Source organism: Dipodomys merriami, unplaced genomic scaffold, assembly GCF_024711535.1.
Source record: "Dipodomys merriami isolate MVZ:Mamm:240054 unplaced genomic scaffold, mDipMer1.0.p SCAF_373, whole genome shotgun sequence".
NCBI classification, from domain to species: Eukaryota; Metazoa; Chordata; class Mammalia; order Rodentia; family Heteromyidae; genus Dipodomys; species Dipodomys merriami.
Genome location: NW_027205304.1, coordinates 171,620 through 290,449, shown reverse-complemented (window position 1 = coordinate 290,449; position 118,830 = coordinate 171,620). Strand labels below are relative to the sequence as shown.

Here is a 118,830-nt window from a genome sequence, read left to right as displayed (position 1 = left end):
CCCTCCTGGGGAAGCCGGAGACACTGGCTTTAAGAAGTGCTCAGAACAGGGCTGGGAAGGTGTCTCAGTGGTAGAGCGCTTGCCTTGCATGCGTGAAGCCCTGGGTTCAATTCCTCAGTACCACATAAGCAAAAAGAAAAAAGCTGGAGGTGGCGCTGTGGCTCAGGTGGTAGAGCGCTAGCCTTGAGCTGAAGAGCTGAGGGACAGTGCCCAGGCCCAGAGTTCAGGCCCCACGACTGGACCCCCCCCCCAAAAAAAAAAAAAAGAAGTGCTCAGAAATGACAGCGTTCATAAGAAAGTCAAGAACAGCTGCTGGGTGCTGGTGGCTCACGCCTATAATCCCAGCTACTCAAGAGTCTGAGATCTGAGGACTGAGGTTCTGAGCCAGCCCCAGAAGGAAAATCAGTGAAACGTTTGTCTCCAATTAACCAGGAAAAAGCCAGAAGTGAAGTTGTGGCTCAAGTGGTAGAGCTCCAGCATTGAGGGAAAAAAATGCTGCTGAGCGCTGATGGCTCACACTTGTCATCCTAGCTACTTAGGAGGCTGAGATCTGAGGATCACAGTTCAAAGCCAGCCTGGGCAGCAAAGTCCGTGAGACTCTTATCTCCAATAAAGCACTAGAAAACCGGAAGTGGCGCTGTGGCTCATGCGGTAGACCCTCACCTTGAGCTGAAGAGGGCAGGGACAGCGCCCAAGCCCAGAGTTCAAGCCCCATGACCAACCGGCCCCCCCAAAAAACTATACACAAGCCTCAAGTTCCTGAGTTCAAGTCCCAGTATTGGAAAAAGGAAAATGGCAAAAACAGGTTATACTGAAATATTACCCGGGGATCTTAAGCAGTTGACTTTATTCTAGTTTTAGCTCTACATATCTATAAAATGAGAGTGAGAGAGAGAGAGAGAGAGAGAGAGAGAGAGAGAGAGAGAGAGAGAGAGACAGACAGACAGACAGACAGACAGACAGACAGACAGACAGACAGAGAGACAGACAGACAGACAGAGAGAGAGACAGACAGAGACAGAGACAGAGACAGAGAGAGAAGGTTTGTTCTGAGAAACAAACTCATATGGAAATAGTTTGAAAATGCATTCAGCTTGCTTGCTCACAATTGGTACTCTACCACTTGAGCCACACCTCCAGCCCTGGCTTTTTTTTTGTGGGGGAAATGAAAAGTCTCTAGGACTTTATTTTTTTAAAAATACATTATTTATTATAAAAATACTGTACAGAGGGGTTACAGTTACATGAGTAAGGTAATGAGTACATTTCCTATCAAGCATTGTTACCTCCTCCTTTGTTTTTCCCTACCATCTCTTCCCTCCCCACCTCCCCAACTCCTCCCTCCCTCCCCCCACAAGTTGTAAAGTTCATTTTCAACATAGTGTCTTGTACATCTCATTGTTACAATGGATCAACCTGTATCCCTATTTAAGCATTTTGTTAGTTACCTTCCCCTCCCCAAATTAGAAAAGTATACAAGATGCAGTGCACCAGAATCAAATATAGTGAAAACAGGGGTTATACCAGGGAGGAATAACATACAAAAGAAACAAAAAAATCACATAGTACATTATAAGTATGTTAAAAACAATAGTAAGAAAAAACCACTTATGTCCCTATCTTGGGTTTCATTTCAGTTAACATCATCTTATATGGTTATATGTACATAGCTTTTGACCTTTTCTGCTTGTCCTAGACATATACTAGTTATTGCAGATAAGGGAACCATGGGACCTATGTTTCTTTGGGCCTGGCTTGCTTCACTTAATATAATTTTTTCCAAGTCTTTCCATTACCTAACAAATGGGGTGATGTCATTCTTTCTGATGGAGGCATGGAATTCCATTGTGTATATGTACCACATTTTCTTTTTTTTTTTTTTTTGTTGGTCGTGGGGCTTGAACTCTGGGCCTGTGCACTGTCCCTCAACTCTTCAGCTCAAGGTGAGCGCTCTATCACTTGAGCCACAGCACCACTTCTGGTTTTCGAGTGGTTTATTGGACATAAGAGTCTCACGGAGTTTCCTGCTTGGGTTGGCTTTGAACAGTGATCCTCAGATCTCAGCCTCCTGAGTAGCTAGGATTACAGGCGTGAGCCACCAGCACCCGGCAAAATACCACATTTTCTTGATCTATTCATCTACTGAGGGGCATCTGGGTTGGTTCCGTAGCTTAGCTATAATAAATAATGCTGTCATAAACATAATTGTGCTGGTAGCTTTAGTATAGCCTTGTTTGTGATCGTTTCAGTAAATGGCCAGAAGCGGGATTGCTGGGTCATAGGGGAGCTCTATGTGGAGTTTTTTGAGAAGCCTCCATACTGCTTTCCAAAGTGGTTGAACAAGTTTATATTCCCACCAACAATGCAGTAGGCCAGGCAACATTTTTTGAAGTACTTAATAAACCTACCTCTTATGCATATCCAGCAATCATCTTTTTTATTTCTTTTTTTTTGGTCAGTCCTGGGGTTTAAACTCTGGACAAGCGCTCTGCCGCTTGACCACAGCGCCACTTCTGGTTTTCTAGTGGTTTTTATTGGAGATAAGAGTCTTACAGACTTTCTTGCCTGGGCTGGCTTTGAACCATGATCCTCAGATCTCAGCCTCCCCAGTACCTAGGATTACAGGCGAGAGCCACCGGCGCCCAGCTCCATCAATCATCTTTATTGTTGTGTTTCATAAGTTCATTTTCAGTGACTTCATTAAGCCTGCCTTTCAGATCTGTTAGTCTTTTCCTCTTTTGGTCAGTCAAATCCAATCCATAAGGCTTCTGCCTTGTTTTATTTATTTATTTATTTATTTATTTATTTATTTATTTATTTATTTATTTGGGGGGTCCGGTCGTTGGCCCTGTACTCTGGGCCTGGGCACTGTCCTTCAGCTCTTCAGCTCAAGGCTAGCACTCTACCACTTGAGCCAAAGTGCCACTTCTGGTTTTCTGGTGGTTAATTAGAGATGAGTCTCATGGACTTTCCTACCCAGGCTGGCTTTGAACTGTGACATAGCACCACTTCTGGTTTTCTGGTGGTTAATTGGAGATAAGAGTCTCATGGACTTTCCTACCCAGGCTGGCTTTGAACCGTGATCCTCAGATCTCAGCCTCTTGAGTAGCTAGGATTATAGGTGTGAGCCACTGGTGCCTGGCTACCCTGAACTTCTTTTGTTGAAGGCTAGCACTCTAATTGAGCCACAGTGCCCCTTCTGGCTTTTTTCGTTTATGTGGTGCTGAGGAACTGAATCCAGGGCTTCATGCTTGCTAGTCAAGCACTCTACCACTGCACAACATTCCCAGTCCTGTTATTGTTGTTGTAATTATTATTATTATTATTTTGGTTTGTTGTGGGCCTTGAACTCTGGGCCTGCGCACTGTCCCTGAGCTCTTCAGCTCTAGGGGAGCGCTCTACTGCTTGAGCCCCTTCCCATTTTCTGGTGGGTAAATGGAGATAAGAGTCTCATGGTCTTTCCTGCCCAGGCTGGGCAATCCTCAGATCTCAGCCTCCTGAGTAGCTAGAATTACAGGTGTGAGCCACCATCACCCAGCTTATTATTGTTGTTTTTAAAGATTGTTGTAGACCTTGATTCTGTGTTTGAGTGAAAATGTGACATTTGGCTTTTTGAGTCTGCCTCCTTGTACTCAATATGGTGATCCCCAATTCCATCCATTTTCCTACAAATGGCACGATTCCATCTTTCTGTCTGAGTAGTACTCCACTGTGTATGTATGTGTATATACATGCATGTATATACACTTCTGTATCTACTCCTCCATTGTTGAGTACCTGGGCCAGTTCCAAGCCTGGGCTTCTGTGTGTAGGAGCCCAGGGTAAGACATAGGGTTGATTTTGGCATTCCTGGCCTTGAACTCAGGGTCTGGGTGCTGTCCCTGAGATTTTTTGCTCAAGGCTGGTGCTCTGCCACTTGAGCCACAGCTCCACGTCTATTTTTCCTGTGGTTTGTTGGAGATGAGAGTCTCATGGACTTTCCTGCCTAGGCTGGCTTTGTTTTTGTTTGTTTTGTTGTCAGTTGTGGGGCTTGAACTCTGGGCCTGGGCGCTGTCCGTCAGCTCTTCAGCTCAAGGCAAGCGCTCTACCACTCGAGCCACAGTGCCACTTCTGGTTTTTCTGGTGGTTTATTGGAGATAAGAGTCTCATAGGGGGCTGGGAAGGTGGCTCAATGGTAGAGCGCTTGCCTAGCATGCATAAGGCCCTGGGTTCAATTCCTCAGCACCACATAAGCAGAAAAGGCCAGAAGTGGCGCTGTGGCTCTAGTGGTAGAGCGCTAGCCTTGAGCTGAAGAGCTGAGGGACAGCGCCCAGGCCCAGAGTCAGGCCCCACGACCACACCCCCCCCCCCAAAAAAAAAAAAAAAGTCTCATAGACTTTCCTGCCTGGGCTGGGTTTGAACGGTGATCCTCAGATCTCAGCCTCTTGAGTAGCTAGGATGACAGATGTGAGCCACCAGTGCCCAGCTCCAATCACCTTTTTAAAGCAACCCAACCCATCTCCACGGTGCTGGCTGGGTAGGGACTGTCAGTCTTTAGCTGGCCATGGCCCCTGCTGGCCGGATGTAAGCTGAGCCCGTTGCTGAGTAGCTAGAAGGAAACCATAGCTTTATTTTTGTTTGTTTCCATGGTGAGATGTCCGTCTTCAGCTGGGGAAAGGACTGTGTTACTCTGGAAGCTGCTGGGCTGGGGTGGTGGTAGTCATGCTCACAGCTGGGCCTGGCCTGAGGGACTGGAGGGGGAGCAGGCTCCCCCAGCAGAGGGGCTGACAGTAAACGAGGAAGTTTCCAGACTGCAGAGGTCCAGGCCTGGGGGAGGGCGGGGGGGGGGGGGAGCTGAGTGGGCAGCATCCTCACCTCTTCCCGCTCCCTGCGTCCAGGTGCAGGGGAGGGGGAGGAGGGAGGGACGGGTCAAAGGTGAAGCTGCTCAGCCCTCAGCTGGGCAGCTGTGGGAACTGTGCCCTGCGCATGCCTCTGCCTGCCCCACCCCACTGGGGCGATGTGGCCTCCCTCCTAGGGGGCAGGGGTGAGGCTGTTGGCTCTGAGGCTTTGAAAGAAGCGGGGAAGGGGTGCAGCCCTGCTCCCCTGTAACTGTGTCTCCAAGGCTGGGGTTGGGAGAACCCAGATGACCAGAGGGCTATGCTGGGGGTGGGAGGGCTGGGGAGGGCTCAGAAGCAGAGCCCTTACCAAGAGCCTAAGGACCCCCCCTCCACACTTCCCTCTTCCATCACCCCAAACTGGATGTCCTCAGCCCCACTTCTGTAAAGGGGATAAATGGAGAGGTTCGTGTGCATCCCTAACTCAATCCTGGCATCCAAACAGAACCCTTACATGAGATTCGCTTTTGTCAGCCTTGGGGCTTGAACTCAGGGCCTGGGAGCTTGTCCCTGAGCTTTTTCACTCAAGGCTGGTGCTCTACAACGTGAGCCACAACTCCGCTTCTGGTTTTCTGGAGGTTCATTGGAGGTAAGAGTCTCACAGACTCTCTTGGCTTCAGATCGTGATCCTCAGATCTTAGCCTCCTGAATGGCTGGGATGAGAGGCATGAGCCGCCAGGTTTCTGCTGATTCTCTATTCTCCAGGTCTGTGTGGAGCTGGAACAATGTATGCTCCACTTGAAACTGTCCTGGGAAGGGCCAAGAGAGGGTGACAGAGGGGTGGGGTGGATGGGGAAGGGGGTGAGGTGGGGTGTGGGGGGGAGGTGTTATGTGCTTGTGCAGAATTGTCACAATGAAATGCCCTTGTACAACTATGTACACTAATAAAAATACCTTAAAAAAAAAGAAATAGCTCTCTCTTCTTTTCCTCCTTCTCCTCCTCCTTCTCCTCCTTCTTCTTCTCCTTCTCCTCCTTGTTGGTGGGGCTTGAACTCAGAGCCTGGGTACTGTCCTTGAGCTCCTTCACGAGAAGCTGGTGCTTTACCACTTTGAGCCACAGAGCCATTTCCAGCTTTTTGGAGATAAGAGTCTCGTAGACTTTCCTGCCTTGAACTGTGATCCTCAGATCTCAGCCTCCTAAGTAGCTGGGATTACAGGCATGAGCCACTGACACGGGCCCCAAGCCTTTATGAAACACATTCTTGCCCTGGGACCTTCCTGTTGCCAGTGTTGAGGTGTGGGTCCTGGGGCGGGGGGCTGGGATGGTTGGGGATGGCTGGCCGGGTAGCTGGGTGGGTGGGGATTTGGGAGGAGCCCAGACCTTTGTCCCGGGCAGGGACTGGCATGTGTCCCCTCACCTCTGACTCTGGCCAGGGCTGGATAGCAGGCCATAAAAGTCTGAGGTGTGAGCACAGTTACCCCACCTGACAGGAAAGCCCTGGAAGTCTTACAGAGGTCACTTTTAGGTGGGCAGCAGAGAAGAAAAGAGAGCTTCCCCGGGGTGATGGATTCTTCTTGTTCCCCCTGCCTGGCTTGCTGCCTGTGGTTCCCCCCCCCACCCACTTTGGGGTCTTGATACCCCTCCTGCCAGAATTCCCTTTCCTTGGCTTTTTGGGGCTCTACCCACCTGAAGCCACCTCCTGGCCCCTCCCTTCGATTTGCCCCACCCATGGGGCCTGACTTCCAATGACCCATAGCTGGCCCAGGGCGGAGACGGGGAGGAGGGTGGACCGGGCCACCTTTTGGCCAATTGTCTGTGATCATGGTCACTGCGCCCCCACCCTGGGCCATCCCTTCCCCTTCCCACTCCCCCACCTGTCCTTCCACAAAGCAAAGGCCTCTGGGGTCCTTTATATAGCAGCTTACTTCCCTGAAACGTCTAACTTGTTGGGCCCTTCTGGGAGAGGGCAGACCCTCCGGCCAGGGCCCACTCCCCCAGGAGATGCTGGTGACCGGCTTCCTGCTGCTGGCTGTCCAGCTCTCGGCGTCCACCAGCTCATCCACAGCAACAACACAGGGTAAGCAAACCCCGGCCCTCTGGCAGAGCAGTGCCAGAAGCTCATCTGTTTTGGCACAGAGGACAGTGACCCGGCCTGTGGTTTTGGTGCTGGGGGTGTGACCAGCATCCTGGTGGGCTGGGGAGTGGCCCACATCCGCGCCTCCTGCTCGTCAGCCCCCGCGGCCCCTGCAAGTCCAGCGGCTTCCTCGGGACCCTCTGCCTCCTGTCTCTCTTGAGCTGTGCCTGCTCAGAAGCTGGTGCCCAGGGGGGCTGTAGGATGCTGGCAGGAAGGCAGGCAACTTGGTGTGGGGTCTGCATCTTGCCCATCTTTCTATTTTGTTGTTCAATTTTTATTGAGGCAGGGGCTTGCTAGGTCGCCCAGGCTGGCCTGGGAACTTGTGATATCTCCTCCTTCTGCAGCCTCCTGCGTACCAGGATTACAGGTGTGCACCACCATGCCTGGTTCAACTTTTCCTCTTCAGCTGGGGGAAGTCAGTGGGTGCTTGGGAAAGCCCTTCCAGCTAGGGAGGACTGAGGGACTGAGTGGGGGACACAGGCTTCAGGGGACCCTTGTTAAGCTTTATCATCTCATACCTGGGACGAGACTGGCTATTAGCTCGTATGTGTGTGTGTGTGTGTGTGTGTGTGTGTGTGTGTGCGCACACACACACACATGCACACATGCCAGTACTAGTGCTTGAACCCAGGGGCTTGTGCTCTTGCTTGGCTTTGTCACTAGGCTGGTGCTCTACTACTTGAGTCCTACTTAGCTTTTTGGTGGTTCATTGAAGCTAAATGTCTCAAAGCCTTTCTTGCCTGGGCTGGCTTTGAATCACAATCCTTGGCATTCTGAGTAGCTAGGGTTAGAGGCGTGAGCAGTGGTGCCTGGCTCTCATGCAGGCTCAGATTCAGATTCTCCTGCGTTAGAGGAGAGCCTTGGAAGAGCTGGTGTGTGTTGGGGGTGGTGGTGGTGGAGGGGCCTGAGGAGGAAAGGAGACACTGGGTTGAAGGCCAGGAGTACAAGGAAGACAGACAGAAGCAGAAGTTGTGGGGTCAAGGGACTCTGGGTATGCAGGACGGCCAGCAGATAACCCCTCAGGAAGCTCCATGTCTGCAGGTCCTCAAAGGTCACCCAGCTCAGTAAGCTCTTGGCAGGCCTCATCTCTTGGACCTTGTCTCCCCAGGCCTCATTTCTCCCAGGCAGACACCCTGAAGGGAGCTTGGGGATGGGGGGGGCATTATCTGATATGACAAGAGTAAGGAACAACAGACAAGGGGCCCATCTTAGGAGGGGTCCTCTTGTCCCTGATTCTTAGGCCTGAGGGTCCCAGTGGAACTGTGACCTCTCCCCAGATTATCTGAGGAGAAGGATGATGGTGAAGATGAAGGGCTAAACATCAACATTGCCTCTGTGACTGGGTACGGCGACTTAGGTCTGTCATCCTAGTTACTCAGGAGGCTGAGATCTGAGAGTGGCAGTTTGTAGCGGGCCTAGACAGGAAAGTCTGTGAGACTCTGATTTCCAATTATCCAGCAAAAAGCTAGAATAGAGATGTGGTTCGAGTGGTAGAGCACTTTGAGTAAAAAAGCTAAAAGTGAGGGCGTGAGGCCCTGAATTCAAGCCCCAGGATTGACACACACACACACACACACACACACACACACACACACACACACACACACACACACACACACACACACACACACACACACACACACACAAAATCCAACCAGAATCAAACATGAGACGCCCTGACCAACCAGCCAAGAATTCTTCCCTGAGTGTTTACAATAGTCAGAGAGAAACACAAGGGATCCCATTGGGGTGAAGAAGCCTAGGAAGCCCCTGTTTCCCTGTGCCAAGGGTGGTGACAGGTGAGGCGGGGTGGGCTGAGGAGGCATCTCTGGGGAACATCTCCAAGGCCAGGCAGGGACCACTCAGTTGGCATGGTTGTCTTTCCTGGGGCTTGTCCCCTCATCCCCCCCTCATCTGGGACTCCAGCTGACAAGGAGGACTGGGAAGTTGGACAAGTCTCGAGAAGGGAAAAGGAAGAAGTGAGACTCACTTGAGATGGGAGGACAAATCCATCCCTGGGTGTGCAGGGGACCTGGGAATAAGAAGGCTCTGGAAGGTAAGGCGATATGGACAGGACAGGGCCAGAGTTTGAAGAATAGAAAAACCAAGCCAGGACTATTTATTTGTGTGTGCGGGTCCTGGGGCTCCAACTCAGGGCCTGGCTGCTGTCCTGAGCTTTTTCTTTTTTGCTCAAGGCTGGTGCTCTACTACTTGAGCCACAGCTCCACTTGTGGCCTTTTTGGTGGTTCATTGGAGATAAGAGTCTCACGGACTTTTCCTGCCCAGGCTGGCTTTGCACCACAATCCTCAGATCTCAGCCTCCTGACAGATGTGAGCCATCCCCAGCCAAGGATTTTGGACCCTTGGAGCAAGCAGGGCTGAGGATGCCGGGGGCAGTTGGGTCTTGGAGGCCTGTAGAGAGACTGTGAGCGCCATCTTGGAATGAGTGTGTGGGTCCAGCTGGATGCCCAGCTCCTGGACTGTGGGGCTCCAACTCCAGGTGGGTGCCAAGGTGCCGGGTGGTCCAAGATGGGGTATGAACTTTGCGGGGGAGTCAGAGGTGCCCTTCTGGTGGAAGGCAAGGGTTTCCAGTTGGGCCTTGCTGCGTTTGAGGGTGGTCATGGAGTTTCATGGGGAGCTCTGCCTGGAGCTCCAGGGGGGCGCAGTCTAGATTGTTCCACTCAAGGATCAGAAAATGCGAGAAATCCACAGAAGGTTGAGATTTGCGTTCTGTCTTGTGGATGCAAAGTATCATAGTGTGGTAAGGGAGGATTAGACAACAGTGGATGTGTGTGTGTATGTGGTGTGTGTGTGTACGTGTGTGTACATGTGTTTGTGTGTACGTGGAGGAGTGAGAACAGATCTGTCACAATAGACAAAGGGACAACCTTTGACACTACGGATGTCAACTGAAAACAGTGTAAAGGAAGTTCTGTTTTATACAGAGTTGTAAACTTGCTTAGCAAACACTCAAGATTGAGGCCCAGCTGTGTGGAAGACTGGAGGAATAAAATGCTTATCGATGATTTAACAAGATACAAAAAGTGTGACTCAGCCTGGGGTTGGGGGACCCTCCCCTCCCATCCCCTGGCTGGCCCCCGGAGGCCTGGGGGAGGTGGGAGAGGCAGCCCACAGGCCGATGGTAAGGAGAGAATTACATGATGACTCTCGGTACAGCCAAGCCCTGATGGCCATGGAAAGAACTGGAATACTTTTCTTTTATTTCATGCCAGGACTGGGGCTTGAATACAGGAACACAAGCTCTCTTGCTTGGCTTTTTCACTCAAGGCTAGTAGAGCCACAGCTCCACGTCCATCTTTTTGGTGGTTCATAGGAGATAACAGTCTCATGGACTTTCCTGGCAGAGCTGGCTTCAAACCCCGATCCTCAGATCTCAGCCACTTGAGTAACTGGGATGACAGGCGTAAGCCACCAGCAGTGCCTGGCTAACTAGGACAGGAATTCTGATAAACAGATTTCCTGGGATCCAGGAAGCCACATAGACCCTGGGTAGGGGTATGATAAAAAAAAATAAAGCACCACTGTTCCTTTTGGGTCCTACTCAGTGGTCAGCATTGTTCTAAATATCAACGATCACATGTCACTTTTTTTTTTTTTCTGTCAGTTGGTTGTGGGGCCTGAACTCTGGGCCTGGGTGCTGTCTCTGAACTCTTCAGCTCAAGGTTAGCTCTCTACCACTTGAGCCATATCTCTACTTCTGGCTTTTTCTGCTTATGTGGTGCTGAGGAATCAAACCCAGGGCTTCATGAATACAAGGCAAGCACTCTACCACTAAGCCACATTTCCAGCCCACATGTAACATTTACAATGACCCCAGTGTAGGACTATGGCTAATTTTTGTTTTCACTCATGAATAAATGGAGACACAAAGGTGATCAATCATTTACTCAGGGTCATCCATCCATCCATCCATCTATCCATCTAGCCATCCATCCATCCATCCATCATGTTGAGGATTCAGGATTTGAACCCATACCCCTAGCTACAATTTGTGTGTGTGTGTGTGTGTGTGTGTGTGTGTGTATGTGTGTGTGAAACCTCACACACACAGTTGTATGAGCAGGTACTCTGGGAAGGCAGGGCAAATAAAAAGTTTATAGCCGATTTCATGGTATGGGAATGGAACTCACAAGGACATCAGTATTTAGATTTAGGGCCCACCCAAAATCTGATCATGAGAGGCTGCACTGAATTATACCTGCAAAAACCTTATAGGCAATTAAACATTCCTCTTCTCCCGCAGCCTTCTTCAGGGCTCTGATAAGCTTAGGGTGGGGGCTGCGCGGTGCTCTGTGCCGTGTTTTGGAAGCAATCCGAGACTCCAGCCTTCAGGGAGGCCATGGCATGGGCACAGGTGGCACTTCCTGTTGGCATGCCTTCATGGCCTTAGAGGACAGAGGACTGGGAGAGAGCAGGCAGCCTTGTTTCAGTCACTGCTGTCACTGAGCCTGGCACAAATGACACAGGACACAGAACCACGCCACCTAATCCCTGTGGGCCAGGGTGAGTGGGGATGCACCCAGGATTGGGAACCAACGTTCACGTTAAACTGTAGAACACAAGGTTATTCTAAGCCAGGTGCCGATGGCTCACACCTGTCACCCCAGCTACTCAAGAGGCTGAGATCAGAGGATTTTGGTTCAAAGCCAGCCTCGACAGGAAAGTACATGAGACTCTTCTTTTGATTTTTTTTTTTTTGCCAGTCCTGGGGCTTGAACTCAGGGCCTGAGTGATGTCCCTGAGCTTCTTTTGCTCAAGGCTAGTGCTCTACCACTTGAGCCACAGCGCCACTTCTGGCTTTTTCTGCTTATATGGTGTTGAGGAATGGAACCTGGGGCCTCATGCATGCAAGGCAAGCACTCTACCACTTGAGCCACAGCACCACTTCCAGCTTTTTTCTTTTTGCTTATGTGGTGCTGAGGAATGGAACCCAGGGACTCATGCATGCAAGGCAAGCACTCTACCACTGAGCCACCTTCCCAGCCCAACAAAAGGAAATTAAAAAAAATTTTTTTTTATTGTAAAAATACTGCACAAGGCCGGGTGCTGGTGGCTCACGCCTGTAATCCTAGCTACTCAGGAGGCTGAGATCTGAGGATTACGATTCAAAGCCAGCCCGGGCAAGAAAGTCCATGAAACTCTTTTCTCCAATAAACCACCAGAAAACCAGAAGTGGTGCTATAGTTCAAGTGGTAGAGCGCTAGTCTTGAGCTGAAGAAATGAGGGACAGCGTTCAGGCCCAGAGTTCAAGCCCCACGACTGACAACAACAACAACAAAAATACTGTACAGAGGGGTTACAGTTACATGAGTAAGGAAATGAGTACATTTCCTATCAAGCTTTGTTACTTCCTCCTTTGTTTCTCCCCTACCATCCCTTCCCTTCCTATCTCCCTAACTCTTCCCTCCCTCCCCCCCAAAGTTGTAAAGTTCATTTTCAACATAGTGTCTTGTCAAAAGGAATTCTTTTTACATTTTTATTATTAGTATTTTTAAGTAGTTGTACAAAGAAGTTCCCATTCTACAAAACAGTATATGAGTACAAGGAGTCTGACAACACTGTCAGCCATCATTCCTAACCCATCCCTTCTCTCATGTTAAAAAAAAAATTGAGATTAGGTGATTATATAAATTTCACAGTATTGTGGAATAGTGACACTTAGTTAAAGTCACAAACACATTTTAACCTTCACAAAGCAAATTGTCATTATCATGGTCTATAAAGTTTGTGAATTCTATGAGCTTTGACAATACAAATTATTTCTTCCACATCGGGTGATGATTACATTTCTTTCCTTTTGTTTAGTGTAAGCTGTTCCCTCTTTCCCTCTCACTCCTCCCTTCCCATCACTGTCTTTGGGTTGCTTAGTTCTTCTTCTATGTCCAGTGCAGCTGATGGACCTCTTTGTTGTATATTGTTCCATTTCCCACTGATTCTGTTCCTCCTGGCTTTCCTCCATGGCGTGCATACATCTACCCTACATATGACAAGAACATGGAGTCATTTAGTAATGATATGACAAAATGAGTGGCTGTCCTTTGTTTCTCAAGTCCTGTTTGTCATATCTTCTTAGATTTTGTCTTTAGCATCCACATATCAAGGAGACCATGTGCCGTTTGTCTCTTTGTTCTTGGCTTACCTCGCTCAAAATAATTTGCTCTAGTTCCATCCATTTCCCTGCAAATGTCATTATTTTGTCCTTTCTAATGGCTGCATAATATTCCATTGTGTATAGATACCACAATGTTTGGATCCATTCATCTGTGGTGGGACATTTGGGTTGTTTCCGTATCCTGGCTATTGTGAACAGTGCTGCAATAAACATGGAGGTGCATGTGTCCTTGTATACTGGTTCCTGTTGTTCAGGATAGATGTCTAGAAGTCGTATGGCTGGGTCATAAGGGAGGTCAATATTTAGCTTTCTGAGGACCCTCCAGACTGCTTTCCAAAGTGGTTGTATAAGTGTACATTCCCACCAGCAGTGTAATAGGGTTCCTCTTTCTCCGCATCCCCTCCAGCATTTGTCGTTGGCTGAATTTAGGACGTGGGCCATTCTGACTGGGGTATTCTCACTGTGTTGTTTTTATTTGCATTTCCTCAAAAGGAAATTTTTAAAAAAATCAAATATCTACATTGGGGCGGTTGAACATTTTGTATCTCCATGGGGCTTACAATGATGCCATGGGGCATCGGGCCATTACAAAGCTCTGATAACATGGGCAGGGGCAGAGATGGCTGCCTTTGGAGCAGTTGGTCATTTGGCTTCTCCTGGCCCTGTTCATTGTGAGTCCGTTGGAATGATGACTATAAACTGCCTTTATATTCCATTTTATTGCTTGATTGGTCATCACAAGTGTTGTTACTGTTATAATGTAAAAATTCCAGTAAAATTTATGAGTAATTAAAGAAACTCCTTAAAAAAAAAAACAAAACAAAACAGAGGAAGAGGGAAGTAGGATTAACTTAGTTACTACTTCCTCCCCCAGCCGCAGGGGGCAGTCACCGCCCTCCATGCACCCTCACAGGCCCTTCATTGGGTCCATCTCTCCTACCTCACAAAGGGCAGGGGTCACAGGGGTTGGGGGGCTGCGGTCCTGCATCCCAGGGCCTGGCCTGGGTCCTGCGGTCCTGCACAACTGAACTGTGTGGGCATGAAGTTGCGGGGTGATCTCCCCATGAAGGCAAGTGGGTGTGGCTTGTGCTGGCTCCCAGGGTGCCTTGCGGAGGGGGCTGATCAAGGGCAGACAGAGATGGGGGCCCAGGTCCCTCTGTCTCCCTCTATTTCAGGTGAATGAGAATACTCTCCTGTCTGTCTCTCTGTCCTTCTCTTTGGTTTCTCTTGGTCCCTTGCTCTCTTCTATCTCTTTCCCTCTCTTTCTTTCTCTCTTTCTTTCTTTCTTTCTTTCTTTTTTCTTTTTTTTTTTTGCCAGTCATGGTGCCTGAACTCTGAGCCTGGGCGCTGTCCCTCAGCTCTTCAGCTCAAGGCTAGCACTCTACCACTTGAGCCACAGCACCATTTCCAGCTTTTTCTGCTTATGTGGTGCTGAGGAATCAAACCCAGGGCCTCATGCATGCAAGGCAAGTGCTCTACCACTGAGCCACCTTCCCAGCCCCATCTTTCTTTCTTTCTTTCTTTCTTTCTTTCTTTCTTTCTTTCTCTCTCTCTCTCTCTCTCTCTCTCTCTCTCTCTCTCTCTCTCTCTCTCTCTCTCTCTCTCTCTCTCTCTCTCTCTCTCTCTCTCTCTCTCTCTCTCTCTCTCTCCCTTCCTTCCTTTCTTTTTTGCCGGTCCTGGGGCTTGAACTCAAGGCCTGGGCAATGTTTCTAAGCTTTTTGGCTCAAGTCTAGCACTCTATCACTTGAGCCACAGTGCCACTTCTAGCTTTTTCTGTTTATGTGGTACTGAGGAATCAAACCCAGGGCTTCATGAATGCCAGGCAAGCACTCTACCACTAAAGCCACAGTCCCAGCCCCTTTGCTTCTTTTCTTCTTCTTTTTTTTTTTTTGGTTGGTCATGGGGCCTGAACTCTGGGCCTGGGCGCTGTCCCTCAGGTCTTCAGCTCAAGACTAGCACTCTACCACTTGAGCCACAGTGCCACTTCTGGCTTTTTCTGCTTATGTGGTGCTGTGAAATCGAACCCAGGGCCTCACCACTCTACCACTGAGCCACCTTCCCAGCCCCTCTTTCTTCCTTCCTTCCTTCCTTCTTTCCTTCCTTCCTTCCTTCCTTCCTTCCTTCCTTCCTTCCTTCCTTCCTTTCTTCCTTCCTTCCTTCCTTCCTTTCTTTTTTGTTGGTTATGGGGCCTGAACTCTGGGCCTGGGCGCTGTCCCTGTGCTCTTCAGCTCAAGGCAAGTGCTCTACCACTTGAGCCACAACACCACTTCTGGTTTTCTAGTGGTTTATTGGAGATAAGAGTCTCACAGCCTTTCCTGCTTGGGCTGGCTTTGAACCGAGATCCTCAGATCTCAGCCTCCTGAGTAGCCAGGATTACAGGCGTGAGCCACCAGCGCCTGGCCCAGCCCCTCTTTTCTTTTTTTTAAACATAATTTTATTGTTACTATTAAGGTGTTGGATAGAGGTGTGGCTCTCATAAGTCAGGTAATGAGCAAAATATTTTGGGATAGTGTCACCCCATCCTTCGCTCCCCCCCCTTTCCTCCTCCCATCCCTGTGCACTCGTTGCTCAGTTCATTTTCAACAGAGTGTTCACTGAGTGCCATAGCTGCATTTGCTCACCTTCCCTCCCTCTACATCTGCCCCCCTCCCTGCCCCCCTCGTTCTATCCCTCTCTTTCTCCTGTCTGTCACGCCTCTCCCTGATAGAGTAAATAAGTCTTTGCCAGAGAATCACGCAGAAATCCAGGCACAGAGAACAAAGAAAGGTTTACTGCTGGGAAAGGGGCTGGCAAGACTCCTTCCCACAAGGGAGAAGTGAGAAGAAGCACCGCCCATTGTCTGAGGTGACCTATATAACCTAGGAGGTTTAGGAGGGGCTAGAAGGGGCTAGGAGGTGGAGACCCCGGTGTGGACGTGTGGGCCAGGGGCTTCATCATGGCAGACTAGGGTTCATGGCTGCTGTCCAAACAGTAGATAAAGGATCCTGCAGCTGCCCAGACCTGAAGGTCACTCTAAGGGGCTCTTGTTGCCTTCTATGGTGGTTGCTGCCCCAGAGAAGTGCCATCCCAAGGGAAAGGGGGCTGGAAGTTGGTTATTTACTGCCTCTACTACATGGGCCTAGTGTTGCCTAGGGAAGGGGCGTGCTGAGCTGTGGAGAGGGGAAGGAGAGTGCTGAGCCATGGGAAGGGAGCTCATTTCGCTAACACTCCCTCTGTCTCTCCTCTCTCTTCTGTCTTTTTTTTTTTGGTTCCGGTCATGGGGCCTGAACTCTGGGCCTGGGCACTGTCCCTCAGCTCTTCAGCTCAAGGCTAGCGCTCTACCACTTGAGCCACAGCGCCACTTCTAGCTTTTTCTGCTTATGTGGTGCTGAGGAATCGAACCCAGGGCCTCATGCATGCAAGGCAAGCGCTCTATCACTGAGCCACCTTCCCAGCCCCTCTCTTCTATCTTTTGTCTCTCTCTTTTCTGCCTGTCTGTCCCTCTCTTCAGTCTTTTTTCTCTTCTGTCTGTATTTCTGTTTCTTTCTCCATCTCTTTCCTTGTCTCTCTCTGTCTCTCTGACTCTCTTTCTCTCCTCTCTCCTCTTGTTTCTGTCTCTCTCTTCTGACCATCTGTATTTATGTCTCTTTTTCCTTGTCTGTCCTGTCTCTCTGTCTTCTCTCTCTGTTTCTCTCCTCTGTCCATCTATCTGCATTTATGTCTCTTTCTCTATCTCCCTCTCTTTCTGTCTTCTTTCTTCTATCTGTTTTTCTCTATCTCTCCCTTTTGTCTGTTGGTCTGTATCTTTTTCTCTCCCTCTTTTCCTCTTCTGTCTCTCTCCCTTTGTCTCTCTTCTTCTCTCCCTTCCTTCCTTCCAATTGGACCAAACCAAACATATGGACTTCTAAACAAAGACACAGATGCTGCCTGGGTGTATCTTAGTGGTAGAGCACTTCCCCAGTAAGAAACAAAACAGGCCAGGTGTGGTAGTACTTGCCTGTAATCCCAGCATTTGAGAGTCTGACGAGATAAGGATGGGGAAGAAGCTGAGCACTGGTGACTCATGCCTGTAATCCTGGCTACACAGGAGTCTGAGATACAGAGGATTGTGTTTCAAGGCCAATCTGGGCAGAAAAGTCTGCTAGATTTTAACGCCAATGAATCCACAAAAAAAGCTGGATTAGAAGCATGACTCAAGTGGCTCAAGCCAGGCACACAAGTGTGAGGCCCCTAGCACTGGAAAAAATAAAATAAAAAGGGGAATTTGTCAGAATGAGTACAAACCAGAGGATATGAAGTGACAATGTGAGATATAAATCACAGAATGTGGACTGTGTCCTGGAGCACTGTAATGTACATGTCATGAGAATTTGTGCCAGCGCACTCGAGTCAATGAGCACGTCCATTGTACTATGGGAAAGGGCCCAGGTGGACCTGGGTGGAGGCTAAATCCATGGAGTTCCATAAAACCACACAGGTTTATAGCCAGGCACCTGTGCCTAATACCTGCAATCCCAGCGACTCAGGAAGCTGAGATCTGAGGGTCATGGTCCAAAGACAGCCTGGCCAGGAAAGTCCTTGAGACTCTTATCTCCAATGAACCAACAAAAAGTCAGAAGTAGAACTGTGGCTCAAATGGTAGAGTGCCAGCCTTGAGGAAAAAAAAGCTTAGGGACAGTGCCTTGGTCCTGAATTCAAGCAGAGTCTGGGCACTGACTTCAAGCCCCGAGACCAGCATGCACATCCGCATACACACACACACACACACACACACACACACACACACACACACACACACACACACACACACACACACACACACACATACACCACAGATCTGTCAAAACCCACAGCCACACTACAAATAATTCAAGTCATAAATAACAAATGCCAGGAAATTATCTAGTAACAGCATAACTACTAGACAAAATGTCATCTATTCATTTACTGCCATTACAGAGGCTCAGGGCCTTTTCCACTCAAGTCTAGCACTCTACCACTTGAGCCACCGCTCCAATTCTGGCTTTTTACAGTGAATGGGAGATAACTTTCCTGCCCTGGCTGGTTTGAAGCCACAATCCTCAGACCTCAGCCTTGGAGAATTACAGGTATGAGCCTTCAGTGCCTGGCTCAGAATGTTATTAAGTTCCACAAACAGGAAAAGAGTGTACAATGCCACTGGAAATCTGATAGAGCCTACAGGTTTACCTAGCCATCGGAGGGAAAGGAGAATGTGATTCCACTTTCCTGGCCTACCTAGCTATCTCCCAGCCTACCTGCCTCAGGAATAAGAGTGAGCAACTCCATGAGAAAATGATCAACCATACCATCTTCTCTGATTTCTTTTTCCCATGCAGACCTAAATACCACTGGGTCAACTGAAACCAGTAGAACTGAAACCCCTGCACCTAATACAAGTGATTCCTTCAGTCCTTCCACTGTGTATGCAGCTTCTGTCAGCTCACACAGCCCGTGGTCAACACCCAGCCCAGCACCAGTCTCATCTGCAGTCTCCTTCAGTAGTGCAGAAACAAGAGACTCCACAGGATCAGCCAAGAGCCCAAACGCCACAGAGGGAACCCAAGAGACTTCACTGTCAAGCACTTCAAGTTCCACTCACACACAGCCATCGGACACTTCCCACAATTCAAGCAACCAAGGATGGGGTGCCACCACCCCATCACCCAGCAGCTCCTGGAGCACAGGCTTCCAGGGTGGAGCCTCAAGTTCCCCAGGTAGCACGAAAGGAGGGGATCCAACTACCACAGTTCAGATCTCCAATATCAGCCCACAGCTGGGGGGATCCACGGCCCCCCAGACCAGCACACCCGCATCACACCCCACTGTTACAGCTGCCGGCTCAGCAAGCTTAGCCCCAAGTGGGGAATCGACATTCCACTCAGAATCCACAAGCACCACCCTCTTCTCCGGGAGCACACAAGGTACTGTTGTGACAGAAGTAACCACAGCCTCGCCAGGCAGCCCAGGACCGGAACACTCAACAGTGCCACCTGACAGCTCCCCATCCACAGTCCAGGTGGCAGGAACAACACCCATATCTAGCAGCTCAGGACCTGCACACACAACTCTTCCAGATGACACCACCCAATCCACCGTCCTGACTGGACAGTCTCCATTCCTGAGCAGTCCTAGTCCAATACAGGAATCAGTGGTCACCAGAAGTGTCCAGACCACCATTGTGGATGAAGGGTCGACAGGGACCCCACTCAGCACAAGCTCAGCCTACACCACAGGGCCCACAGCAGGCTGGCCAAGCACAGTCCTGACTGAGGGACCAACAGCCTCACCAGGCAGCCCAGATGCAGCTGGCACAAGCACATCTCCTGCTGGCTCACCACACACTGTCCAGACTGAGGTCACCTCAGTCCTCCCCAGTCACCCGGAATCAACACACACTGCAGTTCCTTCAGACAGGCCTCAGACCACTCTTGTGAATGAAGAATCTACAACTTCTGTGAGCAGCTCAGGATCAGCCCATGCTACCATGTCATCTGACAGCTTCATAGCCACAGCTTGGTCAAGTACACCTGGTTCATCATCCATCTCAGTGCCATCAGATATCCACCAAACCACAGACCTGACTGCCACATTCCAAAGCAACACAATTTCAGAACACACAACTGTGGCATCTCAAAATTCTCAAAGTACAGTTGTATCTGAGAGACTTTCCACCTTCACAGAGAGCTCAGCTGTACCACATACAACCATGCCTTCAGGTACTTTCCAAACCTCTCCCTTGACTGAAGAATCTACAACTTCTATGACCAACCCAGGCTCAGCAAACACTACCATGTCATCAGACAGCTCTACAACAAGAACTGTGGTTGAAGAATCCAAAATTACACCAAGTACAGCTGGTACAGTAACCACTGCAGGAACATTCAATATCCACCAAACCACTGTCCTGACTGAGGGACCCACAGCCTCCCCAAGCAGCCCAGGACCAGAACACACAACAGTGCCACCTGACAGCTCCCCATCCACAGTCCCGGTGGAAGGAACAGCACCCATATCTAGCAGCTCAGGACCTGCAGAGACAACTCTTCCAGATGACAACACCCAATCCACCGTCCTGACTGGACAATCTCCATTCCCCAGCAGCCCAAGCTCAATACAGGAATCAGTGGCCACCGGAAGTGCCCAGACCACCATTGTGGATGAAGGGTCAACAGGGACCCCACTCAGCCCAAGTTCAGCCTACACCACATTGTCCACAGCAGGCTGGCCAAGCACAGTCCTGACTGAGGGACCAACAGCCTCACCAGGCAGCCCAGATGCAGCTGGCACAAGCACATCTCCTGCTGGCTCACCACACACTGTCCAGACTGAGGTCACCTCAGTCCTCCCCAGTCACCCGGAATCAACACACACTGCAGTTCCTTCAGACAGTCCTCAGACCACTCTTTTGACCGAAGAATCTACAACTTCTGTGAGCAGCTCAGGATCAGCCCATGCTACCATGTCAGAAGACACTTCTACAACCAAAGTGCTGGTTGAAGAACCCACAGTCTGGTCAAGTACACCTGGTTCATCACCCATCTCAGTGCCATCAGAAATCTACCAAACCACAGTCCTCACTGAGAGTTCTACAATCTTCCCAGGCCGACCAAGTTCAGAACACACAACAGTGCCGACTGAGAGTTCCCAAAGTACAGTCCTGAGTGAAAGACCTTCAATCTCCACAGAGAGCTCAGCTGTACCAAGTACAACCAAGCCTTGGGGTACTTTCCAAACCTCTTCCTTGACTGAAGAATCTACAACTTCCCTGAGCAGCCCAGAATCAGCACACACTCTATTGTCATCAGACAGCTTCACAACCACTCTGCTATCTGAAGAACCCAGAACATGGTCAGGTGTACCTGGTTTGTTATCTACCTCAGAACCATCAGACATCCACCAACCTACAGTTTTGACTGATGGATCCACTATCTCCCCTAGCAGCCAAGGTCTAGGACACACACCTTTGACTTCTGGAATCACAGACCTGTCTGAGGGACAGTCAACCCTCCCATACAACCCCGCCGAATCAAGCAGAACCACAACTTCTGAAGGCTCCCCATCGCCCCCTTTCATCAAAGGATCCACAACATTAACAAGCAGCCCAGGATCACCACAAGTTTCCATCCCATCAGACATCTCCACTACCAGACTGTTAACTGTAGGATCCACAGCCTCAACAGGCAGCCCTCTTTCTTCAAAACCATCAGACATCTATCAAAGCACAGTTCTGTCTGAAGAATCCACAACCTTCCTAAATAGTGCAAGCTCAGTGCACATTACCATGGCATCAGACAGTATCACAACAATGGTGGCTGAAGAATCCACAATAGGACCAAGCACAGATGGTGCAGCAACCACCATAGGGACATCAGACATCCACCAAACCACTGCCTTGACTGAGGGACCCACAGCCTCCCCAGGCAGCCCAGGACCAGAACACACAACAGTGCCACCTGACAGCTCCCCATCCACAGTCCCGGTGGAAGGAACAACACCCATATCTAGCAACTCAGGACCTGCACACACAACTCTTCCAGATGACACCACCCAATCCACCGTCCTGACTGGACAATCTCCATTCCCTAGCAGCCCTAGTCCAATACAGGAATCAGTGGCCACCGGAAGTGCCCAGACCACCATTGTGGATGAAGAATGGACAGGGACCCCACTCAGCCCAAGCTCAGCCTCCACCACAGGGCCCACAGCAGGCTGGCCAAGCACAGTCCTGACTGAGGGACCAACAGCCTCACCAGGCAGCCCAGATGCAGCTGGCACAAGCACATCTCCTGCTGGCTCACCACACACTGTCCAGACTGAGGTCACCTCAGTCCTCCCCAGTCACCCGGAATCAACACACACTGAAGTTCCTTCAGACAGGCCTCAGACCACTCCTCTCACTGAAGACACTAGAGCTTCTGTGAGCAGCTCAGGATCAGCCCATGCTACAATGTCAGAAGACACTTCCACAACCAAGGTGCTGGTTGAAGAACCCACAGTCTGGTCAAGTACACCTGGTCCATCACCCATCTCAGTGCCATCAGACATCCACCAATCCACAGTCCTCACTGAAGGATCTACCCCCATCCCAAGCAACCCGAGTTCAGAGCACACAATGGTGCCCCCTGGAAATTCCCAAAGTACAGTCATATCTGAGAAGCCTTCTACCTTGGCAGACAGCTCAGATGTACCAAGCACAACCAAGCCCTCTGGTACTTTCCAAACCTCTCCATTGACTGAAGAATCTACAACTTCCCCGAGCAGCCCAAGCTCAGCACACACCAGAGTGTCATCAGACATCTCCACAACAACAATTATAGGTGAAGAACCCACAACCTGGTCAAGTACACCTGGTACTTCAGCCACCTCAGAACCATCAGACATGGACCAAACTACAGTTTTGACGGAAGGACCCACAGACTTCCTAAGCAGCGCTGAATCAGCACACATTACCTTGTCATCAAACAGCTTCCTATCAACAATGGTGGGTGAAGGATCCACAATAACACCCAGCACAGCTGGTTCAGCAACCACCACAGAGATATCAGACATCCATCAAACCACTGAACTGACTGAGGGACCCACAGCCTCGCCAGGCAGCCCAGGACCAGAACACACAACAGTGCCAACTGACAGCTCCCCATCCACAGTCCCGGTGGCAGGAACAACACCCACATCTAGCAGCTCAGGACCTGCACACACCACTCTTCCAGATGACACCACCCAATCCACCGTCCTGACTGGACAATCTCCATTCCCCAGCAGCCCAAGTCCAATACAGGAATCAGTGGCCACCGGAAGTGCCCAGACCACCATTGTGGATGAAGAGTCCACAGGGACCCCACTCAGCCCAAGTTCAGCCTCCACCACAGGGCCCACAGCAGGCTGGCCAAGCACAGTCCTGACTGAGGGACCAACAGCCTCACCAGGCAGCCCAGATGCAGCTGGCACAAGCACATCTCCTGCTGGCTCACCACACACTGTCCAGACTGAGGTCACCTCAGTCCTCCCCAGTCACCCGGAATCAACACACACTGCAGTTCCTTCAGACAGGCCTCAGACCACTCCTTTCACTGAAGACTCTACAGCTTCTGTGAGCAGCTCAGGATCAGCCCACGCTACCATGTCAGAAGACACTTCCACAACCAAGGTGCTGGTTGAAGAACCCACAGTCTGGTCAAGTACACCTGGTTCATCACCCATCTCAGTGCCATCAGAAATCTACCAAACCCCAGTCCTCACTGAGAGTTCTACAATCTTCCCAGGCCGACCTAGTTCAGAACACACAACATTGCCGACTGAGAGTTCCCAAAGTACAGTCCTGAGTGAAAGACCTTCAATCTCCACAGAGAGCTCAGCTGTACCAAGTACAACCAAGCCTTGGGGTACTTTCCAAACCTCTTCCTTGACTGAAGAATCTACAACTTCCCTGAGCAGCCCAGAGTCAGCACACACTCTATTGTCATCAGACAGCTTCACAACCACTCTGCTGTCTGAAGAACCCAGAACATGGTCAAGTGTACCTGGTTTGTTATCTACCTCAGAACCATCAGACATCCACCAACCTACAGTTTTGACTGATGGATCCACTATCTCCCCTAGCAGCCAAGGTCTAGGACACACACCTTTGACTTCTGGAATCACAGACCTGTCTGAGGGACAGTCAACCCTCCCACACAACCCCGCCGAATCAAGCAGAACCACAACTTCTGAAGGCTCCCCATCGCCTCCTTTCATCAAAGGATCCACAACATTAACAAGCAGCCCAGGATCACCACAAATTTCCATCCCATCAGACATCTCCACTACCAGACTGTTGACTGTAGGATCCACAGCCTCAACAGGCAGCCCTCTTTCTTCAAAACCATCAGACATCTATCAAAGCACAGTTCTGTCTGAAGAATCCACAACCTTCCTAAATAGTGCAAGCTCAGTGCACATTACCATGGCATCAGACAGTATCACAACAATGGTGGCTGAAGAATCCACAATAGGACCAAGCACAGATGGTGCAGCAACCACCACAGGGACATCAGACATCCACCAAACCACTGAACTGACTGAGGGACCCACACCCTCGCCAGGCAGCCCAGGACCAGAACACACAACAGTGCCACCTGACAGCTCCCCATCCATAGTCCCAGTGGAAGGAACAACACCCATATCTAGCAGCTCAGAACCTGCACACACAACTCTTCCAGATGACACCGTGCAATCCACCATCCTGACTGGACAATCTCCATTCCCCAGCAGCCCAAGCTCAATACAGGAATCAGTGGCCACCGGAAGTGCCCACACCACCATTGTGGATGAAGGGTCAAGAGGGACCCCACTCAGCCCAAGCTCAGCCTACACCACAGGGCCCACAGCAGGCTGGCCAAGCACAGTCCTGACTGAGGGACCAACAGCCTCACCAGGCAGCCCAGATGCAGCTGGCACAAGCACATCTCCTGCTGGCTCACCACACACTGTCCAGACTGAGGTCACCTCAGTCCTCCCCAGTCACCCGGAATCAACACACACTGCAGTTCCTTCAGACAGGCCTCAGACCCCTCCTGTGAATGAAGAAGCTACAACTTCTGTGAGCAGCTCAGGATCAGCCCATGCTACCATGTCAGAAGACAGTTCTACAACCAAAGTGCTGGTTGAAGACACTACAGCCTTGTCAAGTACACCTGGTTCATTACCCATTTCAGTGCCTTCAAATATCCATGAAACCACAGTGCTGACAGAAGGACCAACAACCTCCCACAGCAGCACGTATCCAGAATACACATTCTTGACTTCAAGAATCACAGCTCTGTCTGAGAGACCATCAACCATCCCAACCAACCCAGCTGAATCAAGCACAGCCAACACTGCCCACAGCTTCCCACCCTCTGTCTTTACCACGGGATCCACTCCATTGCGAAGCAGCCCCGGATCAGCACACCTGACAGTGTCATCAGACAGCTCCACTACCACCCTCTTGGTTGAAGGGCCCACCACCTGGCCAAACACACCTGGTTTGTCACCTACCTCAGAGCCATCAAACATCCACCAAACCACAGTCCTGCCTGGACAATCAACTACCTTCCTAAGCAACCCAATTTCAGAACACACAACAGTGCCATTTGAAGACACTTCCACCTTCTCAGAGAGATCATCTGTATCAAGCACAACCAAGCTTTCCGGTACCTCTCCCTTGACTGAAGAATCCATAACTTCTCAGAGCAGCCCAGAATCAGCACACACTACAATGTCATCAGACATCTCTACAACCATAATCTTGGTGGAAGGATCCACAAAAGGACCAAGCACAGCTGGTTCAGCAACCACCACAGGGACATCAGACATCCACCAAACCACTGAACTGACTGAGGGACCCACACCCTCGCCAGGCAGCCCAGAACCAGAACACACAACAGTGCCACCTGACAGCTCCCCATCCACAGTCCCAGTGGAAGGAACAACACCCATATCTAGCAGCTCAGGACCTGCAGAGACAACTCTTCCAGATGACAACACCCAATCCACCGTCCTGACTGGACAATCTCCATTCCCCAGCAGCCCAAGCTCAATACAGGAATCAGTGGCCACCGGAAGTGTCCAGACCACCATTGTGGATGAAGGGTCAACAGGGACCCCACTCAGCCCAAGCTCAGTCTACACCACAGGGCCCACAGCAGGCTGGCCAAGCACAGTCCTGACTGAGGGACCAACAGCCTCACCAGGCAGCCCAGATGCAGCTGGCACAAGCACATCTCCTGCTGGCTCACCACACACTGTCCAGACTGAGGTCACCTCAGTCCTCCCCAATCACCCGGAATCAGCACACACTGCAGTTCCTTCAGACAGGCCTCAGACCACTCCTTTGACTAAAGACTCTACAATTTCTATTAGCAGTTCAGGATCAGCCCATGCTACCATGTCAGAAGAAACTTCTACAACCAAAGTGCTGGTTGAAGAACCCACAGTCTGGTCAAGTACACCTGGTTCATCACCCATCTCAGTGACATCAGACATCCACAAATCCACAGTCCTCACTGAGATTTCTACAATCTTCCCAGGCCGACCTAGTTCAGAACACACAACATTGCCGACTGAGAGTTCCCAAAGTACAGTCCTGAGTGAAAGACCTTCAATCTCCACAGAGAGCTCAGCTGTACCAAGTACAACCAAGCCTTGGGGTACTTTCCAAACCTCTTCCTTGACTGAAGAATCTACAACTTCCCTGAGCAGCCCAGAATCAGCACACACTCTATTGTCATCAGACAGCTTCACAACCACTCTGCTGTCTGAAGAACCCAGAACATGGTCAAGTGTACCTGGTTTGTTATCTACCTCAGAACCATCAGACATCCACCAACCTACAGTTTTGACTGATGGATCCACTATCTCCCCTAGCAGCCAAGGTCTAGGACACACACCTTTGACTTCTGGAATCACAGACCTGTCTGAGGGACAGTCAACCCTCCCAAACAACCCCGCCGAATCAAGCACAACCACAACTTCTGAAGGCTCCCCATCGCCCCCTTTCATCAAAGGATCCACAACATTAACAAGCAGCCCAGGATCACCACAAGTTTCTATCCCATCAGACATCTCCACTACCAGACTGTTGACTGTAGGATCCACAGCCTCAACAGGCAGCCCTCTTTCTTCAAAACCATCAGACATCTATCAAAGCACAGTTCTGTCTGAAGAATCCACAACCTTCCTAAATAGTGCAAGCTCAGTGCACATTACCATGGCATCAGACAATATCACAACAATGGTGGCTGAAGAATCCACAATAGGACCAAGCACAGATGGTGCAGCAACCACCACAGGGACATCAGACATCCACCAAACCACTGCCCTGACTGAGGGACCCACAGCCTCCCCAGGCAGCCCAGGACCAGAACACACAACAGTGCCACCTGACAGCTCCCCATCCATAGTCCCGGTGGAAGGAACAACAACCATATCTAGCAACACAGGACCTGCACACCCAACTCTTCGAGATGACACCGCTCAATCCACCGTCCTGACTGGACAATCTCCATTCCCCAGCAGCCCAAGTCCAATACAGGAATCAGTGGCCACCGGAAGTGCCCACACCACCATTGTGGAAGAAGGGTCAACTGGGACCCCACTCAGCCCAAGCTCAGCCTACACCACAGGGCCCACAGCAGGCTGGCCAAGCACAGTCCTGACTGAGGGACCAACAGCCTCACCAGACAGCCCAGATGCAGCTGGCACAAGCACATCTCCTGCTGGCTCACCACACACTGTCCAGACTGAGGTCACCTCAGTCCTCCCCAGTCACCCGGAATCAACACACACTGCAGTTCCTTCAGACAGGCCTCAGACCACTCCTTTCACTGAAGACTCTACAATTTCTATTAGCAGCCCAGGATCAGCCCATGCTACCATGTCAGAAGACAGTTCTACAACCAAAGTGCTGGTTGAAGAACCCACAGTCTGGTCAAGTTCACCTGGTTCATCACCGATTTCAGAGCCATCAGACATCCACCAAACAACAGTCCTCACTGAGAGTTCTACAGTCTTTCCAGGGAGACCAAATTCAGAACACACAACAGTGCCAGTTGAGGGTTCCCAAAGTACAGTCCTGAGTGAAAGACCTTCAGCCTCCACAGAGAGCTCAGCTGTACCAAGTACAACCAAGCCTTGGCGTACTTTCCAAACCTCTTTCTTGACTGAAGAATCTACAACTTCCCTGAACAGCCCAGAATCCGCACACACTACAAAGTTGTCAGACAGCTTCACATCGACAATGGTGGTTGAAGGATTCACAATATCACCCAGCACAGCTGGTTCAGCAACCACCACAGGGACATCAGACATCCACCAAACCACTCTCCTGACTGAGGGACCCACAGCCTCCCCAGGCAGCCCAGGACCAGAACACACAACAGTGCCACCTGACAGCTCCCCATCCACAGTCCTGGTAGAAGGAACAACACCCATATCTAGCAGCTCAGGACCTGCACACACAACTCTTCCAGATGACACCACCCAATCCACCGTCCTGACTGGACAATCTCCATTCCCCAGCAGCCCAAGTCCAATACAGGAATCAGTGACCACTGGAAGTGCCCAGACCACCATTGTGGATGAAGGGTCCACAGGGACCCCACTCAGCCCAAGCTCAGCATCCACCACAGGGCCCACAGCAGGCTGGCCAAGCACAGTCCTGACTGAGGGACCACCAGCCTCACCAGGCAGCCCAGATGCAGCTGGCACAAGCACATCTCCTGCTGGCTCACCACACACTGTCCAGACTGAGGTCACCTCAGTCCTCCCCAGTCACCCGGAATCAACACACACTGCAGTTCCTTCAGACAGTCCTCAGACCTCTCTTGTGAATGAAGAATCTACAACTTCTGTGAGCAGCCCAGGATCTGCCCATGCTACCCTGTCAGAAGACACTTCCACAACCAAGGTGCTGGTTGAAGAACCCACAGTCTGGTCAAGTACACCTGGTCCATCACCCATCTCAGTGCCATCAGACATCCACCAATCCACAGTCCTCACTGAAGGATCTACCCCCATCCCAAGCAACCCGAGTTCAGAACACACAATGGTGCCCCCTGGAAATTCCCAAAGTACAGTTATATCTGAGAAACCTTCTACCTTGGCAAAGAGCTCAGCTGTACCAAGCACAACCAAGCTCTCTGGTACTTTCCAAACCTCTCCCTTGACTGAAGAATCTACAACTTCCCTGAGCAGCCGAAGCTCAGCACACACCACAGTGTCATCAGACATCTCCACAACAACAATTATAGGTGAAGAACCCACAACCTGGTCAAGTACACCTGGTACTTCAGCCACCTCAGAACCATCAGACATGGACCAAACTACAGTTTTGACGGAAGGACCCACAGACTTCCTAAGCAGCGCTGTATCAGCACACTCTACTGTGTCATCAAGCAGTTTCCCATCGACAATGGTGGGTGAAGGATCCACAATAACACCCAGCACAGCTGGTTCAGCAACCACCACAGGGACATCAGACATCCATCAAACTACTGAACTGACTGAGGGACCCACAGCCTCCCGCAGCCCAGGACCAGAACACACAACAGTGCCACCTGACAGCTCCCCATCCACAGTCCCGGTGGAAGGAACAACACCCACATCTAGCAGCTCAGGACCTGCACACACCACTCTTCCAGATGACACCACCCGATCCACCGTCCTGACTGGACAATCTCCATTCCCCAGCAGCCCAAGTCCAATACAGGAATCAGTGGCCACTGGAAGTGCCCAGACCACCATTGTGGATGAAGGGTCCACAGGGACCCCACTCAGCTCAAGCTCAGCCTACACCACAGGGCCCACAGCAGGCTGGCCAAGCACAGTCCTGACTGAGGGACCAACAGCCTCACCAGGCAGCCCAGATGCAGCTGGCACAAGCACATCTCCTGCTGGCTCACCACACACTGTCCAGACTGAGGTCACCTCAGTCCTCCCCAGTCACCCGGAATCAACACACACTGCAGTTCCTTCAGACAGGCCTCAGACCCCTCCTGTGAATGAAGAAGCTACAACTTCTGTGAGCAGCCCAGGATCAGCACATGCTACCATGTCAGAAGACACTTCCTCAACCAATGTGCTGGTTGAAGAATCCACAGTCTGGTCAAGTACACCTGGTTCATCACCCACCTCAGTTCCTTCAGGTATCCATGAAACCACAGTGCTGACAGAAGGACCAACTACCTCCCACAGCAGCACGTATCCAGAATACACATTCTTGACTTCAAGAATCACAGCTGTGTCTGAGAGACCATCAACCATCCCAACCAACCCAGCTGAATCAAGCACAGCCAACACTGCCCACAGCTTCCCACCCTCTGTCTTTACCACGGAATCCACTCCATTGCGAAGCAGCCCCGGATCAGCACACCTGACAGTGTCATCAGACAGCTCCACTACCACCCTCTTGGTTGAAGGGCCCACCACCTGGCCAAACACACCTGGTTTGTCACCTACCTCAGAGCCATCAAACATCCACCAAACCACAGTCCTGCCTGGACAATCAACTACCTTCCTAAGCAACCCAATTTCAGAACACACAACAGTGCCATTTGAAGACACTTCCACCTTCTCAGAGAGATCATCTGTATCAAGCACAACCAAGCTTTCCGGTACCTCTCCCTTGACTGAAGAATCCATAACTTCTCAGAGCAGCCCAGAATCAGCACACACTACAATGTCATCAGACATCTCTACAACCATAATCTTGGTGGAAGGATCCACAAAAGGACCAAGCACAGCTGGTTCAGCAACCACCACAGGGACATCAGACATCCACCAAACCACTGAACTGACTGAGGGACCCACACCCTCGCCAGGCAGCCCAGGACCAGAACACACAACAGTGCCACCTGACAGCTCCCCATCCACAGTCCCGGTGGAAAGAACAACACCCATATCTAGCAGCTCAGGACCTGCAGAGACAACTCTTCCAGATGACAACACCCAATCCACCGTCCTGACTGGACAATCTCCATTCCCCAGCAGCCCAAGCTCAATACAGGAATCAGTGGCCACTGGAAGTGCCCAGACCACCATTGTGGATGAAGGGTCCACAGGGACCCCACTCAGCCCAAGCTCAGTCTACACCACAGGGCCCACAGCAGGCTGGCCAAGCACAGTCCTGACTGAGGGACCAACAGCCTCACCAGGCAGCCCAGATGCAGCTGGCACAAGCACATCTCCTGCTGGCTCACCACACACTGTCCAGACTGAGGTCACCTCAGTCCTCCCCAGTCACCCGGAATCAACACACACTGCAGTTCCTTCAGACAGGCCTCAGACCACTCCTTTGACTGAAGACTCTACAATTTCTATTAGCAGTTCAGGATCAGCCCATGCTACCATGTCAGAAGACACTTCTACAACCAAAGTGCTGGTTGAAGAACCCACAGTCTGGTCAAGTACACCTGGTTCATCACCCATCTCAGTGCCATCAGACATCCACCAATCCACAGTCCTCACTGAGATTTCTACAATCTTTCCAGGCGTACAAATTTCAGAACATACAACAGTGCTGACTGGTTTTTCCCAAAGTACAGTCATATCTGAGAAGCCTTCTACCTTGGCAGACAGCTCAGCTGTACCAAGCACAACCAAGCCCTCTGGTACTTTCCAAACCTCTCCCTTGACTGAAGAATCTACAACTTCCCCGAGCAGCCCAAGATCAGCACATACCACAGTGTCATCAGACATCTCCACAACAACAATTGTAGGTGAAGAACCCACAACCTGGTCAAGTACACCTGGTACTTCAGCCACCTCAGAACCATCAGACATGGACCAAACTACAGTTTTGACTGAAGGACCCACAGACTTCCTAAGCAGCTCTGAATCAGCACACATTACCTTGTCATCAAACAGCTTCCTATCAACAATGGTGGGTGAAGGATCCACAATAACACCCAGCACAGCTGGTTCAGCAACCACCACAGGAACATCAGACATCCATCAAACCACTGAACTGACTGAGGGCCCCACAGCCTCGCCAGGCAGCCCTGGACCAGAACACATAACAGTGTCCCCTTACAGCTCCCTATCCACAGTCCTGGTAGAAGGAATAACACCCATATCTAGCAGCTCAGGACCTACATATACAACTCTTCCAGATGACACCACCCAATCCACCGTCCTTACTGGACAATCTCCATTCCCCAGCAGCCCTAGTCCAATACAGGAATCAGTGGTCACCAGAAGTGTCCAGACCACCATTGTGGATGAAGGGTCAACAGGGACCCCACTCAGCCCAAGCTCAGCCTACACCACAGGGCCCACAGCAGGCTGGCCAAGCACAGTCCTGACTGAGGGACCACCAGCCTCACCAGGCAGCCCAGATGCAGCTGGCACAAGCACATCTCCTGCTGGCTCACCACACACTGTCCAGACTGAGGTCACCTCAGTCCTCCCCAGTCACCCGGAATCAACACACACTGCAGTTCCTTCAGACAGTCCTCAGACCACTCTTGTGAATGAAGAATCTACAACTTCTGTGAGCAGCCCAGGATCTGCCCATGCTACCATGTCAGAAGACACTTCCACAACCAAAGTGCTGGTTGAAGAACCCACAGTCTGGTCAAGTACACCTGGTTCATCACCCATTTCAGAGCCATCAGACATCCACCAATCCACGGTCATCATTGAGAGTTCTACAGTCTTTCCAGGGAGACCAAATTCAGAACACACAACAGTGCCAGTTGAGGGTTCCCAAAGTACAGTCCTGAGTGAAAGACCTTCAATCTCCACAGAGAGCTCAGCTGTACCACATACAAGCAATCTTTTGAGTACTTTCCAGACATCTCCCTTGAGTGAAGAATCTACAACTTCCCTGAGCATGCTTGGATCAGCACACACTACAATGTCACCAGACATCTCCACAACAAGAATTTTGATAGAAGAGTCCACAATATCACCCAGCACAGTTGGTTCAACAATTTCCGTAGGGACATCAGACATTCACCATATCACTGTCCTGACTGAGGGACCCACAGCCTTCCCAGGCAGCCCAGGACCAGAACACACAACAGTGCCACCTGACAGCTCCCCATCCACAGTCCAGGTGGAAGGAACAGCACCCATATCTAGCAGCTCAGGACCTGCAGAGACAACTCTTCCAGATGACACCACCCAATCCACCGTCCTGACTGGACAATCTCCATTCCCCAGCAGCCCAAGCTCAATACAGGAATCAGTGGCCACTGGAAGTAGCCAGACCACCACTGTGGATGAAGGGTTGACAGGGACCCCACACAGCCCAAGCTCAGCCTACACCACAGGGTCCACAGCAGGCTGGCCAAGCACAGTCCTGACTGTTGGACCTACAGCCTCACCAGGCAGCCCTGCATCATCATACCCCTCACTGCCACCAGACACATCCACACCCACACTGATGGTTGAAGAATCCACAGTCTGGTCCAGTAGCCCTGGTTCTTCAGTCTCCTTAGAACCATCAGACATCCACCAAACCACAGTCCTGCCTGGACAAACTACCACCTTCCCAACCAACCCAATTTCAGAACATACATCAGTGCCCCCTGAGAGTTCTCCAAGTACAGTCAACTCTGAAGATCTATCCACCTTCTCAGCGAGCTCAGCTATACCACACACAACCAAATCTGGTACTTTCCAATCGTCTTCCTTGACTGAAGAATCTACCACTTCCCAGAGCAGCCCAGGATCAGCCCACACTACAATGTCACCAGAAATGTATACAACCACTCTAGTGGTTGAAGAACCCACAACTTGGTCAGGAACACCTGGATCGTCACCTATCTCGGTGCCATCAAACATCCATGGAACCACAGTCCTACCTGGAGAACCCACAGCTTCCCTGGGGAGCACCAGATCTGCACAGGCAACCATGTCACACCGGACGGTGTCAGCCGACAATCCCTACACCACATACCCTCCTGCGGCCTCCAGTTCTGCCTTACTGGTATCTGACTCTTGGTCTCTCATGACGTCTAATGCTTTTTCTGACTTCTATACGTCACCTTCCTCTACTCAGTATCCAGTCTCAGGGTTCAGCAGCAGTCCTGCCATTCATCCTGGGGTCTCTAGCAAGCCCACCACATTGATGACCACCCAGCAAATCTCTTTGTCACCAAGTAAGTTGTGTATACTTCCATCTGGGCTACTCACTGAGTTCTTGTGGGCAGTTCTCTGTGTGTGTGTGTGTGTGTGTGTGTGTGTGTGTGTGTGTGTGTGTGTGTGTGTGTGTGTGTGTGTGTGTGTGTGTGTACGCACACGGCAGTACTTGGGCTTGAACTCAGGCCTGGGCACTCACTTAGCTTTTTTACTCAAGGCTAGTGCTCTACCATGTGATCCATGGCTCTTCTTCTAGTTTATTGCTGGTTAATTGGAATCTCATGGACTTTCCTGCCCCGGCTGGCTTCTGATGGCAATCCTCAGATCTCAGCTGCTTGAGTAGCTTGGGTTACAGGCGTGAGCTACCAGTGCCTGATTTCTCTTGTGTGTTCTATTTCTTTACTCACCAATTTTCTCCTGTTCTGCCACTCTCATCCCTGGGGCTGGGCTGGGAATGGATGGTTCTCGAATGCGTGGCTTTGTGGACTCCAGTGGTTCTCATAAAGTTCAGCATGTTGATGATGAATGTGGGGTGGGAGCCAGTGTTCCTGTCTTTTGACCTTTGTGACTTCTGTCCCTCCACAGGGCAATGCCACAATGGAAACTGGACTGGGAAGCAGTGCGTGTGTGAGCAGGGCTTCACAGGTCTGGACTGCGAGTCTCTCCTGATCTCCTTTCCAGTAGGTAATGACCTGGTCTCTGCAGCCCTGCCCCTGGGTCCTCAGAGCAGGCGGCCATGTTGGAAATGTTAGCCCCTCCCACTCCTCACTCAGAAGCCATGCGGTTTTTGGCCAGGCCACATCTCAGGCAGGACTTGCATCTTCTGTCTCTGTCCTCAAGGTCAGGAGTTTTGAAGGTTCCCCCGCCCCACCACCACACACACACCATCTAATTCTGTCTGGCTTGCCACCCTGACCATGACCACAAATTCTGCATGGTATTAAGGGGCAGGAATAGACATTTCTATAACTGTAATGGGATTTGAACTCAGGGTCCGGGCGCTCTCACTTAGCTTTACTGCTCAAGACTAGTGCCCTACCACCCGAACTACACCTGCATTTCTGGCTTTTTGGCGGTCAGTTGGAGAGGCTCATATGGACTTGCCTCTCCAGGCTGGCTTTGAACCTGATCCTCAAATCTCAGCCTCCTGACTAGCTAGGATGCCAGGCCTGAGCTACTGGTACCCAGTCCGCCTGACTCTTGAGTGTTATCCGTCCTTGGTCCCACCTTCACGTCCATGAGACCAAGAGGCAGAGCTGGTAGACATTCACGTCTCATGCCTGGTGCCCCCCCAGAAATCCCCGGGATCATCACCGCTAACGTGACCGCGGTGGTGAAGGTGATCCACAGGAACTTCACAGAGGACCTGAAAGACCCGTCCTCCGAAGCATACAAGAACTTCACTCAGCAGTTCATTGAACAAGTAAGCACACGGGGTCCCCAGCAAGTGTGAGGGAGATGCAGGGGCTCAGCTGAGTTTGACTCCCAGAACCCCTCAGCCCCTGAGGGGATCCTCTGGACTCCCACCCTCAAGCCCCACCCACTCCATCCTGGTACCTTCCCTTTCCCTTTTCTCTAGCCACCACAGGCAGGAGCGGGGAGCTGTCCTGACGTGGGGGTGGGGGAGGAGGGCTCTCTTTGCGCGTTCCAGCCCTGTGTAGCCACAACTGGGTTTGATTTGATTCGATTTTTTCCAGATGAATGAAATCTACGGTGACCTTTCCCAGTACAGAAGGGTGACCATTAACAGACTTCTGTGAGTACCAGGGGAGCCCCTCCCCTCACTCTGGGGTGAATGCTTGCACTATTTCTACCTTGCTTGGGACAGACCTGAGGGCCCGAGGTCATGAATGCTGCCATTCATTCATTCTGTCATCCATCCATCTGTTCATCATGTTTACTCATGCATCATTGTATGTTCATTTGTGATGTTGTTTAATCCCTTCATCATTCATTTTCTTTTCCTTTTTTTTTTTTTTTTGCCAGTCATGGGGTCTGAACTCTGGGCCTGGGCACTGTCCCTCAGCTCTTCAGCTCAAGGCTAGCACTTTACCACTTTAGCCACAGTGCCACTGCTGGCTTTATCTGCTTATGTGGTGCTGAGGAATTGAACCCAGGGCCTCATGCATGCAAGGCAAGCGCTCTACCACTGAGCCACCTTCCCAGCCCTCCCTCATCATTTTCTTCAGTTAATTTGTCAAAGTTTATCCATCATGGCAGGTGCTGGTGGCTCATACCTGTAATCCTAGCTCCTTGGGTGAGTTCTAAGGCTCGCTGTTCAAAGCCAGTCAGGGCAGGAAAAGTCTGTGAGACTCTTTTTTAAAATAATAATGATAATAATAATACTTACTACTATTATTATTATTATTTTGCTGGCCCTGGGGCTTGAACTCAAGATCTGGGCACTGTCCCTGAGCTTCTTTTGCTCAAGGCTAGCATTCTACCACTTGAGCCACAGGGCCATTTCTGGCTTTTTCTGTATATGTGGTACTTGGGAATCGAACTCAGGGCTTCATGTCTGATAGGCAAGCACTCTACCACTAAGCCACATTCCCAGCCCTCTGTGAGACTCTTACCTCTAATTAACCAGCAAAAAAAGCCAGAAATGGATCTGTGGCTCAAATGATAGAGCATCAGCCCCGAGCACAAAAGCTCAGGGACAGTGCTCAGGCCCTGAGTTCAAATCCCAGGACTGGCACAAACACACACACACACACACACACACACACACACACACACACACACACACACACACAGAGTTTATGCATCATGTTTATTCATCCATCCACCTATTCACTCCATCACTTATTCATTCTTTCACTTATTCACTCATTTATACATTCACTCATTCTGTCACTTTTTCATTCATGCACTCATTCATACATTCATCCATTACTTACTCACTCACCAAACTTGTATTAAAAGCCATCCCTGGGCTAGACCCTGGGTTCACCATAGTGCAGTCTTCCTGGAGCTCAGAGAGGCAGAGCCTCTCTCTGAGCGGAGACCATGGCTGTTGCATGGGGTTTGATGGGTAGAGGTCACCAAAGCAGGCTTGTGCTGAGAATTCATTATCAAGTGATAATTAATAGGAGTGTAGCAAGAGGTGGGGGAATGAGGTGAGGGAAAGGAGGGGGAGAGACTGGGGAGAACCTAGAGGTGAGAAGAGAAGGCCAGGTGCCAGCTGCAGGCAGGCAGAGCAGTGCCAGGAGGAGCAAAGGTTGATCAGATGGCTCGTGCCAAGTTGGTGAGCTGCATGTGGGTTGCCATGGAGACAGCTGTGTTTTGGCGAGGACCAGAGGTGACTATGTAGAAGGAAGGGGCCTGGTGTGGAGGGTTCAAAAAAGCAAGACCAGCCCAGGAGACCATGAGACTGGCTGTGGGGGACTGAGGGAGGATGCCAAGTGCTGGGATGAGAATCAGAGGAGCAGGGCGGCCTGTGGCTCCTCTAAAAGGACAGAAATGGTTCCATCTTGTCTCAAGGTCGATCCTTCACCAGATCCCTGGCCCTACAGTGAGGAGCTTCTAACGGACTTTCCCCTCCTCCTCCTCCTCCTCTCCCTTTCTCTTTTCTCTCCTTCTCCTTCCTCCTCCCCCTTCTTCCCTTCCTCCCCCTCTTCCTCCCCCCTCCTTCTCCCTTGTCTTTTTTCTTTTTCTTTTGTCAGTTGTGGGGCTTGAACTCTGGGCCTGGGCGCTGTCCCTCAGCTCTTCAGCTCAAAGCTAGCGCTCTACCACTTGAGCTACAGCGCCACTTCCGGTTTTCTGATGGTTTATTGGAGATACGAGTCTCATGGACTTTCCTGCCTGGGCTGGCTTTGAACCATGATCCTCAGATCTCAGCCTTCTGAGTAGCTAGGATTACAGGAATGAGCTATCGACACCCGGCCTCCCTTTTCTTCTCTTCTTCCCCCTCCTCCTCCTTTCCGTCCTCTTCTTTCCCTTCCTTCTCTTCCTTCTTTTTCTCCTTCCTTCCTCTTCCACTCACTTTTTTCCTTTTCCTCTTCCTCTTCTTCCTTTTCTTTCTTCTTCATTCTTTTTCCTTATTCTCTACTTTCTTCTTCATTTTTCCCCATCTTCTTTCTCCTCCTCTACTTTTCTTCCTCCTCCTCCTTTTTCTCTTCTTTCTTATTTATTTTCTTCCTTCCTTATTCTCCTCTTCCCTTTATTCCTTCTTCATCTTTTTCTTTCCCTTCCTCTTCCTCTTCCTCCCCTTCTTTTTCTTTCTCTTCTTCCTTTCTCTTCCTCTGCCTCCTTCATTCTCCTTCTCTTCCTCTTTCTCTTCTTCTTCTTCCTCCTCCTCCTCTTCCTTCTTCTATGCTATGCAGTCTAGGTTGGCCTCAAACTCTTGGTCACCTTGCCTCAGCCTCCTACATACTGGGATTACAGGCAGGAGACCCTACACTGGGCTATGTGTAAGTGTTTGAGGAACCACCATACTGTTTTCTGCAGCAGCTACACTGTTTTAATTCCTGCCCACAGTGCACGTGCATTTCCATCCGTGTGTCTCCTCACTGAGGGCTTCTGCTTTTGAAGAGGTGAATCTCATTCTTAGGCAATTATGGCCACCACAGAAGTTTCTAGAATGTCCATGTCTTGCTCTGCTATTCTTTCCTACCTCTGGGTCATAGGACTGCTTTGCCTCCACTTCCCCTCTTGCTTCCTGAGCCCTTCCTCTGTGTGTGTGTGTGTGTGTGTGTGTGTGTGTGTGTGTGAGAGAGAGAGAGAGAGAGAGAGAGAGAGAGAGAGAGAGAGAGGGAGGAGAGAGAGAGAGAAACAGAGACAGAGACAGAGACAGAGACAGAGACAGAAAGACAAAGACAGGGTGAAGGAGAGAGAGAAGAGAGAGAGAGAGACCTGGATAAATGGCAAAACATCTCCTGCTTCCAGAAATGGCAGCATTGTGGTGGAAAATGCTGTCCACCTAGCAGCCAACTACACCCCGCAGTACCGTGAGCTGTTCAGCCATCTCAGGGATGTTGTGCAGGCCAGACTCAAGAACAAGACCAGCATGATTCCAGATGACATAGTCAAGTGCCGAGGTAGGTCCCCGGGAAGCTCTTGTCACCAGCGGGCATGTCCCTTTCCCTGTGCCTCCATTCTTCTGATGTGCCCATTGGAGCCCGCTCACAGGGTAAAGATCCCATCAGTTCTGACTTGCTGTGGAAGGTATGGTATGGAGAAGGGAGGGAGAGAAACATTTCTGGGGTTTTTTGTTTTTGTGCCAGTCCTGGGACTTGAACTGGGCAGGCTGGTACTTTTAGCACTTGAACTATTGCTCCACTTCCAGTTTTTTGGTGCTCATTGGAGATCAGAGTCTGGGTAGGCCCGGCATGGGTGGCTCACACCTGTGGTCCTAGCTAACCTGGGAGGCTGAGATCTGAGGATCATAGTTTAAAGCCAGTCCATGCAGAAAAGTTCCCATGAGACTTCTATCTCCAATTAACCAGCAGAAAACCGGAAGTGATGCTGTAGCGCAAAGCGGTAAAGCGCTAGCTCTGAACACAAGAACTCAAGGATGATGCCCAGGCCTTGAATTTAAGTACCATGACTGACCAAAACAAACAAACAACAAAAAAGGTCTGGGCTGGCTTTGAACCACAATCCTCTTATCTCAGCCTCCCAAGTAGCTGAGATTACAGGCATGAGCCACTAGTGCCAGGCTCTTGTTTTTTTGTCAGTCGTGGGGCTTAAACTCTGGGTTGAGCCCTGTCCCTCAGCTCTTCAGTACAAGGCTAATGCCCTACCACTTAAGCCACAGCACCACTTCCAGTTTTCTGGTGGTTTATTGGAGCTGAGAGTCTCACGGAGTTTCCTGCCCAGGCTGGATTTGAACTTCGATCCTCAGATCTCAGCCTCCTGAGTAAGCTAGGATTATAGGTATGAGCCACCAGCTCCCAGCTTCTTATTTTTAATCTCCCATCTGTCCTTGGCAGATTCCACACTGTGTTACAATGGAAATGTCACCACAGTGGAGAAAGATATAAAGCTGAGCTTTGACCCACAGGGTGAGCTGGGAACAGGGCGGGGCGGGGGTGGCACTGGGGGTTCCTAGGAGAACTTCAGCCAGGCTGATATGTGGTGCCTGTCCTTCACCTCCTCTCTTCAGAACAATGCACCCAGAAAGCTGCCCGGGACTTTGCCCACTTCTTCTATGTGGATGAGCTGGATGGAAGGCTGACGTGCGTGACTCAGTGTACGACAGGGACCAAGTCACAGCTCAATTGCAACCAGGGCCAGTGCCAGCTGCAGCGCAGTGGTCCCCGCTGCCTGTAAGTTCCGTGGAAGGGCCCGCCCCGCCCCCCTCTTATCCCCCCAGGGGGCGGAGCTTAGAGGGCACTTCCTCCTCCTCCTCCCTGTGCCTCCCATGGCTTCCCACACAGCAAGAATGACTGGCAGCCCTTCTGTAGCCTAGGCAAACCTTTCCTGAGAAAGCCCAGGTCATCAGTTTTGCCCTATTCTCTCTCTCTCTCCCCCCAAGCCACCGGGCTGTCATTGCTTTGGTTTGTGGCCTAGACACTTCAGTTCCAAGATCATAAATTAAATATGAACTATAAACCAGGATAAACAGGAGGCTCTGGGTGCCAGCTGTTTGGAGATTAGATAAGGAAACCTCAGAGAGTGGGGTGAGGCCTTCCCGCTCCCCAGATCCCGGGACCGCTTCCCCACCGCTGCCCTGCGCTCTGTGCCTCTCCCCCCTCCCCGCTCCCCTTGATCCAGCCCCTCCCTCCCTGCAGGGGTGGGTGTCCCTGCTTTCCCCCACCGTGCTCTGGGGTAGAGTGGTGTCAGGGCTACCTAGCTTGACCCTGCATTATGTCCTCAGGTGCCCCAACACGGACACGCACTGGTCCTGGGGGGACAGCTGCGAGCACAACACCAGTAAGGCCCTGGTGTACGGGGTGGTGGGCGCCGTGGTCGTGGTGTTGCTGGTGGTGGTGGTGGTCCTGGCCTTCTTCCTTGGCCGATCTCGAAGGAAACTCCACAGGTGAGATCCTGAGCCAACACCGTGGGCCTGGAGATGGGGGGGGGGGGGCGATGAGAAAGAGCTTGTCTGCCATGGGGGTGGGGCTCTTCTAGCCTAGCAATCGAAGAGTGGTCTATACCCTCTAATTGTGGGTGTGGCCAAGGGTGACAGGCCCTCTGATAAGGAAACCATTGTCTACCTCCCGGTAGCCCAGGAATTGAAACCAAAGATAGCCCAGGAATTGAAACCAAAGATTCTCTGAAATTAATTATTGTCCGGGAGGAGATTAGCTGGCTTTGTTATCATTCCTGTGGCTTAGCGTAGGAAGCTGAGAGACAGCCATGTGGGGTCCATTTCCTGCTAGAGTGGAGATGAAAGGCACCTGTGTACCACATCGGGCTGGGCAGCCCACCTGGCTTTCCACACAAGCAATCGACGAAGGGGAAGAGGGGGGCACTGGTTCAGAAGCCTGGCCTTCAGGGATGGGGAGCCCTGGGGACTTTGCTCCTCATTCTCTGCTCCCCCCATCCCTCCCACCCAGGGCAGAACTGGAGGAAGAGGGGTGGTCAGGACCCACTGAGGTCCCTCCTGCCCCGCCCACCTCCATCCACTCAAGACATTTCTGTTCACAGGCAAGATTATGATGTGTATGGAGTATGGCAGAGGGAGAGACACCCCACCAGCTTCCGGAACACCGGTGTGTGGGAAGGTATTGAGGGCAGGCCTTTAGTACCAGGAGAAAAAGAATTGTATGTGTGGGGGGGGGGTGCCTGGAGGGGTGCAGTGGGGGAGGGGTGGTCTCACAGTGGCTCCATGGGGGTAGGCATTGTGGGGGGATGGGCAGGAGACCCTGGAAGGGGACAGGAAAGGAGCCCCAGGCCTGAAGGTCAGGAAAAGAGGGAGGCAGGGTCTGCAGGACTCAGGAAGTAAGTAACAGAAGAATCTGGACCCTGTCTGCTGTGGTTACTGTTGCTACAGGGCTGGGCAGGGCTGGGGCCCCTGTGACTCAGGTAAATGCCTCCTGTCCCAACCTAGCTGTTGCTCACGCCCAGGGCCTACCCCAGGGCCTGGACTGTGACTTTTGCCCCTGGTCCTGAGGTGGGAGGGCAGGCACCCCTTCTCCTCCCCCGCCCCTGAGGACCACTAAGAACTGAACAGTGGAAGAATGATCTAGAACCTCCCACTCCCCCATCCCTGGGTTTTCCCCTCACCCCACGCCTCTGTTTACAGGCAAGGATCTAAAGGAAGACAGATTTGGCCTAGAGACGGGGTACAGCCACTTCCAGCCCTCCCTGGAAAATGTGGACCCAAGCAGAGAGGTGACTCAACTACGGGCTGCCCCCCACCCCTGGGGCTGCCCCCCACCCCAGGGCTGCCCCTTCACCTCTCTCTCTCTCCCTCTCTCTCTCCCTCTCTCCCCTTACCTCAGGTCCACATTCAAAGGCCAAAAGTGGTAAAAGCCAGCCTCTAAGGCCCAGAGCTCAAGATGTGGACCACAAATGGCAGAGCACCCCCAGGGGCACCCCTAAAAGCTGGGTGCCAGGCATGGAGGTCCTACAGTCTCACTGGGCAGTGATGTGTCTGGCTGGTGGGCCCTGCTGAAGAAGGGGTGGGGGGTCGCCGCGCCCCAGCCTCGCCCCTCCATCCAGGGGCAGAAGGCGCCCCACATCCTGGTTGGCTCTGGGTGACTGTGGGTGACTGCAATGTTCCTACAATAAAAAGCAATTCTTAAAGAGCAAGGCGACTTCAGAGGCTGTCTTTCCCCACTACCTGAAGGGGCTTGGGGAGCTGAGCTGGAAGAGGAGGGGCCATTCTGGGCGTTGGGGAGGGCACCCCTGTGCCTGGACATGTGCTCTCGCCAGGCCCAGCAGGCAGGGACGGCCCTCCTCGGCCTGTGGTTGTACAGCACGCAAGCCTCAAGATCAGGTCCGTGGGACCTCCCAGAAGGCCAGGGGGGGGTGAACCCTTGGCTTGGCTGACCTTGGAGGCAGACAAGGTCACTCTGGGTGGCCACAGGAAGGGGATGGGAGAGTGTGATTCCTTTATATATAAAGCCTGATTCCTTGAGGCTGGTTACTGGCCCAGGTGTGCCCACAACCTACACCCCATATACTGGGAGTGAGGAGCAGGGAGCAGAAAAGGACTCAAGGAAGGGGATCTTTTTCCCAGAAGCTGTGATCAAAGTTAGGGTGCTGATGGCTCACATCTGTCATCCTAGCCACTCAGGAAGCTGAGATCTGAAGACCGAGGTTCAAAGCCAGCCAGGCAGAAAAGTCCATGAGACTCTTATCTCCAATTAACCAGCATACAGAAAAAATAATAATAAAAACAAGCTGGGTGCTGGTGGCTCACGCCTGTCATCCTAGCTGCTCAGAAGGCTGAGATCAGAGGATCTCGGTTCAAAGCCAGCCCAGGCAGGAAAGTCCGTGAGACTCTTATCTCCAATAAACCACTCAGAAAACTGGAAGTGGTACTGTGGCTCAAGTGGTAGAGCTCTTGCTTCGAGCTGAAGAGCTGAGGGACAGCGCCCAGGCCCAGAGTTCAAGCCCCATAACCGACCAGAAAATAAAAAATAAAAACAACTAGAACTGGAGCTGTGGCTCAAGTGGTAAAGCGCTAGCCTTGAGTGAAAAAGCTAAAAAACAGCCTAGGTCTTGAGGTTAAGCCCCAGGACTGGCACAAAACACCAATTAGAATGTCTTGGTCTCCTGCTCAGGCTCAGGCTGGGCTGGACTGGTCACCTCTTTACCTGGGGCTTGTTCCCTGTCTGCCTCAGGGCCCTACACTGCCCCTTCATTGGGGTGACAGCTCTGGTTATATACATGTCTGGGTGCTGTCTGGCCAGGGGGGGGAGCCCCTCCCACCGCCCTTCGGTCTACACCCCCTAGTCATAAAGGAAGCGCCCCAATTGGCCTTAGGTTCAGATTGGCCCCCAGAACTGTAGCATCACAGGGACCAAAGGTCTCTGGGGCCTTATATTTCTGAGGTTCCCTGGCTGATACTTAACTTTGTGAGCGCCAGCGAAGGATGGGTGTAGGCTTCGGTACCTCAATGCCGAGGCTGCTGGCGGCAGCGCTCTGCCTGCTGGCTCTGGTGCCCCAGCTCCTGCCTCAGTGTAACGCTGTGGAAAAGGGTAAGTGACTGCCCCTCCCCGGGGCTGGGGGGTGGGGGTGGTGTCTCCCTGCTCCCCAGGGACCTGGATGCGGTTGCTTCCCACCTGGAGCCCAGCCTCAAGCTCTTCTCTGCCTCCAGACTTCTTTCCAGCTTGTGAGAGTGGATCTGCTTTGTGGGAATGTTAAGCAAAGCCGGCCCTCACTCCCCCCCACCCTCCAGATCGCATCCCAGACACTCTAGCCCACATCCAACCAAGGCCATCTTTACCCAGTGGGTGTTCCCCTCCAATCCCCCATCTCCCTTCCCAGTATTAACCCAGGGACGTCCTTACAAAGTGTATGACCCCGGCCTCCAAGTTCTTTCTCCTCAAACTCTTTTGTCCTGGCAATTTCAACATGATCCGGTCCTCAGACCAGGTTGCAGATCTCTGACCAAGACAGGACTTCAGGAGCCTCAGATTCTGTGTGTGTGTGTGTGTGTGTGTGTGTGTGTGTGTGTGTGTGTGTGTGTGTGTGTGTGTGTGTGTGTATGCGTGCACGCGTGTGTGCACGTGCGATGGTACTGTGTCTTGAATTCAGGGCCTGGGTGCTGTCCCTTTGCTTTAATGCTCAAGGCTGGCTCTCTACCTCTTGAGTCCCAGCTCCACTTCTGGCTTCTTAGTAGTTCAATAGAGATGAGAGTCTTATAGACTTTTCTGCCCTGGCTGGCTTTGAACCAGAATCTTCAGATCTCAGCCTCCTGAGTAGCTGGGCTTACAGGCGTGAGCCACCAACACACCTCCTAGCCCATCCCCCTCTTTTTTTTTTTCCTGTGTGTGTCTGCTAGTACTGGGGCTTGTAACTAGGGACCTCCCTCTCTTGCTTGGTTCTGCCGCTCAAGGCTCCAGCTACACCTCCACTTCTGAGGAGCCTCAGATTCTAATCCTCCACTAACAAGCTGAGTGCCATTGGGCTGTCTTGTTCCTCACTAGCCTCAGTTTTTCCCTTAAAAAGACAAGGGCTGGGATGTCTATGGATCTTTTCACCTTAGTTGCTTCAGGAGCCCGGCTGTGGAGACAGGGCTCCACGTAGAAGAGATGCCAAGGGACCCCAACAACTGGACCCCTCCAGAAGCTCCTCCTGTCCCTCACCTGTCCCCAGGCCCTGAGATGTCACCTTGGAAGGGGCTGGGTGGAAAGAAAGGGGCCTTTGTCCCAAGATGAGCTACCTCCAGCCATCCCAGAGGTGACATCGCAGCACATCCCACCTGGACTTTGCCCGGCCCTGTGCTTGCTTTGCCAGGAAAGGCGGGAGCTCCTGGCCATGGGCCATCACCCTCCATAACTGCGCTCTAAGAATATGGGGTCTAGGAGCATCATTCTTGACTGGGGCCTCTGAATGCACCTATCCCAGAAGACCACGCAGACACAGTCACACACAGGAAAAGCAGTTTATTGCCAGCCAAGGCTGATAAGGCCACCTCCCCCATAGGAGAGGGAGAAATGGTGCCTTTTCCTATTCAGGGGCATACCTGCTGGGTCTGGTGCTAGAGGCAAGAGGTACTCTGTGTGAACAGCTAGGTCTGGGCAGAGAGTACGTGGACCGATCCCAGAGAAACCGGCAGGAGCCTCAGGGAGAGTTCTCTCTTTGTGAAGGGCAGAGTGGAGTTCAGGTCTGGGTGGAGGGAGTTCCACTGAGGCAGCTTGGGGCTAGAGATAAGTGCTGCTAACCTTCCCTTCTTTGTTGTTTAATAAGTACGGGTACCTGTGGGCAGAGGTCGCTTCTTCTAGAGCTACTTCCTGCTGTAAAGGGGGGAAGTAGTCACAGGTCCCTGATTTGTCATTCCACCAGGTTCCCTTCTAGGAGCTTTTTGGTTGACAATTTGGTTGCTAAGGGTGAGAATTTTTTGTAGGTATCTAAAATGCAAGGCACAATTAATTAAAGGCAAAAAAAGTTGCTGCTAGTGGACCCAAGAGAGGCGTAGGCCAGGGAGTGATTGATCCCCCAAAGGGGCTATCAAAGACTTGACATTGCCTTCTCCATCTTGGAGACATAGCATGGTACCTGAGTCCCCGTATCCTGGAGGGATTATAGAGTATGTATGGGAAACCCAGGATCTGACAAGGCTAAGTGTCATGAGTCTAAGACTTACTATAAATACAAATAGCAAGTAACAAATATGAATAACAAGTAACGAAGGGAAGAATGTAAGTCCTGTCCAGTTAGAAGGTAGACAGATATGGACATTAGCTGGAGATTTCCAGGCTCTGGTTAATTTTGAAAAAGGGCAAGCACAAAGTGACTCCATTTAGAATGTGACATTATCCCCTCTTACTCCTCTCCATGATTCCTCATGGTCAGGACTGATCTCTTCCTGGGGGTCTAGGTGCTCATTGCTGGGATGGCTTGTCCCAGTTGGCATCTTGAACTCAAGGCCTGAGCACTGTTCCGAAGCATTTCTGCTCAAGGCTAGTACCCTACCACTTTTAGTCATAGCACCACTTCCAGCATTTGGCTGGTTAATGAAACCTAAGAGTCTCTTCAGCCATGCCTTTAGCCTGGCTCTTTGCTGGTTAGTTGAGCGAGAGAGTCTCAGAGTCTTTCCCAGGTTGGCTTTGAACTGCAATCCTCAGATCAAACGAATCTTTGCCACAAAACCCCCTTTTACTTCCAATTAACGCCACAAGGAGACCAATGGAAATAATAAGCAGAGCTTACCTGTAACTTGTTAAGAGTTGACCAGCAGATACTTACCAGAGTTATTTCTCTGTGGGCCTGGCCATTACGGAGAGTAAAATCTATAATTTGCAATGACAAAACTCAATAGATGTGATGAGAGTTTTTAAAAACACCAGCTGATTAACTGAATATAGCACTTTAGGGTACTACTTAAGATAGAAACTATCGTCAGCTCTGTATCCAAGGTGGCATACATACTTGGAAAACATATATTAAAAATTTGACAAACTTAATAGCATAGATGGACATAAAGAATGACATGCTGGTTTTACATTAGTGTATTAATCTTGATCTTATTTAAATTATAGCCAACTTCATCACATACCAACTTTACTCATAAGCTCTGTCTGCTACATAGTTGAACCTTTTGGGGTTTGTAAGGCTATTTTTACCTTCCAAATCCTTAATTTGTGTTTTTTTTTTAATTGTGAAAATACTGTACAGAGGGGTTACAATTACATGGGCAAGACAATGAGTACATTACTTATCAAGCATTGTAGCCTCCTCCTTTGTTTCCCCTTCCCATCCCTTCCCATCTTCCCCCCACCCCCCTTAATTTGTGTTTTGGATTAACTCTTAGACACATTTGTTTGCACCCAAATCTGATGAACTCCTCTGTGGTTTGAATTTAAAACTGACATTTTTTTCTTTCCTTTATCCTGCCACAAGGAAAGTAACTGTGACTTCACCCACAGTTAAGCTGAGGGGCAGAGCAATTAACTAGACTTTGGCTAGCTTTTTTTTTTGTTTTGGTTGTGGGGCCAGGACACTGTCCCTGAGCTCTTCAGCTCAAGGCCAGCGCTCTACCACTTGAGCCACAGCGTCACTTCTGGCTTTCTGGTGGTTAACTGGAGATAAGAGTCTCATGGACTTTCCTGCCAGGGTTGGCTTTGAACCTTGATCCTCAGATCTCGCTTCCTGAGTAGCTAGGATTACAGACGTGAGCCACCGGCGCCCATCTGGGGCCAAATTTGATTGTATAAGCATTTATGTTTGTGAGGCTTAAAATTGGGCTCAGACTTGAGTGGTTTGGGGTTGTGTACTGAGGAATTTTAGACTGTGCCCACCCATGATGAGTGATCAACAGAGCTGACACTAGAGCTACCATGAGCATCCCCAAGAAGTACTCTGTTAAGCTAACATGGAACAGGGAGCAAGAGGGGTCGTCACCCGCCATTGTTGAATCCCTTGACCTGTGGCCGGTGGTCTAGGCCCCTGGAATAGAGCTCAAAACTTGGTGCCAGGGGCTAGGAAGGTGGCTCAGTGGTAGTGCGCTTGTCTTACATGCATGAGGCCCTAGGTTCGATTCCCCAGCACCACATAAGCAAAAAGAAAAAAAAGCCGCAAGTGGCGCTATGGCTCAGGTGCTAGCCTTGAGCTGAAGAGCTGAGGGACAGCGCCCAGGCCCAGAGTTCAGACCCTACAACCGGACCCCCCAAAAAAACCAAGAAACAAAAAACAAAAAACTTGGTACCAAGTTTCTCCCTGTCACAGACCAATAGCCTGATGGAAAAGGATTCTGAGTCCCCAGCTTACTGTAAGTGGTCACCTAGGAAGAGGGGCAAATCGGCCATTGTTGTGGTGGATGCAAGTAGAGCACTCAGTGAGAAGTTACCGCCTCGGCAGTCCTCTGGGTGGGCCTGAGACTGGCACAAGATCCCCAGGGAAGCTTGAATTCCCAGGGGGGCCAGGGAGAGCAAACTCACAGTGTGTATGTGGAGGGGGGGGGTAGCGGGGCAGGGGGGGGGGAAATCATCCAAGTGACGGTACCAATGAAAGCAGCCGTCCCAGAAGACCACTTGGACACAGTCACATAGGAAAAGCAGTTTATTGCCAGCCACCTCCCCCCACGGGAGAGGGGACATCCTTGTAATATCTGTGCTAGAGGCAAAAGTACTCTGTGACTCTGTGTATGCAGCTAGGTCTGGGCGGAGAGTATGGGGTCCACTCCCAGAGAAGCTGGTGGGAGCCTCACAGCCTCTAACAGTGCCATGTAAGCCTCCCTAGGGCTGCAGTAAGAGAAGAGCGTCTTGACACACTCTGTGTGTGTGTGCACGCGTGCACGTGTGCGTGCGCGCGCTGATCCTGGGGCTTGAATTCAGGGTCTGGCCACTGTCCCTGAGCTTCTTTTATTCAAGGTTAATGCTCTACCACTTGAGTCACAGCTCTACTTAGGGCTTTTTGGCGGCTCATTGGAGATAAGAGTCTTATAGGCTTTTCTGCCCAGTATGGCTTTGAACCATGATCCTCAGGTCTCAGCCTCCTGAGTAGCTAGGATTACAGGGCCCAACTTCTTTTTCTCTTTCTGGGCTCCCTCTCCTCTGCTCTCTTCTCCTCTTTTTTTTTTTTTTTTCTTTTGTCAGTCATGGGGTCTGAACTCTGGGCCTGGGCGCTGTCCCTCAGCTCTTCAGCTCAAGGCCAGCGCTCTACCACTTGAGTGATAGCACCACTTCTGGCTTTTTCTGTTTATGTGGTGCTGAGGAATCGAACCCAGGGCCTCATGTATGCAAGGCAAGTGCTCTACCACGAGCCACCTTCCCATCCTTGCTCTAGCACTTTGAGCGACAGCTCCTCTGCTGCTTTTCTGGTGATTAACTAGAGATAAGAGTCTCGCAGACTTTTCTGCCTGGGCTGGCTTTGAACCACAATCCTCTGATCTCAGTCTCTGGAGTAGCTAGAATGACAGGTGTAAGCCACCAATGCCCAGCAATTTCTCCCCCCTCACCTTTTCCTTGATCCCTGTTGACCTGTCCCCACATGCTGTGACTCAGTGTGTCCCCTCTGACTCAGTGTGTCCCCTCTGACTCAGCATGTCCCTTCTTGTCAAATGGAAGTTTTCAGACTCTCTGCTCTTGCTCAGTAGGACTCTGGAGTCTCTCCACCCTCTCTGAGCCTGGCATCAGCTGGTCTTTTAGGGTCCTAGCTGGCTTTGAGTAGTCTCCTTTCCAAGGACCCAGAGCCTCTCGAGGCCACTGGACCCCGGGTGCCAGGGCAGGGTGTGGACCTGGAGAAGGAATGTAGTAGCTTCAGCCTGGCCCTTCCTAGAAGACACCCATCCTGATCTCATGTCTCAGAATATATGACAAATCAATTATACACAATATCCTCTGGGCTGGCCCAACCCTGGCAGCAGCCCTCCCCCCACCAATGAATGTGACTCAGCCTGGGGCTCTGTCACCTGTCCACTGCACGTGTCTCCTCACCCGGCCTGAGTTATTTTATTCCTCCCTCATTTCTATAACCATCTGGCCTCTGGGGCTGCTGGAACAAGGAAGCCAAAGCCTTAGAACCCAAGGAATGTATCTGGTCACAGTTCTGGGATAAGGGGCCATGGTTACTGTCGCAGCTTGTAGTGGTTACTGGGGACACATAGTGCGTCTTAGCTTGTACGTCTATTACCCTGATCTCTGTCTTTCTCTTCCCATGGCATGTCCTCTTGTGTACATGTCTGTGTTTAACTGGCTCCACTTTGTATGGATACGTCACCTCAGCCTAGGGCCTGTGTTAATCATTTCCGTTGAACTGTGGGCACAGTGACTCACTTCTGTAATCCCAGTAATCAATCCAGTTTTCTAGTGGTTTATTGGAGATAAGAGTCTCACGGACTTTCCTGCCCAGGCTGGCTTTGAACTGTGATCCTCAGATCTCAGCTTCCTGAATAGCTAGGATTACAGGCATGAGCTACTGGCACCTGGCCCATCATTTCCTTCCTTCCTTCCTTCCTTCCTTCCTTCCTTCCTTCCTTCCTTCCTTCCTTCCTTTTTTTCTCTTCTCTTCTTCTGTCTCCCCCCTCTCTCCATAATGCCTATGTTGTTTCTTTTTTTTTTTTTTTTGGTCATGGGACTTGAACTCTGGACCTGGGCGCTGTCCCTCAGCTCTTCAGCTCCAGGCTAGCGCTGTACCACTTGAGCCACAGAGCCACTTCTGGCTTTTTCTGTTTATGTGGTGCTGAGGAATCGAACCCAGGGCCTCATGCATGTAAGGCAAGCGCTCTACCACTGAGCCACCTTCCCAGCCCCCTGTGTTGTTTCTGTACAGCTTCTTCTACCCTTGTCACTAATAAAACCAACCAACAAACAAATAACTACCCATACTAAACCCTGCCAATGGACACTGAGACCTGGGAATGTGTCATGCCCAGTGGTCTCAGCCTGTCCAGGGCCTAGTCCCTTCTCTCATCTGAGCCCTCACATCTACACAGTAGAGCTTCTTTTTTATCCCAGGGGGCAGTAGGGGTCAAGTGCCTTGGGGAGGGGAGGAGATGCTGACCATGAACCCCTGGGCTCCTCTATTTCAGTACAGAAGGAAGTGGAGACCAGGGAGGGGTCGTTCAGGAAGCCCTGCTGCCAGGCCAAGCCTTTTGGCCTATCTAGTCCTGGAGCTTGAACTCAGGTCCTGGGAGCTGTCCCTGAGCTTTTTTTCCTCCAGGCTAGTGCTCTACCACTTGGACCCCCAATGTCATTTCCAGCTTTTTGGTGGTTAGTTGGAGATGACAGTCTCATGGACTTTCCTGCCTGGGCTGGCTTTGAACCATGATTCTTGGATCCTAACCTCCCGGGTAGCTAGCATGACAAGTGTGAGTCACCAGCACCTGACACACTGTGTAGAACTTTAATTCAGTGTAAGCTCATTTGAAAAATTCTTGCTCTTCTTTCCTGAGCTTAGGATACAGAATCCTTCAGGAATTCATCACCTTTGCCATCCATCTTGAAGAATTTCCCTATGCTTTCTGTGCATGTATACACACATACATATGTGTGTATATATACAATACTGGAATTTTAACTCAGGGTCTTGTGGTCACTTAATTTACTTGCCTGGCTGGTGCTCTGCCACTTGAGCCATATACCCAGTCTGGCTTTTTGTTGGTTATTTTGGAGATGGAGTTCTCATGGGCTTTCCTGCCCAGGCAGGCTTTGAACCTTGATCCTCAGAGCTCAGCCTCCTGAGGAAAAGACAGGGCCCAGGAAGGAAAGGAGGATTATGATCTCAGGAGATCAGCTGCCCTTTCTCTCTTTCAGATCTCAGCAACAGCCGTGGGGTATGGGATGGAGGAGGTTGCATCTCCCAGGAGTCCTTGGCCTCACGGTGCCCCAGTGTACCCCCGGCTCACAGGAGAGGTGAGACAATGTCACTCCGCCAGTGGTGGGGATGGTCAGCCTGAAGGCCAGGGAAAGCCTGTAAAACCCTCTGGTCTCACTCTGTGTGAATGCCTAGAAACCTATCTAATTGTCATGTCCTAGTATGTTTGCTTGTAGATTTACAGGCATATTCTACTTACCACAAATGAGGGACACCATGCAACTATGTTTCTTTGGGTCTGGCTTACTATGCTTAACATAATTTTTCCAAGACTTTTCATTTCCTTATGGATGGTACAGTATCATTCTCTCTGGTGTATGAATAGAATTCTATTGTATATATGTATAGATATAGATATAGATATGTGTATATATATATATATATATATATATCAGGTTTGCTTGATCCATTTGTCCACTGAGGGGCATCTGGGTAAACTGCTGCATGGTGGTACTGGTAGCTTTAGTGTAGCCTTGTTTGTGATCTATGCTTCTTAGGAGAAGATACAAAAGCTCAATAGTTATATGAATTGGATGTTATAAAATAATATTTATCAAAATGAACTCCAAGAAATTGAGTTGTTGCTGTTTTTGTTTTCTTTTTTGGGGGGGGGGGCTCCGGTCGTGGGGCCTGAACTCTGGGCCTGGGCGCTGTCCCTCAGCTCTTCAGCTCAAGGCTAGCGCTCTACCACTTGAGCCACAGCACCACTTCTGGCTTTTTTCTTTTTGCTTATGTGGTGCTGAGGAATCGAACCCAGGGCCTCATGTATGCAAGGCAAGCGCTCTACCACTGAATCACCTTCCCAGCCCCTGTTTTTGTTTTCTTTACCTTTTGTCTTGTTTGCTAATCTGTCTTTGGGAGGGTAAGGCAGGGCACAGAAAGGATGGGACAAAGGGTGAGCAAATGCAGCAGTGGTACTCACTAGACTCTTAGGTTGAAAATGAACTATACAGCTTGTGGATGGGAAAAATTGGGAGAGAGTGAGGGAAGAGGTGACATTGGCTGAAAAGAAATGTACTCATTACTTGATTTATGTGACTATAACCCCACTGTATATCACCTTTACTACATATATATATATATATATATATATATATATATATATATATATATAGAGAGAGAGAGAGAGAGAGAGAGAGAGAGAGAGAGAGAGAGAATTTTTTAAAAGCCTTTAAAACATTGCCACATGACAGAAAAAGACACCTATGCCCTTCTGGCATAATTCTTGTTGGCCGCCCACAGCCATCTGCCATTTTATATGGCCTGTGAGTGATAGTAAATCACCAGAAAGCCCTAGGCAGAGTAGAGTGTCCACCTTTGCACAGGAAAGGGTCTCTCCTTCAACCCAAAGCATGCCAGACTTCACAGGCTTCTTGGCTGGGCTTGAAGCTGAGTGAGGACCTTTCATGGACAAGGAAAGGATCCAGACACAGCTGGATTTCAACAGCTTAGCCCTTTTAGCAGGAAGGGCAGGAGGAGGAAAAGCAAAGGAGATGATGCATTACTGAGCGATTAAAGAAAGGATCCAAACACACCTTGTAGACAGTCTACAAGAACAACATGACACGTAAACTCGATCTCAGGACAGGAGAGTGGATGATGTATCAGTCAGTTCCATGCTTTGCTGACACCCTGGCACTGGGGAGAATGGCAGAATGGTGGGGGGAGGGAAAGTGCAGATTTCAGCCTGGCACTCCTGGCTCATGCCTGTAATCCTAGCAACTCAGAAGGCTGAGATCTGAGGATCATGATTCAAAGCCAGCCTGGTCAGGAAAGTCGTTGAGACACGTATAGCCAATAAACCATCAGAAAACAAAAGGTGGCGCTGTGGCTTAAGTGGTAGAGCACTCACCTTGAGCTGAAGAGCTGAGGGACAGGGCTCAGGCCCAAAATTCAAGCGCCAAAACCAACAAACAAAACAAAACAAACAACAACAGCACAGCTAGGCAGCACCTCCCCAGCCCATGATGAAAATTCCCATGTTCACAAGATGAAACTGCATCACTAGATGTCAGGGCACAACATTCTTTGCGCAAGGCACTCAATCTGCTGATTCTTCCACTACAGAAAGAAGGAATCATTTATCAACCGCACTGAGCTCCAGGGCTGATGAGATCAGTTCTACCAATTCCATCACATCCCCGCTGAGCCCACAGAAAACAACCACACCTGTGACGGGAAATCCTGAAGTCAGTTCATCTTCAACTGTCACCACCACCACTGTTTCTACACAACCAGAAGGAAGTACTCCATCATCCACGACCCTGTCCACAAGCACATCAGTGACCAATTCTCCTGATATCACCACCTTGCCCCTCACCACTGAGGACACAACCACACCTGTGAGTACAACTCCTGAAATCACTTCATCTTCTCCTGTGGCGGTCAGCACCACCTCTGTTTCTATACCACCGGAAGAAAGTTCTCTATCATCTACCACCTTAGTTTCCAGCATGACAGTGACCAGTCCTCCTGATGTCACCACCTTGCCTCCCACATCTGGTCCCACCACCACAACTTTGACTACAATCCCACAAGTCAGTTCATCTTCAACTGTGGAGGTCACCACCACCACTGTTTCTAACCAACCAGAAGGAAGTACTCCATCATCCACAACACTGTCTTCAAGCACATCATTGACCAGTACTCCTGATATCACCACCTTGCCTCTCACCACTGAGGCGACAACCACACCTTTGACTACAACCCAAGAAGTCACTTCATCTTCAATTGTGGAGGTATCCACCACCACTGTTTCTACCCAACCAGAAGGAAGTACTCCATCATCCACGACTCTGTCCACAAGCACATCATTGACCAGTACTCCTGATATCACCACCTTGACCCTCACCACTGAGGACACAAACACACTTGTCAGTACAACTCCTGAAATCATTTCATCTTCTCCTGTGGAGGTCAACACCACTCCTGTTTCCACACTACCAGAAGGAAGTTCTCCATCATCCACCACCTTAGTTCCCAGCATGACAGTGACCAGTCCTTCTGGTGTCATCACCTTCTCTCCCACTCCAGAGGCCACAACCACACCTGTGAGTACAACCTCAGAAATCAGTTCATCTTCAACTGTGGAGGTCACCACCACCCCTGTCTCCACACCATCAGAAGGAAGTACTCCATCATCCACCACCCTGTCCGCAAGCACATTGGTGACCAGTCATCCTGATATTACCACCTTGCCCCTCACCACTGAGGGTACAACCACACCATTGACTACAACCCCACAATTCAGTTCATCTTCAACTGTGGAGGTCACCACCACCACTGTTTCTAACCAACCAGAAGGAAGTACTCCATCATCCACAACACTGTCTTCAAGCACGTCATTGACCAGTACTCCTGATATCACCACCTTGCCTCTCACCACTGAGGCGACAACCACACCTTTGACTACAACCCAAGAAGTCACTTCATCTTCAATTGTGGAGGTATCCACCACCACTGTTTCTACCCAACCAGAAGGAAGTACTCCATCATCCACGACTCTGTCCACAAGCACATCATTGACCAGTACTCCTGATATCACCACCTTGACCCTCACCACTGAGGACACAACCACACCTGTGAGTTCAACTCCTGAAATCACTTCATCTTCTCCTGTGGAGGTCAACACCACTCCTGTTTCCATACCAACAGAAGGAAGTTCTCCATCATCCACCACCCTGTCTGCAAGCACATCATTGACCAGTACTCCTGATATCACCACCTTGCCCCTCACCACTGAGGGCACAACCACACCTTTGACTACAACCCCACAATTCAGTTCATCTTCAACTGTGGAGGTCACCACCACCACTGTTTCTAACCAACCAGAAGGAAGTACTCCATCATCCACAACACTGTCTTCAAGCACGTCATTGACCAGTACTCCTGATATCACCACCTTGCCTCTCACCACTGAGGCGACAACCACACCTTTGACTACAACCCAAGAAGTCACTTCATCTTCAATTGTGGAGGTATCCACCACCACTGTTTCTACCCAACCAGAAGGAAGTACTCCATCATCCACGACTCTGTCCACAAGCACATCATTGACCAGTACTCCTGATATCACCACCTTGACCCTCACCACTGAGGACACAACCACACCTGTGAGTTCAACTCCTGAAATCACTTCATCTTCTCCTGTGGAGGTCAACACCACTCCTGTTTCCATACCAACAGAAGGAAGTTCTCCATCATCCACCACCTTAGTTCCCAGCACGACAGTACCCAGTCCTTCTGGTGTCACCACCTTGTCTCCCACTCCAGAGGCTACAACCACCCCTTTGACTACAACCTCAGAAATCAGTTCATCTTCAAGTGTGGAGGTCACCACCACTCCTGTTTCCACACCACCAGAAGGAAGTACTCCATCGTCCACCACCCTGTCCGCAAGCACATCGGTGACCAGTCATCCTGATATTACCACCTTGCTCCTCACCACTGAGGGCACAACCACACCTTTGACTACAACCCCACAAGTCAGTTCATCTTCTACTGTGGAGGTCACCACCACCACTGTTTCTAACCAACCAGAAGGAAGTACTCCATCATCCACAACACTGTCTTCAAGCACGTCATTGACCAGTACTCCTGATATCACCACCTTGCCTCTCACCACTGAGGACACAAACACACTTGTCAGTACAACTCCTGAAACCACTTCATCTTCTCCTGTGGAGGTCACCACCACCACTGTTTCCACACCACCAGAAGGCAGTACTCCGTCATCTACCACCTTAGTGCCCAGCACGACAGTGACCAGTCCTTCTGGTGTCACCACCTTCTCTCCCACTCCAGAGGCTACAACCACCCCTTTGACTACAACCTCAGAAATCAGTTCATCTTCAACTGTGGAGGTCACCACCACACCTGTTTCCACACCACCAGAAGGAAGTACTCCATCGTCCACCACCCTGTCTGCAAGCGCATCGTTGACCAGTCATCCTGATATTACCACCTTGCCCCTCACCACTGAAGGCACAACCACACCTTTGACTACAACCCCACAAGTCAGTTCATCTTCAACTGTGGAGGTCTCCACCACCACTGTTTCTACCCAACCAGAAGGAATTACTCCATCATCCACGACTCTGTCCACAAGCACATCATTGACCAGTACACCTCATATCACCACCTTGACCCTCACCACTGAGGACACAAACACACTTGTCAGTACAACTCCTGAAATCACTTCATCTTCTCCTGTGGAGGTCATCACCACGACTGTTTCCACACCACCAGAAGGCAGTACTCCATCATCCACCACCTTAGTTCCCAGCACGACAGTGACCAGTCCTACTGGTGTCACCACCTTGTCTCCCACTCCAGAGGCCACAACCACACCTGTGAGTACAACCTCAGAAATCAGTTCATCTTCAACTATGGAGGTCACCACCACTCCTGTCTCCACACCACCAGAAGGAAGTACTCCATCGTCCACCACCCTGTCTGCAAGCACATCGGTGACCAGTCATCCTGATATTACCACCTTGCCCCTCACCACTGAGGGCACAACCACACCTTTGACTACAACCCCACAATTCAGTTCATCTTCAACTGTGGAGGTCACCACCACCACTGTTTCTAACCAACCAGAAGGAAGTACTCCATCATCCACAACACTGTCTTCAAGCACATCATTGACCAGTACTCCTGATATCACCACCTTGCCTCTCACCACTGAGGCGACAACCACACCTTTGACTACAACCCAAGAAGTCACTTCATCTTCAATTGTGGAGGTATCCACCACCACTGTTTCTACCCAACCAGAAGGAAGTACTCCATCATCCACGACTCTGTCCACAAGCACATCATTGACCAGTACTCCTGATATCACCACCTTGACCCTCACCACTGAGGACACAACCACACCTGTGAGTTCAACTCCTGAAATCACTTCATCTTCTCCTGTGGAGGTCAACACCACTCCTGTTTCCATACCAACAGAAGGAAGTTCTCCATCATCCACCACCTTAGTTCCCAGCACGACAGTGACCAGTCCTTCTGGTGTCATCACCTTGTCTCCCACTCCAGAGGCTACAACCACCCCTTTGACTACAACCTCAGAAATCAGTTCATCTTCAACTGTGGAGGTCACCACCACCACTGCTTCCACACCACCAGAAGGAAGTACTCCATTATTCACCACCCTGTCTGCAAGCACATCATTGATCAGTGCTCCTGATATCACCACCTCGCCCCTCTTCACTGAGGCTACAACCACACCTGTGAGTACAACTCCTGAAATCACTTCATCTTCTCCTGTGGAGGTCACCACCACCACTGTTTCCACACCACCAGAAGGAAGTTCTCTATCATCCACCACCTTCGTTCCCAGCACGACAGTGACCAGTCCTTCTGGTGTCACCACCTTGTCTCCCACTCCAGAGGCCACAACCACACCTGTGGGTACAACCTCAGAAATCAGTTCATCTTCAACTGTGGAGGTCACCACCACCACTGTTTCTACCCCACTAGAAGGAAGTACTCCATCATCCACAACACTGTCCTCCAGCACATCAGTGACCAGTCATCCTGATATCACCACCTTGCCTCTCACCACTGAGGACACAACCACACCTGTGAGTACAACCCTTAAAATCACTTCATCTTCTCCTGTGGAGGTTACCACCACCCCTGTTTCCACACCACCAGAAGGAGCTACTCCATCTTCTACCACCGTGTCCTCAAGCACAGTAGTGACAAGTACTCCTGGTGTCACCACATTGCCCCTCAACCCAGAGGACACAACCACACCTCTGACTATAACTTCTGAAGTCAGTTCATCTTCAACAGTGGAGGTCACGACCACCTCTGTTTCCACACCACCGGAAGAAAGTTCTCTATCATCTACTACCTTGGTTTCTAGCACAACAGTGACCAGTCCTCCTGATGTAACCACCTTATCTCCCACTTCCGGGGCCACAACCACACCTGTGAGTACAACCCCAGAAGTCAGTTCATCTTCAACTGTGGAGATCACCACCACCACTGCTTCTACCCAACCGGAAGGAAGTACTCCATCATTCACAACCCTGTCCTCAAGCACATCAGTGACCAGTACTCCTGATATCACCACCTTGCCTCTCACCACTGATGACACAACCACACCTGTGAGTACAACTCCTGAAATCACTTCATCTTCTCCTGTGGAGGTCACCACCACCACTGTTTCCACACCACCAGAAGGAAGTTCTCCATCATCCACCACCTTAGTCCCCAGCACGACAGTGACCAGTCCTTCTGGTGTTACCAGCATGCCTCCCACTCCAGAGGCCACAACCACACCTGTGAGTACAACCTCAGAAATCAGTTCATCTTCAAGTGTGGAGGTCACCACCACCACTGCTTCCGCACCACCAGAAGGAAGTACTCCATCATCCACCACCCTGTCTGCAAGCACATCATTGACCAGTACTCCTGATATCACCACCTTGCCCCTCACCACTGAGGACACAACCACACCTGTGAGTACAACTCCTGAAATCACTTCATCTTCTCCTGTGGAGGTCACCACCACCACTGTTTCCGCACCACCAGAAGGAAGTTCTCCATCATCCACCACCCTGTCTGCAAGCACATCATTGACCAGTACTCCTGATATCACCACCTTGCCCCTCACCACTGAGGACACAACCACACCTGTGAGTACAACTCCTGAAATCACTTCATCTTCTCCTGTGGAGGTCACCACCACCATTGTTTCCACACCACCAGAAGGAAGTTCTCCATCATCCACCACCCTGTCTGCAAGCACATCATTGACCAGTACTCCTGATATCACCACCTTGCCCCTTACCACTGAGGACACAACCACACTTGTGAGTACAACTCCTGAAATCACTTCATCTTCTCCTGTGGAGGTCACCACCACTCCTGTTTCCATACCACCAGAAGGAAGTTCTCAATCATCCACCACCTTAGTTCCCAGCTGGACAGTGACCAGTCCTTCTGGTGTTACCAGCATGCCTCCCACTCCAGAGGCCACAACCACACCTGTGAGTACAACCTCAGAAATCAGTTCTTCTTCAACTGTGGAGGTCACCACCATCACTGTTTCTACTCCACTAGAAGGAAGTACTCCATCATCCACAACACTGTCCTCAAGCACATCAGTGACCAGTCATCCTGATATCACCACCTTGACCCTCACCACTGAGGTCACAACCACACCTGTTAGTACAACTCCTGAAATCACTTCATCTTCTCCTGTGGAGGTCACCACCACTCCTGTTTCCACACTACCAGAAGGAAGTTCTCCATCATCCACCACCTTAGTTCCCAGCACAACGGTGACCAGTCCTTCTGGTATCACCACCTTGCCTCCTACTCCAGAGGCCACAACCACACCTGTGAGTACAACTCCTGAAGTCAGTTCATCTCCTGTGGCGGTCACCACCACCCCTGTTTTCACACCACCAGAAGGAACTACTCCATCTTCCACCACCCTGTCCTCAAGCACAGTAGTTACAAGAACTCCTGGTGTCACCACATTGCCCTTCAGCCCAGAGGACACAACCACATCTATGACTATAACTCCTGAAGTCAGTTCATCTTCAACTGTGGAGGTCACCACCACCTCTCTTTCCACACCACAAGAAGGAAGTACTCCATCATCCACAAGCCTGTCCTCAAGCACAGCAGTGACAAATACTTCTGATACCACCCCATTCTCCCTCCCCCCAGAGGACACAAGCACTCCTGTGACCATAACTCCAGAAATCACTTCAGCTTCAACCATGCAGGTTACTACCACTCCTGTGTTTCCACCTACTAACGGAAGTACGACCTCTACCACCTTGGTCTCCAGCACTCCTGTGACCAGTTTACCTGAGTCTAGCACACACTCCTCTTCTTCCGCGCACCCAAACACACGTCCAACTACCACTTTCATTGGCAGTTCAGCTCCTTCAACTGTGACTTTCACAAGTCCCCATGTAGGCAGCCCTGCTACGCTCAGTACTCCTCTTCCAACTACCCTTGTATCCAGTACCTCTTCCCAACCCCTCATTGCTACCTCTTCAGCCACTAGCACCTCTCTCTTACCCACCACATCCCCCAGCACTCCAAGTGTTCCATCCACGCCTGTGACTACAACCACTTCATCTGTTACCACAGCCGCCACCACCACTATCACCACCAGCATTACCACCTCCATGCTTCCAACCACCACACAGGGTAAGTGTATGTTTAAATCATATTTGCTTTAATCTCCATTTCTTTTGATATTCCATTTCTCTGTGTGTGTGTGTGTGTGTGTGTGTGTGTGTGTGTGTGTGTGTGTGTGTGTGTGCGTGTGTGTATGTGTTACCTAATCTTTTCCTCCAATGTTCTTTTTCTGGTGGGTTTTTTTTCATTTGTACTTTTTTTTTTAAACCACAGCTACTACCACTATCATCACCTCTACTCTCCCAACCACCACACCAGGTAAGCACCTTTTAAAATATTTGGTTTAAGATGCTGGAGGGGATGTGGACAGAAAGGAACCTTACTTCATTGTTGGTGGGAATGTAAACTTGTTCAACCACTTTGGAAAGCAGTATGGAGGTTCCTCAAAAGACTTCACATAGATCTCCCCTATGACCCAGCAATCCCACTTTTGGGCATTTACCCAAATGTTTACAAACAAGACCACACTAAAGCTACCAGCACAACAATGTTTATTGCAGCATTATTTACCATAGCTAAGATATGGAACCAACCCAGATGTCCCTCAGCAGATGAATGGATCAAGAAAATGTGGTATATATACACAATGGAATTCTATGCCTCCATCAGAAAGAATGACATTGCCCCATTTGTTAGGAAATGGAAAAACTTGGAAAAAATTATATTAAGTGAAGTAAGCCAGGCCCAAAGAAACATAGGTCCCATGGTTTCCCTTATTTGCAATATCTAATATATGTAGGAGTCAAGCGGAAAAGGTCAGATAATGTGAGGTCAGGAAAATGAACCCTTAGATATGTATTTTAATGTTTTTTTCTTTCATGCATGTGTTTCTAACGCATTTATAAGATTATCTCTTTGTTGCTTTGTATGTCCCTCCCCCACAGTATAACCCCTGCTTTCACTATATTTGATGTCAGTGTAACTTGTGGAGGAGATGGGGAAAAACCAGTTGTTTAAGGATACAGGTGGACCTGTTGCAACAATAAGTACAAGTTGTCATGTCCAAAACGAGCTTTACAACCTCGGTGCAGGGGGGGGGGGAAGGAGAAGGATTGGGATTGGGGGGGAGGGGGGAGGCTGAGAAGGGATGTGAAGGGTAAACCAAAGGAGGAGGGTGCAATGCTTGGTAAGAAATGTACTCATTATCCTGCCCATGTAATTGTAACCCCTCTGTACAGTATGTTCACAAATAAAATAAAATTAAATTAAATTAAAAATATTTGGTTTAGGGGCTGGGAAGGTGGCTCAGTGGTAGAGTGCTTGCCTTGCATGCATGAGGCCCTGGGTTCGATTCCTCAGCACCACAAAAGCAGAAAAAAGCTGGAAGTGGCGCTGTGGCTCAAGTGGTAGAGCACTAGCCTTGAGCTGAAGAGCTGAGGGACAGTGCCCAGGCCCAGAGTTCGGGCCCCACAACTGGCAAAAAATAAATAAGTAAATAAAAATAAAAATAAAATATTTGGTTTAATCTCCATTTCTTTTTATATTCTGTTCCATGTTTTTGTGCTTTCTACTGATCTTTTCTTCCACTGCTCTTTTTCTATTTGTTTGGTTTTTTTGTCCATCTTTTGTAATCACCTACTTCTGAATTGTCTAACTCACTCTGTTATTTCCAGTCCTTTCTTGTTTTTCTTCTTAGAAAATGGTACACTTATTTTCTTAGCAGGTGAGATCCCTAGGAACTATCTCTCTGTCCTGTTCCTTCTTTCCTATTCCCTGCAAGTCTCTCCTGTGTTACCTTTGTTCCTGTCATAAGGTCATTAGCTCTGTGTCTTTCTTTTATATTTTTCTCAGATTTTCATGGGCTTTCTCCTTTCTCCCCCAATAAGTGTGAATTCCAGTTTTTTCACAATATAATACCATCAACCTCAATCATAGGTGCCCAAGGGTCTTATGTGCCAGCGCTCATTTTCATTTGTGTCATCTTTTTGTATATGTGTATATATGCTGGTCCTGGACTTGAACTCCAGGCCTCAGCACTGAATCTGAAATTTCTATCATTCAAGGCTGGTGCTCTACCTCTTGAGCACTGTTTGCACTCATTCTCATGCACATACTTGGCTGATCAGGGTCTTGTCTCTTTCAGTTCAATGCATGAATGGAGGACTGTTGGTTGAAGGCGTGTGTGAATGTCCTGTGGGCTTCTCGGGAGATCGGTGTCAGAATGCTCTCATTATCTGCCAAAATGGCGGCTCCTGGGACGGGCTCAAGTGCCAGTGTACCAGCCTCTTCTACGGACCAAGGTGTGAGGACGTGGTGGAGAGTATCGAGTTAGGTGAGTAATCTTGGCTTCTCATACCCTCTGCCAGGCCCAGCATGATGTAGCCAGAGAGCCTGCTGTCCCTCATGGTACATAGCCAGGAATCTAGCTTCCTTTTTTTCTTCTCTCCTTTTTCCTTTTCCTTTTCTCTTTCTCTCTTTTATCATCATCATCATCATCATCATCATCATTATCATCTTGGTGCTGGTACTAGATTCTGAACTCAGGGCTTGGGCAATATCCCTGAGCTTTTTTCACTCAAGGTTGGCACTCTCCACTTGAGCCACAGCTCCATTTCCAGCTTTTGGTAGTTCAATGGAGATAAGAGTCTCATGGTCTTTCCTGCCCAGGCTGGCTTCAACCTTGATCCTCAGATCTCAGCTTCCGGAGTAGATAAGATGACAGGTGTGAGCCACTGGCACCTGGCTGGCAAGATTGTGTGTGTGTGTGTTAACGATGTTTATAAATGATAGACAAATCCATTAGAAACCATACTTGAGATCTGGAATTTGGTTTTGCTCCAAGGCTAGCACCATCCTTCCTTACAGTGCTCAGCTCAACTGCGTCCTCCCTCTTCATGAGCTATGCTCCTGACCTATGGTCTTCTGTGGACTAGATGGATGAAAAGCATTGTTATAATTATAATGTTCAACTTACGGGGCTGGGAAGGTGGCTCAGTGCATGAAGCCCTGGGTTCAATTCCTCAGTACCACATAAGCAGAAAAAGCCAGAAGTGGCGCTGTGGCTCAAGTGGTAGAGCGCTAGCCTTGAGCTGAAGAGCTGAGGGACAGTGCCAGGCCCCACGACTGACAAAAAAATAGTTCAACTTACGATGGGTGCATCAGGCTGTAACCCCATCGTAAGTCGAGGACCATCTGCATTCAGTGGAGGAGCAAGCCTGCAATTCATTGGGAAGTTCTGAGCTCCCCTAGGCTCCATCTATGAGCCCTGAAGAGTGTAGCAAGCTTCTTTTTCCCTCCAGAGGAGGGCGGGAGGCCCCCCAACCCCACTCCAGTCACCCCTGTACCCGGGGTAAGGTTATGGGGGTGCCAATCTCTATAGCAGGGAGCTGAGAGGGGGTGTGTGCTCACTGGGTAGTGCTTCTGTCTCCCACAGAACAGACCGTCTCTGCCCAGGTAGATCTGACCGTGACAGTCACCACTGAACAGTTCAGCAGTGAGCTAGAGGACCGGAATTCCAAGAGATTTAAGGAGTTCAATGAGACCTTCACAAAACAGGTAAAACTGGGGCTGGGAAGGTGGCTCAGTGGTAGAGCACTTGCCTTGCATGCATGAGGCCCTGGGTTCGATTCCCCAGCACCACATAAGCAAAAAGAAAAAAAGCCAGAAGTGGCACTGTGGCTCAAGTGGTAGAGTGCTAGCCTTGAGCTGAAGAGCTGAGGGACAGCGCCCAGGCCCAGAGTTCAGGCCCCATGACTGGACTCCCCCCCCCCAAAAAAAAACAGGTAAAACTGAGGCAGCAAGATGCCCAAGAACTAACAATTTCTTCTAGGGAGGGTTCTGGATGGGTTAAAAAAGGATTGAGCCACGTACCGGTGGTGCACACCTGTTATCCTAGCTACTCATGAGGCTGAGATCCAAGGATCACTCTTCAAAGCCAGCTCAGACAGAAAAATCTGTAAGACTCTTATCTACAATTAACTACCAGACAGCCATAAGTGGAGCTATGGGTCAAGAGATAGCTTTGAATTAAAAAAACCTCAGGGAGGGGCTGGGAAGGTGACTCAGTGGTAGAGTGCTTCCCTTGCATGCATGAGACCCTGGGTTCGATTCCTCAGCACCACATAAGCAGAAAAAGCTAGAAGTGGCGCTTTGGCTCAAGTGGTAGGGCGCTAGCCTTGAGCAGAATTGCTGAGGGACAGCACGCAGGCCCAGAGTTCAGGCCCTACGACCAATAACAACAACAACAAAAAAAAAATCTCAGGGACAGTGCTGAGGCCTTGAATTCAAGCCCCAGGACTAAGACAAAAACAGACAGATGGGGACAGAGGGAAGGAAGGAGGGAAAAAGGAGGAAGGGAGGGAGGGAAGAAGGAAAGGCAGAAACTGAAGGATTGTTAGACAACAACTTGCCCAGCTTGCCTAAATTCTCAGGATTGGTGTGGGAGAGGGGGATGAGGCGAAGCTGGTCTGTGGAGCCAGGTGGGCTGGCCTCTAGGAATGGGCCTCCCATGTAGTCCGCATATCTCTGGTACAGGGGCGGTGCAGGGATAGGCCACCACTCCATGGAAAGTTCCAGCAGATACTGAGGGGGAATGCTGGCCTGACACAATGGCCTCTTGTCTTTCAGATGGACCAGATCTACGCCGGTATCCCCGAGTATGGAGGAGTGAACATCACAAGACTGAGGTGAATGGGATGGGAAGGCTTAGGATAAGAACAGTAGTCACAGTTACCAAGGCCCATGTGAGCTTAGTAGGTCTCCATTTCTGCTGGGAACACTGTGGTGCTGTGAAATGACTGTCCACATCTGGAGGCTGCTAGTTGAGGTCAAGGTACCTGTAGTGCTGCTCCCTCCTGCAGCCACTCCCCTGAGTGTGCTACCAGACCCCCTTGCTGGGTCCCTTCCACTCTGTGAATATCCCTACTCCTTGTCCACCTTTCTTTCCTTCCTCCCTTCCTCTCTTCCCTCCCTCCTTCTTTTCCTCCCTTCTTCTCACTCCCCCTCTCCCCCGTCTCTTTCTTTCAAGACATAGTCTTACTATGCAACCCAAGCTGGCCTTGAACTCACAGTCCCCCTGAGGGCTGGGAGTACAGCCTAACTTTCCTCTTCTTAGGAGAACACACATTAGGTCAGAGGTTCAACAGCCTCCCTTTGACTTTGTCACGTTCAAAGGCCTTATTTCCAAGGGTGGCCAGAGCCTCGGGTCTGGGGAGGGGAGGGGATTTGTCATAGTTTTAATGTGGTCAGACTCTCCATCACAGGAGCAAAATACCTAATAATGGACTTTAGGAAAGAGGGATTTGTTTGGGCTCAGTTTTTCAGAGGTTTCAGTCCATCAAGGCAGATGTGGGGAGTGTTTTCCCTCATAGTAGCCAGGAAGTGGGAGGTAAGGGAGAAGGAGAAAGGGAAGGAGAGGGGAGAAGAGAATCAAGTTGACAAAGTTGACAATCAAGATTAACTCTCTGGTCAGGCACCAGTGGCTCACACCTGTAATCCTGGCTACTCAGGAGGCTGAGATCTGAGGACTGGAGTTGGAAGCCAGCCCAGGCAGGAAAGTCTATGAGACTCATCTCCAATTAATCTCAGAAAAAGCCAGAAGTGGCTCAAGTGGCACAGTACTAGCCTTGAGCAAAACAACCCCAGGGACTGTAGCCAGGCCCAGAGTTGAAGCCCAGGACTGCCCCCTCCCCCAAACAAATTTAACTGTCCAAATCCAGAAGGGAGCTCTCCCTCTAAGAGTACAGAAGCAGTGTGTGAGCGAGCCACGTTGCATGACTGTCCCCATGGCATGGACATGGGAGCCAAGGTGCAGAGGCACATGGAGTCTTCCCCAAAGATCATAAAATGGTAGAGTCAAACTCAAAACAAAAATACTGTTGGGAACAGACAGACATCCTGGAAAAGCTCCAGGCTAAGTATGGGATGGAAGCCAGGTCTTTCCACACACAGTGAAACTGAGCCTCCAGGAGGCTTATGGACTTGTCCATGGCCACCTTGCCATTGAGGGCAACTGCCAGTATGCCCATCCCAGCTCCACTCCAGAAGAGGGCATTGGTGTTGCCTAGTCAATGCCCAGGGTCACCACCAAGAGGGTATAATGGGATTACCACTTCCTTCCTTCTTTCTTTTTTTTTGCTGGTCGTGGGGCTGAACTCTGGGCCTGGGCACTGTCCCTCAGCTCTTAGCTCAAGGCTATTGCTCTACCACTTGAGCCACAGCACCACTTCCATTTTATTCTGCTTCTGTGGTGCTGAGGAATCGAACCCAGGGCCTCATGCATCCAAGGCAAGCACTCTACCACTGAGCCACCTTCCCAGTCCTAACCACTTCTTTCTAATGAAAGATAGCCTTGAACTTAAAATTCCCTCTGGTCTTTTCCAAATCCCATGTTGTTTTTTTCCACAAGTTCTTCTAGCTCTAGGATTCATTCTGTATGCTGTATGGGATGTACAGTCATATCTGTTGGCATCATATTTATGGATTCAGTGAACTGTGGATTGAAAATGTTCTGGGGAAAAATACTTGCACCTAGCTGGGTGCTGGTGGCTCATTCCTGTAATCCTAGCTACTCAGGAGGCTGAGATCTGAGGATCTCTGTTCAAAGCCAGCCCAGGCAGGAAAGCCCATGAGACTCTTATCTCCAATAAACCACTAGAAAACCAGAAGTGGTGCTGTGGCTCAAGCAGTAGAGTGCTTACCTTGAGCTGAAGAGCTCAGGGACAGTGCCCAGGCCCAGAGTTCAAGCCCCACAACCCCCCCCCAAATACTTGCATCTAGACTGAATATACAGAAGTTTCTTTTTTCCCCTTGTCATCATTCCCTAAACAACATAGAATGATACCTATTTTCATAGCATTCATGTTACATATGATACATAATCTAGAGATGATTTCAAGTACGTGGAAGAATCCAGGCATGGTGGTGTGTGCCAGGAGTAACAGATTCTCAGGGTGCTGAGGTACAAGGATTGCTTCAGCCCAGGATTTTGAGGCCGAGCCTGAACAACATAGTGAGACCTTATATCAAAATAAATGAATGAATAGATATATCTCTATCTATTAGATAGATAGATAGATAGATAGATAGATAGATAGATAGATAGATAGATAGATAGATAGATAGGACTGGGTATAGTGGCACAAAGCTTTAACCCTAGTTTTTAGGTGGCGACAGGAAGATCTTGAGATAGAGAAAGGTCTTGAGTTCAAGATTGCCAAAGATCTTGAGGCTGGGTTCTTGTGAAAGTTCTGACTCTAAGTCATGAAAATTTTGATTAAAATGTCAGCCTTTTAGATATCAGATGTCACTTCGGAATTACTAAAATGGCGGGGATGGGAAAGGGGGAATGTAGTTGTGGAGGTGGGAGGGAAGGGATGGTAGGGGAAACACAAAGGAGGAGGCAACAATGCTTGATAAGAAATGTACTCATTACCTTGCTCAAGTGATTGTAACCCCTCAGTACAGTATTTTCACAATAAAAATCTTATTTGAAAAAAAGAATTACAAAAATAGGCTGGGTACAGTGGCTCACACTTGTCATCCCAGCTACTCAGGAGGCTGAGAACAGGTTTGTAGTTCAAAGCCAACCAAGGCAGGAAAGTCCACGCAACTTTTATCTTTTTTTTGTTTGTTTGTTTTGTCGGTTGTGGGGCTTGAACTCTGGGCCTGGGCGCTGTCCCTCAGCTCTTCAGCTCAGCTCAAGGTGAATGCTCTACCAACTTAAGCCACAGCACCACTTCCGGTTTTCTGAGTGGTTTATTGGAGATAAGAGTCTCACGGAGTTTCCTGCCCAGGCTGGCTGGCTTTGAACAGAGATCCTCAGAGCTCAGCCTCCTGAGTAGCTAGGATTACAGGCATGAGCCACCGATGCCTGCCTTAACTTTTATCTCTTAAACACCAAAAAGCTGGAAGTGGATCTGTGGCTCAAGTGCTAGCCTTGAGAGGAAAAGTTCAAGGACAGTATCCAGGCCCCAAGTTCAAGCCTCAGGACCAGTATAACAAAAATAAAGAAATAAAATTATACTTGTTAGCAAAATGAGCTCCCTTCCCATGGCTTAGCACTCTCCTTGCCTTCTCCAGCGCTCAGCACGCTCCCTTCCTAGGCAACACTAGGCCCATGTAGTAAAGGCAGTAAATAATCAACTTCCAGCCCCCCTTTACCTTGGGATGGCACTTCTCTGGGGCAGCTACCACCATAGAAGGCAACAAGAGCCACTTAGAGTGACCTTCAGGTCTGGGCAGCTGCAGGATCCTTTATCTACTGTTTGAGCAGCAGCCATGAATCCTAGTCCGCCATGATGAAGCCCCTGGCCCACACGTCCACACCGGGGTCTCCACCTCCAGCCCCTTCTAGCCCCTCCTAAACCTCCTAGGTTATATAGGTCACCTCAGACAATGGGCGGTGCTTCTTCTCACTTCTCCCTTGTGGGAAGGAGTTTTGCCGGCCCCTTTCCCCGCAATAAACCTTTCTTTGTTTTCTGTGCCTGGATGTCTGTATGATTCTCTGGCAAAGTCTATTTAATCTTTCGACACTTAATAGCTGTGATTTTTTAAATGTGTGTGTGTGTGTGCTGGCTTTTTGGTAGTTTTTTGGAGATAAGAGTCTCATGGACTTAATTGTTCCATCTGGATTTGAGCCTCGATCTTCAGATCTCAGCCTCCTGATGAGCTGAGCTGACAGGCGTGTCACTGGTGATGGGCTCCAGAGCCTAACTCTTGTAGGGAGGGAGTTTTAGAGGCTCAATCATTTGTTTTCGTGAGGACTGGAGAAGGTCTAGTGCAGGCCTGGAACACAGCATTGGCCATGGCTCCCCACAGCTGCAGGGTTCGGGGGGAGGCTGGGGAGCCGGGCATGGTGTGTGAGAGTTACCCCTCTGTCCTCAGGTCTGGCAGTGTGGTGGTGGAGCACGAAGTCATCCTGAAGGTCCAGTACGTCCCAGATTACAAGGAAGTATTCAACAAGGCCAAAGCAGAAGTAGAGGAAAAAATCCAGACTGCAACGCAACAGCAGATAAGCGTCAATGAGTCCTGCTCCTGTAAGCAAGGGGAGAGGAGGGGCAGGGAGGAGGGGGACGGGAGAGGGGAGGAGGGAGAGGGGAGGAGGGAGAGGGGAGGAGGGAGAGGGGAGGAGGGAGAGGGGAGGAGGGAGAGGGGAGGGAGAGGGGAGGAGGGAGAGGAAGGAGCCTAGTGCCCCCCCATCCCTGGAATGGGTTATTCCAGCAGAACCCTGGAAAGGGGGACATAAAGACAAGTAGAGATGCAGAAGACCTGCAGAGGTCCTGCAGAGTCCCTTCACCCATATTAAGGGGTCCAGGACCTTGGGTCTGCTAGAAAAGCATGAGTCAGCATGACTCAGCAAGGCTCAGTGTGACCCAGCATGACTCAGCAAGACTCCGTGTGACCTCAGCATGAGTCAGCATGACTCAGCAAGGCTGTGTGACCCAGCATGACTCAGCGAGGCTCAGTGTGACCCAGCATGACTCAGCGAGGCTCAGTGTGACTCAGCATGACACTGCAAATATTCTGTTTTAGGGGCTGGAGGGGAGAGGGAAAAGGAACCAGGGAGCCCCGGGACACGGAGGGTGGTGGATTCGGGGAGCTAGGAGGGAGTCTGGCCTTGCACCTTGGCACCAGCCAGCTTCCCAGTCCCCCGGCGCAGCCCCGAGTCCTCACCCAAGGGTGCTGAACAAGACCATCACAACCTCTCCTGTCTCTCTCCCAGCCCTCCTCTGCTTCAATTCAACTGCCACCGTGGTGCAAAACTTTACTGTTGCTGAGAACAATTTTGAAGGTAGGGTTCCCCATGGAGCGGAGGAGGGCTGTGGGGGTGACCAGGGTTGGAAAGGGTGGGGGGCTGGAGAAGCCAGGGGGAGCACCCTGCACCCCCTCTTCCTCTCTGGTTTCTTCTTGTTCCCTCCCTCAGAGGAATGCCAGAAAAAGGCTGGGGAGGAATTTGCGCCCTACTTCCGGGTGGAGTTCCTGAAGGGCAAGCTGTACTGCGTCACGCCCTGCATGGCCGGCTTCAACTTCTCCAAGGACTGTCACTATGGAAAGTGCCAGCTCCAGCGCTCTGGGCCCCGCTGCCTGTGAGTACCCACCACCCCAGGAGCCGGGGCGCCCCTGGCTCCATCTCCCCACTGCCTTCAGCCTCTAATGGGGCAGGTTGAGAGCCAAGACAGGCACTCATTGTAAACACACGTCCAGCCACAGTGGCATGCCTGTAATCCCAGCTCTTAGGAGGTTCCTGCCAGAGCCTCCTGAGTTCCAAGTCGGTCTGAGCTACATAGCAAGACTCTGTCTCAAATAATTTACCATTGACTTAAAGAGAGATGATCCTGCTGGGAACTGGTGGCTGTCATCCTTACTACTCAGGAGGCTGAGATTTGAGGATCACAATTTAAAGCCAACCCATGTAGGAAAGTCCATGAGACTCTTATCTCCAATTAATCAGCAGCAAGCTGGACCTGGAGCTTTGGCTCAAGTGGTAGAGCACCAGCCTTGAGGGAATAATCTCAGGGACAATGCCCAGAATTGGAGTGTAAGACCCATTACTGGCACACACAAAAATTAAATTAATTATTAATAAATAAAACAGAGATGACTCTACCGAGCAAAAGTTGTAGCAGAGAATCGTGTACTAGCTGAGACCTGAGGGGTCATTCTAGACCAGGCCTTAGACAAGGAAGGGAACAAAGTTTATTTACTTTGTATGTGTTTCCAGGTACCAGGGCTTGTACTCAGGGCCTAGACATTGTCCCTTACTTTTATTTGCTCAAGACTGATTCTCTAAGCCGGGCGCTGGTAGCTCATGACTATAATCCTAGCTACTCAGGAGGCTGAGATCTGAGGATCATGGTTCAGAGCCAGCCCGGGCAAGAAAGGCTGTGAGACTCTTATCTCCAATAAACCACCAGAAAACCGGAAGTGGCGCTGTGGCTCAAGCACTACAGTGCTACCCTTGAGCTGAAGAGCTGAGGGACAGCACCCAGGCCCAGAGCTCAAGACCCACAACCACCACCAACAACAACAACAGAAGACTGATGCTCTAGCACTTGAGCCATGGTGGCGCCACTTCCCGTTTTCTGGTGGATTATTGGAGATAAGAGTCTCATGAACTTTTCTGCCCGGGCTGGCTTTGAACCATAATCCTCAGATCTCAGCCTTCTGAGTGGCCAGGATGACAAGTGGGAGCCACAGGTGCCTTGGGATTTTAGAGGGGCTGGAGGGAGAGGAAGAGCTTCAGGGCAGGGCAGGAGCTGGGGTCCAGGGCTGGGAGGTGGGTGGGAAACTGGAAATCCATCCACCTGGCCGGTCAAGCCCCAGGGTTGAGCCAATGTCCTGAGGCCTGAGGCTCTGGATTGGGCTCACTGGAAGACCAGCTGAGGAGGTGGCGCCTGCGCCCTGCCCGTGCCCTGTTCCCTGGAGCCCCATCCTGCAGTTCCCCAGGGCTGCGGGCTGACCTCTCTGTGCTCTTGCAGCTGTTTGAGCACCGACACGCACTGGTACCAAGGGGAAACTTGCGACTGGGGCATCCAGAAGAGCCTGGTGTTCGCGCTCGTGGGTGCAGCAGTCGTGGTGGTGTTGGTGGCCCTCGTTGTTCTCGGCTTCTTCACCTTCCGCTTCAAGAGGAAGGCCCAAAGGTGAGCCATCCCCACATCTGTCCTCCAACACCCGCAGGATCTATTTGTGTCCCCTCCGTGCCCTGTCCTTGATCATAATGGGTTCACTGTGGGTGTGGGATGTCTTCCAACAGGCAAAAGCTCCAAGTGTCGCAGTTATACAAATGGAATGAAGAGGAGGGTAGAGCAGCTCCTGGAACCTTCCAGAACATTGGTTTCGATGTGTCAGAAGGTAGGGGCAGTCCCATTGGGACTCAGAATGACTCAAGTTGTGTGTGGGAGGGCACATGGGGAGATTATGGGGCTCCGAGGAGGGGAGGGAAGAAGCATGCCACCACACTGGAAACCCCATTTCCTCAACTGGCTCCAGCAACACCAAGGAATGAGGTACCAACACAGGGCCTACAGGGAGCATTGTGGTTCTAGATCATTCTAGATCATTCTAGATCACAAGTGCTGAGCCCATCATGGGTGAGGTGGTTCACAGGGGAGTTTCATCTCAGCCAAGAGATCAGCGTTAGGCTTTTTCAGTGTGAGCGTACATTGAAGTTTCTTTTCTTTTTTTTGGGGGGGGGGGTCTGGTTGTGGGGCCTGAACTCTGGGCCTGGGCGTAGTCCCTCAGCTCTTCAGCTCAAGGCTAGTGCTCTACCACTTGAGCCACAGCGCCACTCCCGGCTTTTTTTTTCTGCTTTGTGGTGCTGAGGAATCAAACCTAGGGCCTCATGCATGCAAGGCAAGCACTCTACCACTGAGCCACCTTCCCAGCCCTACATTGAAGTTTCTAGCAGTGAAGTCTGTAAAACTTCAGAAGACAGAAAACCATGGCATGAGGAAATTTCTGGAAGAAAAATGTTAACTTCTAAGAAGGAGAAGATTAGAATGAGAATAAGGTCCAGTCAGCCCATATAAGGGCAAGAAAGAGAAGAAAGGGGAAAAAAGGATGGGACAATGGGAGATAATAATAAGATGGCTGGAAGTAATCCAATCCACCAATAAACACAATAACTGTAAATGGATACGAATAATGGATTATAAACCAAGCACCAGTGTTCATACCTGGAATCCCAGCTACTCAAGAGGCTGAGATCTGAGGACTGCATTCAAAACCACACTGGGCAGGAAAGTCTGAGAGACTCTTATCTTCAGTTCACCACCAAAAAGCAAGTGGAGCTGTGGCTAAAATGGTATAGCACCAGCCTTGAATCAAAAAGCTCAGGGAAGCCAGGCGCCGGTGGCTTACACCTGTAATCCCAGCTATTCAGGAGTCTGAGATCAGAGGATCACAGTTCAAAGCCAGCCCAGGCAGGAAAGCCCGTGAGACTCTTATCTCCAATAAACCACTAGAAAACCTGAAGTGGTGCTGTGGCTCAAGCAGTAGAGTGCTCTCCTTGAGCTGAAAAGCTCAGGGAAAGTGCCCAGGCCCAGAGTTCAAGCCCCATAACTGACAAAAAAAAAAAAAAAAAAAAAAAAAGCTCAGGACAGCGCCTAAGCCCTAAATTCAAGCCCTAGAACACAGACACACACACAGAGGAAACTGAATTATACAAGATTGAGCTGCTCCTTATGGGTGAAAGGCACATGAAAAATAGGGAAGTCTTGTGAAAAATAGAAAAAAATTCACACACACAAATGAATAAAACATGGCATAGAGAACCTGTGCAAACAGCCTTGTACAAGGCCACAAAAAAGTTTCCATATATTTCCCCAAAACTACCTACATCAGACTCTATTTTCTGACCATGATCCAAGAAACTTAGACCTTGATAACAAATATTTCTGACAAATGACGGTGATGACAACAACAACAATATACACACGCACACACACACACACACAAAGGGTTTCTTTTTTCTTTTTTTGTTGCTCGTGGGGCTTGAACTCGGCTTGGGTGCTGTCCCTCAGCTCTTCAGCTCAAGGCGAGCGCTCTACTGCTTGAGCCATAGCGCTACTTCCGATTTTTCTAGTGGTTTATTGGAGATGAGTCTCACATGGACTTTCCTGCCCGGGCTGGCTTTGAACCATGATCCTCAGATCTCAGCCTCCTGAGTAGCTAGAATTACAGGCCTGAGCCACCAGCCCCCAGCTCCACACAGGATTTCTTTGGGAAAGAAAAAGTTAAGTTTCTACAACACTTAGCCAAGAGGCTGAGAATATGGTTTAGTGGCAGAGTGCTTGCCTAAGTATGCATGAAGCCCTGGGTTTGATTTCTCAGTACCACATACACAGAAAAATCTGGAAGTGGCGCTGTGGCTCAAGTGCTAGAGTGCTAGCCTTGAGCAAAAGAAGCTCAGGGACAGTGCCCAGGCCCCAAGTTCAAGCCCTAGGACTGGCCAAACAAACAAGAAAGAACCAAATGAGAAATCATAGAGACAGCAAATACTTGGAGCACCATGTGCCAGTGGCTCACACTTGTAATCCTAGCTATTCATGAGGCTGAGATCTGAGGATCGCGGTTCAAAGTCAGCCCAGTCAGGAAAGTCCGAGAGACTCTTATCTCCAATTAACCACCAGAAAACCGGAAGTGGCGCTGTGGCTCAAGTGGTAGATTGCTGGCCTTGAGCTGAAGAGCACACGGACAACGCCCAAGCCCAGAGTTCAAGCCCCACAACCAACAAAAAAAGAAAGAGAGAGAGAGAGAAAGAAAAGAAAGAAAATACTTGGATATAGATTATCACAGAGCTACTTGCTGCCAAAATACAGCTACCACTATATTTATGAATTTCTAGCCTTACCATGTTTGTCTCAGGCCCTGAGCTGGATAGAGCAGGCCTATAATCCCAGCTACTTCAGAGGCAGGGATAGAACCATCACAATCAGCTCACAACCAATGCAACCTCAACTTCTAGGAATAACAGGGCAAAAGCGTGAGACCCTATTTGAAAATGAAATTTGAAAACGAGGTATAGTTCCAGTCGGGGAGCACCTGCCTAGCAAGCTTGGAGTCTGGGGCCAGCTTATCTTGCTAACCAGCTTTCTTTGTGTGGCCACCTCCCTCTCCCCCTCCTTCTCTTCCCCTTCCTCCCGGTCTCTTCCTTCCCCCTCCTTCTCTAGGGGAAGACTACATTCACCTGGACTCCATGTACAGCACCTTCCAGCCCTCCCTGAGCCACATAGACCTGGAAAGAAAGGTGAGGCCAGCCTGATGCTTCCTCCCCTCAACTTCTGCCTTCAGAAGATCAAAGCCCTGCACAGCTGGCTGGTCCCTGGACCCACAAAATGGACATGGGGGTGGTGGGATCGGCCTTCCCTGCACCCCTGAACTTTCAGGCTCTGCGGCTTCCTTCTCTGTTTCGAGTATGTCCTTGGTGGCTTATTTGTTTTGTTTTTGACTTCTGTTTTGGGCAATATTGGAGTTTGACCTTGGCACCCTGTGCTTGCTAGGCAGGGGCTCCACCACCTGAGCTGTTCATTTTTGATTTAGGTATTTCTTTCAGATAGAACATCTCACTCACTCCTGGGCCAGCCTGGACCACGATCCTCCTATTTGCACTCGCTTCACATCTGGGATGGCAGACGTGAGCCACCATGCTTAGCTTTCAGCCTCAGCTGAAATGTGGGCTCACCAACTTTTTTGTCTAGTTTGGCCTCAAATCATGATCCTTTGGCACTCCATTTCCCAAGTAGCCAGGATTACAGGCATGAGCCACTGTGTCTGGCTGTTATATTAGTTTAGTTTTGAGACAGGGTCTTGCTATGTAGCTCATGCTGACCCCAAACTTGCAATCGTCCAGCCTCAGAGTCTTGAGTGCTGGGCTTGCACGCCTGTGTTGCCAGGATATTTTATTTTGGAAGCAAACATGAATGTTGAAATTAGGATATGGTACATACTTACAGGCCCTATGCAGAGAATGGGGTTCAACAGTTGCTGTATTTTCTTCCTTCATGTCTGTCTATCCATCCAGTTTTTGCTGGACCACCTGACCATCTGTTGCAAATGTTCTAACACCTGCTCCCTAAACACTTGCCTGGATTTTTCCCAAACACTGTCATTACACCCAATAAATTGATAGTAACTCCTTAAAATTACCCAATATCCCATTTCCCCCTAGGGCTGCAGGAGCATATCCGTTATAACACTCATTATGACATTCAGATATGGATACAACAAGTTTTACTCATTGGTTTTTGTTGCCCTTCTTTGGTCTTTTCATCTTGAATTGGGTATTTTCTACTTGGGAGGCTAAGCATGGGAGGATCACAGTCTGAGGCCAGATAAACCAAGGGGGGGGGGGTGAAGTGGGGAAGTTAGCAAAACTGCATCTCAACCAATAGCTAGGTACAAAAGCATGTGCCTGTCATCTCCAGCAACTCCGGGAAATGCAAATAGGAGGATCACAGGCTGGCTGGGCATGAAATAACCAATGCAAAAAGTGGCTTTGGAGGTGTGGCTCAAGTGGCAGAGTGTCTACCTAGCAAGTGCTACAAAATAACATCTATTTAAGTGCAGGAGGGTGAGCATGAAGGCTGTCCCACACTCTGGGCTTGTCTGGTTATGAATCTCAGTCCTCTGGGCTCTTGGAAACTAATGATCACACTTAAACTGGCCACCTGGGTAAAAATGACTTTTCCATAATGACATCAACATTATTTTAACGAGACAGGGGATTTTTTAAATATAGTACTGGAGTTTGAACTCAGGGAGGGCCTCCCACTTGCTTGGCTTTTTTTTTTTTTTTTTTGTCGGCCGTGGGGCTTGAACTCTGGGCCTGGGCGCTGTCCCTCAGCTCTTCAGCTCAAGGCGAGCACTCTACCACTTGAGCTACAGCGCCACTTCCGGTTTTCTGGTGGTTTATTGGAGATAGGAGTCTCACGGTCTCTCCTGGCCGGGCTGGCTTTGAACCTCGATCCTCAGATCTCAGCCTCCTGAGTAGCTAGGATTACAGGCGTGAGCCACCAGCGCCCGGCTTTGCTTGGCTTTCTTGCTTGGCTAATGCTCTGCCACTTGAGCCATACCTGAAACCTAGCTTTTTGCTGGGTTCATTGGAAATGGAGTCTCACAGATTCATTAGAAATGGAGCCTCACAGATTTATTTGGCCTTGAGCGGTGGTCCTCCAGATTTCAGCCTTGTGAGTGGTTAAGATCACAGCCATGAGCCCCACCGGTGCCCAGCCTACCAGGAGCTGTGTCTTGGAAGCTCAGAAGAAATACTGGCATCAGATGAGCGATGCCCTGCAGAGATTTGGGGCACGAAACAGATGTGTGGCCAGCCTGCCTGCACCCGCACCCTTGGGTGTGCAGTTAGGCCAGTATGTGTATCTTACCCCATGTAACAAGATGAATTTTGTAAATGAGCACCTCAGATGCCTCCAAGACCACGCTGTGGGCCCCCAGGCCTCACCTGGCTCTGTCTCTTCCCAGGTCCAAATCCAGAGGCCAGAGCTGGTCATGACGTCCCTGTGAGGCGCGGCTCGGGGGGATCACAGCAGCGTGTGAGGCTGTGGGGAGCTGAGGCCGTGCCGCTGGAGCATGGCTGCAATGAGCAGTTTCCAGGGGACTTAATGTGAAACCGAGAGGACTGAGAGACTCCACCAGGAGCGCATGGGCGCCAGGATAGGAACTTCAGCACCCAGGACAGCGCCCGGCCCGCTCCAGCCCAGGCCCAGCGGCCCCTCCACGCCCCGGTCCCAGGCCTGGTCCCTGCAGGATTCACACACTTTGAAAGGTTAGGACTGTTCATGAAATTATTTAATGCAGAAGACAGTGTGTGAAAGGAAATGGACTCCTTGCCTGACTCGTGTAATTGTTAACTCTCTGTATATCACCTCTATCATAATAAAGCAAATTGCCTTTTAAAAATAAAGTTATTTTTTTAATGGATTTTTGACTGTCATAACTAAACCAGGCAGAAGCAGCTTTGGGACGTTCTTAGGATTTCCAGAGCTTTCTTTTTTTTTTTTTTTTGTGGGGGGGTCCGTTCGTGGGGCCTGAACTCTGGGCCTGGGCGCTGTCCCTCAGCTCTTCAGCTCAAGACTAGCACTCTACCACTTGAGCCACAGCGCTACTTCCGGCTTTTTTTCTTTTTTGCTTATGTGGTGCTGAGGAATCGAACCCAGGGCCTCGAGCATGCAAGGCAAGCGCTCTACCACTGAACCACCTTCCCAGCCCTTCCAGAGCTTTCTGTAGTCATCAAGTGAGGAAAACTTGTGGATCTCCCCTCCTGCCCTCGCCCTGGCCCTCTTCCTTCCCCCTTTCTTCTCTCCAGAGTGTGGCGCCTGGAGAGATGGGGGGAGGGGAGGAGGGAGAAGGAGAGGGAGAGGGGAGAGGGGAGGCTTCCCACTTGCCAGGCTTTGAGCCACACCCCAAATCCTATGCCTCATGAACTCTCTGAGCTAAGTTTGGGGAGACGGGTGGCCCCTCTGGATGTAAAGTGGCCTTAGGCTGAGCAAGGGCCTTTCCCCTTCACTGCTGCCATTCTTCACATTTCAGGGTTCCTTCATTACCCTTCAGGGCCCGTGGGTGTCTGGGAGGCTCAGCACCTCACTCAGGGCTCAATGATGGCAGAGCCTGGGCTCTGCTGCCCTCTGGTGGACACCAGGCGCACCTGCAGGTGCCACTCCACAGCTTGCTCTCCCCACTGGGCTTTGGACAACCTTCAGCCATTCAGGAACTTGCCAGCAAAGTCTTCAGCTCCAACGCTGAGACCCACCTCCCACAGGTCTGGATGTCAGTGGCCATAGGAAAGAGACGTGTGTGTGTGTGTGTGTGTTGGTGCTGGGGCCTTGAACTCAGGGCCGGGGCGCTGTCCCTAAGCTTTTTCACTCAAAGCTGGAGCTTTACCTTTTGAGCCACAGCTCCACTTGTAACCTTTGGATAGCCTGGGGCTGGCTTCAAACAGCAATCCTCAGACCTCAGCCTCCTGACTAGCTGAGATGACAGGCGTGTGCACCAGTGCCTGGCTCGGATAGGGGTATTTCATAGGCTGCACTTGAAGCAGACCTGGCTGCTGTCCACAGAACAGCCAAAGCAGACACTGCCCCGCCCTGCTCCACCTCTTGGCAAGCTGTTTCCCACCTGGGTGAGCACAGGAGCCTCTTGTCTCTGGGCTCCATCTCCGGTTCTGCATGCCAAGCACTTTCACCATCCCTGGTCCACAGATGAGGGAAACCAAGGCAGCAGAGACTTTGATCAATCAGCAAGCGGGTGAAGCTCAGATGATTAAACCAAGGCTTTGGCAGTCCCAGTTGGGCTTTTATAGACAGAGTCTCCTGTAATCCAAGCTGGCCTCAAACACCTGATCCTTTTGCCTCAGCCTCCTGGGTGCTGGGGTTACAGGCATGTGTCACTAGGCCTGGCTCAGGCTCATGTGCTGTGATCTCCTGTGTTGCGTTTTTTCGTCTTGGAGCCTGGAAGCCAAAAGAAAATCGTTCTGAATTCAGAAAGCTGTGGCCAACGCGCTTGACTGTCCCCAGTGATGCGGCGGCGTTTCAGTGACCCCCAGGCTGGCCTGATTCATCCTGATGATCCAGCAGGGGGAAAGGAGGGGGTGGCCACTTCCCATGCAGGCTGGCGAGGCCCAGGCCTCCCAGGGAGCAGGCGGGGGAAGGAAATTTACTGCGAGTGGAGTCAGAGCCAGGGAAAGTGGAATTGAACTTGGCACTAGATAATCAGCCTGATTAGGTCTGAGCCTCCTGGAGGGAGCTGAGGGCGGGAGGCCAGGGCCTAGAGGGGGCAGGAAGCCAAGGTGGAGGCCAAAGAGCTGGGGTGTGCTGAGGTCAAGAACGGGGATGGGGGGCGGGAGAATATGGGGTTCGGGAAATCCAGAGGGACAACATCAAGGTTCAGGGCACAAGGGAGGGCGAGAAACAGCTCGGGCTACAAGCCAGGATCAGAGGAACACAGACAGGCGTGACACTGTAGCTGAGCACCCTTCATGGCGCATGCTTGTAATCCCAGCCATTCCGGAGGCTGAGCTCTGAGGCTCGAGGTTCAAAGCCATCCCTGAGCAAGAAAGAATGTGAGACTTTTTATCTCCAATGACCATCAAAAAGCCAAAAGTGAGGTGTAGCTAGAGCACTAGCCTTAGGCAAGAAAAAACCTCAGGGACAGCACCCAGGCTCTGAGTTCAAGCCTCAGGACCAACACACACACACACACACACACACACACACACACACACACACACACACACACACACACACACACACACACACACACACACACACACACACACACACACACACACACACACACACACACACACACACACACACACACACACACACACACACCCCTCATGCCTAAAAAGAAATGGCCGCTCCAGCAGGAGCCCAGGAGGAATGCAGGCAGAGCTGGGGGCCCTTATGGGCCGGCTGCGGTGCTGCGCTGCCTCAGGCCTGATGAAGGACTCAAGATCGGCCATCGGAAGCCCCCTCTTCAGCCCCCCAGTGCTTTCCTCTGCTGGAAAGCACTGACCCCTTGGCGTGACAGGCCAGCTCCAGACTCCCGGTGCCCCCCAATGGCCAGAACAGAGAATGCAGCGCCCCCGCCCCTTCCCAGCCCAGGAATGCCCACACATGCCCAGCACGGGCTGGCCAGTGCTGAGGCTCTACTCCTGGCCTTTGGCCTTGGTGTGCGGCCATATTCCATCTTCATGTGTCACCCATGATAAAGGGCAGAGAGCTCCATATTAAGTCAGGTGTGGTGGTGGTAGTGTGTGCACACCTGTAATCCCAGCACTCTAGAGGCTGAGACAGGAGACTCAAGAGTTCAAGGCTAGCCCAGGCTACACACAGAGAACCCATCTCAAAAAGGGGGGGAAGGGAAGGCAAAGCTGGGCGCTATGGCGCAGGCCTGAAATCCTGGCTACACTGGAGGGTCCTGGGGGGGGGACAGTCTGGGAGCTCAGCCCTCCCTCTCCCCAAACTCTCTTCTGTTGAAAGTGCTGTGGCATGGGATTGGACTGGCTGGGATAACAGGCACACACCACTGCACCCAGCTACAGGTCAAGCAAGGAAAAGGGGGCGGGGGGGGTGTTCTCAGGAACCTGGGCTGGCCTCTGACCATGATCCTCTAGTTCTCAGCCTCCTAAGCATCTGGACAAGAGCCTTCTGTGTTGTTTTGTCTTGGTTTTTTTTTTTTTTTTTTTTGTCTTTTCTTTTTTGGTACTGGGGATCGAACCAAGGACGTTGCACTTGCTAGGCAAGCGCTTTGCCACTGAGCTACATCCCAGCCCTTGGATTTTTTTTTTAAGGAGCCCTCCAGAGCCATGGGCATGACCCCCCACCCCCACCCCCCCACCCACCCCCACCCACCCCGTGAGGAGAGTAGATCTGCTTTCGAGGGGACAGCACGCCCCCTGGGTGGCCGTGGGTGGCAAAGGAGGCTGGGAGCCGTGGGGCAGGCCACAGGGGGAGACAGCTGAGGCCGGGGAGGGGGGAGCCAAGGACAGAGGTTGGCGGTGGAGGAGGGCATTGTCCTGGAAAGGAGCAAAGGTTTTCTTGCTGGGACTGGGTTTTTGTTTGCTCTGCTTTAAGGACAGGGAGTTGAGTGTGACTGGGTTTTGCAACCTCAAACTCCAGATCTTTCTCCGTCTCAGGCTCCGGAGATCTGGGATGATAGGCATGTTGTGCTGAACTCAAATACAGCATCATGGGTAGACTAGTAAGTGTCAATTTATTCAAACACTTCAAATACAGTCCACACCAATAACTAACTTTTGTTGGTGGTGGTGCTGGTGGGGCTTGAACTCTGGGCCAGGGCGCGTCCCTGAGCTCTTCAGCTCAAGGGATCTACCACTTGAGTCACAGCCCTACTTCTGGTTTCTTGGAGATAAGTTTCACGAAGCTGGGCGCCAGTGGCTCACGCCTGTAATCCTAGCTACTCAGGAGGCTGAGATCTGAGAATTGAGGTTCAAAGCCAGCCCTGGCAGGAAAGACCGTGAGACTCCTATCTCCAATAAACCACTAGAAAGCCAGAAGTGACGCTGTAGCTCAAGTGGTAGAGCGCTAGCCTTGAGCTGAAGAGCTGAGGGACAGCGCCCAGGCCCAGAGTTCAAGCCCCACGACCGACAAAAAAATAAAATAAAAAGAGTCTCATAGGCTTTCCTGCCCAGGCTGACTTTGAACCGCCATCCTCAGATCTCAGCCTTCTGAGTAGCTAGGATTACAGGCGTGAGCCACCAGCGCCTGGCAATAACTCTTATGCCTAATCCTACCATGCATGTGTCACCCAGGGGAGCGCACACATCGCATCACTTGGTCTGAAGGTCGAGCAACGCCCACCAAGGGTGTCCTCCGGGCTGCTCTGAGTCTCTGGAGGGAGAAGCGGCTGGCTTGCCGGGGCAGGCTCCAGGGGAGGGTCGGTCCGACGTGGAGTGGCCGGATTCAGGGAGGCCACCTCGCTGGGTCTCTGTTGCCCGGGGTGTTTATATGTTCTAGGCTGGGCCTTTCATTTCTGGCCGCCTCGGTGGCAGCTTTGCTTCGGGTCACACCTGGCAGTGGCTGGGGCGGAGCGGCTAGCCTGCCCTGGGTCTGCTTATCTTGGAGAAGGCTCTCTAGGCTTCGGGGTGTGTCTGTATCTCTAGCTTCCATATTCTAACTTCTAACTTCTTCTTTTTCTTTTTTGGTGGGTTGTGGGGTTTGAACTCTGGGCCTGCGCGCGTCCCTGAGCTCTTCAGCTCAAGGCAGGTGCTCTACCACTTGAGCCACAGCGCCACTTCCCTAACTTCTCATTCTAGCTCCTAATTTGACAACTTAACACTTCATATGATTTCACAGCACACATACATCCGATCTATTCCTATTCAACAGCCCATCATATCAGTATTCAATAACACAGTATGTCAGTATTCAAGAACACAGACACTATATCAATGCTCCATGGTATTCACTACGCATGTGCATCCGCACCACTGCAATAGCAAGATGAAAGAAGAGCGTAAGCACGGGCCAGACGCAGGGCCACGAGGAGGGCCCAAAGTCAAAGGAGGCTTCAGAGCAACTTTGGGTACCAAGAGGTAACTGGATTTCAGCCTCGTGGCGGCCCAGAGTGGGGCCCCGTACCCTGACGCTGGGCAGGGAAGTGGTCCTGCTTGCTGCCCGGGTCAATGGGACAGATTTCTGTGGAGCGGAGGACAAGCACTGGTCCTGTGGAAGCCAGCCTCGGACCTGCCCCTCGGCACAGGAGAATCCTTCAGCTGGGGGCAGAACCGAAGAGCTTCTCAAGCACACACCAGCAGGGGGCAGAAGAGCCACGCCAGGGCCACAAGCCCTGGGCCAAGGCCTCACATTCTCAGCTTGTTTGCTCAATGCTGGTACTCTACCACCTGAGCCATGCCTCCGGTCCAGCATTTTGCTGGTTGATTGAAGACAGAGTCTGGAGGCTTCATTGTACAACTAGGCGGGAAGCAAGAAGCTTAGCAATTTCTTGTAAAACAGAACATATGGGCTGGGGATATAGCTTGGTGGTGCAATGTTTGCTTGACACACACAAGACACAAAGTTTGAAGCCAGACGTGAGGGTACATGACTATAATCCCGAGGCCAGAGGACGGAGAGTTTGAGGCCAGCTGGGGCTACTTAGAGAGACTCTATTGAAGAAGGAAAGAGAAAAAGAGAGAGAGACGAAGCAAAGAACAGAAAGGGAAGGAAGGAAGGAAGGAAGGAAGGAAGGAAGGAAGGAAGGAAGGAAGGAAGGAAGGAAGGAAGGAAGGAAGGAAGGAAGGAAGGAGAGCTTATACCAAACAAAAAGCTGTATACAAATGTTCATAGTAGCTGGGCGCTGGTGGCTCACGCCTGTTATCTTAGCTACTCAGGAGGCTGAGATCTGAGGATTGTAGCTCAAAGCCAGCTAGGCAGAAAAGTCCATGAGATTCTAATATCCAATTAACAACTAGAAAACCAGAAGTGGCGCTGTGGCTCAAATGGTAGAGCACTAGCCTTGAGCTGAAGAGCTGAGGGACAGCGCCCAGGCCCAGAGTTCAAGCTCCATGACCGACCAAAAAAAAAAAAAAGAATCATTTCCGTAAAGAAAATTTCAGTGTAGGGGCTGGGAAGGTGGCTCAGTGGTAGAGCGCTTGCCTTGCATGCCTGGGGCCCTGGGTTCAATTCCTCAGCACCACATAAGCAAAAAAGAAAAAAAGCCGGAAGTGGCACTGTGGCTCAAGTGGTAGAGCGCTAGCCTTGAGCTGAAGAGCTGAGGGACAGCGCCCAGGCCCAGAGTTCAGGCCCCATGACGGGACCCCCCCCCCAAAAAAAAGAAAATTTCAGTGTACCCCCGACTGTGAATTTCTAATGCTTTGACCTCTGTAATCCAAGGATGTGTTCTGACTTTTTGTATTGATAGTATCAGTCATGCTGACCAAGTCAAGTCTATGTTTTACTATGCTTTTTGCCATTCAAGGCTGTTTTGCTTCTGTAACCTTGCTTGCTTTCCCTAGCAAACATCACCTCCATGAAACCCCTTCCTATAAAATCCCCCCTTCCTATAAAATGCCCCCATGAAAAGCAAATGGCGCTGTTCTCCGCAGCTCTGTGAGCTTGGAGGGAATTCTAAAGTTTGTTGTGCTCGCCCATCCGCTTTCCTCCACCCATCCAGAGCCCCAGAATCTGGTGAGATTGCATCCCCACCCCCTCCCCCTCCTCCTCCAGGCTCCTAGCTACAGGTAACCATGGCAACATCACAGGCTGGAGTCAGGACTTAGAGTGCTGATGGGGGGGGGGGAGGCTGCTCCCCCTCCCCCGGGCCTGGCTCACTATTGTTCAGAGTGTGTGTGTGTGTGGGGGGTGACACTAATGCCACCTCTGCCAGGAAGCCTTCCTGTTCCCAGAGCATTTCACTGGACTTGGGGTAACTTAATTTGTCTCCATGCCCAGTTACCAGGAAAATTAAATTGGACTGGGCACTGGTGGGTCACGCTTCTCATCCTGGCTACTCAGGAGGCTGAGATCTGAGGATCATGGTTCAAGGCCAGCCCAGAAAAGTTTCCCTGAGACTTGTATCTCCAATGAACTACTCAAAAACCAGAAATGGCACTGTGGCTCAAAGTGGTAGCACTCTAGCCTTGAGCAAAAGAGCTCAGGGACAGTGCCCAGGCCTTGAGTTCAAGCCCCACAATCAACATACACACATGAGGTTATATCCTTAGGAGATAGCTGTGTGTGTGTGTGTGTGTGTGTGTGTGTGTGTGTGTGTGTGTGTGTGTGTGTGTGTGTATTCTGGGACTTGAATTCAGTGCCTCTCAATCACTTTTAGCTTTTTCGCTCAAGGCTAGCGCTTTACTAGAGCCACAGATTCACTTCCAGCTTTTGGTTGATTAATTGGAGATAAGAGTCTCACCGACTTTCCTGCCCAGGCTGGCTTTGAACCGGATCCTTAGACCTCAGTCTCTTGAGTAGCTGGGATTACAGGTGTGAGCCACAGGTGTCAGGCCTTAGGACATTTCCAAGTTGAAATCTCCTGTTGAGACAACACATCAGTAGCTTAGCAACGCTGCACACCGCAGTCTTAATTATGGCGTGAGTGTCTACCTCGTGATCCTGGAACCTCAGGAGAACGCCAGTCACGTCACGTGTCCCAGCCTGGGAAAACTGTCCTCAGATCTTAAGTGAAAAACAAGGTAGATCCATGTCCTGCAGTCATGAAAGGCTCGGCCACACCTTTCCACCACCAAAGGAAGGGAGGAACACAAAATGTTCATTTGACTATTGTCTTTTTTCTTGTCCTAGGGCTTGAACTCAGGGCCTCAGCGCTGTCCCTGAGCCTTTTCTTTCTTTTATGTACATTTTTCATTGTGAAAATGTAGTACAGAGGGGTTACAGTCACATAAGCAAGGTAATGAGTACATTTCCTATTAAGCATTGTTGCCTCCTTTGTTTTCCCCCTACCATCCCTTCCCTCCCACCTCCACAACTACCCCCCTACCCCCCACACCCTCGCCCCTGCCGATCCCTGAGCCTTTTCTCTGTTTAGCCCTCTAGCACTTGAGCCACACCTCCACTTCCAGCTTTGGGCTGATTCATTGGACACAAGAGTTTCGTGGACGCTCCTGTCTGGTACTGGGTTTTAATCACGATCCTCAGATCTCAGCTTCCTAAGTCGCTGTGATTATAGGCATGCACACTGGTGTCCTGGCCCCTCCAGGAACTTTTGGCTGTATCTTGGGAGTCAGGGAGACCCCTGCAGGGGTCCATAAAGCATCCTCCAGTCAGGCCTGGACCCCCAGGCTGGGTGTTGCCCGGGGTTCAGAGTTCTGCTACTCTGCCCCTCCTCCCTTCCCGTTACCCCAAAGTCACCAAACACTGAGAAACCACAGCCCTGAGCCCCGCTTGTTTGGAAGGTGTAGGCTGAGCTGGAGGGGGATCCCAGAGCGCCCCCCTCCTTGCCCTGGGGGCTTCCTGCTGGATCAGGGTGTGTGTGTGCTGGAATGAGGAAGGGGAGGGAGGAGGGACTGGCTGGAAGGGCGGGCGGAGGAGAGGGCGGCGCCCAGCCTGGTGTCCCGCCTGGGGACGGAAGTTGCCTTTGCCTCCGTTGCTTTCAGTTTTGTTTCACTCAGGTGCCCTGCAGCCGCGGGGGTCACGTCTTGAGGTGCTTCTGGAGCCCCAAGTCAGTTCTGGCTGGGTAAGGAGGGTTTGGGGGGGGTCGATGGGAGCTTGGGCTGAATTGGGTGGGGTTGGGGTGGGAAGAGAGGAAAAGGGAGGGAGAGCGCGGGAGAGGAAGGAGAAGAGAGGGATCTGGAAGGAAGGGGAGGCCGGGCCTCAGCCTTGAGCGTCCCCCCCATCACAGGAAGAGCCCGCCCTCCTCTTCCACCTGAGCCCCCCTCCAGCTCCCTCAGCGGAGGGGACTGCCAAATCTCTGAGCTGGGAATTCAGGATTCCCACTCTTCCCTGGAAAGACTCAAGATACCGGAGGCTGAGAGCCGAGGCCCAGGCTGGGAGGCCTGGAGTCTAGCAGAAGCCCCCGGACCTCTCCTGCCTCACTTTCCTTCTGCTCCAGAAATCACTGGGGGGGGGGGGGTCGGGGCAGGAAGTGCCCCCCACTCAGAGTCTGGCAGATGGGCAGGCAGAACTAGAGAAATTGGGGCCCCTGAACCATGGCAGGGCCCCCCCCATTACCAGAGCTGACGTGTACTTCCCCCGGCCACAGGGCCCCACCCAGCCAGACCTCCAGAAACCAGTCACACAGGACCACGGGGTCTATACTGGTGTCCTGAAGGTTGGACTCCCCCTCCTCTAAGATTGAGGGGCTGGTGTGCGTATGGGTGTGTGCACATGTGTGCTTGAACTCAGGACCTGGGTGCTATCCCTGAGTTTTTGTGCTCAAGGCTGGTGCTCCACCACTTGAGCCACACATCCGTTTCCAGCAGTGTGTGTGTGTGTGTGTGTGCGCGTGCGTGTGTGTGTCTAATTGGAGGGAAGAGTCTCACAGGAGTTTCTGCCCAGGCTGGCCTCAAACTAGGATCCTCATATCTCAGCCTCCAGAAAAACTGGGATTATAGATGTGAGCACCAGAGCCTGGCCTCTGGAGCTTCTTGTTCCAACATCTTTCACAGGCCTGACACAATCTCGCTCACCTTTCTGCCGGATATTTCCAAAGAAAGAGGAGGAACAGGGCGCCCTCCCCCAGCTGCGGACACCAGGAAGGAAATTCCTCCCCATCCAGGTGAGCCCCTCCTCCTCCCTCCCCCACACAGACTGTGTCGCTGGGGGATGTGAAGAAGGGAAGGGCTGCTGCTGCAGCTGCTGCAGAGGGAGGGAGGGAAGGACCTCTGACCTCTGACCTTTCCCCTGGACAGCATGGTTTCCCAGGGCTCCTCACCCTCCTTGCTGGAGGCCCTGAGCAGCGACTTCCTGGCCTGTAAGATCTGCCTGGAGCAGCTGCGCATGCCCAAGACGCTGCCCTGCCTGCACACCTACTGCCAGGACTGCCTGGCCCAGCTGGCCGAGGGCGGCCGCGTGCGCTGCCCGGAGTGCCGGGAGACCGTCCCCGTGCCGGGCGCTGGCGTGGCCGCCTTTAAGACCAACTTCTTCGTCAATGGACTCCTGGACCTGGTGAAGGCGCGGACGTGCGGGGACCTGCGGGCCGACCGGCCGTCCTGTGCCCTCTGCCCGCTGGTAGGGGGCGCGAGCGCGGGGGGCCCAGCCACCGCCCGCTGCCTGGACTGCGCCGATGACCTGTGCCAGGCCTGCGCCGATGGCCACCGCCGCACCCGCCAGACACACGCGCACCGCGTGGTGGACCTGGTGGGCTACCGGGCCGGCTGGTACGACGAGGAGGCCCGGGAGCGCCAGGCCGCCCAGTGCCCCCAGCACCCCGGCGAGCCGCTGCGCTTCCTGTGCCAGCCCTGCGGCCAGCTGCTGTGCCGCGAGTGCCGCCTGGACCCGCACCTGGACCACCCGTGCCTGCCCCTGGCCGAGGCCGTGCGCGCCCGCAGGCCCGGCCTCGAGCAGCTGCTGGCGGGCGTGGATGCCAACCTCGCCGGCCTGGAGGCCACCAGGGAGGCAGAGAAGGCCGCCCTGGCCCGGGTGAAGGAGCAGGCGGCCAGGGTGGGCAGCCAGGTGGACGAAGCCGCCGAGGCCATCCTCCGGGCTCTGCTGGCCCAGAAGCACGAGGTGCTGGGGCAACTCCGGGCTCACGTGGAGGCTGTGGAGGAGGCTGCTCGGGAGAGGCTGGCCAAACTGGAAGGCCAAGAACAGGTGGCCAGGGCGGCGGCCACATTTGCCCGGCGGGTGCTCAGCCTGGGGCGAGAGGCGGAGATCCTATCTCTGGAAGGGGCGATTGCCCAGAGGCTCCAACAACTCCAAGATGGCCCCTGGTCCCCCGGGCCAGCCTCCTGCCCGCTGCCCCGGCTGACACTGCACCCGGGGATCCGGGATAAGAACTGTCACCTGCTCAGCCTTTCTTTCGAGAAGCAAGAGGGCCAGGATGGCGACGAAGAGCAAGCCGGTGCTCAGGGAGAGGATGGAACTCAGAGCCAGGGAGAAGAGGATGGAGCCAGCCAGGAGAGACAAGATGGAGGCCAGACACCCCCAGAAGACAGAGCCCAGACACCCCAAGAAGATGAGCCAGCCCACACTCCCAGAGGGGACAGAGCTCAGACACCCCAAGAAGGTGGACGAGCCCGAATAGAAAGAGGCAGCGGCCAGCCCACCAAGAAGAAAAGAAGCCGAGGCCGACACAAGTTAGCCTCCCGGGAGCCCAGCCCCGCCCTGGGCCCCCAGCTGGAAGGTTCTGGCCTGCTTCCCCGGCCTGTCTTCGTCTGCAGCTTCCCCACGCGAATGCCGGGGGACCCGTGCGCCCCCCGCATCACGGGGCTCTGTGCCTTCGGTCCTCAGGAGATCCTGGTGGCCGATGAGCAGAACGGACGTCTAAAGCGCTTCTCCCTCAAGGGCGACTACCGAGGCCAGGTGCCCGTGCCTGAGGGCCAGTTCCCCTGCAGCGTGGCCGCCCTGCGGGACGCCGTGGCCTTCTCCACCAACGCCCGGCTGTACCTCATCAGCCACGATGGCAAAGTGCGGTGGCGCCGGGCTGTGAGCCACACGCAGTCCAGCCACGCAGTGGCCGCGCTGCCCAGCAGGGACCGGGTGGCTGTCACCGTGGGCAGCCACGTGGAGGTCTACAATGAAGAAGGCAGCCTAGCCACGCGGTTTATCCCTGGCGGCAAGGCCCAGCGTGGCCAGCGGGCCCTGGTATTCCTAGCCACCAGCCCACAGGGTCATTTTGTGGTGTCCGACTGGCAGCAGAAGAGCGTGGTTGTATGCGATGGGCTGGGCCGCGTGGCTGGGGAGTGCCAGGGCCCTGGCCTGCAGGGCTGCCAGCCGGGCTCCGTGGCCGTGGACAAGGACGGCTTCATCTTCCTGACCCTTCGCGGAGTTAACCAAGTGGTGATCCTGGACCCAAAGGGGTCCTATCTTAGCGAGTTCATGTCGGCCTACCACGGCCTAGAAAAGCCCAGGGTCATCAGTGTGGTAGATGGCAGGTACCTGGTGGTGTCACTCAGTAATGGAACCATCCGGGTTTTTCGTATCCGGTCAGCTGATAGTTAAGGGGGTGGGGCAGGGCAGGGTTGGCTAGTAGGGCAGGACTGGGCTAGCTTGGGACATTCTCTCAGGACAGGGCCCATAGCTACATGGCCAGCTTTTCTAACATGCAGAAGTGGGGGACCAAGGCTTGGGGGGCTCCCGGGCAGGGAGGGGCTACGACGCCCCTGGGTCTATTTGTTGTTGTTTTGTTTTGTTTGTGGGTGACACCTACCAGCTGTGACTGCCACTGTGTATTTAGGTGTCTGCGTTTCTAGGAACAACCTGTCCTGATTTGTATATTTCAAAACCATTCCAATATACCGAGAGTTCAAGGCTAACCTGGGGGACACAAACCCTATTTTAAAACAAAAAACTGCCGAGCACCAGTGGCTCACGCCTGTATCCTACCGACTCAGGAGGAGCAAGGTTCGAAGCTGGCTCTGGCAGAAAAGTCCAAGGACTTCAATTAGACATTCAAATCGAGTGCCAGCCTTGTGGGGTCGGGGGGGGGGGGGAAGCTCAGGGGCAGCACCTAGGCCCTGAGTTCAAAACCCAGGATTGGCACCAAAAAAAAAAAACCCAACTTGATGGAGTTTTAGAGAGACTGAGAGAGAGGGCCCTGGCAAGGGGGGCACACTTCTTCTGCAGGACCAAGAAAGACCCCTAGGGCACGTCACACATAGGCCATGCAAGACCGGAGGCCAAGAGCTCCATGTGACGATAAATGACAATAATCTGTTCTCTTGGGTGCTTTCTCAAGACCCTGAGTGTTCAGATCGGGTAAAAGCTATAGATGCCAGCCCAGAGGCTGTGAAGGGAATACCGTCCCCCCCCCAAAAAAAAATCAGGCCATTCCTGGTGGCAAAGGAGGGGAGCCCCCCAGCGTACCCCCACACCATTGCCAATCCAAGGCCAGGCGCATGGATGATGGACAATCACCATGTGACCATTCCAGTGTTTCCTGTTTGTTTCTTGTTTTTGTTCTCCTAATTGTTTAGCTATGTCCTTTTAAGACACATTCAGCTTTACCCGGTTGAACTAAAATGAGGATGCACATCCTTCTTTTTGGACACCATGGCTGGAGGAGCCATGGAACCCCAGCGGTCAGCGAGATTGGGGTGCCAAGCCAGCAGGTGAATCTGAGAAGAGGGCTGGACAGGAGGGAGGCAGAGAATGTGAGAGAAGGATTCAGAAGGTGGTGAAGGGCAGCCATTGTCCTTTCCATTGGTGGGGGCTGGGCAGAGGTGCCCGGCCCGGGTAGGCTGTGGGGACAAGGTTAGCCCGGAGCTGAGCTGCAGAGAGGAGATACAGCGGGAATTGTTAGGTTGGCTGATGAGAACCAGAGAAATCTGGGACAGGTACAGCAGGAAAAGTGAGATGTTAGGGATACAGAGAAGAAAATCCTTTTCTGACGAGCACATTTCTTGTTTGTTGAAATAATAGGAGAACTGGTTGATGGGCAGGTGGACAACTTTGATTAAGTGTATTTAAAATATAAGCCATGCACTGGCGGCTCACACCTGTACTCCTAGCTACTCAAGAGGCTGAGAACTGAGGATCATGGTTTGAAGCCAGGCAGGCAGGAAAGTTCATGTGACTTTTGTCTCCAATTAACCAGCAAAAAGGCAGAAGTTGAGGCTCAAGTGGTAGAGCACTAACCTTGAGCAAAAATGCTCAGGGACAGTGTCTAGGCCCTGGGTTTAAGCCTCAGTACGGCACAAATAAAAACATATATAGAGCTAGAGGTAAGGCTCAGTGGTAGAGCGATTACCTAGCATGGATGGATGGAGGCCCTGGGGGTGGGGGACAACAAAGAATAATGAAAATGAACACTAGCGAGATGATTTGACTGTGTAGCATGACAGTGAAACCTATAGCAAGATGATTAGGCTATGTAGAATGAAAATGAAAACTAATAAGGCGATTATTAAACTATATAGAATTGATTTGATGAGGAAAAGATACGTCTCCTGTATAGGAATGACTAAGACTTCCTGGAGAAAGAACCAAATAAGCCATGTACCCAGGAAGAAACTGAAAGGCAAAAACTAGTAAAGGAAAAAGAAAAGCTGGTCTGCAGTGACTCATACCTAGCTAAGCAGCAGGCTGAGATCCAAAGGACTCAGCTTTGAGGACAGCCAGAGCAGATTTTTCTAGACTCCATCCCCAAAATAAGAGCAAAAAGCAGGGCTGGAGGCATAATACAGTTTCGCCTAGTAAGTGAAAGGCCATGAGTCCAAACCCCAGTACTGCCAATAAAGAATAACTGTTGATTGTGGGGTTTGCACTTGGGACCTGGATGCTGTCTCTTGAGCTCTTTTGCTCAAGGCTAGCGCTCTACCACTTTGAGCCACAGTGCCCCTTCTGGTTTTCTGAGTGGTTAATTGGAAATGAGAGTCTCATGGGGACTTTTATACCTAGGCTGGCTTTGAACCTTGATCCTCAGATCTCAGCCTCCTGAGTAGCTCGGGTTACAGGCGTGAGCCACTGGCACCTAGCTCAAAAATAACAACAAAAATATGGTCTGGAAAAACTGCCGGACTCCTGACAGTATAAAATAGAGCTTTCTGAAGAGAAATTTGGCAATACTTGAGAAACATTCCTCCCCTCCTCCCCCCAAAAGAACAGTGATTGTGTGAATGTTATTTCTCTTTAGGCAATATATTCTGGGAAAATAATCCAATAGCAGGAAAACCATCTGCAAAGAGACATTTGTGGCTGCCCAAGGCAACAGAGTGATGAACTATAAGCTTTGCATTGGCAGAGTGCCAGCTTGGTGGATTGTGGTCTGTAGGGTTATATGACAGCTATGCAGACTCTTTGGAAGAAATCGCTTATGATTCAATCATAGGCCAAGAAAAGAGAGAATTTGGAATGCTGATGACATAGTCGTAATAGCGATGAGGCTGGGTAATGGTCACGCAGGCATAAGGTTCTGAATTTGTAAATAGATGAGGATTTGGGAGACTTTTTTTCCCCCTATTTAGCTATTGTGTGATATTTCGCTTTTCCATGACTTAACATACGTGCTTGTTAACGAGAATATGCCCCTCTAGTCCACAAGGCAGGGGTACTCTGGGGGAGGGGGTGTCTGTGGCAGCTTGCTCTGCAGAGCCAGCACATGGCCATTCATCAGAGATGCTTGGTAAACATCTGTGGAATGAGAATTTATGTCTAGCAAGGGGCCAGAGCTTGGTTCTGATTCCAGAAATTTCCAGCCTCAAAATCGCTAACAGCCTGAGGCCCCCGTCAAGGTGTTCACAAATCATGGCTGGTGGAGGGTGTCCAGCAGGGGGCGCTGTAGGCACAGGGAGCTGGGCTCTTTGTGTCAGAACCCAGATCTCTGTTTGTGGAAGAGGAATCTGGGGGACACAACTTGAGGGGGTTTTGCGTCCTGCCTGGTGGGCTCAGGTACCAGCCAACTGCAACAGAAGCTCACCAGAGACTCAACGAGAAGCAGGGCAAAGGGCCTGACTGGTGACATGGAGATTCCCAGGGGCATTGGAAGACAGACGGAAACACAAAGTTTTCTTCAAGAATTAGGGAGAAGGTGGGTGCTGGTGGTTCATGTTTGTAATCTAGCTATTTAGGAGGCTGAGATCTGAGGACTGCAATTCAAAGCCAGCCCAGGCAGGAAAGTCTGTGAGACTCTTACCTCCAATGAACCACCAGAAAACCAGAAGTGGCGCTGTAGCCCAAGTGGTAGAGGGCTAGCATTGAGCACAAAAGCTCAGGGACGGTACTGAGGCCCTGAGTTCAAGCCTGAGTAGTGGTACGTACACACACACAAAGGTTAAGGGGTTAGAAGGTACAAGCTGCTGGCAAGCTATGAAATAAGAATTGGAAATGGAGCCCAATTTAGGAGTAAAATCTTAACACTATGACCTGGAAATCTTAGGGAATGACACTGGAAGCATTATTCAACAAGAAGACTATAAATACCCCCACCCCACCATAGACTGTGACCCTCAACTTGATGGGTTGTTCTGTTTCAGTTCCTGTCTCTGTCCTGACAGGTAGTAGAGTGTTGTTTGGGAGGGGAGAAGAGGAGGTAGAAAAGCTAGCACATGTGTTGAGAACAGGGGGAAGAATGAAGTAGCAGAGACCTGGGTTGATTGCTGGGTGTTTCATTAACTAGCTGTGTGATTTCATTCTAGTTCCTTAACTTCTCTGAGTCTCTGCACATTAGTAACCTGGGGATGGTGCTGTCCCCCATGCTTACCTCACAGCGTTGCAGTGAATTAGAGGAAAAGTATAGGAACGTATCTTGTATACCTGAAAGCTCAGCTCCAAGGTATTGGTTAGGAAATGGGCCAACTGACTTGTCATGACCCATCTCTCCTGTAAGCGTGAATGGGGATATGGAATGTATATATATTGTGACACAAAAGGTGAAGAGACTGGTGTGGTGGAGCATACCTGTAATTCCATCACTCTATGTTGAGACCCTGTCTCAAAGTACAAAAATAAAGTTCCAGCCAGGTGCTGGTGGCTCCTGCCTGTAATTGTAGTACTCAGGAGGCTGAGATTGGGGATCACGGTTCAAAGCCAGCTGGGGCAGGAAAGTCCGTGAGACTCTTATCTCCAATTAACCACCAGAAAACCGGAAGTGGTACTGTGGCTCAAGCGGTAAAGTGCTATCCTTGAGCTGCAGAGCTGAGGGACAGTGCCCAGGCCCAGAGTTCAAGCCTCACAACAGACAAAAAAAATAATAATAAAATAAAGTTCCAGCGCTTCTGGTTGGAGCTCCCTCCACACATTGTCTCTCTGGGAGCAGGCTGCTTCGTTTCGCTTTCTAGCAAAGCACAGAAGGGACTGGCCGAGCTGTGGGGACCAATGGCCACTTGCCGAGATTCCAGGCCAGCCCTGACTGCCAGTGGAGAAGCAGACCGGACGGAGAAAGGGCTGATTACTCCAGACATTTTGAAAAAGTTAAAGCAGGCAAGAGTGGCCCCGGTCTTTTGATAGTTTTGAGATGATTGCATTTAGAATGAGAATCGCTTTTTCCACAGTGACTAGTACTGCATGTGTAAAATCATGGCATTTTCTAAATCTACAGAGATAGAATCGCTCTTTCCACTGTTTACTATTGCCGTATACATAAAATGATGTCATCTTCCAAATCCAGAGACAGAATTCCAAAGGCACGGAAGTCTAAAAAGGAAAAGCAGCTTTGTTTGGGGGTTTGTTTTGGAGGGAATTGGTGAAGTGGGTGACGTGCATTGCAGGCCAGAGGCCAGGCTCGGAGGCAGGCCTAAGAAAGGAGCTGGGTTGGTGGAAGGTGAAAACTTGCTCAACCCAATGCGTCTATGGGGAACAGAGCCAGGCCTCGCAGGGACCAGAGGCTTCTGTGATTTGAGTGATGGAAAAGGCACAGAGCTGTCATTTAAGGCCTCAGGACAGACCCAGGGAGATATCTTGGGGACACAAGGGACCAGCCTGTGTGGACAGAGGATTGAATTCGGTTTGGGGAACAACTTGCTCCAGGTTTTTGGAGCCGCTTGGCTCAGTGTCCAAGATGGACTGGGCTGAAAGAAGGAATGTAGGGCCCCGGCTCCCTCCATTGTGCCGGCCCCGCCCACTCCCCAGTGTTGCCATGGGAACAAGCATCTGCTGTGAATCCTTTCGTGCCTTTGGTGATGGGCTTTTGTCTCTTTCTTCTTGTTCTTAATAAAGTTCTTTCGACAGAGTTGAACCTTCTTTAGGCTGAGTTCATGCTGTCCTTATGGAGTCCTTCAACTCCCAGGCTCAGAATACACGTGTGCCAAGACGGTGTGCAATGACAGGCTTGCACACAAGGCTGGTGTATGACGATGCACATGCACGCGTAGGTGATATTGTCTATGATGGCACGCTTGTGCACAGGGATGATGCTCATGTCCACACATATGCAAAGGGTGCACAGGCTCAGTGTATGACCATACATGTGCGAAGGGCTGTGTATGATGACATGCGTGCACAAAGACTGTGTGATAACGCAAGGACCACACATACACAAAGAGTGGTATATGATAACATGTGCAAAGGGCTCGATGTGTGTACAAGGTTGGCATATGACTACACATACACAAAGGCGGCGTGTGGCTATGCGCATGCGCACCTGGTGTGCAACTGCCTGGAGATGTGGTGTGTGGGAATTGGGGTGGGGAGGCCCAGGTGAGGGTGGCTGGACCCACTGTATTTATTGGTCTCTGCCAGTCATTTGATTTGGGGAAACCAAACAAGCATCTGTAGATACCTTCCTGTACAGATTTCTGATCCTCCCTGCTGGGAGGGTTGCAGGGCATCAGGATTCTAGCCATTTCTGCCTGCTGGCCAAACCCACTGCCCTTGCTCAAGGCACGTCCTCCATCTCCCCAGTGAGATTTCCTGAGCAGGAAGAGGAAAGATCTGAGCCTGGCCTCCCGGGGAACATGGGAGGTCAAACAGCAGCAAAGCCTGGATCCCTGCAAATGGGAGCCATCCTCCTTACTGTCTTTTTAGGACTGGAGTTTGAACTCAAGGCCTGGCAATGGCTAGGCTGGCCTTCTACCACATTCTATCTTGCTTTTTGCTGCCTATTTTGGAGCCTTGAAGACTTTTCTGCCCAGGCTGACTTTGAACTTTGATCCTCTAGATCTCAGCCTGATTAGATAGGATTACAAACACAGGCTACCAGAACCTGGTTCCACTTGCCTTATTTTCTAGATAGGGAAACTGAGGCTTGCACATGATTTAGATTCAGACTTAAGCTTCATCTGATTCTGTAGCTTCCTTTCCCAGGTCCTCTGCCATCCCAAACAACTCTGGATCTGATCCAGGTCACTTGAGCCCGTCTGGGTCTCCATTTCCTGTTCATAAACTGACAGTGAATAGAAGAGAACAGAGACTCCTGGTTTTAACACACCAGATCTTGTCCGTTGGAGAAAATCTGGAGTGGAGGAGCAGGAGGAGAGCACCAAACTAGCCCCCCGGGGCCTCTCTCCAGCTTTTGACTTCACTCCCAGGGCCCCCAGGATAGAAAAGTAATGATGGAAGGAAGGAATGCTCTGAATAGCTTGTCCAGGGAACAGAGCCCCCCAGCTTCTTCAGCGGTGACAGCCTGCAGAAGAATTCCACAATTTGTCATCTCATGACTCAGGGCTCCGGAGCAGGCGCCTGGGCGAACCCTGGGGAGCGTGACTCAGCAGCCGAGGGCCCAGCGGCAGGAGAGCCGGGGTCCATGTGAGCCAAGGCTAGTGAGAACAGCTTGTTCCCAGTGCCAAACCCCAGGTGGAGCATCTGCCCCTGTGGTCAGCCCTACATAGGCCTCATGCTCCCAGCCACGGGGTGCTGGGGGGAGGGGGGAGGCCTGAGCCTCCTCCCTCCATGCAAACCTCCTCTCCTGGAGAAGTCACCACCATTCTGCCACCCCCAGCCTTGAGGATCCGCTGCGGGAGGCTGGGGACACAGACTCCTAGGCTCCCTCCTCTGTGCAGTTTTTATTAGCTTTTTAGTTATCATAAAAAATACCTTTAAGTAATCATACAAAGGGGTTTCAGTTGAACTGAGCAGTGTGTGAAGACAATACATCGTGATCTCTCATTCTCCACCTCTCCCAACCGCGCCCCTCCCCTCAAGTTTCCTGCTTCCATTTTTCACATATGGACATTGACTGTAATGACTGTTTGCCGTCCCTCTCCTCTCCATCGGTCTGTCCCCCACTTTCCTTGACCCCCTCCCCCCAGAAAAAACATGTTCCACTGCCCATTTTGCCTGGGCCAGCTGAGGAGCAGAGAAGGAACATATTGCAGGCTGAGCACACAGTAACACAGATGTTCAAAATACCCCTCCCCTGCTTTTGGGGAGAAGCCAGGGAATGGGGCTTTCTGGGCTTGATGTGGCTCAAGAGCCAACTCTGAAAACATCTCTCCATATTTAGAAATAGCCGGATCTATTTTTCTCTTACCCAGTAGGACAGAGATGGCCCATCAACTTACCAGAGAAAAATAGCCACAGGGAGTGGACGTGAATAACTCCCTTCCTCCAGAAAAGGGAACTGTCACCACAAAGGTTGTGGCCAGGCTTCTGCCCTCCAGCCATGGTGGCCTGTCATTCCTAGTGGTCCTGCTCACTGTTTAATGGAAGACTCCACACAGCTGATTCCTCCCCTTCAATGCCCTTCAGGATGAGAGCTCCTGATTCACAGGGAGCACACCACAAGCAGGTATTCTGGAAAGATCTGTTGACTGAGAACAAAGATGAGTTTATGTCACAACTAGTCTCAGTCATTCAACTTAGACTTAACCTTGGGGGGTAGAGAATTGACAAGTGGCTGCCACAGGGTAAGACCTGAGTCCAAAGCTCTTTTTCTGAGAAGGGAAAGCACAAAGAAGAGTTTGAGCTGCTCAAAGTCTGAGAGAAAAAGATAATCTCTCACCTTGGGTAGGGGTTATCTGTCTTCTACTAGACTGTATCCTTTCATGATTTGTTCTGATGCTCACTGCCTGTCTCCCCTGCCATTTCTACCCTGGATGTGCTTTTATTCATGGAGAGAGAGATGGTAAGCCAAGAATAGTGGCTGAATTATAGTAGATCCTGAATGAATGGGTGGATGGATGGATGGATGGATGGTGGATATAATAGATGGATGGGTAGATGAGCAGATGGATGGATAGACAGGTGAGAAGATGGATGAATGAGTAGATGGATGGGAGGATGGAAGAGCAGATGGATGGATGGATGGATGAACAGGTGGGTAGTTGGATGGATGACTGAATGGAAGGATGAATGGATAAATAGGTAAGAGTAGATAGATGGATGGTTGAGTGAATGGATGGTGGCTGAATGGAAGGAAGAATGGCAGATAAACGGATGGACTATAAGTCCCTACTCTAAGCTAGTGTGCTTTCTACCTGCTGTGTTTGCAAATTCTTTTTAGTCCCCTTCGAGTTGTAAGGTAGACATTACAACACAAGTGTCTCAATGCTGAGGAAAGTGTAGGAGAGGGGATGGGCCACCGGCAAAGCCCACCAGAGCCAAACTCATATGTCGCTCTCCTTGCTTCAGGGAAGACATGGCTCTACCTCAACTACTTGGTCCCTATTTTCCTCTCCCTCTCTCTCCACCCACTTGCCAAAATAACTCTGTGCCCTGAAGGACAACTTGTTCTCAGCTGGAACAGTTTTCTTCCTGGCAGGAAAATAACAGGGAACACAGGGTCTAGACTGAATATGTCTCCCCAATTTCATGTGTGGTTTGGGATAATGGGAGAAGCTGACAGAAAACATTGGCCAGGTTAGATTATGTGGCAGCACTGGAAGACCTTCTGTGTGATGGCCGGGCTGTGGGAAGAGCAGGCCCAAGGTGACCAGTGTGGGCCGGGGCCTCTGCCCAGCTACTTACTCCTGTGTGTATGGAGAAAAGAATGAGAGATCCTGAGCTGGGCGCTGGTGGTACCCAGGTGTCATCCCAGCTGCTCAGGAGGGTGAGATCTGAGGATCAAGGTTTAAAGCCAGTCCAGCCAGGAAAGTCTCCTCACACTCTAATCTCTAATAAACCAGAAGAAAGCTGCAAATGAAGCTGTGGCTCAAGTGGTGAGCACCAAGCTTGAAGAAAAAGCTCAGGGACAGTGCCCAGGCCCTGAATTCAAGCTCCAGTAGTCACACACACACACACACACACACACATACACACACACACAAATGGGGACAGCAGACACAGGGCAGGCTGCAGACTTGAGGATACACACGTGGGGGAGCCTGTGTCCAGGTGTGGGAGACTGCTCTGCGGTACTCATGGGCAGTGCAGCGCAGCTCGGCAGAGCGGAGACGGAAGAAGGGGTGTGTCTCTGATCTGCCCGGGTGTTCCCGGGCAGGGCACCATGCCAGATCTTGCCTCTTCAAAGAATCAAGACTGGAAATTCCCAGAGTTCATTTGCTACTATTTAATCCTGGCTGAAAGCTCAGCACTGCCGAATCTGGCTACCCAGGGCGCCCCATCGCCCCAGACTGGGCCAGAAGCTCCCAGGCCCAAGCATGAGGTAAGGGGGGCAAATTTGGGGCATAGATGAGATGCTGGGGTCTCCACAAGCACTCTAAGCCCTGTCCATTCCCCCCATGCAGAAGCCTGTGTCCCCTACGGAAGGCACCTTGCCCCCCTCTCATCCCCTGCCAGGCTGGGGGGTGGAGTGCAGCAACCTCGTCTCCCAGCTCCACTGTACACTGCTCAACAGCCTCTGCATGAACTGCCACTTGTCCTCGCCCTGCGTTCTTCTGGTGGAATGTGAGTGTGAATACACCAGGGGATTCCAGGGCTGGGAAGGTGGCTCAGTGGTAGAGCACTTGCCTTGCATGCATGAGGCCCCTGGGTTCAATTCCTCAGCACCACGTAAACAGAAAAGGCCGGAAGTGGCTCTGTGGCTCAATTGGTAGAGCGCTAGCCTTGAGCTGAAGAGCTGACAGACAGCGCCCAGGCCCAGAGTTCAAGCCCCATGACCAACCAAAAAAAAATATGGGAGTGGAGCTGTGGCTCAAGTAGTAGAGCATCAGCCTTGAGCAATAAAGCTAAAGGACAGTGCTTAAGCTCTGAGTTCAAGCCTGGCGTATATACACGTACAAGAGGCCAAGTTAAAAGGAAGGACAAGCCGGCCACTGGTGGCTCACACCTGTCATCCTCATGACTCCAGAGGCTGCGATTTGAAGATCACAGTTTGAAGGCAGCTCAAACAGGAAAAATCAATGAGAAACTTGTCTCCAATGAACCACCAAAAAGTTGGAAGTGGAGCTGTGGCTCCAAGTGGTAGAACCTTGAGCAAAAGAAGCTCAGGAATGGCACCTAGGCCATGAGTTCAAGCCCCAAGACTGGCAAGAGTCCACACACACATTTACACATCTGTCTACCAGGCAGGAAAGCCCTGTCTGGGAGAGAGGGCAAAGGAACGCCCCTGGCTGTATGCCAGGGTGGGCAGTTCTGCCACCTCTCCCCTGCCCCGGGGCTGCTGGCCAGGGCTGTGACTCAGCCCTGAAGGCCAGCCAGGTGTTCTAGACATAACACGACCTCTCACCTTCCAGCTCCTCAGGAGCCTCAGAAAGAATGAACTGCACCTTCCAGCACTGGCTCTTTTGTTCCAGCTGAGTAGGAACAGAATGGACTTGAGGCTGCCATTTCCTGGTGACAATGGCTGCTTAAGCCCAGGTCCAGGAGTTCAGATTCAGGGACGAGACAGACACTCGATGGACCCTCAGCAGAAACCTTCTCATAAGTGCAAGTATAAAAGCAGGCCTCAGGAAGACAAAGGAGCTGGCGCTGGGGCCTCATGCCTGTCTTCCCAGCTACTCAGGAGGCTGAGATCTGAGGATTGAGGTGCAAAGCCAGCCCTGCCAGCAACGTCCATGAGACTCACATCTCCAATTAATCACCAAAAAGCCAGGAGTGGAGCTGTGGCTCAAATGGCAGAGCATCAGTTTTTAATTTTTTTTAATGTTATTTTTTATTTTTATCAGTCATGGGGCTTGAACTCTGGGCCTGGGCCCTTCCCCTCAGCTTGTCAGCTCAAGGTGAGTGCTCTACCACTTAAGCCACAGTGCCACTTCTGGCTTTTTGCTGGTTAATTGGAGGTAAGAGTCTCACAGACTTGCCTGCCCAGGCTGGCGTGGGATGATGATCCTTAGCTCTCAGCCACCTGAGTAGCTAGGATTATAGGCGTGAGCCACTGGCCTCCAGCTGCTTTTTTATTTTTATTTTTTTGTTGGTTGTGAGGCTTGAACCCAGGACCTGAGCTCTATCCTTGAGCTTTTTCACTCTACCACTTTGAGCAATAGCGCCACTTTTGGTTTTCTGGTTAATTGGAGATAAGAGCCTCAGGGACTTTCCTGCCCAGGCTGGCTTTGAACCACCATCCTCAGATCTTTAAGATGACAGGTGTAAGCTACCAGCACCCAGGTGAACATCAGCTTTTGAGGGAGATGGTAAGGCTGTGAGTTCAAGCTCCAGCACTGGCACGCATGTGGGCATGCACACACACACACACACACACACACACACACAGGAGATCCTCGAGTTCGAGTTCTTGGACCTCACAATCACACACACACACACACACACACACACACACACACACACACACACACACACACACACACACACACAGGAGATCCTCGAGTTCGAGTTCTTGGACCTCACAATCTTTAGAGCTGCCTGAGATGCAGTGGCTGGATGTACTGAAACCAGAGCAGGCTGAGATGCTCTCCTGCAGAGCCTGGCTTCGGCTGACCAGGCACACCTGGGCAGTCTGGACTGCCCTATGGAGTGATGAGCTGGCAGGACGGCTGTACCCTGGGGGACACACTGTGGCTCAGGTGTGAATAAGGGGCGCCTCACCGATGCCCCCTGGGGCAGCTGCTGGGGAGGGAGCACCTCACCAGGTGTTGACTAAGACGGCAGGTCTGGGCGGGCGGGAGCCAGCAGCAGGCTCCCACACATGCGCAAATCCTCCAGGCGGGCCTCCCATCTCTGAGCCCACGAAGGCAGGTCCTGGAGTTCAGCTGCACTGTCCTCTCCCCCCTGCCCGCGTCCCCTCCGGCCTGTCACAGGGAAGGTCTGTGAATTCAAGTTTCTTGGTACTCCTTCTCTTGTGTCACTCAAGAAACATCTGACACACAACCCTCTCAGAGACTGTGTGTGTGTGTGTGTGTGTGTGTGCGTGCGTGCGTGTGCGCTGGTACTGGGATCTGAACTCAGGGCCTGGATGCTGTCCTTTAGTTTCTTTGCTCAAGGCTAGTGCTCTACCACCTGAGCCATAGCAGCTCCACTTCTGGCTTTTTTTTTCTTGCCAGTCCTGGGACTTGAACTCAGGGCCTGGCTTTACCACTTGCACCACAAGTACCACTTCTGGCTTTTTCTGTGTATGTGGTACTTAGGAATCAAACCCAGGGCTTCATGCATGCTAGGCAAGCACTCTGCCACTAGGCCACATTCCCAGCCCTCCAATTCTGGCTTTTCAGTGGTTAACTGGAGATAAGAGTCTCACAGACTTCTCTTCCCATGCTCGCTTTTGAACCATGATCCCCAGATTTCAGCCTCCAAGGTAGCTGGTAATTACAGGGGTGAGCCACTGGCACCCACAGCTTCTTGTCTTTTACAAATGCCTTACTTTTTCTTTCTGTGCCCCAGGCTACAAGAAAGCATGTTCTACAATTACAGATGACAGCCGTGATAACAACCTTCCATCTCTCAGCTCTACTGCACATCCACCTCCGTGCTGGAGATGTCCCTTCCAGGTGCACATGTGCATATGTGCATGCCTGTGTGTGTGTATATGCACATGCTCTAGCCTTGCACTATGACTCAAAGCTGGCATCTCTACCACTTGGGCCATGCCTTCAGTACTGGCTTTTTTGCTGATTAACTGAAGATACGAGTCTCTTGTCTTGCTTGAACTGGCTTCCAACTGTGATCCTCAGCTCTCATCCTCCTGAGTGGGTAGGGTTAGAGGTTTAAGCCACCGGTGCCCAGCTATTTATATAATTTGTTTTAAAATTAATTTTAAAGCCAGGTGTTAGTGGCTTACACCTGTAATCCTGGCTACTCCAAGAGACTGAGATCTGAGGATCATGGTTCAAAAAGGAAAGTCCCTGAGACTCTTATCTCCATATAACCACCAAAAAGCCAGAAGTGAAGCTGTGGCTCAAGTGGTAGAGCACCAGCCTTGAACACAAAAGCTCAAGCTCAAGGACAGCACCCTAGGCCCTGAATTCAAGCCCCAGAACCAGTGCGTGTACACACACACACATACACACACACACACACACACACACACACACACACACACACTAAGTAAATTAAAAATATGGCTGATGTAGCTCAGTGGCAAAGTGCTTGCCTAGCAACTGTAGCATCCCCAGTTCGATCCCCAGTTCCAAAAAAGAAAAGACAAAAAAAAACAGTTAAAAATAAATAAAAACATCATCATCATCAACAACAACAACAACAACAAAGCAGCCTATAGATGAAGGAAATGGCTCAAAGAACAATGGAACATGCTCTCCTCCACACCCCCTCCACCGACTGTGGCTCTGTCTCCAGGCAACCCAGCCTAGGTGCTTCAGCACGCTAAGACTCTTCAACCTCCTCCACAGGAGCAGGAATATGAAAATTCCCCACCGATGACAACAAGCTTAACCATAGAGACACAGCCTAACAAGCAAAACAAAATCAAACATCCGTATCCTAGGATTCCAGTCCTGGGATACTGGGTGCAGGGATGCACACCTGTGGTCATAGCCTCAGGAGGCTCGGGCAGGAAGATCACAAGTTCAAGGGTAGCCTGGGCTACACGGTGAGACCCTGTTCTAATTATCACAGGGGGATGCTGGTGTTGGGCATTTCTACAGCAACTGTGTGTGTGTGTGTGTGTGTGTGTGTGTGTGTGTGTGTGTGTGTGTGTGTGTGTGTGTGTGTGTGTGTAAAATGTGTACTGAAAGTTGGACACCATTTGATCAAAGCGCAGAATGACACATGAAAGAGTAAAGCCAGGCGCCAGTGACTCACCTGTAATCTGGAGGCTGAGATAAGATCTGAGGATTATGGTTCAAAACCAGCCTGAGCAGGAAAGTCCATGAGACCTTTTTTTTTTTTTTTGAACTCGGCCTGGGCTCTGTCCCTGAGCTTCTTTTACTCAAGGCTATTGCTCTACCATTGAGCCACAGCACCACTTTTCTGATGATTTATTGGAGATAAGAGTCTCATGGACTTTCTTGCCTGGGCTGGCTTTGGACCATGATCCTCAGATCTCAGCCTCCTGACTAGCTAGGATTACAGGCATGAACCAGTGGAGCCAGGCTCCAGGAAGCATCTTATCTCCAATGAACCACCAAAAAAGCCAGCAGTGGAGGTATGGCTCAAGTGGTAGAGCATCAGCCTTGAGTGAAAATGTTAAGGGATGGTGCCCAGGCCCCGAGTTCAAGCCCCAGTATGGCACAATAGACAGACAGACAGACAGACAGGTGGATAGATAGATAGATAGATAGATAGATAGATAGATAGATAGATAGATAGATAGATAGATAGACAGACGGACAGAGGGACAGAGGGACAGACAGATTGAGATATCTATCTATCCATCTACAGATAAATAAACAGCCTAGAGCTACCTTAGTTTCTGGCAGGCTAGATTTCCACATCCAGATGTTCCTTTCATTCTGCACTTGACTTTCCTGAGTCCCCCTCCTCCTCCTCCCACCTTGATGCAACATGTAGGAGTTGGTCTGTCTGCAAAGGCCAGAGAAAGGGGGCCAGAGAAAGAGGACCAGAGCAGGCCCTGAACCAGGGACTCCAGCATGCACTCCCAGAGGCTGCCAGGGGTGGGGTTGCCCCCAGCCTCCTTGTTTACCCCACAGGCAGGAAGGCTGGGTCCTCTCTCCTTGTCCCTGACTCCTTGGACAGTGACTCTCTCTCCCCGGTTCATTGTGTTCTTTCCGGTGGAATTTCTTCTCTTCAAGATTTAGTAGTCTGCTCCATGCAAAACGGTTTCCTCCTGTCCAGACAGGGCTGGCCAAGGGCCAGAGGCCTGGCCATTTGTGGAGCAGCCTGGGGTTGAAGACAGCAAAGGGTTAGTCAGGCACAGTGGCTCATACTTGTCATCCTAGCTACTCAGAAGGCTGAGATCTGAGGATCATGATTCAAAGCCAACCAGGCCAACATAAAACTAGCTTAAAATGAGAAGTGAAGCTGTGGCTCAAGTGGTAGAGTACCAACCTTGAGTGAAATAGCACCCAGGTCCTGATCAAACCCTAGTGCTGGTGTGCACATGGGTACACACACATGCGCGCGCATGCATACACACGTGCACGCAAGTTGGTCTGGGATCAGGAGAGGCCCGCAGTGCCCCTGTGGGCAGGTATCCCCTATGCAGTGGGGGCAGGGGGCAGGCCTGGGGTCGACAGGTGAGAGTCACCCAGGTAGGGGCTGATCCTAACTCCAAATCATTTGTCTTTCCATTTGATGCCAGGTTCTCTCAGTTCAAGAGGAAGACACGGGGCTGGGAGCTGTCACCACCAGGCAGGGTGGTGCGTAGGACCTGTGCCGGGGCCCGGGCTCTGCCAGCACTCCCTGAGGACACAGACAGGCACAGAACTGACTCCAGACTTCCCTCTCCTGTCTCACGCTCCAGTTCACACACGAATTCCTACAAGAAAAAACAAATAGAGCCCCCGGCCTGATTCTTGCACCCCAGATCAGCCTGCTCTTCCAGTCGTGGCACAGAAGCCCTCTGAGTGTGGGGTGTCTCATACCTGCCACCTCAGCTCCCTGCACCCCAGCAGCCCAGCCCCCTTCCCCAGGGCCCCCCGGAAAGGCAACTTTGTCATGTGAATAACGGTTACTCGCCTGACTGCATCAGTTCTTACTCATTCAGTCTGAGATTCTAACACACATGGGAGCACAGCAGGAATGCAGCAGAGCTCCCCCTTTCCTCCCCCCACCCAGGAAGGAGCCCCAGAGGGGAACACGGCATTCATCTCAGCAGTAAGATTTGCCCAAGTTCTCAGCACAGTAACAGCACCCTGGTCCAGCCATCCACCTGTAAGGCCGAGTCCTCTCTGGCCCCAACAGGACCCTAGCCTGCGATCCCACTACTTGGGAGGCAGAAGCAGGAGGATCATGACTTCAAGTCCAGCCCCATCTGCCTACCTTCTGGATCTCTCTCCTTACTCCAAGTCCTAATTAGGTAATCCCCTTCTCTGTCTAGCCCAGAAGTCCTCATCTTTACCCTCAGGAAATTAAGAGGCTCAAAGGGAGATACACTGTAAGAGGAGGGGAGGAAGAGACAGGTAGAGTGGAACACATCTGTAATCCCAGCTATCTAGGAAGTAAATGGAGGATCTCAGTTTGAGGCCAACCAGGCAAAAGCATGAGACCCTATCTGACAAACAGTAGATTTGGTGCATTTGAAGACTTATGACATGTCTTGACCAACTGCTGTCAAAAAATAAGGAAAAGAAAGTCTAAACCAAAAAATAGCTGGGCGCCAGTGGCTCACACCTGTAAGCCTAGCTACTCAGGAGGCTGAGATCTGAGGATAGCAGTTCAAAGCCAGCCTGGGCAGGAAAGTCTGTAAGACTCTTATCTCCAATAAAAACCACTCAAAAACCTGAAGTGGCACTGTGGCTGAAGTGGTAGAGCACTCGCCTTGAGCTGAAGAGCTGAGGGACAGCGCCCAGGCCCAGAGTTCAGGCCCCACGACCAATAACAACAAAACAAAAAAACAAACTTAAATCCCTACGTGTGCACTCCCGAAAAGCTCTTGGCCAGTCCTGTGTCAGTACCGTTGTGTTGAGTCATTGCGTTGTTTGCTGAGTGGTTCTCCGGCTTTCAGCTTGTGAAACTCTGCCTTCCAAAAAGCAATTGGCGCCCAGAAACCAAGGTAACATTTATCCTTCTAAGCCAAAACTCAAGGCAGGTAACATGCCTGAAGTGGTAAAGAGAGAAGTGTTTAAGGATCAGCTTGTCCTTAAGAGAGACTGGGTGGGCAAAATGGATCAATCCATCATATGACCAGGAGAGAGAAGGAGGGAAAGCACCCAGCATAGGAGCACAAGCCTGTAATCACGGCTACAACTAGAAGCTGAGACAGGAAGATTATGAGTGTGAGGCTAGCTGGGCGACATAACAAGACTCTGACTCAACACAAAAATGAATAGAAATTCTTAAAGTCAAAGGAAACCTACAGATGGATTTTTATGGACAGACACAGCCAGCCATCTCACACATGCCGTTTGAATTCCTAGCAGTACTGTTAGGGTCATGTCATCACGTCTGCATCTGTGGGGGGAGGAGGAGGCTAGCTCTAGAAAGCAGCAGGACTTGTTCAGGACCACCCACCCGCCCAGGGATGGAGGTAGGGAGGCGGCATCTCTGGTTGCCACAGTAACCATGGCACAATCCTGGGTCAGGAAAACCCCCTGTTTTCCAGGAGCAGGGTCATCCTGGAAAAGTCATCGCAATGTGGCGATGGCAGGGCTCCAGAAGTGACAGGCCAGGCGTGGGAGTAGGAGGTGGGACAGGAGGAAGTCCCTCCAGGCCGCCTCCAGCCTCCCCGGGGGGTGGGGGTGGGGATACTGCTCAGGACACTGCCCTGAGAACACGGACTCTAGGACACAAGCCAGTACCGACCATACGCATTCCGCAGGCCCTACAGCTTAGACTCAGATCCTGGGTGCTGTCCTTCAGCTTTTTCACTCAAGCTAGCACTCTACCACTGGAGCCATAGCTCCACTTTCAGCTTTCTGCTGGTTCATTGGAGACAAAAGTCTCAGGGACAAGCCGGGCGCTGGTGGCTCACGCCTGTAATCCTAGCTACTCAGGAGGCTGAGATCTGAGGATCGTGGTTCAAAGCCAGCCCAGGCAGGAGAGACCGTGAGACTCCTATCTCCAATAAACCACCAGAAAACCGGAAGTGGCACTGTAGCTCAAGTGGTAGAGCACTCGCCTTGAGCTGAAGAGCTGAGGGACAGTGCCCAGGCCCAGAGTTCAAGTCCCATGACCGACAAAAAAAAAAAAAGAAAGAAAGAAAGAAAAAAAAAAGTCTCAGGGACTTTCATGCCCAGGCTGGCTTCGAACTGAGATCCTTAGCTCTCAGTCTCCTGGGTAGCTCAGATGACAAGTGCGAGCTCCCAGCTCCCAGCTACTAACCTATTTTTTTTTTTCAATTACTTATTTGACACAGAGTCTTTTTGTTGCATACATACCTGACTAGTCCTAGAGTAGCTAGATGCCAGGCGCACAGCAGCGTATCCAGCTTCTTCCACTGAGGTGGAATCTGATGAACGTCTATTTTAAAGGATACCCTGCAACCTCAACCTTCCCTGTCTCTGCCTTCCTTCAAAGCCAGGGTGGCAGGCCGGTACCTCTGTGCCTGTGAACTCTTCTGCCTGGACTGTCCTCAACCTACCATCCTCCAGATCTTAGCCTCCTGAGTATCTTGGAATACAGCTGTAAAATTGCAGAGGGTGGGGGCTGGGAAGGTGGCTTGGTAGTAGAGCGCTTGCCTTGCATGCATGAGGCCCTGGGTTCCATTCCTCAGCACCACATAGCAGAAAAAGCTGGAAGTGGCGCTGTGGCTCAAGTCATAGAGCGCTAGCCTTGAGCTGAAGAGCTGAGGGACAGCGCCCAGGCCCAGAGTTCAGGCCCCACAACCGAAAGAAAAAAGTTGTAGAGGAGTCAGGGATGGGCACTCGGCCTGGGCAGCAGCAGCCTGGCTGTGCTATGGTGGCAGGGACAGTGAGGGGTCTGGGATGACTCAAGTGAAAAGACATGGGAGAGGCAGGAACTAGAGGCTCACTCCTGTCATCCTAACCCACTCAAGAGACTGACATCAGAGGACCGCAATTCCGAGCCAGCCTGGGCAAGGAAAGCCCAGGAGACTTTTATCTCCAATGAACCACCAAAAAGGCAGGAAGTGGAGCTGCGGCTCAAGTGGGAGAGCACCAGGCTTGACCACAAAAGCTATGGGACAGTGCCCAGACTCTGAGTTCAAGCTCCAGGACCAGCACACACGTACACATCCACACACAATAAGTGAGAATCCTGTTCCCTAGAAGGAAGCCAGGAAGAAGGGAATGGGAGTGACCCAGAAAGTCCCCAGAGACCCATGGCAAATTCCATTTGTGCTGTACCATGTGGGCTCCTTTGGTCCCTGGGACTTCTACCACCCACAGAGCTCTTGTCACTGTCTCGGGTGTCTTCCCAACTCAGGGAGAGCTTGACCAGACACCCACAGCCTCAGCTAGCATCCACACTAGAACCAGAACTGCTGCTTCAACAAGCAGAGTTTAGGAGCCAGGCGTGAATGGCTCATGCCTATAATCCCAGCTACCCGGGAGACAGATCTGAAGGATTATAATTCAAAGCCAGCTGGAGTAGGAAAGTCTGTGAGACTCTTATCTCCAACGAAGCATCAAAAAAGCCAGAAGTAAAGCTATGGCTCAACTGGTAGAACACCAGCCTAGAGTGAAAAAGCTCAGGGGCAAAGCCCAGGTCCTGAGTTCAAGCCCCAGGATCAGCATGCATGTGCACACGTAAATGTGTGTGTGTGCGCGCACACTCACAAACACACACACACACACACACAAGCCAGAAATGAAGCTTTGGTTCAAATGGTAAAGAGCCAGACTTGAGAGGAGAAAGCCAATTGAGAGTACAAGTTCAAATCCCAGTACCAGCTTTGTGACTCCCAAACCTACCCCATTGGTCCCTACTTCTCTGCTGAGACCACGAAGTTAACATGAATACTCCAGAATCTGCCTCATTTCCCCTCACACATTCCCACCCCGGGCCTTACAGTTTATTTACCATAAGACAGCTTTTTTCTAATTACTCTATGCACATCAGTCTTTTTTTTTTTTTAATTTTGCACATGGGTTTGAACTCAGGGCCTGTGTGCTCTCAGTTTTCTTTTCTTTTTGTCAGTCGTGGGGGCTGAACTCTGGGCCTGGATGCTGTCCCTCAGCTCTTCAGCTCAAGGCTAGCACGCTAACACTTAAGCCACAGTGCCACTTCCAGCTTTTTCTGCTTATGTGGTGCTGAGGAATCTAAACCAGGGCCTCATGCATGCAAGGCAAGCACTCTACCACTGAGCCACCTTCCCAGCCCCTCTCAGTTTTCTTGTTTACAGTTAGCACTCTACCACTTGAGCCACACCTCTAGCTGGGCTTTTGCTGGTTAATTGGAGATTCAGCCTGGGCTAGCTTTGGCTCATGATCCTCCAGATCTCAGCCTCCTAAGTAGCTAGGATTACAGGCATGAGCCACTGGAAGCCTGGCTGTACACAAATCTTTGTTTTCCAGTATATGTGTAAAAATCCTTCAGAGAAGAGAGCAGTTTATCTTTCGCTGTAGCATACCATCAAACAAGATCGTCATAATGTTTCCACTGTGATGGGGAAAGCCAAGATTCATACTTTAGCCAGAATAAATGAAAAACAGGACATGTCCCAAGAAGGGTATAAAGGGAGACCTGGGAATGAGAAGCATGCGGAAGCAGTGTTGGTAATGATGTAGGAAAGTGAATCAGAGTCAGGCAGTCCAGATTCCTGGATAAAGAAAGTGGATAAGGCGGAAGGCTGAGGTGGTGGCCTGGAGGCTTAACTGTCTCCGGACTGACATGGCCACATTATCCTGTGTTTCCCGCAGGTCTGATTTTCTCTGGGAGCCACACTGGGGGCTCCAGGAGGCTCATTCTTGCCTGAGGCCCATGAGGGTCACTCATTTACACGCCCACAGACACGTAAGACATGACAGTGGTCCCAGCTCAAGGACAGAAAGGATTAGAAGACAGGAGATGGTGTAATGGAGAAGGAGGCGAAAGTATTATGCGATGTTCCAGGGATTCAACAAGAGATGGGAGCTCACCTGGGGATGTGGCTTAGTGGTAGCGTGCTTGCCTAGCATGCATCAAGCCCTGGGTTCAATTCCTCAGTACCACATACACAGAAAAGTCCAGAAGGGAAAGGGAGAGGGAGAGAGAGAGGGAGGGAGGGGTGGGGAGAAAGGGAGAGAGGAAGAGACGGGGAGAAAAAGGAAAGAGGGGGAGGGAGGGTGGAGAGAGATGGGAGCTGTGGATGGCAAAGACTGGGTAGAAAGGACGCCATATGAAAGGTCTGGCGACTTCCTCCTTGGTCTGAGGATCAGGATCCATGTTAGAGGCAGGCATGGATGGCTCACACCTGTTATCCTAGCCACTCAGGAGGCTGAGATCTGAGGACTGAGGTTCTAAGCCAGCTCCGGCTGAAACGAGATCATTTCCAATGAACCAGCAAAAAGCCTGGATGGAGGTATGGCTCAAGTGGTTGAGTACCAGACATGAGTGGAAGAAGCTCAGGATCTATATAGAACATCACAGGGGTCCATATAGGATTCCACAATCCAGGCAGGAATCTGAGGCCCACAAAGTCAGCCAGAGGGAGCAAGAGCAGGAAGATCGTGTCTGAAATGGACCAGAGTAGCTGGCAGCCATCCAGCCTCTAACCAGCTAATCCATTGCTGTGGTATTTCATGCCAATGTTCTACTTAATGCCCAGGAAGTACAAAAGGCCTTTAACCTTCCTCCCTCAGGGAGCTTGTACATACTGTATCAAAGACAACAGCACAGGCTGGTGGAGCTCTTGTTCTGGCGCTGCTGTCCACCAAAAGCAGCAGCCGGTCAGTGAGTGCTCACAAGGTTCCCAGCACTGAACAGATGTTCCAAGGAACTGCACAGCAGCCCTGGAGGATAGGCGATCCATCTTTCACAGATGAGAAAACTGAGACTCACTAGCATGTGTGAAGCCCTGGGTTCAACCTCAACACTACATTTGTTTCTCTTTTTTTGTCAGTCCCAGTGCCCTTTTTTGCTCAAGGCTAGCACTCTACCCCTTACTTGAGCCACAGTGCCAATTCCAACTTTTTCTATTTTTTTTTATAATTTAATTTTATTTTATTTGTGAACATACTGTACAGAGGAGTTACAATTGCATGGGCAGGATAATGCGTACATTTCTTACCAAGCATTGCAGCCTCCTCCTGTGTCCAACTTTTTCTATTTATGTGGCTGAGGAATCGAACCCAGGGCTTCATGCATGTTAGGCAAGCACTCTACCACTGAGCCACATTCCCAGCCCTACATTTTTTAAATTTAACTAAACAAAACAAAACAAAACAAAAAACTGCTGGGTGCTGATGGATCACACCTGTAATCCTAGCTACTCAGGAGGCTGAGATCTGAGGATCACAGTTCAAAGCCAGCCTGGGTAAGAAAGTCTATGACTAGCCGGGCGCTGGTGGCTCACGCCTGTAATCCTAGCTACTCAGGAGGCTGAGATCTGAGGATCGCGGTTCAAAGCCAGCCGGGGCAGGAGAGACCGTGAGACTCCTATCTCCAATAAACCACAAGAAAACCGGAAGTGGCGCTGTAGCTCAAGTGGTAGAGCGCTCGCCTTGAGCTGAAGAGCTGAGGGACAGCGCCCAGGCCCAGAGTTCAAGCCCCACGACCGACAAAAAAAAAAAAAAGAAAGTCTATGACTTTCTTATCTCCAATTAACCACCAGAAAACTGGGAGTGTGCTGTGGTTCAAAGTAGTAGAGCACTAGCCATGAGCAAAGAGCTCAGGAATAGCTCCCAGGCCCTTGAGTTTAAAGCCCCATGACTGGCCAAAAAACAAAAACCAAAACCCTTGGGGCTCATAAAAAGTTAAATGGGTATGGTAGCACACATCTGTCATCCCACCACCCAGGAGGCTGAATCAGGAGGATCGTGTGTTTCAGGCCTGCCTGGGCTTTAGAAGGAAAAAACAAAACAAAACCACCAAGCCTGATGGCACATTACTATAATCCCATCTACTCAGGAGGTAAAAATAGAAGGACTGCTGTCTGAGGCCAACCAAAGCAAAAGCATGAGACTCTATCTAAAAAATGAGCAAAAGGACTGAATATGTAGCTCAAGTTGTAGAACACAAGCTTGAGACCTGAAGTTCAATCCCAAGTACCACTAAAAAATAAGGGGAGGAAGTTTGGCACCAGTGGCTCATGCCTCTAATCCTAGCTACTCACGAGGCTGAGATCTGAGGATCATGGTTCAAAGCCAGCTCAGGCAGGAAAGTCTGTGACACTCTTATCTCCAATAAACCACTAGAAAACCAGAAGTGACACTGTAGCTCAAATGGTAGAGTGCTCCCCTTGAGCTGAAGAGCTGAAGGACAGCGCCCAGGCCCAACAACAACAACAAAAATAATAATAATAAGGGGAGGGGAAGCTGTGACAGCCAGGCACCAGGCACTAGTGGCTCATGACTATAATCCTAGCTACTCAGGAGTCTGTGATCTGTGGATTGTGGTTCAAAGCCAGGAAAATCTGAGATTCTTATTTCCAATGAAATACCCAAAAAGCCAGAAATGGAGCTATGGCTCAAATGGTAAAGCACTAGCCTTGAGCACAAAAGTTCAGGGACAGCACCCAGGCCCTGAGTTCAAGCCCCATGAATGGCATTAAAAAAAGAGAGAGAGAGAGAATGGAGGAACATTTAAGTCTTTCCTTAAGACAGAGATGCCTGTCTGGAGGCCGGACGCGTGTTCCAGGACCACATTCCCTGATCCACTCTCTCAAATCTCTGCATGGCCCCATGCTCACCACCCCTCAGGTCTGGGCTTGGGATAGGCTCAAATGATTCTCATAGCCCTACCTGTTTGCAAACACTGTGAACTCAGAAAAGCAGAGACTACATCAGAGTGTGTGTGTGTGTGTGTGTGTGTGTGTGTGTGTGTGTGTGTGTGTGTGTGTGTGTGTGTGTGTCTGTGTGTGTCTGTGTGTGTCTGTGTGTGTCTGTGTCTGTGTGTGTGTCTGTGTGTCTGTGTGTCTGTGTGTGTGCATGCGCACCAGTACTGGAGCTTGACAAACCCATAGTCTGAGTTCTGTCCTTTAGCTTTTTTGCTCAAGGCTGGTGCTCTACCCCTTAAACTATACCTCCACTTCCAGGTTTTTTGCTAGTTAATTGAATATAAAAGTCTCACGAACTTTCCTGTCTGGGGATGATTTTGAACCTCAATCCTCAGATCTCAGCCTCCTAGCTAGCTAGTATGACAGATGTGAGCCACCAGCACCCAGCCCAGAGCAAGTTTGGGTTTTTTTGTTCATCATGGGGCCTGAACTCTAGGCCTGAGCGCTGTCCCTCAGCTCTTCAGTTCAAGCCTAGCACTCTACCACTTGAGCCACAGCGCCACTTCTGGCCTTTTTTCTTTTTGCTTATATGGTGCTGGGGAATCGAACCCAGGGCCTCATGCATGCAAGGCAAGCACTCTACCACTGAGCCATCTTTTGTTTTGTTTTTGTCGGTCATGGGGTTCGAACTCTGGACCTGGGCACTGTCCCTAAGCTCTCCAGCTCAAGGCAAACACTCTACCACTTGAGCCACAGTGCCATTTCTGATTTTCTGGTGGTTAATTAGAGATAAGAGTCCCACGGACTTTCCTGCCCGGGCTGGCTTTGAACCATGATCCTCAGATCTCAGCCTCCAGAGTAGCTAGAATGATAGGCGTGAGCCACAGGTGCCCAGCCTAGAGCAGGTTTGGTATTGAGATTTACACAAGGTTAGGACACAGGCTAGGCAGGGGCTGGGGAGAAGAGGGCAGCGGGACTGGGGGTGCTACGCGGGCTGAGAAGGGGCAGTCAGACATGAAGCCAGTCAAGCGACAAGGCTCTGGCTCAGCATGGCCAGAGCCATGCCTGACAGCCTCAGGACCGTGGCTCCAGATCCACAGAAAGCTGGGCCTGGCTCACTCCTGGAGCGGCCAGAGGGAGCCCTGCCCAACACACAAGGCTATTTTTGGTGCTGTCTTATTTGGAAAGCCACCAGGCCAGAAATAGTGACATGAGTTAGCAGGACTTTGCTCCCACCCCCAGCTCTCCCAGAAAATCAGCCAGCATTCCAGGGAGCCTGAGCTGTGTAACTGATAGGATACACACGGCTCTTCCTACCGGAAGGCCTCTTCAGCGGAGTTTGCCTGTAAAAGGGATTCTGGAAAGGGAGAGGAGAGGGGAAAGAGGGGTTGAGTCAGAGAATAGAAAAGAGGGAGGAGGAGAGGAGACAGGAGGAAGAATCACCTCATGGAGGAGAAAAACAGGAACAGGAAGAGTCTAGGGAGACAGGAGGAAAGGAAGCCAGCAGGAGAGTGTAAGAGAGAAGCGAAGAGGAAGATTAGATAGCGGTCAAAAAGGCAAAAGGCTGGTCATGAATGATCATCACTCCAGGGCCCCAGTGGAGGCTGTGTCTACATGAGGCTGGGGGCGGGGGACAGTCATGGAAAATGTGACTCCTGCTTCAGTCACGAATCACCTGCAAGAGGAGCCTGCGGAGCCATCTTTCCCAGCTAACTGTGGCTGGAACTTCCCCTGGAAAGTCAGGGCCCCATAACTCACTCTCTTATCTCCAACTCTCCGGAAATCAGAGATCCAATTATTTCAACAGCAGGGATTTTTCTCTATCTATTTGAAAGTTGGTGTTTGGGGGAAGAAAGGGAAAGTGAGCAAAAGCCTTATGAGTCAGGCTAGATGTTGAGAAGCATGTTGCAGAGATCTTCCGGGGAGTAAACCCCTTACTGTCTCCCCCCAAGAAGGAGGCCTTAGCTGGGTGCTGGTGGCTCACACCTGTCATCCTAGCTACTCAGAAGGCTGAGATCTGAGGATCAAGGTTCAGAGCCAGCCGGGGAAGGAAAGTCCATGAGATTCTTATCTAATGAACCACCAAAAAGCTAAAAGTGAAGCTGTGGCTCAAATCACCGAGCACTAGCTTTGAGCAAAATAAACTCAGGGACAGCACCCAGGACCTGAGTTCAAGACCCAGGAGCAGCACAAAATGGAAGCTTACAGAAAGTTGTACTCTGTTAGTGGACACCCAGCTCTTCTCCATGTCCAGGGCAGATGAAGCCTTGGGTATGCAGGGAGCCAGGACTACGGTCATGTCTAGCCCCAGAGCATCTAGGCAGCCCCAGCAGCTCCAAACCAAACAGATGATCAGAGAGTTCAGCATGAAGCCGGGCATCCATGCTTACTAGTAGCCACTCAGGAGGCTGAGATCAGAGGATTGTGGTTCAAAGCCCACCCAGGCAGAAAAGTCCCTGTGAGACTTTTATCTCCAATTAACCACTCAAAACATGGAAGTACACTGTGGCTTAACTGGTAGAGTGCTAGCCTTGAGGACAGACAGAGCCAAAGACAGCACCCAAGCCCTGAGTTCAAACCCTACAACCAACCAAAAAGAAGAAAAGCAGCAGCAGCAGGAGGAGGAGGAGGAGGAGGAGGAGGCGACTCAGCATGAGACCCCCCCCCCCACTGTCCCACTAGGTTTGGCTTTAGTTCCCAGATTCCCACGTGTTTCTCCAGCTTGGGAGATTCCCACATGTTTCTCCACCTTTTCTCTTTCTGAAGGGAAATATGCCCCTTGACCCCACCCTAGTCAGGGCACAGAGCCTCCCTCAGCACCCCCCTACCCCCCCCCATACTCCCAAATGGATGTCACTTTCAAAATGGCACTAGATCTCTATGTGGGGATGGAATTAGTCTCTGCCTGGCAAGGCCAAGGACCAGGCCAGCCACAGAAAACAGGACCAGGGAAGACCGAGCTAACTCAACCCAGGAGCAGGGCTGAAGCTGGCCTTCCTGGTCCCTGGGGCTAGGTACCTTGGGTTGCGCCAAGCCCTGAGGATGGAGGGGTATTTTGGGGTGGGGGGGGAGATGCGGTTGGGTCTGTACTTGTGTCTCAACCTTTGGTGAAGGCAGGGTGATTCGCTCCTTCCTGTGGCAAATCATCCTCCAAGCCACAAAGAAGACCATGGAAGGGAAGACATATAAACAGGAGGCGGAGGCCCGGGAACAGTTCTCCACTGCGTCTGATCCTGTCTTTCCATGGAAGGTTTCCCCTCTTGCCCCCACCCCTCCCCAGCCACCTCCAGTTCAGATGAGAAAACTGCTCTGCTGTGGTTGCCCTTGGCATCTGTTTACTGAAAATCCAAAACAAACATCCTGATGATCCCACCCACCTCAAAGTTCCTCTGCCTTTGCCCTCAATCATCTCCATGGCTACCACCGGTTACACACCACCACCCACGAGAAGCATGACAGGGAGTGAACCTCAGGGGTCCACCGACCTCCCCCTTCCCTCCCTCCTCCCCTCTCCCCTTTCTCTCTTTTCCTCTCCCCTCCCCCCTCCCAGGACCTCCATCTATGGCACCTGAGCTGTAACCAATGGGACCCCAAGTCTGCCAACCCCCCAATAACAAGCCGCCAGCCACAGCTATCCTCTAAGGAATCCACTGGTGCCAGGCGCTGCTGGCACACCTCTGTCATCATAGCCACTCAGGAGGCTGATAGCTGAAGATCACAGTTCAGGGCCAGTCTAGGCAGGGCCATCTATAAGACTTTTATGTCCAATGAGCCAGCAAAAGGCCAGAAGTGAAGCTGTGGCCCCAAGCAGTAGAGCGCCAGCCTTGAGCAAAAAAAAAAAAAACCTAAGAGACAGTGCCTAGGCCCTGAGTCTACACCCCAGTATTGGTGCACACGTGTGCACATGCACATGCACGCACACACATGTACACACACACTCATTTGTCACTCTTCCTTTTCTAACCGCGAAAAACACCCCAAACCTCTACTTCCTTCTTTCCCTAGTCCTGTGGGCTCCGTCTGCCAGTTTGTGTGCCCTGGAGGAAGAAGATAAGGGTCAAGCCCTCCCTGCCAGTTGCCACAGACAGTGACGAGAAATGAGATCCACATGCCACGCACCCAATGCTGTGCCATAGTGTTCCCATGGTAACCTCAGGTCCCTTTCTGCTACCACCACCCCACTGCGAACCCTAAGTCAGACAGGGCTACTGCCATCAGGACAGCCCTTGGGGGCAGAGAAGAGAGAGAGAGAGAGCCAGAGCCAGAGCCAGAGCCAGGCACACGGTAGGGGAGCTAGCATGTCCACCCCCGGCCATTGGGCACGTGGCAGGGATGAGGGAAAGGCCTGGCATCCTCTGTGGGGCCCAAGTCTAAGACACACAGAACGCAGCCGGTCACCCGCACATTGCGGGCCCGCTGGCCGCGGGGCTGGGGACAC

General features: G+C 51.0%; 3 protein-coding genes across 5 annotated transcripts; all 3 read left to right on the top strand.

Annotated features, from left to right (window-relative positions):
- Positions 1-6,764: 6,764 nt before the first annotated feature.
- On the top strand, positions 6,765-42,383 carry Muc12 (mucin 12, cell surface associated). 2 transcript variants are annotated; one of them, XM_069989251.1, is made up of 12 exons: positions 6,765-6,892; positions 18,419-33,703; positions 34,269-34,367; positions 34,979-35,106; positions 35,381-35,439; positions 38,571-38,722; positions 39,617-39,688; positions 39,790-39,952; positions 40,504-40,665; positions 41,277-41,341; positions 41,875-41,963; positions 42,074-42,383. In XM_069989251.1, the coding sequence occupies exons 1-12, from the start codon at positions 6,817-6,819 to the stop codon at positions 42,113-42,115; spliced, it is 16,392 nt and encodes a 5,463-aa protein (XP_069845352.1). In that variant the 5' UTR covers positions 6,765-6,816; the 3' UTR covers positions 42,116-42,383. The 2 variants fall into 2 exon arrangements, with proteins under 2 accessions (XP_069845352.1, XP_069845351.1); XM_069989250.1 differs by having other exon boundaries at positions 41,277-41,353.
- Positions 42,384-54,010: 11,627 nt separating this feature from the next.
- LOC138804842 (mucin-17-like) lies at positions 54,011-78,066 on the top strand. Its single transcript, XM_069989359.1, has 12 exons — positions 54,011-60,743; positions 60,948-60,992; positions 62,818-63,006; positions 64,108-64,229; positions 65,301-65,359; positions 69,558-69,709; positions 70,396-70,464; positions 70,597-70,759; positions 72,152-72,313; positions 72,427-72,524; positions 75,344-75,420; positions 77,652-78,066. Exons 1-12 carry the CDS (start codon positions 54,011-54,013, stop codon positions 77,691-77,693), a joined length of 7,911 nt encoding a protein of 2,636 aa, XP_069845460.1. The 3' UTR covers positions 77,694-78,066.
- An 8,692-nt stretch (positions 78,067-86,758) lies between these two features.
- On the top strand, positions 86,759-90,746 carry Trim56 (tripartite motif containing 56). Of its 2 annotated transcripts, none has more exons than XM_069989249.1 (3): positions 86,759-86,834; positions 87,781-87,890; positions 88,024-90,746. In XM_069989249.1, the coding sequence occupies exon 3, from the start codon at positions 88,025-88,027 to the stop codon at positions 90,272-90,274; it is 2,250 nt and encodes a 749-aa protein (XP_069845350.1). In that variant the 5' UTR covers positions 86,759-86,834; positions 87,781-87,890; position 88,024; the 3' UTR covers positions 90,275-90,746. The 2 variants fall into 2 exon arrangements, with proteins under 2 accessions (XP_069845350.1, XP_069845348.1); XM_069989247.1 differs by having other exon boundaries at positions 86,769-86,849.
- Positions 90,747-118,830: the final 28,084 nt, after the last annotated feature.

Excerpts from the sequence above, each read along its gene's own strand:
- LOC138804842 (XM_069989359.1), top strand. The coding sequence starts at position 54,011 with ATGACAGTGACCAGTCCTCCTGATGTCACCACCTTGCCTCCCACATCT. Across the intron at positions 70,465-70,596 it reads TGCTGAGAACAATTTTGAAG|AGGAATGCCAGAAAAAGGCT; the intron begins GTAGGGTTCCCC and ends TCCCTCCCTCAG. Across the intron at positions 75,421-77,651 it reads ACATAGACCTGGAAAGAAAG|GTCCAAATCCAGAGGCCAGA; the intron begins GTGAGGCCAGCC and ends GTCTCTTCCCAG.
- Muc12 (XM_069989250.1), top strand. The coding sequence starts at position 6,817 with ATGCTGGTGACCGGCTTCCTGCTGCTGGCTGTCCAGCTCTCGGCGTCC. Across the intron at positions 40,666-41,276 it reads TCTCGAAGGAAACTCCACAG|GCAAGATTATGATGTGTATG; the intron begins GTGAGATCCTGA and ends TTCTGTTCACAG. Across the intron at positions 41,964-42,073 it reads ATGTGGACCCAAGCAGAGAG|GTCCACATTCAAAGGCCAAA; the intron begins GTGACTCAACTA and ends CCCTTACCTCAG.
- Trim56 (XM_069989249.1), top strand. The coding sequence starts at position 88,025 with ATGGTTTCCCAGGGCTCCTCACCCTCCTTGCTGGAGGCCCTGAGCAGC.